At 45.8% G+C, this 144,179-nt stretch overlaps 1 protein-coding gene across 1 annotated transcript; it reads right to left on the minus strand.

The window, feature by feature from the left end:
* Positions 1-45,158: 45,158 nt before the first annotated feature.
* On the minus strand, positions 45,159-112,457 carry LOC148513594 (uncharacterized). Its single transcript, XM_088481708.1, has 6 exons — positions 111,005-112,457; positions 77,851-77,863; positions 76,766-76,770; positions 47,933-48,195; positions 46,974-47,193; positions 45,159-45,342 (listed from the first exon to the last, which is right to left on the minus strand). The coding sequence occupies exons 1-6, from the start codon at positions 111,370-111,372 to the stop codon at positions 45,159-45,161; spliced, it is 1,053 nt and encodes a 350-aa protein (XP_088337834.1). The 5' UTR covers positions 111,373-112,457.
* Between the last annotated feature and the right edge of the window lie 31,722 nt (positions 112,458-144,179).

Raw genomic sequence — 144,179 nt, forward strand, 5'->3', positions numbered from 1 at the left:
AAGTTCTGATACAGAGTCAGTGCTACAGTCTGTCTTCTCTGTGCAGAGAGTTGCACATTTTCCTTGCCAAATAAACTATTCTCAGCTTCAAACGTGGTGACAAAGATGAATATACAGTAAGTTCACAACTTCTTTTTACATGTGCCTCTGTATTCCTTATGCATACAGTGCTCCTTAACATTGTACGAAATTCTATACAGAATAATGTTTTCGTTTTCTCACTTTTCCTGCAGTACCTTTCTTAACAGTACGTTCTCATTATATAATGTTCAACTTTTGCTCTCTGCCCCGAGATGTTTCCCTTCATCTTTAGAAACCTGTAGCCATGATATGCAAGTGGTGCAAAAGTTCATTGCGACCTATGGATGAACAGGAGTGAGCAATAGGACTTTTGAAAGGGTGGTAAACTTATTAAAAATGAAATAGGGTGGTCTGTTGCATGTCAAATAATAAAAATAATAATAAAAAAAGTTTTTGCCAATAAAAGCAATTTATTAAATGTAGGGTATGTACAATCAGGGAGCTACTGTACAGAAGAGAGCCGCATACAGGGCCTGAGAGATTAGCCAGCAAAGTTAATAACTTTGGCAGTGTTACCCCACCCCCCTTCTCCCCAACTCCATGGCTGATCTCACAGACCCCACGCTACCCCTTACCTACAAATTTGGAGTGACCATTGGGAGTTGTCAGTAACACCTGGATCAGAGCTCCCAGCATTTTGATGTGCACAAATTGAGCAAACAGCTTCCTGTCTAACACAATTTACTATTTAGCAAACTTCCTGGAAACTGTCAATGAAATGGGTAACAAGCATACAGCAATCCGGCAGATGGGAAGTGTACATGGAGGTCACTCCATACTCCAGCCAAAATATTGGAGGTTTTGCCATGGTCTAGCCACCAGATTAGAGGTCTTTTAATAATTTAGTCACCAGATTTAAGGTCAATTGATACACAGGTCACCAGATTAAACATTCTGGCATGCACTTAACACCTGATAATACACCTAGTTAAGAGATTGGAGGTAATGAGGCCCTACCATACACTAGGAACCAGATTAAATGTCCTACAATACAGTAGACACTAGATTGAGGTCCCCCCATACACTAGGAACCAGATTGTATATCCTGGCTACAATACAGTAGTCATCAGATTGGAGTTTTTTCTCTACACCTGTCACCAGATTGGGGTATCTGACCTACACTTGTCACCACGTTGGTGATCCTACCATACACTAGTAACCGGATTTGAGGTCTGCTATACACTTGCCACCAGTTTAGGGGAAATCCCTACACTTACTACCATATTGGAGGTCCTGTCTTCTGCTCCCCACTACATTGGAACTCCTGCATTATGCTAGTCATAAAATTGGAGGTCTGTTTTATGTACTGTTTACCGGAATGGACTATTCTATGTACATTCAGCAAGATCCCCGCACAAACTGTATTGAAAACATAAGAATGATGGGTAGGATAGACAGGGACACTACAGAGCAGATAGGAAGCCGCAATATCTCTTATGGCTGCACGGATTCTTATCACAGCATCTGCAATTATATTAGCTACTGTATGCCACTGGGTGCATGAGATAACAATGGTTACGTCAGAATAAATGAACCAAGGTAATATTAAACTGCCATTAAATTGCCCTTCCTAAATTCAGTATCCTACAACAAATGGCAGTTATTTAAAAAAAACCTCTACATGTACAGTATATAGCATAATGTATAGGAACTGAAGCAGAAATGCTTTCGAAACAAAAGTTATGTACAAATTTTAAAAAATGATTAAAGTCAAACTATAATACTCTATTTCTGTGTAGTCGCCCCTGTATATCCCATTAAGTATAAACACTGTGAGTGTTGCCAGCCAGTTTTCAGAGCTAGGTCAAAGCTACACAGAAACGTGATCTGGCCCATGCCTAAATTCATGATCTGAGCTACAGTATGCAGAAAAGGAACACCAAAGCTTCAGTAATACAAAACAACACAATCTGTTGTACTGTATGTCCCAGGGAGCTTGTCCATCTGCAATTCAGAGTTGATCACTTATGCCGCATAGTTTGCAAGTTACGTAATGGTCCCAGATGTGCAGCGTGAAACATCCCCACACTTTATCTCTTATTCCTTCCTAATCCGCATTGAAGCTGAAAAATGTGAAAATACAAATAATCATCACGTGTGGCTAAAATACATTCCCAGCATGTACAACAACCAAATAGGCTAAGGGGGAGATTTGCTAAGCAGCATTTTGGTATGTGGTTAACAGAATGCCGCTCAGTCTGTAAAGCCATATAAACGGAATGCAGTTTATGCCAAACCACATGGTAATACCGGATGTTACATTGTGAAATACCCCAGTGCTATTTAGCATCAGGCCCGCATCTAGAGATGACCAGCTGAATGCTGAGCAGCACTGGGACTCTCCTGGTATCCCTGCCCTTTTGGTATTAGGCTAATACTGTCAAAATAGAGTGCCAGCATGCTCTGACAGCCCATAACTATTCTTGTATGCTGGTATAGTAGCACTACAAGTGTCAGCATGCATATGGGTACATGCCATGCCACAATGTGCACTTCAAGTGTGACACCCGAACATAAATGTAACCCTCAGTGCAATGCTGTCAGTGAACAGGCACCTGAAGGTTACAAATGTCATCAGCCACTACAGGTGTCAGGATGCAGTGGGCTGGAACAGGGAATTGAGAAAAAAATGTGAGTGGTTTTAAAACGGCACAAAAATTGTCCACCAGAGGGAGACGATGGCTACAGAGAGAGATAGACGGGGAGATGTGGAGATGTGGCAGTCGGCATTTGGACAGTCAGCATCCCGACTGTCTAATCCAGGCAGGGGTCTAATGACAGGCGTCGAGGTCCCAACGCCTGTCATGTTACCTACGGCGGGAGCCCGACGCCCGGCATACCGATCAAAGGTAAGCCGGTCGCCGGGTGTGGACAGCCGCGAGGAGGGGAGGGTTAGGTTAGGGACTCCCGGGGCGGACTTAGGGTTAGAAATCCCCCCCGGAGGGTTAGGGTTAGGCTAGGGGAAGGGGGGGTTAGGTTTAGGCACTTACAGAGGGGGTTAGGGTTAGGCACTTGGGGGAAGATTAGGGTTAGGCACCCCTAAATGAGGGTTAGGGGGGTGGGGGGTTAGGTTAGTAAATAGAAAAAATACTTACCTGTCGGGATCTTCACTGCCGGTGTCTCAGCGTCAGGATTCGAACATGCGTCCAGCGGTATTCCATACCGATCCCATGTGGAGGACACGTGGAAAGTTGCCCATATCAACCGATTAAATTCTTGATATCATTTTATAGAATGTACTAGATAAATGATAGATAGAAGCTGATTGGTTGCTATGGCAAGTTCTCTACTTGTCCTTTTTAGAAGTGAAACCCTGGCTCACCATAGACTTCAGTTAGGGATTTCCAATCATCTTTTCGGTGCCTCCACCCAAGCCCATGATGGATGTTAACCCCCTGAAGTGAACTTGGGAACACCCCAGTAGGTAAGTATATTTATCTTACAATACTCCTTGTCTACCATTTACTTCTCTTCTATTACGTTGGGGGTTGTCCTCCAGCCTTCGTGTTCACAGTAGCTAAACACATAGATAAATAACACTTATAGGGCAAGGTATTTTTATTAGTCTGGAACTCTTCTTTGTTACAGTTTCAGGAACCAACTTACTCACAGCTTGCTCACCAATAAGAATAAAAGATACTACTAGTTACACGTGTAATATAAGAGTCTGGTTGTTTCAAGACAATATTATTTGTAAAATATTAGTTCACCATAAAAGGTGATTTTGGAGATAACTTGGTATGACGATATAAATAGTAAAAGCAAACACTTTACAGTAAGGGGTACATTTACTAAAAATCGTGTCTGATCGAGTTTTGCCGATTAGAAACTCGATTTGCATTGCTGAAACTCAGGCTATTAAAGGCTTCTGAAATACTCAAATTTACCAAGAATCGTGTTTAGCTGAGATCGTGTTTTTCGATGGTTTATGTGATCATGTTTTCTCACCCGAGTTTCCAGTGTCGGACCGCAGCCAAACACTCCCGAACAAGCAGCCTGCACATATCAGTAAGATATATAAAGGCTGCTTGTTTGTCCTATAAGATTAATAAAGGGTTACATTTAAAATATGTAGGGTGCCCCCTGAAAAAGGATAACCAGCCCCGGGTACTCCAGCCAGTCCTGGTTCCAAAAATACAAGCAAAAAATGTGTAGGGTTCCCCTGTTTTTTAGGAACCAGCACTGGGCTGCTGAGCCAGTCCTGGTTTTAAAGATAGGGGGAAAAATTCCATAGGGTTCTCTCTATTTTTAAAACCAGCACCGGTCTAAAATCCGGCCGAGATGTAATGCCACAGCCAGCGGACCCTTTCACCGAGTCTCCCCGGCCAAAGCATTATCACCCCAAACCGGTCAGTCCAAGCTGGGGATCTAAGGGGAGGTGGGAACCCCCCCCCAATAAAGGGTCCTCTTTTTTCCGCTGTTACCTCGACTTCTGCGCACATTGTGGCAGCCATTTCAGAATGTTCCTCGGATCCACCTGCTGGGGCTGCTCTACTGGCCCAGTCTGGCCCTGCCACCCTGTCATTTATTTCTGGATCTGCCACTGGTACTGGATATTACCCCAGGGCAGCCATGTGTCCACTGTCCAGTTTTGGTTGGAGGCACTGATACCAGGGGCTCTATTAATTATCACTTAATTTCTACATAATCAGGTGTAAATGAACATTTTTACCTGCTTTTGTAGAAATTACGTTTTCGGGCCATTCAAAAAGGTAATGCAGGAGATATCACAGATATCTCCTGCTTACCTTTATCTCCCAAAATGGCCTTATATCCCTATACACTAGTATCACAGATATCTCCTGCTTATCTTCCTCTGACAGAATGGCCCACTGTCCCCATACACTAGTATCACAGATATCGCCTGCTTACCTTCCTCTGGCGGAATGGGGTCCGCTGTCCCCATACACTAGTATCACAGATATCTCCTGCTTACCTTTCTCTGGCGGAATGGGGTCCGCTGTCCCCATACACTAGTATCACAGATATCTCCTGCTTACCTTTCTCTCCCAAAATGGCCTTATATCCAGGGCCGGTTCTCCCGTTAGGCATGGTACGCAGCTGCGTAAGGCGCCACATAGTGGAGGGCGCCTCAGCTGCGTACCATGCGGGCCGAGGTGCAGGCTGTGTCTCTGTGACACAGCTGCACCGCATATGTAGCGCTGACCGGACAGAGTTCGGTCAGCGCTACACAGCACAAACACACAGCCACCGGGGCCGGCAGCTGTGTGTTTGCTTTAACAGCTGATGAGAGTCAGATAGACTCTCATCGGCTGCTGCTCCCACTGCCAGAGCCGGATATCTTCCGGCTCCCGCAGTGGGTAATGGGAGTGACGCGTCACTCCCATGACGCGTCACTCCCATAATGCAAAGCGGCGGACGGAGGAGCTGATCTCAGCGGTGGGAGCAGGAGCGGGTGTCAGGTAAGTGTTTTTTTTTATTATGTCTCTACTGCGGGGGGAGGTGGATTACTACTGGGGGCACTACAAGGGGGGGACTACTGGGAGCACTACAGGGGGAATACTACTGGGGGCACTACAAGGGGGAGGACTACTGGGAGCACTATGGGGGGAATACTACTGGGGGCACTACAAGAGGGGGGAATACTACTGGGGGCACTACAAGGGGGAGGGCTACTGGGGGCACTAGAAGGGGGTGGGAATACTACTGGGGGCACTACAAGGGGGGGAATACTACTGGGGGCACTACAAGGGGGGGACTACTGGGAGCACTACAGAGGGGAATACTACTGGGGGCACTACAAGGGGGGAATACTACTGGGGGCACTACAAGGGGAGGACTACTGGGGGCACTACGGGAGGAATACTACTGGGGGCACTACAAGATGGGGGACTACTGGGAGCACTACGGAGAGGAATACTACTGGGGGCACTACAAGGGGGGGAATACTACTGGGGGCACTACAAGGGTGGGGACTACTGGGAGCACTATGGGGGGAATACTACTGGTCGCACTACAAGGGAGGAGAATACTACTGGGGGCACTACAAGGGGGAGGACTACTGGGGGCACTAGAAGGGGGGGATACTACTGGGGGCACTACAAGGGGGGGAATACTACTGGGGGCACTACAAGGGGGGGGACTACTGGGAGCACTACAGAGGGGAATACTACTGGGGGCACTACAAGGGGGGAATACTACTGGGGCACTACAAGGGGAGGACTACTGTGGGCACTACGGGAGGAATACTACTGGGGGCACTACAAGATGGGGGACTACTGGGAGCACTACAGAGAGGAATACTACTGGGGGCACTACAAGAGGGGGGAATACTACTGGGGGCACTACAAGGGTGGGGACTACTGGGAGCACTAAGGGGGGAATACTACTGGGGGCACTACAAGGGGGGAATAATACTGGGGGCACTACAAGGGGGGGAATATTACTGGGGGCACTACAAGGGGGGGAATACTATGGGGGCACTACAAGGGGGGAATACTACTGGGAGCACTACAGGGGGAGAATACTACTGGGAGCACTACAAGGGGGGGACTACTGGGAGCACTACAGGGGAGGGGAATACTACTGGGGGCACTACAAGGGGGTGGACTACTGGGAGCACTACGGGGGGAATACTACTGGGGGCACTACAAGGGGGAATACTACTGGGGGCACTACAAGGGGGGGACTACTGGGAGCACTACAGGGGGGAATACTACTGGGGGCACTACAAGGGGGGAATACTACTGGGGGCACTACAAGGGGGGGACTACTGGGAGCACTACGGGGGGGAATACTACTGGGGGCACTACAAGGGGGGGGACTACTGGGAGCACTACAGGTGGGGAATACTACTGGGGGCACTACAAGGGGGGGGGATACTATTGGGGGCACTACAAGGGGGGGAATATTACTGGGGGCACTACAAGAGGGGGGACTATTACTAGGGGCACTATATAATGGGCACTGCATAGGGGGGTACCACTACTGGGGGCACTGCATGGGGGGGAGTACTACTGGGGCACTATATAAGGGGCTTACTACTGGGGGCACAAGAGGCACTGCACTGGGGGGACCACTACTGAGGGCACTGTAAAAGGGGCACTGCATAGGGGGGCGACAAAAAAATACTCGCTTACCAAAAAATTTGGGCTAGGCCCTGCTTATATCCCCATACACTAGTATCACAGATATCTCCTGCTTACCTTTCTCTGGCGGAATGGCCCACTGTCCCCATATACTAGTATCACAGATATCTCCTGCTTACCTTTCTCTGGCGGAATGGCCCACTGTCTCCATATACTAGTATCACAGATATCTCCTGCTTATCTTCCTCTGACAGAATGGCCCGCTGTCCCCCATACACTAGTATCACAGATATCGCCTGCTTACCTTCCTCTGGCGGAATGGGGTCCGCTGTCCCCATACACTAGTATCACAGATATCTCCTGCTTACCTTTCTCTGGCGGAATGGCCCGCTGTCCCCATACACTAGTATCACAGATATCTCCTGCTTAGCTTTCTCTCCCAAAATGGCCCACTGTCCCCATACACTAGTATCACAGATATCTTCTGCTTACCTTTCTCTGGCGGATTGGCCCACTGTCCCCATACACTGGTATCACAGATATGTCCTGCTTACCTTTCTCTCCCGATGTGGCCCACTGTCCCCATACACTAGTATCACAGATATCTCCTGCTTACCTTTCTCTGGCAGATTGGCCCACTGTCCCCATACACTAGTATCACAGATATCTCCTGCTTACCTTCCTCTCCCGATGTGGCCCACTGTCCCCATACACTAGTATCACAGATATCCCCTGCTTACCTTTCTCTCCTGAAATGGCCCTGTCACCATACACTTGTATGGGGACAGAAATTCATCAAGCTCCGAAAATACAATATTTTCAGAGCTTGATTGCGGGAACATTCGCCATCTTCAGACGGTGTTTGCTCTTGCAACCTGCTCCTCTCCTAAGGGAACAAGTCCCGGTTTGCGAAGAGGAATCCTTTCAGATCCCTCCGCCTCTGTACGGTTTCTTCCGAAGGGACGCCGAGCTTTTGTGATCCTGCGTGAACTCTAGCACTAGTTTCACTGCTCCGAAAGGAGTAGTGAAAAGATTCGGGGAGACAGCTAATTTTTGGATCAGCTGTCTCCACGCCGGGGCAATTATGAATTGTTCTGGTGCTCGCCACGAGTTGAAATGCTAATTATCGGGGTCCACTCGGACCCCGATAATTAACATAATGAATAATTACCATAATTAATCCACACGGACCCCGATAATTAACATAATGAATAGAGCCCCAAGTGAGAAGGTAAGACACACCGCATACATACAAACACTATTACCAAGAAGTCCCTGGCAAAGAAATGCTACTTACATAAAAGAGAAAAGTGCCCCCAGGGGAAAATAATTAACATTGCCCAAGTGAAAAGTAAATTATTACTACTGCTCCCAGCAGCAAATTAATAAGTAATACAGTTATCAGTAGGAAATCATTAATTAATATTACAGCCTACTGTATATCAATAATTAATATCACTGCAGTACAAAAATGAACATTGTCTTCTGGTCTCTTATCTGTGATCGGCTGACTGTTTAGTTATTAAGTGTCGGAATCACTTGAGATTAACTAATTTGGCCTTGAAAGCTCAAAGTCTAATGTGTGTGTGGGGGAGGGGGGGGCAGTTATGCTGGACTACACAGCCTAATTTTATCATAATAAGAGGTGCTACCATGCTGAGACTTGTAGTGCCATGCATGGAAAAATAAAATTAATTTACAGTAACATGGAGTATAAATGAGCTTCTTAGCATGTTTGGCCAAAAATGCATGTTATCCACCACGCCAAGGTGAACCCCATCAGATGGGTCCCTAACATTCCTAATACTAACACATTATGTCAATGTATCATATGTTCGGATCTCAAAAATGGCATCATATTGGCTATCCGGCTGTCACGTCTGTTGCATAGCCAATAAGAGAAATCCGAACTAATCCGAACTTGAAATAATTTAGCGTCAAGAACCGAATAAAACCGAACCCGCACATCTCTCATTACAACGTGCACTCAGAAGGGCAATTTTATGCTGAAGTGCCACTGACGCAGTCTGGACATAAAACAAGATGGAGCAGAGATTCCATATCACGTCCACTCCCTGATCCTCTGGCTCATTGTCTAGAGTCCTGTGAGCCTGTGTCTCTGGTTGCAGCTGGGATACAGACTGCTCAGTTCTGTTTAGGCTGGTAAATTCTTCAGATGTCTGCAGTTGGCAGATACTGCAAACTGATTTATTTATTCTGTGATGTATGATGAATGTCTGTTTTTTTACATCCCTTGTATTTTAATAAAATGATGATTGTTTTACACTACGTTGTTTTCTTATTTATGTAGTACAGTACTACACTTGATGGTGCCTATTTGCCATACGCTAACTATGGTGAATATGGTAGTTTTCACCGAAGTAATTTTAAGATCAGGGCTATTTACTAAACTACTAACACCAAATCAATCACATATTTCCTAAATATTAACATGGTTAATGGAGGATACAGCCATCCACATAGATCCCTATGGGAATGGCGATGTTACCCAAGTTATCAAACTCCTTAACTTAGGTTTTTGGAGTTTGTCCCTGGTAATTAGCTCCTTCTACAGATTCCTCATATGGTGCTTTTGGCAGATCCTACGATGGTAATAGGCGGCAGATGTGCGATGAAAGTCAGACCACACGGCAGATAAACCTAACCAGGTAATGTTTTATTAACCGGTAGAAAGCAGGTGCATAACACAGGGTTAATAAGATAAGCAGACGATGCAGAGATATCCAGTTGCAGCCAGGATCATATAGAGTAATGCTGGGCATTGTAGTGCGCCTATGTGTAGACACACTATAAGCACTTACATTTGCAGCGGTATGGTTAATATAAGTAGCGGTGATGGCACAGTGGTAATTGGGGTCTATAACCAGTCCCCATTATACAGAGACATTCAGGGCAAATCCTATACACGGGAGAATGGAAGGAGAAAGAACGCGCGGGGAATCACACATGCTCAGTAGTGCACTTGGCAGGTCAGAGGTCGCGCCTCTGAAGCCTCCAGTTCTTAGGGCCTCATTCAGAGGCGGTCGTAGGATGCAAGCGGTCGCTCAGAAACAGGGCGGCCGCTTGCATCCTGAACGGCCGCCTCTATGTCGGTCGTTAGGCTGTGGGTTAACACCCACAGCTCTAACGACCGCTAAGGGAGATGGTCGCGCTGGTCAAGGCCATCGCGACCATCGGGGCTTACGACGAGACCCTAGGGTAGGGTCTCGTCAACCTTAAGCCCCAGGGAGCTTACTGCTCTGTTTGAGCAGGAAGCTCCCCACTGACATCACTGATGATGTCAGTGGGGACGCCCACAAAACGGCAAGCGTTCTGAAAGGAATGCCTCCGTTTGGCCGGGCACGCCCCCTGCCCGCCCAGCAAACAGAGCGAGCTGTCAATCAACATCGACAGCTCGCTGCGTCTGCTTCGAGCCCGCTAACGACGGGTGATCCGTCGTTAGCGGGGGCTCGCGCATGCGCACGACAGAGCCGTCTCCGTCGTGCGCATGCCCTGTGGACCAACATCAAGTTGGTTGCGAGCGCTCAGCGCTCGCGACCGACTCTGAATAAGGGGCCTGATTCAGAGCCGGACGCAATTAGCGCTCGCTCGTCCTGAAAATAGGGGTGGCTATTCAAATGATCCGTTCGCTGTTTGCGGTCTGTTCATGCCTCTAGGTCTGAACGAGCGTACAAAACTTGCGGTCGTTTTTTGGGAAACTACGCCCCCTGGCCGCTCCCATCCTACGTCATGTCCGCTATTTATTAGATTAATCGAGTACATCGAACAGGGTATGAACTGCTCGCTATTGTTGTGGTTGGTTTTTGCTACCACAATTTTGCGAGCAGTTCTGGCTTAAAAAAATCCCAGTGACGTGGTCAATGACGCGGCTGTTTTAAATATGCACACCCATAAAACGCCCGTTTTGACCTTTAAGCACGCCTGCGATCGGATCTCCACTCCCCATTTTCAAGCACCTTCCCCTGTTACCACCCACATACGCCTCATTCTGTCACTCAAATTAGCAGGCATTCGCTATTTTGCGAGCACATGAATTTCGGCCGCACTGACTGGTTCGCGCATGCGTATAACGATCCGTACGCATGCGCAGTTGGGCAAACATCGCTCGGAGCGAACGAGCTGCCACTTACGAGTGGCTCTGAATCAGGCCCAAGGTCCTTAGTGCCCACAGGCTAAAGGAGATCGTTCTATCCCAACAGGTGTAAGCTACCATTTCCTGCTGGTAAATCTATGGCGACAATGAGCATTTCAGCCGCATATGTGAGTGCGGTAGTGTGCTTCAGGAAACAGAGGACCTGATTCAGAGCCGCTCGCTAAATGCGATCGCTCGCCCCCGGCGTATGCAAATTTGGCAAAGTGATGGCATGGCAGGCTCTCGCTTGGAAAGGCATTAGCACTCCCACTTTGTCTGGGCGAGCGATCACTTTGTGTATGCAGACGCCCATTAGCGTATGTAGAGACGCCCACTAGCACACGTCATCTCCAGGAAGTGTATTAAAACATTGGTACATCGAGGACCATCGGAAGGGCTTGCAGCGCTTGTGGTTGCCTTACCCTACCGCAAGCACTGCGAGGATTTCTGTGTAAAAAAAAGACTGGTTACATGTACTATGATGCTGTCCGTTAATTATGCATGCCTTAGAAACGGCGTTGCAACACTCAGGCACCCCTGCGTTCGCACCTCCAGTCCCCCGTTATTAGTGTCCTGCCCCTGTTACCACCCACAAACGGCCTCTCCTGTCACTCATTTCACTGGCTTGGCTAGTGATCTGATTCCGATCGTGCTGAGTAGTTTGCGCATGCGCAATATGAAGCGTGCACATGCGCAGTTGCATAACATCGTCCGCTTGCGTCCGGGTCTGAATGAGCTCCAGAGTCTTTCACTGCTGCATTAAACATTAAGCTAGCTGTGTAGATAAACAGGCGAGCCAAAAACAGCTTGGCGGCGCCCAGTTACAGCCCAGAAGAGCCTATTTTACGGATAGCGTGTTCCGTCGAAGGATGGATCAATCTGCAAGCACAAACGAACTCTGGGCTTGATTCAGCAGCGTACGCAATTGCAATTCTGTATGCAGATCGATCGATTGTTAAACACTGCGCATGCGTATGCACCACACTACGCGTGCGCTGCGATCACACTGCAATTACGGGCGCACTGAGGAATCCATCGCAGAGTGAGTGACAGGCTGTGAGCGTTTGGAGGTGGTGACGGGGGAGCGGTTTGATAAACGCAGGAAATCCTGTCTGTTTGAACGCCGTTTTCTGGGCATACTCACTGCGAGCAACAAGACTTGCAGATTTTGCTGCTGGTCAGACCTGGTGTAAATGTTGTGTGACGGGCCGATGTTCGTCGATGGTAACGATGTATACGCAGGATTGCGAGGTAGTACGGATGTGAGATAGCAGCAGTGGGCGTCTCTATGCTGGCTGAGCTGCGGCAGGCATTAGCATACTTTTGCAACTGCGTTCCATGCGAATTTGCAGCTGCGTACGCAACAGCGATCTTACTGAATCAGGCCCTCTGTCTGTGTGCGGATTCCTGATCCGGGACACGCGCAGACAGTGATTGCTTTCTTTGGTGCATTATGCTGAAATCCAGGAGATCCGCCTGCATTTCCACTTGCCAATGACTCAGAATCAGGCCCAATAAGTGTCCACTCGTCCTGTAATATCTTCTATCTACCATTTGTGACTTACAGTACATTTATTCAATACAAGCAAGTTTATTCCCTGCAACTAGAAGATTGCATTAGTCATGGAGGCCGCCCCAATCAGCCTAACGTAATTGGCAGATAAACCGTAACTGTGCTTTCATCTCTATAAACGCCACACCGACAACTTGGATTAAAGGTAGGACACTTCTCTAAGAAGTCAAGAACATCTGTACTCATGAGAAACTGAGAACCATTGTCATCATTGGGATTTACATCAGAGTCTTATCAACTTTCTTCCCTACCATTAAAAGTCACCTGCCATCGCATAACCATTTTGGGTTGACAGCAACCATCTGGGTTCCATGGAACTTACAAACTGGGGACATCCTTTACCCCCTAGTGCCTAACCCTAACCTCCCCCTGGGGGTGCCTAACCCTAACCCCCTCTTACCGTTTCCTAAACCTAACCCACCCGGGGGGATGTCTAACCCTAATCTCTCCCAGGGGGTGCCTAACCCTAACCCTTCCCCCTAGAGGTGCCTAACCCTAATTCCCCCCCCCCCAAAATCTAACCCTAACCCTGCTAGACTCTCTAATCCTAATGCTAAGGGCACCATGGACTTACCTTCGTTCGGGCTGGTGTCCTCGGCGTTCCGGCGTCGGAATTAAGATAGGCGCCAGTATTTCAATGCCTATCTTAAATCCCTTGCCGGGATTCCAATGTCGGGATTGAGAGTGGCAGTCTTGCGGCCACCAGTCTCATAACTATATCCCATTTATTGGTACAATAAGGACATTGAACAAGTTAATACACCACGCATACCACCCAACCTTCCCCGATCTCAGTTCCAACTTCAGAGGACTGTCCCGCTACCGCCCCAATTAAGCCCCACTGGCAGTTTGCCTGCATCCACTATGAGCCAATCACACCAATGGCTTGTAATAGCCACCCCGAATTAGCTAATTTTGCAAGATATGCACCAATTAGGGCGACTTATCCTGTGCACCTCTGCCACTGGTTGAATACCTGGCAAACAACAGGTCTGTAGGAGGTAGTCACACTGTGAAAATTGGTGTGAAGCAATCACTATTGTTTAGTACCAAGTAATTTGTATTATGACACGTTGGTACTGATTCAGAGTTTTATCCAGGTATAGTATTTGATTATCAAATAATGCAGCATTGCAGATTTGGGCTTTAAGATGGTCCCTGAAGATTTCCCACATTCTGATCTCTTTAGTCATTCTTAGTGCAGAGGAGCCATAGAGAAGACATGAAGAGCTGCAATGGCAGAGTAAGTTGGGGGGGGGGGGGGGGGGGGTATTGGAAGTAGTTTAGCGAACAGGAGGTGTGGGTCACTGGAGATCAATAAAAGTATAACACTGGCAATAGCAATGTTGTCACTGGATTTAGGGGTAAATTTTCTAAGTATTGGAGAGAGTTAATGTGGAGATTGATAGAGTGCAAACCAATCATCTCCTAACTGTCATTTTTCAAACACAGCCAGTAAAGTGACAGGATCTAATTGGTTGGTACTTTATCGCTCTTCATTTTATCCCTCTCCAAGGCTTAGTACATTTCCCCCTTAGACATTTAACATACATGGCAAAGCAATAAAACTCTCTATTGCTTTGAAATCCGCCCCACAATGAGTTTAAATTCTACAATACACATATTGCAGAATAAAAAAATTGTATTTATTTTTTTTAAACCAGATGCAAATTACATTTTTAGATTGTTTGATCACATTACATTCAACATTGGTACCAGCCACGTGACAGCAATATTATCTCTATTAAGCAGCAGGAATTGTCACAGATGCCACAATCAGGATAAATCTCTTGTTACTACCTAAAAAGTATTCAAAAGCAATTCTGCCAAAATGAATATCTTAATACCTGAAGTATTTCCTCTCATCGCCTCAGACATCTCTGATTCTTCCTCTATGGCTTTTACTATCGGAACACATGAGATTTATCAGGGGTTTAGATGTCTCAGTTATATAACATCTCTATTCTAAGTTACAGTTTTAGAACATGTTATACATTTGCAAAGTGCAACAGGAGTGTGGTCCAGCTAACCAGCGTAAAGTGGAATTACACAGAAGCCATTTAAGTGTTTCTACATAGTATAGGGGGAAGTGTGGGCTGCACAATCTTGGCTCAGGTTACTTGAGAAAATGGATTAGATAATTGCAATCTGCCAACATTTTGAACAGTATTGACTCAGCGGGATCGATATGAAATACCGATACAGGATTAACATACCGACACTTATTGGTCGGCATGCTAACCCTCCCCCTCTCCATACCCTAACCCTCCCTCTTTGGTGCCTAACCTCCCCCCCTAGTGCCTTAATCTGACATCCCCCTCTCCGCACCCTTACCTAACCCTCCTCCCTTAGTGCCTAACCTTAACCCTCTCCCTAGTGACTAACCCATAAACCTAATCTAATGCTCCCCCCAACCCCGATACTTACCTTCAGCATCCCGGCAGTTGGGTTGCTGGTGCCGGGATTCTGACCGGTTTCGGTATTCCGTCACCGATAATGTAAGCGTTCAGCATCCCGTCTCAGTGGACCCTGGAGCACTGCAACACCCATCATGCCAAATATACTGAGTTTGGTTACACCATGAATTTCTGACTTTTAACTAGTCCTCTGTGCCAGAGCTTACTACGCATGAGAATACAGTATCTCCAAGAAAATGGTGCTAACACCATTTTCCCAGTGATTTCTCAATTGCTTATGCACATACAGAAAACGCTGCCGGCTCTATTTCCTTGGAGACTTCTACTGAGGTGGCTACATAATAAGTATATTAAACGGGTGTAGGGCGTATAATGTAAGGAGTACACAAAGGCCAGGAGTAGAGTAGAACACATATGCCAGGAGTACACAGTGATCAATCCTTGGATTATATTAAACTGAAATGGATATTTTATGTTGATATTGTTGTCCTAATCTTCCTAGTTTTACCGGTATTGTCAGTTTATTATATGCAGTTCTAAGTTTACATCATGTCCAGATAAAATTAATAATCATGCACTGAAAACCAAGGTCATTTCTATCTGTTATTAATAAAGGAAATTGAAGCAATGGATATAAGATATTCAGTATTACCATAATAATTATTTAGAATATTTTTTCTTTTTAATTTACAGACAAAATCATTCAATCTTTTATTGTCTCTATTGTATCTTTCAAGATAAGTGAATGATTAAAGATGTATAGCGAAGATAAATCTGATGGAATGTACAGCCTTAATTACTTTATATATTTCCACACTGAAGATGATTCCAAGAGAGCCAATTGTGTTAGGTGACCCCTGAGAAATTTTATAAAATAAATGTCAGTCCATAAATTAGGAAAATACTATAATAATTTATTTAATTTAATCAATTATTTATCATTTTGAATACCATAGGTAGGGAAGAATCCAATTTCAAAACGATTAAAGCTTATCAGTTACAGAAATAGCAAATGTATTATTAACATGATTTATACCTATATCTGAATACATTCTTTCTTATCTAAGAGTTTGTGCCATTTGTCTAGGGATTTAAAATTAGGTGACAAAAGATAACTATGTACATTTTAATAATAAAGAAGATACAGCTAATACAATATTAGCTATTATGATTTTTATCCCAAACTAAGTGCAGTAGATGCCCAAAGCAACCAACCAGCTCCTGTCATTTCAAAGACTGGGCTAGATAAATGACTGTTATACCCCTTTCAGACATCTCGAGATTCCCGGGAATTTGGCCTGCCTCAGCCAAATTCCCGGGAAGCCAAGTCTGTCTGAAAGGTACCTACCCGGGAACACGTTCCCGGGTAGCCGCCTCTGCAATCGACCAGGGTTTTTCCCGGTACTTAAGTCCCGGGAAATTACCCTGCCTCTGTCTGAATGGTGCTACCCGGGAATTTACTACTCCCGGGCAGCACCAAGCAGCTTTTACATGGAGTTGGCAGCGCAGAGCGTCCTATAGGACGCTCAGTGCTGCTGCTTTGAGCTGACAGTGCAGAGCGTCCTATAGGACGCTCAGCGCTGCTGCTCTGAGTTGGCAGCACAGAGCGTTCTATAGGACGCTCAGCGCTGCCGCTCACCACCCTTCCACACTCCCGCTGAACCACCACTACTGCCCCTCTTTCCCGGGCATAGCATCGGGTGACGGGGTGAGATGCTGGCTCGCTGGGGGTTCTGCCTGCCCCGGCCACTGTAGAGGTGAGAGGCGGGGTGGGACGCTGCTGCTGCCGCAAATATGGGTGGGCAACTGCTCTTCGTGCACCTGTACCCGCCTGTCCGGCCCTGGCACCTCGGCCGCTGCTCTGCTCTTCTCTGTGCCCGTGATCAGTGCCAGGCAGGAGACTTGTGTCCAGGGTCAGCCCAGCCAGAGGCCTGGGGATGGGGGCGAGCTGCCAGGGCACCCATGGGAGGTAGTTTGGGGACATGTTGGGCAGTGATTCAAATTATGTGCACCCCCACATACACAGAATGCCAGTCACAGGGGGCACATTGTTGTGTGTGATCAGGGCCTGGCACCACTCACATCAGCTCCACCTCATCTTTGTGTGCAGCAGTTGCCATATAATCTAAAAAACCCTGCTCTTGTCTGAAAGGGGTCTACCTGGGAATTTCCCGGGTAGACGTTGTAGTGTGAAAGGGGGGTCTCTACCAAATACCCGGGAATTTGCACAGGAGAAATTCCTGGGTCTGAGCAGGAAATTTCCCGGGTCGTATGTCTGAAAGAGGTATTAGTAGCTGATCGGTTGCTATGGGCAACTTCTCCACTTTACCTCTCTCTAAAGTTACTAAAGTTACCCTGGATGCCAAATGTACTATAAAATGACAAAGACAGTTTACTTCATCTATTACTAATAGAACACTTTCCAGAGAGGTTTCCGTGTAACTTTACAACAATTATTTTAATATTTTCAGCACCTTTACAACATTTTACAAAACATAATTGATCCTTATGCGGAATCATCTATACTTAATTACGTCCCTTTCATAGCAGAGTGGGCAATTTTTGGCATTATTCCTACAGACACGAGGGCTAGTAAGGGGAGTAGGAGACTGCTTGTAGCAATCAGTGCGGCAGTACGCAAGACAATACTGCAGGAATGCATCTCGAATACTGCCCCATCTTTTGCGTTATTCAAAGCAAAATGATTTGACATCCTTCCAATGGATTGGGTAGAGGTAGCATTAGAAAAAGAAACTAAAGTAGAAAAAATTTTCAATATTTAGGAGTCATTTATATCTACTTTATCTCTAGAAATGCGACATCAAATTTATAATAGTGTGAAAGATACCTCATGGTATACATTTCAGACCATTGAAAGCAACCCTCCAATAGATATCACTTCTGTTGGTCCCTAAACATATTAAATGTGGGAAGAGCCTTGTTTCTTCTGGGTGTAGGGGGGGGAGGCTGGAGAGAGTTTTTATTTTATTTATCTTTCTTATCTTTCTTTTTAGTTAATACTTGATATTGATTATATTTGTTAGGATATTGAAAATTTTAAATATTATCTGTAGAATTGTATTGTATTACAGTTAATAAACATATTGTACCTTTTTGAAAATTATAATTGCGAAGCATTTGATAGAATAATGCAGTTATATGGTGAATGTGATCTCAATATTTTATGAATACATTGACAATACTATGTATCTGTATTACATACCAAATGTTATCATACTCATTGTACTGTTGTTTTTGGAAGTTTTGATTGTGAATATGTGCAGTGTTTCAATAAAAAATAATTAAAAAAAAAAAAAACATAATTGATCTTGATGGGTCAAATTACGAAGAACAGAGACTATTAACAATAATTTGTGCATTGATTTTAATATCCTGTTTTGGTAGGGGTTAGAGATGTGTGGTTCCGTTCTCCAGAAATCCAAATCCACCAGAATTTCGTAAATCCGAGTCGCGGTAATCTCCTGAGGCGATTCAGGTACATCCGAGTTGCGACTCTGATCTTCAGCAGTTCGGATTTCAATTTCAAATCCGAATTTTGGGCTTTGGATTGCAAAGATTACATGATTTGAGCTGTTTTTATAAACTTTTTAACATTTAAAAAAAAAAAATCCAGATCCAAAAACAAAACACGGGGGACATCGCACATATATAGTAGGGATATAGGACAATATGAAAGAGTCTCAGGGGCCTTTCCTATCAGACAGATACTAGATTACTTGATAGTGAAGGTTTCCTGTTCTTTATTATAATATAAAACACTTTTCCTAGAAACTCAGGCAGTTGTTTAGATAAGAATTTATAATATGTAAAAGGTAAACTTTCTTAGCCGCATTATTTTCCCTTAGGCAGTGAAATCATTATTTTAATTATCTCTTCCGATGATATTCCTGCATTTCCCTAGTGAAAGTTTTAGCAAATGTAATTTCTGGGGGAAAAAAATAACTACTGACTATAATGACTGAAACGCATTGGGTGCTGGAGGAATTACTTTGGAAAAGACCCTGCAAGTCCACAACCCCACGCACTGAAGGTATTTACAGTGTTCATTGATTGTCCAGACTTTTTCAAATTGAGCCGTTTTTCTAGACCTATGTCTGCAGCTGTGGGAGTGATTTTAGACTACTTAGGACTGTAAAGTATTTTATAAAACCTTTTAATATATTTAATAAATTGATTTAATAAGGTTATTACCCCCTGATGTATAACAAATGTGTGGCCGGAGTTTAAAGATACCTTGATACAAGGGACCATTACTTATCACTTGTAACTAGGGGTGAGCGGGTTCGGATTTCTGAAATCCGAACCCCCCCGAGCCCCCCCGATCCGAGGCCGATCCGAGTCAGGCTCGACATTTCCCGCCTGGCTCGGATCTGAAATCGAGGCAAAACGTCATCATCCCGCCTTCCGGGTCTCGCGGGTTTTGGATCCTATATAAGGTACCCGCGTCGGCGCCATTTTCTCACTCGGCTGTGGACAGTGAAGAGGGAGGGTGGGAGTTAGGGTTGGCTGGGCTGTGTAGTGTAGTGTAGTGCAGTGTTGTGCTGTGCTGCGCTGTGCTGCTGTTGTCCATAGGGGCTGTGTCCACTACTTCAAAGTCCATAGGGGCTGGCTGGACTGTGTTGTGCAGTCAGTTGTCCATAGGGGCTGTGTCCACTCCAAAGTCCTGTGCAGTGTCCAGTCCTAAAGGGGTGCTGCAGTGTTGTCCAGGGGGTGCTCTGTCCGACAGGGGTGCTCCCCCCAAGTGCAAAAAAAATATAAATTTTTTCTGTGTTTGTGAATTGTGTGCACTGTGGCTGCATGTGCATCAACAAAGGAGCAGCGCCAAGCGTGCGCCAGTGTCCCATAAGTAAAAGGCCGGCTGGCTTGTCCGTTAAAGGGTGCTGTAACCCCCAAAGGGCACTCCAAACAAAATAAAAAAATATGTTGTTTTTTTTGTGAATTGTGTGCGCAGTAGCCGCCAGTGCATCAACAAAGTAGTGCCAAGCGTGCGCCTGTTTCCCATAAATAAAGGACCGGCTGGATTGACCGCTAAAGGGTGCTGTTACCCCAAAAGGGTACTCCAAACAAAATAAAAATATATATTTTTCTGTGTTTGTGAATTGTGTGCGCAGTAGCCGCACGTGCATCAACAAAGTAGTGCCAAGCGTGTGCCTGTGTCCCATAAATAAAGGGCCGGCTGGATTGACCGCTAAAGGGTGCTGTAACCCCCAAAGGGCACTCCAAACAAAATAAAAATATATATTTTTTTGTGTTTGTGAATTGTGTGCACAGTAGCCGCACGTGCATCAACAAAGGAGAAGCGCCAAGCGTGCGCCTGTGTCCCATAAGTAAAGGACCGGCTGGCTCATTTCTTAAAGGGTGGTGTAACCCACAAATAAATAAATAAAGGGCCGGCTGGATTGACCGCTAAAGGGTGCTGTAACCCCCAAAGGGCACTCCAAACGAAATTAAAAAGTATATTTTTTGTGTTTGTGAATTGTGTGCGCAGTAGCCGCACGTGCATCAACAAAGGAGCAGCGCCAAGCGTGCGCCTGTGTCCCATAAGTAAAGGGCCGGCTGGCTCATTTCTTAAATTGTGCTGTAACCCACAAAGTGCACTAGTCTCCAACAAAAATAAAAACTTATTTTCTGTGTTTGTGTGCGCCTTAGCCGCACGTATATATTAATATAACATAAATGGAGGACCAAACTTTCTCCAATAAAAATAAAATAGGGAAAGATCAAGAACCACTTCCTCCTAGTGCTGAAGCTGCTGCCACTAGTCATGACATAGACGATAACATGCCATCAACGTCGTCTGCCAAGGCCGATGCCCAATGTCATAGTAGAGGGCACATACTATCCCAAATGACAAAGTTCAGTAAAATTACCTTGAAAAAAACATTTAAATCATCTGAAGAGAAACGTAAACTTGCCAATATGCCATTTATGACACGGAGTGGCAAGTAATGGCTAAGGTCTTTCCCTATGTTCATGACTAGTGGTTCAGCTTCACATGACGATGGAAGCCCTCATCCCACTAAAAAAATCAAACGAGTTAAGCACAGCGAAGAACTGTGCGTTCTAAGAAGATATCACAAATCCCCAAGGAGAGTCCAAGTGTGGTGGTGGTTGCGATGCCTGACCTTCCCAGCACTGGACGGGAAGAGGTGGCTCTTTCCACCATTTGCACGCCCCCTGTAAGTGCTGAAAAGAGCACCCACAGTCCACTTGCTGATATGCAAATTGAAGATGTCACTGTTGAAGTACAACAGGATGAGAATACTGGTGTAGCTGGCGCTGAGGAGGAAGTTGGCGAGGAGGATTCTGATGGTGATGTGGTTTGTTTAAATCAGGCTCCGGGGGAGACAGTTGTTGTCCGTGGGATGAAAAAGCTCATCACGGTCATGCCTGGGCAGAAGACCAAACATTCCACCTCTTTGGTCTGGCAATATTTCTATCCAAATCTTGACAACAACTGTCTTGCCATATCTACCATATGTAAAGGTGAAATAAGTAGGGGTAGGGACGTTAACCACCTAGGAACATCCTCCCTTATACGGCACCTGCAGCGCGTTCATAAAAAGTTACTGTCAAGTTCAGAAACTTTGGCTAAGACCGTAAGCAGTCCAGGGACACCTAAATCCTGTTGTCCTGTTGTATCCAAGCGCCTGCAAACCACACCGTCAACTCCCTCCTCGTCAATTTCCTCCTTAGTCAGGATCGGAAGTAGTCCTGCAGGCCATGTCATTGGCCTGACTGACTCTCCTATCCGGGATTCCTCCGGAGGATCAGGCATTGCTACGCCTCCTGCTGCCGCTGCTGCTGTTGCTGCTGGGAGTCGTTCATCATCCCAGTGAGGAAGTAGGAACACCACTACTTTTACTAAACAATTGACCCTCCAACAGTCCTTAGCGAGGAGGATGAAGTACGACAGCAGTCATCCTGAAGCAAAACGTATAACTGCCTTGACTGCTATGTTGGTGTTAGACGTGTGTTCGGTATCCGCCATTAGTGCAGTGGGATTTAGACAATTGATGGAGGTAGTGTGTCCCCGGTTCCAAATCCCGTCTAGATTCCACTTCACTAGGCAGGCGATACCGAGACTGTACAGAAACGTCAGAAAAAGTGTCCTCAGTGTCCTGAAAAATGCCGTTGTACCCAATGTCCACTTAACCACGGACATGTGGACAAGTGGAACAGGGCAGACTAAGGACTATATGACTGTGACAGCCCACTGGGTAGATGTATCACCTTACGCAGCAACAGCAGCAGCGTCACCAGTAGCAGCATCTCAGAAATGCCAGCTTGTTCCAAGGCAGGCTACGCTGTGTGTCACCAGTTTCAGTAAGAGGCACACTGCCGACAACCTCTTAGAGAAACTGAGGGAAATTATCGCCCAGTGGCTTACCCCACTTAGACTCTCCTGGGGATTTGTGATATCTGACAACGCTACCAATATTGTGCGGGCATTATATCTGGGCAAATTCCAGCATGTCCCATGTTTTGCTCACACAATAAACTTGGTGGTGCAGAATTTTCTGAAAAGCGACAGGGGCGTGCAGGAGATGCTTTGGGTGGCCCGAAAAATTTCTGGCCACTTTCGCCATTCAGCGACTGCGTGCCGAAGACTGGAGCGCCAGCAAACACTCTTGAACCTGCCCCGCCATCACCTGAAGCAAGAGGTTGTGACGCGGTGGAACTCAACCCTCTATATGCTTCAGAGGATGGAGGAGCAGCAAAAGGCCATTCAAGCCTATACATCCACCTATGATATAGGCAAAGGAGGGGGTATGCACCTGACTCAATCGCAGTGGAGAATGATTTCCGTGTTGTGCTAGGTTCTCCAGCCCTTCGAACTTGCCACACATGAAGTCAGCTCAGACACTGCCAGCTTGAGTCAGGTCATTCCCCTCATCAGGCTTTTGCAGAAGCAGCAGGAGAAAGTGAAGGAGGAGCTAAGATGGAGCGATTCCGCTCGGCATGTGGGACTTGTGGATGAAGCCTTTCATTTGCTTTGCCAGGATTCCAGGGTGGTCAATCTGTTGAAATCAGACCACTACATTTTGGCCACCGTGCTCAATCCTAGGTTTAAAGCCTATGTGGTGTCTCTCTTTCCGGCCGACACAAGCCTGCAGAGGTGCAAAGACCTGCTGGTGAAAACACTGTCAGCTGAAGCGGAACATGACATGTCAACAGCTCCTTCTTCATTTTCTCCCGCAACTGGGGCTGCCAGGAAAAAACTTAGGTATCCTAAGCAACCCGCTGGCGGTGATGCAGGGCAGGCAGGACCAAGTTTGGACATCTGGTCCGGACTGAAGGACCTGACAACAATTTCTGACATGTCTACTGTCACTGCATATGATACTGTCACCATTGACAGAATGGTGGAGGATTACATCGGTGACAGCATCCAAGTAGGCATGTCAGACAGTCCGTACCTGTACTGGCAGGAAAAAGAGGCAATTTGGAGGCCCCTGTACAAACTGGCTCTATTTTACCTGAGTTGCCCCCCCTCCAGTGTGTACTCCGAAAGAGTGTTTAGTGCAGCCGGGAACCTTGTCAGCGAAAGGCGTAGGAGGTTGCTTCCACAAAATGTGGAGAAGATGATGTTCATAAAAATGAATTATTAACTCTTCCAGGGAGACCAGCCTCCAGAACGTACAGAGAGACCTGTGGTGGTGGATTCCAGCGGGAACGAGTTAATTCTCTGTGAGGATGAGGATGTACACAACACTGAAGAGGGTGAGGAATCGGTGGATGAGGAGGATGAGGATGACATCTTGCCTCCGTAGAGCCAGTTTGTGCAGGGACAGATTAATTGCCAGCTTGTTTTGTGGGGGCCCAAACGAACCAATCATTTCAGCCACAGTCGTGTGGCAGACCCTGGCGCTGAAATGATAGGTTTGTTAAAGTGTGCATATCCTGTTTATACAACATAAGGGTGGGTGGGAGGGCCCAAGGACAATTCCATCTTGCACCTCTTTTTTTTCTTTGCATTTGCATTATGTTCAGTTTGGGGCCTTGTTTTTCAAACTGCCATCCTGTCTGCCACTACAGTGCCACTCCTAGATGGGCCACGTGTTTGTGCCGCCCACTCGTATCGCTTAGCATAGTCATCCAGCTACCTCGGTGCAACCTTTTGGACATAAAAACACTATTGTGAGGTGTGAGGTGTTCAGAATAGACTGGAAATGAGTGGAAATTAAGGTTATTGAGGTTAATAATAGCATAGGAGCAGAAAAACCCACAAATTCTGTGATTTTAGCTGTTTTTATGCTTTTTTTAAAAAAAAAATACAGATCCAAAACACAAAACCCAGAACCCAAAACACGGAAGGGTGGTTTTGGCAAAACCAATCCAGATCCAAAACACAAAGAAAGATCCAGATCCAAAACCAAAACACAAAACACGAAAAGTGGCCGGTGCACACCCCTACTTGTAACTAGTAAGGTACGCAATTATAGCAGTGGCAAACGCAGGATTTCTAGAGGGGAGTTTCCAAATGCTTGATTTTAGAGTGAGTGTGGCCAGTCCATGAAGAGGGCACAATTAGCACTTAAACAGCTTTAGTATACGTCATCCAAAGTATATTGTGTGTCATAATTCCAGCATATAGAGGACCATCAATCACAGTAAGCCATTAGATGCAGCAGTAGGGCCATCCTGCCTGAATGTTTTTATTTTAGATGTGGGCATCATTCCAGACTATTGGAGCAAGTCCAGGAGCCTGGAGGTGCAGCAGAAGAACCTAGCACTGCCCTGGACATATATGTATATAGTGAGCTCTATAGCAGTGCATCCCTAACAGTGCATGTTTTCCAGATCTCCTAGTCGGTGCACAGGTTATTTATCACTGGCTGACACATGTTAAAAGATCCACAGGTGGTGCTAATTATTTCATTTGTGATACGGAGAAGAACATGCAGCACTAGTAAATTCTATTATATTACTATTTCTATTGTGGTCATGGTGTGGGCTGGGGGAGGGGGATTTCCAGGCAGCCGGAACCCCCCCCCTGCGTTTGCCTATGTATTGGACCAACTTAAAGACACCTTTATGTGTACACACTATAATATTTTAAAGTGAGTTGGGTACATTTACATATCTACCATCTTGGTGTGGGGAATTACCACGAATAACGGGTATTATAAAGATATACCATAGTATTATAGCTTCTACGGATGCTGGCGGTGAGCATCTCAGACCTTGCACATCCAGATGTACTGATGCACCCCAGAATAGGCGTCTTTATAATGGGTGCACCCATAGGTAATTATACTTACTTCTCCGCTGATCCCGATGTGCTTCTCCACAGCGCCGGACTGGCGCTGTAGAGGAGCACAAACTCACTGGGTAAATGGCGGCGACCATTTTCCCAGTGATCTGCGCATGCGCAGAAAAGATGTCCCCGGGAAAGTAGGCACGGGAGCCATTTATCCCGGAGATCCGCGCATGCGCAGTAGATTCTGGCATGAAGCCAGAATCTACAGCACTCCCTGCCCTTGAGCCGCTGACAGAGAGGAGGGGGCCCAAACTGAGGCTGCACACGGGCCCCCTTCTCTCTTAAAACGCCCCTGCAACCCACCTAACACCCCCCTTCTGTCTGTCAGTGCCCCCCACACACATTTACCTCTGTATGTCAGTAACACCAAACAACCCCCCTCCCTTCTGTCTGTCAGTGCCCCCCACACACATTTACCTCTGTATGTCAGTAACACCAAACAACCCCCCTTCTTTCTGTCTGTCAGTGCTGCCCCCCGCCTCCCCTCCCCATTTACCTCTGTCAGTGCGCTGCTGTGGGGCCCTCACTGCCGCTTGTTGCTGACTGGGGAGGAGTCCGTCTTAGGGATGGACATCGATGGTCAATGTTTGCCGACCATCAATTTTTTTTGTTGTGATGGTAGTGTTTTTACCATTCAATGGCAGCATTCCGATGTTTGCAGCCATCAAATGGTAATGATTTGATGGTCTTGTGATGGTAGTCTTTTTTTATATATATAATGATGATGAGAGCTGCGCTGTCCCGCCTGTCTGTAAACAAGGGGCCTGATTCAGAGCCACTCGTAAGTGGCAGCTCGTTCGCTCCGAGCGATGTTTGCCCAACTGCGCATGCATACGGATCGTTATACGCATGCGCGAACCAGTCAGTGCGCCGAAATTCATGTGCTCGCAAAATAGCGAATGCCTACTAATTTGAGTGACAGGATGAGGCGTATGTGGGTGGTAACAGGGGAAGGTGCTTGAAAACGGGGAGTGGAGATCAGATTGCAGGCGTGCTTAAAGGTCAAAACGGGCGTTTTATGGGTGTGCATATTTAAAACAGCAGCGTCATTGACCACGTCACTGGGTTATTTTATAGCCAGAACTGCTCGCAAAATTGTGGTAGCAAAAACCAACCACAAGAATAGCGAGCAGTTCATACCCTGTTCGATGTACTCGATTAATCTAATAAATAGCGGACATGACGTAGGATGTGAGCGGACAGGGGGCGTAGTTTCCCAAAAAACGACCGCAAGTTTTGTTCGCTCGTTCAGACCTAGAGGAGTGAACAGACCGCAAACAGCGAACGGTTCATTTGAATAGCCACTCCTATTTTCTGGACGAGCGAGCGCAAATAGCGACCGGCTCTGAATCAGGCCCAAGATCTTTTGTGCATACGCAAGTCAACGGAATAGTTTTTTCTATCAAATACTTTTGATGTAATGGTTACTTACCATCGCATCAAAAGTTTTGAAGGTGGAAGAAAGCCATCATTTGATGGTGGACTTCCAATGTCCATTCCTAGTCCGACTGTCCGAGTAGTGGAGCGCGCTGATGGAGACAGGAGTGTGCTGCACTGCTGCTCAGGAGTCAGGCATATGCTGGGCTGATCTGGCTGCTCTGAGTGCTCCTCATTGTCAGGTGGCTGGTCCAGGGGAGGGGACAGCCGCCAGTCACCAGGATCTTCAGGAAGTATAGCAAGGCAGCTATGGTTACTGTTAGTGACGGCTGCCCGGCGCTGCAGCGGGGATTGATTCTGCAATGATAATGATCCGCTATGTTCTGGATACCGGCGGGCCCATTATTCCCAAGGAGCACCTGCTGCCTCGCTGGTAGGTCCCTCCCTGCCCAGGTCCAGGACTCCAGACCCAGCAGTCCCGTCCCCTGATGGCAGCCCTGACGTCACCATGTAATATTTCCGAAACATCCCATTATTCACCCATTTACTCCTTCCTCTTGTACAACTATACGCAACCCAAACTTCAACATATCTTTATCGACAACCTTTCCTCTTAGGCATCACACGTCTTCTTTATCACTTCTGTTAATCTTGTCTTAATGACACTTCTACATCCTTCGGGATAAGACATTCCTGGCGCAATCCTTTTCACAGTTTTTCTCAATAGTATTACTTTTTAGTTATTATAATTTTTTAGCATTTCAGTCTTCATACGTCATACAATATTTTTCTTCGCCAATCTATCCATTATGACCTGAACCATATCGTCTTCGAAGATACCAGACCAACACCAATAACATCCAACCACTGCCAACCAGCAACGCAACTACCGCTGCTGCAGCCAGTGGCCTGCACTTGCCCGACCCATGTAGCGAGGACTGTATCACAGTATGGTGCTGTCACTGCTGTCAGAACCTGCTGCTTGACGCCCAGCAGCCAGTACAATAAAAGACACCATGGTGGAGCACACCATATTTTGCACCTTGGGGCCCAACACTCACTAGTTCCGCCACTGTGGACAACCATATGAATTAGGGGTGTGCACCGGCCACTTTTCGTGTTTTGTGTTTTGGTTTTGGATCTGGATCTTTCTTCGTGTTTTGGATCTGGATTGGTTTTGCCAAAACCACCCTTCCGTGTTTTGGGTTCCGGGTTTTGTGTTTTGGATCTGGATTTTTTTTTTAAAAAGCACAAAAACAGCTAAAATCACAGAATTTGTGTGTTTTACTGCTCCTATGCTATTATTAACCTCAATAACCTTAATTTCCACTCATTTCCAGTCTATTCTGAACACCTCACACCTCACAATAGTGTTTTTATATCCAAAAGGTTGCACCGAGGTAGCTGGATGACTATGCTAAGAGATACGAGTGGGCGGCACAAACACGTGGTCCATCTAGGAGTGACACTGCAGTGGCAGACAGGATGGCAGTTTGAAAAACTAGGCCCCAAACTGTACATAATGCAAATGCAAAGAAAAAAAAGAGGTGCAAGATGGAATTGTCCTTGGGCCCTCCCACCCACCCTTATGTTGTATAAACAGGACATGCACACTTTAACAAACCAAACATTTCAGCACCAGGGTCTGCCACACGACTGTGGCTGAAATGATTGGTTCGTTTGGGCCCCCACAAAACAAGCTGGCAATTAATCTGTCCCTGCACAAACTGGCTCTACGGAGGCAAGATGTCATCCTCATCCTCCTCATCCACCGATTCCTCACCCTCTTCAGTGTGTACATCCTCATCCTCACAAAGTATTAACTCGTCCCCACTTGAATCCACCACCACAGGTCCCTCTGTACCTTCTGGAGGCTGGTCTCCCTGGAAGAGCTGATAATTCATTTTGATGAACATCATCTTCTCCACATTTTGTGGAAGCAACCTCCTACGCCTTTCGCTGACAAGGTTCCCGGCTGCACTAAACACTCTTTCGGAGTACACACTGGAGGGGGGGCAACTCAGGTAAAATAGAGCCAGTTTGTACATGGACCTCCAAATTGCTTCTTTTTCCTGCCAGTATAGGTATGGACTGTCTGACATGCCTACTTGGATGCTGTCACCGATGTAATCCTTTAACAGACAGACGCACGCTTGTCGCTGCTGCTTTAAGGATGCAGGTGCGGCTACAGCCCACACATTTCACAAAGACAGAAAAAAAAAGAAGAATATTTTTATTGTTTGTGGAGCGCACTTTGAGGGTTACACCACCCTTTAACAGACAGACGCACGCTTGTCGCTGCTGCTTTGAGGACAGTATCACATGCAGTGACAGTAGACTTGTCAGAAATTGTTGGCACGTCCTTCAGTCCAGACCAGATGTCCAAACCGGCCCTTGACTTATGACACAGGCGCACGCTTGGCGCTGCTACTGTGTTGATGAACGTGCAGCTACATCGCACACAAGTCACAAACACATAAAAAAAATAGTTTTTTATTTTTTGGAGCACTTTGAGGGTTACACCACCCTTTAACAGACAGACGCACGCTTGTCGCTGCTGCTTTGAGGACAGTATCATGTGCAGTGACAGTAGACTTGTCAGAAATTGTTGGCACGTCCTTCAGTCCGGACCAGATGTCCAAACCGGCCCTTGACTTAGGCGCACGCTTAGCACTACTTTGTTGGTGCACGTGAGGCTACTGCGCACACAATTCACAAACACAAAAAATATTTTTTTATTTGGTTTGGAGTGTATTTTGGGGGTTTCAGCACCCTTTAACGGTCAAGCCAGCCGGCCCTTTATTTATGACACAGACGCACGCTAGGCACTACTTTGTTGATGCACGTGCGGCTACTGCGCACACAAACACAGAAAATATTTTTTTATTTGGTTTGGAGTGTACTTTGGGGGTTATAGCACCCTTTAACGGTCAAGCCAGCCGGCCCTTTACTTATGACACAGGCGCACGCTTGGCACTACTTTGTTGATGCACGTGCGGCTACTGCGCATACAATTCACAAACACAGAAAATATTTTTTTATTTAGCACTTGGGGGGAGCACCCCTGACGGACAGAGCACCCCCTGGACAACACTACAGCACCCCTTTAGGACTGGGACACTGCACAGGATTTTGGAGTGGACACAGCCCCTATGGACAACTGACTGCACAACACAGTCCAGCCAGCCCCTATGGACTTTGAAGTAGTGGACACAGCCCCTATGGACAACAGCAGCACAGCACAACACAGCCAGCCCCTATGGACTTTGAAGTAGTGGACACAGCGCCTATGGACAACAGCAGGAATCAACAGGGATCGGGGGGGCTCGGGGGGGTTCGGATTTCAGAAATCCGAACCCGCTCACCCCTAATATGAATCCACAATCACTCCAAGCAGTGGTCCTCGGCAACAACAAGAGTTATGTGTAAACGATGGGCAAGACTAGACTTTTGCCTGGTGTATTTTGTTTAAACTCACATAAGTTTTGATGAATTCAGACAGTTAGTGTTAACATTCAGTGTCGTGTGCCAAATTCTAGATCAGTGTTGGCTAACCTTGACACTCCAGCTGTTATGGAACTACATAACCCAGCATGCACTGCTACAGTTTTGCTATTAGGGCATGCTAAAACTGTGGCAGGGCATGCTGGGATATATAGTTCCACAACAGCTGGAGTGTCAAGGTTAGCCAACACTGTTCTAGATCCCTCTTGTCTACAACTCTCACAATCACTTAGTAATGGAATGTTCCAGGTGATCTTGGTAGCACACAGAGAATAAATATGTTTTCTATCAGTGCTCACATAGATAGCATAGATCACCGGCAGCTAATGTTTAGACATTTGTGCCATTTGTTTTGTCAGTTTTGTGAATTAAATGCAATCTGGTGTTTGGGGTTAACATTTGTCTTTTGCAAAGTAAAGTTAAGTTACGACATTGAACAAATTATTAATAGTACATCCCATGTACAGTACATTATTGTTAAAGTTTAGTAAAAGGAAAAAAGTAGCAATATATCTCTCATATCCAATAAGAAGTAATTTGGGGCAAAAGAAACAATAGGGGTAATTTAGCAAGTTACCCATAGAAACCAATCAGCTTCTGCCTGTCATTTATAGAATATACTTGACAAATGCAACCTCAAAACTGCTCTTCGATCTGAACATGGCTGGTGGAGCAGTGAGACCAGGATTAGATAATGGTGCGTACACACTGGGCGATTAAAGTGGACGACTGAACGATAACGATATCGTTATCGTTCAGTCATCCACTTTATCGTCCATTTTTAACACAAAAACGATGAACGATAACGACGAGGCACGTTCCCGCTGGTCGTTCGTCATCATCGTTCATCGGGTTAACATGCAGGCCAACCTGACGATGTCGTCAGGTTGCTGCATGTTATGGAATGGGGGAGAGAGCCCGGCGCTGAATGATATCGTTAATGATATCATTCAGCGGGTGTGCTCAATGTCATGAACGACACTGAGCACACCCTGCCGGGGACGTGTGTATGCATCATAAAGGCTGGTAAGGTAATTGACCCTCTGGGGGGGCTGAACACATCTGCCAGTACACACACACACTGATAAGTGACATTGCTATTATATAGGGGAGAGGGAACAGTACAGTGACATAAAAGGGGGAATAATACAGCCCCTAGCACACGCTGATATGTGGTATTATTATATAGGGGGGAGGGGACTGTACAGTGATATATGAGGGGGAATAACACAGCTCCCATCACACACTGATTTATGGTGTTATTATTGTATAGGAGAGGGAACAGTACAGTGACATAAAAGGGGGAATAATACAGCCCCCAGCACATACTAATATGTGGTATTGTTATTAATATATAGGGAAGAGGGGACTGTACAGTGATATATGAGAAGGGGGGACACAGCTCCCAGTGCACACTGATATGTGGTATTATTATATAGGGGAGAGGGGACTGTACAGTGATATATGAGGGGGAATAATACAGCTCCTAGCATACTGATATGTGGTATTATTATTTTATAGGTGACATGGGACCAGTGGCGGGCTGGGCCGGGGGGCAGGGTGCCAAATGCCCCCCGGGCCGCAGCGTCATGCGGGCCGCGGGCCGGTGCAGTCTGTGTCACTGTGACACAGACTGCACCGCATGTGTAGCGCTGACCGGACGGAGTTCGGTCAGCGCTACACTGACAAACACACAGCCGCCGGCTCAGGCAGCTGTGTGTTTGTTGTAAGCAGCAGCCAATGAGAGTCTGTCAGACTCTCATTAGCTGTTGCTGCGTCCACTGCGGGAGCCGCTCCATCTTCCGGCTCCCGCAGTGGGCAATGGGAGAGACGTCATGATGTCATATGATGTCTCTCCCATAATGCAGAGCGGCCCGGCCCGGGAGGACAGACTGAGGAGCAGATGGCGGCGGCGGGAGCGGGGATTCAGGTAAGTGTTTTTTTTTATTTTGTTTTTTATATTACGTGCGTCTACTGGGGGGGGTGTCTGGCACTACTGGGGGCACTACAAAGGGGGGGACTACTACTACTACTGGGGGCATTACAAGGTGGGTGGGGGACTACAACTACTGGGGGCACTACAAGGGGGGGGACTACTACTACTGGGGGCACTACAAGTGGGGACTACTGCTGGGGGAACTACAAGGGGGAGGGGACTACTACTACTGGGGACTACCACTAATGGGGGGTACTATAAGGGGGGGACTACTACTACTGGGGACAACACAAGGGGGGACTACTACTGGGGGCACTACAGGGGGGGACTACTACTACTGGGGGCACTACAAGGTGGGGACTACTACTAATGGGGGCACTACAAAGGGGGGACTACTACTACTGGGGGCACTGCAAATGTGGGGACTACTTCTACTGGGGGCACTACAAAGGAGGGGGGACTACTACTACTGGGGGCACTAAAAGGGGGGGACTACTACTGGGGGCACTACTGGAGGCCTGCATAAGGGTGTTCTCTCCTGTGGCACACGGGGGCACTGCATATAGGCACTACGACAGGGGGCTGCCCTAATCTTTATTTTTACCTTACATTAATCCCATATGGACCCGCCTCCTCCCTGGAACACTGGAGGGGGGGTGGGCGCCGTAGCACACGTATTCTTCGGACACACACGCTACTCCTCTGCCAGGGCCGCCTGCATGCATTTGCCCCCCAGGCTAAAAGTTACCAACCAGCCCCTGCATGGGACAGTACAGTGATATAGAATGGGGAATAACACAGCCACCAGCAAACACTGATATGTGTTATTAATATTATGTTGAGGTGAAGGCACTATACATTGATGTGAGGGGGAATAAAACAGCCCCCAGCATACACTGATATGTGGCATTATTATTATTATTATTATTATTATTATTATTATTATATAGAGGAGATGGGATTGTACATTGACAAATGTTGAAGAAAAAAACAGCTTTCGTCTCTCTCTTTCTAGTTTGTTTCTCTCCCTTCCCCCATCTCTCTCTGAGATTTCTTGCTGGCTCTCCTCCACTTGCCCCTTATATACCATCCGATCCATTTAGATGTCATCAGATCCGGCCCCCTTCACAGACTCCACCTCCTCCCATTTAGGGCTGCTGCAGAAATTTCCCGGGCTGGGAAATATATATATCTCTCCTTTATATATATATATATAAAGGAGAGATGTGCGGGTTCGGTTTTATTCGGTTTTACTCGGATATGTCCGGATCTCAAAACGCATTTTATTGGCTTTCAGCTACCACGTGTTTTGGATAGCCAATAAAATAAATCCGAACTTGCGATAATTTTAGCGAAAAGAACCAAGTAAAACCGAACCCGCACTTCTGTAATATAAATATACAGTACTGTGCCAAAGTTTTAGGCAGGTGTGGAAAAAATGCTGCAAAGTAAGAATGCTTTAAAAAATAGAGGTTTTATTAGTTTCATTTTATCATTTAACAAAATGCAAAGTGATAGAACAGAAACTAAATCTAAATCATATCAATATATAGTGTGACCACCCTTTGCCTTCAAGACAGCATCAATTCTTCTAGGTACGCTTGCACACAGTTTTTGAAGGAACTCAGCAGGGAGGTTGTTCCAAACATCTTGGATAACTAACTACAGATCTCCTGAGGATGTAGGCTTGCTCATATCATCCTGCCTCTTCATGTAATCCCAGACATACTCGATGATGTTGAGATCAGGGCTCTGTGGGGGCCATATCATCACTTCCAGGACTCATTATTCTTCTTTACACTGAAGATAGTTCTTAATGACATTGGCTGTATGTTTGGGGTCGGTGTCCTGCTGCACAATAAATTTGGAGCCAATCAGATACGTCCCTGATGGTATTGCATTCTTACTTTGCAGCATTTTATATATATATATATATATATATATATATATATATTAGAGGTAGGGATGTGCAGGCTCGGATAGGTTCGAGTTTGCACGTGGAGTTCGGATTTTTCCCTCCAAAAAACGGAACTCAGAAAGAGGCAAAACGTCATCTTGCATGGATGAACATCATCATTCCTGGACTTTTGTCCAGGAATGATGATGTTCGTCCATGCAAGATGACGTTTTGCCTCTTTCTACGTTCCGTTTTTTGGAGGGAAAAATCCGAACTCCACGTGCAAACTCGAACCTATCCGAGCCTGCACATCCCTAATTAGGGGTGTGCAACGGCCACTTTTCGTGTTTCGTGTTTTGGTTTTGGATCTGGATCTTTCTTCATGTTTTGGATCTGGATTGGTTTTGCCAAAACCATCCTTCCGTGTTTTGGGTTCTGGGTTTTGTGTTTTGGATTTGTATTTTTTTTTTTAAAAAGCATAAAAACAGCTAAAATCACAGAATTTGTGGGTTTTCTGCTCCTATGCTATTATTAAGTTCAATAACCTTAATTTCCACTCATTTCCAGTCTATTCTGAACACCTCACACCTCACAATACTGTTTTTATGTCCAAAAGGTTGCACCGAGGTACCTGGATGACTATGCTAAGCGATACGAGTGGGCGGCACAAACACGTGACCCATCTAGGAGTGACACTGCAGTGGCAGACAGGATGGCAGTTTGAAAAACTAGGCCCCAAACTGTACATAATGCAAATGCAAAGAAAAAAAAGAGGTGCAAGATGGAATTGTCCTTGGGCCCTCCCACCCACCCTTATGTTGTATAAACAGGACATGCACACTTTAACAAACCAATCATTTCAGCGCCAGGGTCTGCCACACGACTGTGGCTGAAATGATTGGTTCGTTTGGGCCTCCACAAAACAAGCTGGCAATTAATCTGTCCCTGCACAAACTGGCTCTACGGAGGCAAGATGTCGTCCTCATCCTCCTCATCCACCGATTCCTCACCCTCTTCAGTGTTGTGTACATCCTCATCCTCACAGAGAATTAACTCGTCCCCGCTGGAATCCACCACCACAGGTCTCTCTGTACGTTCTGGAGGCTGGTCTCCCTGGAAGAGTTGATAATTCATTTTTATGAACATCATCTTCTCCACATTTTGTGGAAGCAACCTCCTACGCCTTTCGCTGACAAGGTTTCCGGCTGCACTAAACACTCTTTCAGAGTACACACTGGAGGGGGGGCAACTCAGGTAAAATAGAGCCAGTTTGTACAGGGGCCTCCAAATTGCCTCTTTTTCCTGCCAGTACAGGTACGGACTGTCTGACATGCCTACTTGGATGCTGTCACCGATGTAATCCTCCACCATTCTGTCAATGGTGACAGTATCATATGCAGTGACAGTAGACATGTCAGAAATTGTTGCCAGGTCCTTCAGTCCGGACCAGATGTCCAAACTTGGTCCTGCCTGCCCTGCATCACAGCCAGCGGGTTGCTTAGGATACCTAAGTTTTTTCCTGGCAGCCCCAGTTGCAGGAGAAAATGAAGGAGCTGTTGACGTGTCACATTCCGCTTCAGCTGACAGTGTTTTCACCAGCAGGTCTTTGCACCTCTGCAGGCATGTGTTGGCCGGAAAGAGAGACACCACATAGGCTTTAAACCTAGGATCGAGCATGGTGGCCAAAATGTAGTGGTCTGATTTCAACAGATTGACCACCCTGGAATCCTGGCAAAGCGAATGAAGGGCTTCATCCACAAGTCCCACATGCCGAGCGGAATCGCTCCATCTTAGCTGCTCCTTCACTTTCTCCAGCTGCTTCTGCAAAAGCCTGATGAGGGGAATAACCTGACTCAAGCTGGCAGTGTCTGAACTGACTTCACGTGTGGCAAGTTCGAAGGGCTGGAGAACCTAGCACAACACGGAAATCATTCTCCACTGCGCTTGAGTCAGGTGCATACCCCCTCCTTTGCCTATGTCATAGGTGGATGTATAGGCTTGAATGGCCTTTTGCTGCTCCTCCATCCTCTGAAGCATATAGAGGGTTGAGTTCCACTGCGTCACAACCTCTTGCTTCAGGTGATGGCGGGACAGGTTCAAGAGTGTTTGCTGGCGCTCCAGTCTTCGGCACGCAGTCGCTGAATGGCGAAAGTGGCCAGAAATTTTTCGGGCCACCCAAAGCGTCTCCTGCACGCCCCTGTCGCTTTTCAGAAAATTCTGCACCACCAAGTTTATTGTGTGAGCAAAACATGGGACATGCTGGAATTTGCCCAGATGTAATGCCCGCACAATATAGGTGGCATTGTCAGATATCACAAATCCCCAGGAGAGTCTAAGTGGGGTAAGCCACTGGGCGATAATTTCCCTCAGTTTCTCTAAGAGGTTGTCGGCAGTGTGCCTCTTACTGAAACCGGTGATACACAGCGTAGCCTGCCTTGGAACGAGCTGGCATTTCTGAGATGCTGCTACTGGTGACGCTGCCGCTGTTGCTGCGTAAGGTGATACATCTACCCAGTGGGCTGTCACAGTCATATAGTCCTTAGTCTGCCCTGTTCCACTTGTCCACATGTCCGTGGTTAAGTGGACAATGGGTACAACGGCATTTTTCAGGACACTGAGGACACTTTTTTTGACGTTTCTGTACAGTCTCGGTATCGCCTGCCTAGTGAAGTGGAATCTAGACGGGATTTGGAACCGGGGACACACTACCTCCATCAATTGTCTAAATCCCACTGCACTAATGGCGGATACCGGATGCACGTCTAACACCAACATAGCAGTCAAGGCCTCAGTTATACGTTTTGCTTCAGGATGACTGCTGTCGTACTTCATCCTCCTCGCTAAGGACTGTTGGAGGGTCAGTTGTTTAGTAAAAGTAGTGGTGTTCCTACTTCCTCTCTGGGATGATGAACGACTCCCAGCAGCAGCAACAGCAGCAGCGGCAGCAGGAGGCGTAGCAATGCAGGATCCTCCGGAGGAATCCCGGATAGGAGAGTCAGTCATGCCAGTGACATGGCCTGCAGGACTACTTCCGATCCTGACTAAGGAGGAAATTGACGAGGAGGGAGTTGACGGTGTGGTTTGCAGGTGCTTGGATACAACAGGACAACAGGATTTAGGTGTCCCTGGACTGCTTACGGTCTTAGCCAAAGTTTCTGAACTTGACAGTAACTTTTTATGAACGCGCTGCAGGTGCCGTATAAGGGAGGATGTTCCTAGGTGGTTAACGTCCCTACCCCTACTTATTTCACCTTTACATATGGTACATATGGCAAGACAGTTGTTGTCCGGATTTGGATAGAAATATTGCCAGACCAAAGAGGTGGAATGTTTGGTCTTCTGCCCAGGCATGACCGTGATGGGCTTTTTCATCCCACAGACAACAACTGTCTCCCCCGGAGCCTGATTTAAACAAACCACATCACCATCAGAATCCTCCTCGCCAACTTCCTCCTCAGCGCCAGCTACACCAGTATCCTCATCCTGTTGTACTTCAACAGTGACATCTTCAATTTGCATATCAGCAAGTGGACTGTGGGTGCTCCTTTCAACACTTGCAGGGGGCGTGCAAATGGTGGAAAGAGCCACCTCTTCCCGTCCAGTGCAGGGAAGGTCAGGCATCGCAACCACCACCACACTCTCCTTGGGGATTTGTGATATCTTCTTATAACGCACAGTTCTTCGCTGTGCTTTTGCCAGCTTAACTCGTTTGATTTTTTTAGTGGGAGGAGGGCTTCCATCGTCATGTGAAGCTGAACCACTAGTCATGAACATAGGGAAAGACCTTAGCCATTCCTTGCCACTCCGTGTCGTAAATGGCATATTGGCAAGTTTACGTTTCTCTTCAGATGATTTAAATGTTTTTTTCAAGGTCATTTTCCTGAACTTTGTCATTTGGGATTGTATGTGCCTCTACTATGACATTGGGCATCGGCCTTGGCAGACGACGTTGATGGCATGTTATCGTCTATGTCATGACTAGTGGCAGCAGCTTCAGCACTAGGAGGAAGTGGTTCTTGATCTTACCCTATTTTATTTTTATCGGAGAAAGTTTGGTCCTCCATTTATGTTATATTGATATATACGTGCGGCTAAGGCGCACACAAACACAGAAAATAATTTTTTATTTTTGTTGGAGATTAGTGCACTTTGTGGGTTACACCACCATTTAAGAAATGAGCCAGCTGGCCCTTTACTTATGGGACACAGGCGCACGCTTGGTGCTGCTCCTTTGTTGATGCACGTGCAGCTACAGCCCACACAATTCACAAACACAGAAAATATTTTTTTTTTTGTTTGGAGTGCCCTTTGGGGGTTACTGCACCCTTTAGCGGTCAATCCAGCCGGCCCTTAATTTATGGGACACAGGCGCACGCTTGGCACTACTTTGTTGATGCACGTGCGGCTACTGCGCACACAATTCACAAACACAAAAAAATATATTTTTTTATTTTGTTTGGACTGCCCTTTGGGGTTACAGCACCCTTTAGTGGTCAATCCAGCTGGCCCTTTATTTATGGGACACAGGCGCACGCTTGGCACTACTTTGTTGATGCTCGTGCGGCTACTGCGCACACAATTCACAAACACAAAAAAATATATTTTTTTATTTTGTTTGGAGTGCCCTTTGGAGGTTACAGCACCCTTTAGCCGTCAATCCAGCCGGCCCTTTATTTATGGGACACAGGCGCACGCTTGGCACTACTTTGTTGATGCACGTGCGGCTACTGCGCACACAATTCACAAACACAAAAAATATATTTTTTTATTTTGTTTGGAGTGCCCTTTGGGGGTTACAGCACCCTTTAGCGGTCAATCCAGCCACCCTTTATTTATGGGACACAGGCGCACGCTTGGCACTACTGTGTTGATGCATGTGCGGCTACTGCGCACACAATTCACAAACAAAAAAAAATATTTTTTTATTTTGTTTTGAGTGTCTTTTGGGGGTTACAGCACCCTTTAGCGGTCAATCCAGCCGGCCCTTTATTTATGGGACACAGGCGCACGCTTGGCACTACTTTGTTGATGCATGTGCGGCTACTGCGCACACAATTCACAAACACAGAAAATATTTTTTTATTTTGTTTGGAGTGCCCTTTGGGGGTTACAGCACCCTTTAACGGACAAGCCAGCCAGCTTTTTACTTATGGGACACAGGCGCACGCTTGGCTCTGCTCCTTTGTTGATGCACGTGCAGCCACAGTGCACACAATTCACAAACACAGAGAAAAAAAAATGTATTTTGTTTGGAGTGCCCTTTGGGGGTTACAGCACCCTTTAGCGGTCAATCCAGCTGGCCCTTTATTTATGGGACACAGGTGCACGCTTGGCACTACTTTGTTGATGCACGTGCTGCTACTGCGCACACAATTCACAAACACAAACAAATATATTTTTTTATTTTGTTTGGACTGCCCTTTGGGGGTTACAGTACCCTTTAGCGGTCAATCCAGCCGGCCCTTTATTTATGGGACACAGGCGCACGCTTGGCACTACTTTGTTGATGCACGTGCGTCTACTGCGCACACAATTCACAAACACAAAAAAATATATTTTTTTATTTTGTTTGGAGTGCCCTTTGGGGGTTACAGCACCCTTTAGCAGTCAATCCAGCCGGCCCTTTATTTATGGGACACAGGCGCACGCTTGGCACTACTTTGTTGATGCATGTGCGGCTACTGCGCACACAATTCACAAACACAAAAAAATATATTTTTTTATTTTGTTTGGCGTGCCCTTTGGGGGTTACAACACCCTTTAGCGGTCAATCCAGCCGGCCCTTTATTTATGGGACACAGGCGCACGCTTGGCACTACTTTGTTGATGCACATGCGGCTACTGCGCACACAATTCACAAACACAAAAAATATATTTTTTTATTTTGTTTGGAGTGCCCTTTGGGGGTTACAGCACCCTTTAGCGGTCAATCCAGCCACCCTTTATTTATGGGACACAGGCGCACACTTGGCACTACTGTGTTGATGCATGTGCGGCTACTGCGCACACAATTCACAAACACAAAAAAAAATATTTTTTTATTTTGTTTTGAGTGTCCTTTGGGGGTTACAGCACCCTTTAGCGGTCAATCCAGCCGGCCCTTTATTTATGGGACACAGCGCACGCTTGGCACTACTTTGTTGATGCATGTGCGGCTACTGCGCACACAATTCACAAACACAGAAAATATTTTTTTATTTTGTTTGGAGTGCCCTTTGGGGGTTACAGCACCCTTTAACGGACAAGCCAGCCAGCTTTTTATTTATGGGACACAGGCGCACGCTTGGCTCTGCTCCTTTGTTGATGCACGTGCAGCCACAGTGCACACAATTCACAAACACAGAAAAAAAAAATGTATTTTGTTTGGAGTGCCCTTTGGGGGTTACAGCACCCTTTAGCGGTCAATCCAGCTGGCCCTTTATTTATGGGACACAGGCGCACGCTTGGCACTACTTTGTTGATGCACGTGCTGCTACTGCGCACACAATTCACAAACACAAACAAATATATTTTTTTATTTTGTTTGGACTGCCCTTTGGGGGTTACAGTACCCTTTAGCGGTCAATCCAGCCGGCCCTTTATTTATGGGACACAGGCGCACGCTTGGCACTACTTTGTTGATGCACGTGCGTCTACTGCGCACACAATTCACAAACACAAAAAAATATATTTTTTTATTTTGTTTGGAGTGCCCTTTGGGGGTTACAGCACCCTTTAGCGGTCAATCCAGCCGGCCCTTTATTTATGGGACACAGGCGCACGCTTGGCACTACTTTGTTGATGCATGTGCGGCTACTGCGCACACAATTCACAAACACAAAAAATATATTTTTTTATTTTGTTTGGCGTGCCCTTTGGGGGTTACAACACCCTTTAGCGGTCAATCCAGCCGGCCCTTTATTTATGGGACACAGGCGCACGCTTGGCACTACTTTGTTGATGCACGTGCGGCTACTGCGCACACAATTCATAAACACAAAAAAATATATTTTTTTATTTTGTTTGGAGTGCCCTTTGGGGGTTACAGCACCCTTTAACGGACATGCCAGCCGGCCTTTTACTTATGGGACACAGGCACACGCTTGGCGCTGCTCCTTTGTTGATGCACGTGCAGCCACAGTGCACACAATTCACAAACACAGAAAAAATATAATTTTTTTTGCACTTGGGGGGAGCACCCCTGTCGGACAGAGCACCCCCTGGACAGCACTACAGCACCCCTTTAGGACTGGGACACTGCACAGGACTTTGGAGTGGACACAGCCCCTATGGACAACTGACTGCACAACACAGTCCAGCCAGCCCCTATGGACTTTGAAGTAGTGGACACAGCCCCTATGGACAACAGCAGCACAGCGCAGCACAGCACAGCACAACACTACACTGCACTACACTACACTACACAGCCCAGCCAGCCTTAACTCCCACCCTCCCTCTTCACTGTCCACAGCCGAGTGAGAAAATGGCGCCGACGCGGGTACCTTATATAGGATCCAAAACCCGCGAGACCCGGAAGGCGGGATGATGATGTTTTGCCTCGATTTCAGATCCGAGTCAGGCGGGAAATGTCGAGCCTGACTCGGATCGGCCTCGGATCGGGGGGGCTCGGGGGGGTTCGGATTTCAGAAATCCGAACCCGCTCACCCCTAATATATATATATATATATATATATATATATATATATAGCATATATATAGACAAACAGACAGATAGATGTCCATTGCGATATTCTAGGTACATACTGCGGTAATCAACCATAGTATGTACCTGAAGACAGGCGGGATGTACCACATTGCGGATGCGATGCTTAGTACATCCCGCCCTGTGTCTCTATTAACTCCCTGCGAGAGGGTCAATAACTAGCTGTTCCAATTAAAAGATCCACACTTAAACATATGTAGTCCAGCAGTGCCTATGTCAGATGTTGAAATCACTGATTCATTACGGATCGCAACTGCCATTGCGGCTGCGCTTACACACGCAGTCTCACTGCGATGATATGCTAATCTCTGGAATTTCAATGCAATCATAGCATAACATAAGGACGCTCACCTTAACTTACACACATCCGTAATCCTTAGCAAGACTGTGAAAACATCGGTAACATTGAGCACCATCGCAGCCTCACGCACACTTGCACATGTTCTGACCTTACTCAGAAATTTCTAACCTCATTGCACGCTATGACTACTCAAGCTGCATAAGGTATCGCAGTGGATAATTTATGTACGCCCCTGCGACGGCGCTCGAACGCACTGGCACGCCTGTGTTTCACTGCCCATCCTCCCCGTCACCACCCACAAATGGCACTTCCTGTCAATCACTCTGCGATGGGTCTGTGTAGTCACTGCGATCACAGTCCCTATTGCAGTGGCCGGTTCACGCACACGCACTGCGATGCAAACGCATGCGTGGATCGCAACATTCGGCCGATTGCATGCGTAATCGCAGCTGCGATCGATAATGAATCAGGTCCTATGTCCTTAGTGCTGCTTGTAAAAAAAAAAAAATGGCACTATCACAGCAGAAGTGAATGGTATAGTTACCAGAATAGGTACGGTGAACTCCTGTTGTAGGATACCACCGGTATTCTTGCTGATTAAGAAGCCACAGTGTCCGTTTGCAGTAGCGGCTAATATGGGTAGCAGACTTTGCGGCACGTGAAGTTGAGTGTCCTGACCCCGATCAGTATGGAGCGCTCAGCAGGGTCTGCACCTTCAGACAATGGAGATGCACTAAGCCGTAGAGAGTGATAAAATGCCAATCAGCTCCTAAGTGAGACTTTACAGCCTGTGTTTGAAAAGTGACAGTTAGGAGCTGTTTGGTTGGTACTTTATCTCTCTCCACTTTATCTCTCTCCAAGGCTTAGTGCATTTCCCCCATGTGGCAGCCAATGGAAAGCATGATCACCGGCAGGCTGAGGTACAGTAAGATCCGTCTCTCATGCAGAGAGAGTGACTGGCTAGTGTAGTTGTGTCCCAATCGCTATCTGCCTGTAATGCTGTATCCAGTCTGCACATATGGACAGGCACTTAACGGATATGCGTGAAGGTGCAAGAATGATGTCAACGCGTTTCATTCCCTTAATTACGGGACCTTTCTCAAGACCCATTTCGCCCCGGTAACAACCATTCACCTGTCGGGGAGAAGTGACTGAGATGAATATAACTCAGAATCACTCATAGCTGCTATAAGTTACCCATGTCGCCGGCGGCGCATGCAAAGTCTGGTGACAATCATGGGATGCGGCTGTAATCGGACTTGGGTGTGTGAGGCTCTGAAAGTTTGTACAGTGCTGCACCACTAGCACCAGGTTCAGGTGTGTTCAGTATGCCTCGGTGGCCGATTACCCCGTAGCTAAGATAGGACACCGTGACAGAGAGGCAAGCCTGTATTCCCCTTTTGCAGACACAGTGACCAGTCAGAAAGAACGGTACAATGCAATTTTATTATTGCCAATAAATAAACAACAATTACCACAGAAAATGTTTACCATAAACAGAATAAATAAAATAATTTACACTTTTCAATACCAAGATATTTACTTATTACCTCCCTGTCCTCTACCGGTGACCCCAGCTGGCAAGTAAGGGGCAACAAAAAGAAACACAATTTATGCAGAACTTTACTTTCACAAAAAAAATTAGAAAGAATATGGAACCTGCAGGTCAAGCTGGTATCAGTAGTGCACCAGCAGGTTATAGCAATGAGATACAGTTTGTGCTAATATTCCAACTTTCGCTGAGAAAACGTGAGAAAAACATGCAGCTTGTATCAGTAGTGCACCAGCAGGTTATAGCATAAAGATAAAGTCTGTGCTAATATTCCAACTTTTGCTGAGAAAATGTGGCCAAGCTTGTATCAGTAGTGCACCAGCAGGTTATAGCAATGAAATACAGTCTGTGCTAATATTCCACCTTTTGCTGAAAAAACGTGAGTAAAACATGCAGGCCAAGCTTGTATCAGTAGTGCACCAGCAGATTATAGCAATAAGATAAAGTCTGTGCTAATATTCCAACTTTGGCTGAGAAACATGAGAAAAATATGCAGGCCAAGCTTGTATCAGTAGTGCACCAGCATTTTATAGCAATAAGATAAAGTCTGTGCTAATATTCCAACTTTTGCTGAGGAAACGTGAGTAGAAACATGCAGGCCAAGCTTGTATCAGTAGTGCACCAGCAGGTTATAGCAATGAGATAAAGTCTGTGCTAATATGAGAGCCTTTGCTGAAAAAAATGAAAACAATACAGAGACTATGCTAGGAGTAGTAGTCCTCCAGCCTATTGCAGCTAATAAACACAACATTTGACATTCCGTTTGATTGCATCAGACATGAGCCGACACAAATAAATCACGTCCCCTCCCAGGCATGAGCCGGAGGTTCACAGGAGAGAAATAATCACCAATATGACTCTTGGGGGACAGAAGGAGTAACCTATCCCTTAATTCCCCCCTTATTTCTACACCTTACCTAATTTAAAGACACTGTCAATGAGAGTTTAAATGGCAGGCTAGTATAAACTGATAAACCCCCTGTGTGGGCCTAAGAGTAGGTACTGGGCACAACTGCATGATGGCAGCTCCTAGGAGGGGAGAAGGGACCCACTAAAAGGGCTGGGGACACACTAGAAGGCACTAAGGGGAGGAGGCAAGGGGTAGTCACAGTCTCACCACGGGCAGGGGCTCTTCCGCCCAAATCCGACTCCTTGATACTGGAATTGCGCAGCCCGGGATGCAAGGCACACCACCAGGCTGCGCTATGTCTGGAAGAGCGAGTAAAGGCAGACTCCTTGGCTTTGAATCTGGCAGCGCAGATCTCTCCCCACAGACGGGCACGTTTCCTCACTCCAGCGTGGGGTCCTCTTCCTCTGGCTGGGGGCTCTGATCAGCTGGGGCTGTCCTTGGTGGGTCCATTAGGCAGTTTAAATACTCCGGCAAGGTCCTTCCCATGTCTTCTCTGGCTGATGCAGATCCTCTCCTCTGCGGCGTCCCCTCTCCTCTTCTCGGGCTGTCCCTTCTGTTGCCCGTGGCTGGCCAGCAATGCCCTCGGGTCCCTCGCGGGGTCTTCCCTGCAGCGGGGGTTTAGATAGCAGTTGGCACGCTCTGTGCAGCGCGGCCAGCGGTCCTCTTTTTCTGTTCCGATGGACAGGCTCCTATCCTGGGACCCTCCGGTTCGCGGGCACCTCTTTAGACACCCAGCTGCTGGAGAGGTCTTGTTCCCGGGTCCTTCGGGTCTCCCAGCAGTCCTCAGCGGCAGTGAGGCAGGCAGGTACAGCTCCAACAGTCCCGGCGGCACTCTCCTATGGGTTGCGGGTACGGCATCACCCCCCACTCTGTGCTGCAATCCTCCTCCGCCGAAACACCAGCAGTCAGGCTCCAGTTAGCTCCGCTCCCCTTCAAGTGGCGGCATGGCAGCCTTCGTTAAAGCAGGTACACAGCAGGGAGGGTGCATTCTGGGGCCCCGCTCTGGTCTGAGCTACCCTTTTAACTCTTCACTTCAGGGGATGTCAGGTCCAACCTCACCCTGCTCCGTGCAGCAAACAAGCTGCACTCCAAACCAGCAGCAGCCAGGCAACCTCTTCTGTCCCCACAGTGGGGATTCTCCCAGCAATTGATGCACACAGCTGTGGCTGGGAAAGGTTCCCACTTGTAATCCAGTGAGGTTTTCTAGTCCTGCACCACGTGCAGTATTTGTAATGCAGGGCAAATAAAGGGGTTATAGCATCCCTATTTTTACAGATCCAAGAGCACTCCACAGAAACTCCTTACAGACAGCACACCTCCTTCCCTTGGGATGGGTATTTTATGAACTCTCCCATACTCTTCTCCCTGTCGGTCCAGCTTCTATGAGTGGACAGGGGACCCTCAGTAACAGGCCGCCTACAAGGATCTCTGCCTGGACACCCAGGTTACCAATTAGTGGGGCAGGATTTTCACGCAAAATGGGTTACTGACCCAGGAGCATTTTCTACCTCCCTTTTCGCACATGCTCAGTATGGTGCAGGGGGAGCAGGGTCAGAGAAAGTTCACTATATTAGCCTATTGGGCCAATGGTGCTGTATGATCTTATAATAATAAAAAAAACTGACAGGGGCTACAGAACACCTGAGTGACTCCCTAATTTATTAAGAAGTGACCCCATAACTATGAGGGTGCCACACACTTCCCCCCAAAAATCATACGTGTACTCGTGTATGCTGAATTAGTAAGGCCCAACAGCCTTTCCTAAACAATTGCAACATTGTATTCACACCCACAGTTCATTGTAATGATAAATAGTGAAACACATACAATGTAACAATCAACTTCCTACAAGTATCTGTAACAAAACTCTAGGGCTGGGTACAACTCTTTTTCACATTACTTTAAACTATCCGCAAGGAAGTAATTTCATGCAACATGACATTTAAAATGGCTACTCAGTTAATCTTTGAATAGCATAGAATTTCCTCAATAAAAACCTTAAGTTACATTTTGCATTAACAATTATTTTCTATTCCCTGAATCTTAAAGGAAGAATACCCCTAGTGCTTCGTTCTGACCATCTGACTCCCTCTTCTCCTGTGACGGCTTCAGGAATTGTATCTTTGGGGCCTGGAGTGTTGACGTGAAAGTCTGTGAGCAGTAGCGCATCCATTGGATTGCTAGTGGTCGGGTCTGCAGGGAGACTTGACCTCTCTGTCACAAGTGAGTCAGATACCTGATCTGGACCTCTCCTTGATCTGTGGTCAGCAACTTTGGTTGTTTGCACGAGGCCATCCCAGCATCGCTGCCATTCACCCTCAGTTGGCTCTCATGCATTAGTTCTTGACAGGGAAGCAGTCGATCTGTACCAAGGTGCTGCCTCACTCCTGGATTAGGGACCATCTCTTTGTGCGCAAAAAGTTCCACATATAGGTTGTTCGCCAGGTCTTCTATCCCTGACCACACAGTGGGGTAGATGTATTATAGCGGCACTTAACGTGCCGCTATAACGCTTCCCGCTTCACTTCTTTACCGAGGCGAAGCAGGAAGCACTACCGATGAGATGTATAAACATCTCATCGGCCGGAGAGGGGGAGTGTTAACTCCCCCCTCCGGCGCTACCCGCTAGAGACAGCAGCGCATCAGCCTAGTGCTGATGCGCTGTGTCTCTCTCCCGGCCGGCTCCACTGAGCATGCGCGGGATCTCGCAAGTATCGCGTGATCCCCGCGTGGAGTCCTGGAGCCCACAGCAGCCCCAGCAGGGACAGCACTGTCCCTGCTGTGGGGATAGGCTAGCGCCAGGCTGTAGCTGTCGATAACGACAGCTACAGCCGGCCGAACGGTCATGCGTTATGACCGTTCGTACATAGCCCTGCCGTCGGCGCTGCTATCTTGTAGATAGCAGCGCCGATAATGACAGGGGCACATAGCGCCCCTGTCATTTACTGCCCAGACCCCCGATCATACATCGGGGAGAAGTGGTATCAGCGCACATAACGTGCGCTGATACCGTTTCTGGTCTTCGTACATCTCCCCCAATATCTGTTCCAACCCCTTTGTCTATCTTCGTAACTTCCTTATTTTCAATGAGAGTGGGAACACTGGGAACTTGTGGTGGATGTTCCTGTGACTGAGTTGGAACATGGTGGTTTCTTCTGTATGACCTCCGTTTGCGATGCACTCTGTTAGGATAACGCCTGTTGCGATGAACTGTATATCGGCTGCCTTGTACAGGAACACCTCCAGGACCAGTCACATTTATGGCTTTAGCACCTTTTTCTCCAATAGAAAATTTGAACTCAACCATCTCTCCATCTCCCACACTTCGCAGGTAGTGTCTGGGGTTGTTCTTCTTAATGTCCTTGAAGTGCACAAACACTTCCACTATGGTGTCATTTGGGTTTATGAAACCATATCCGCGTTGCACATTAAACCACGCCACCTGACCCAGCATTCTTCTTGTGCCTGTGGAGGTAGTCTTGCATGGATTCGTGGTTCTGGATTGTCCTTCTGCCAAGAGTGGACTTATTGTCTCTGTTCTTCCTGAGGGTTGGTCCTCGGCCTCAGGACTTCAGTGTTTAACACCTCTGCGTAACATTCACATTCCAGGTGTGAGCTTTGATGACATCGCTGACAGATTGGATGTCCCTGCTGGTCGAACTGATCCGTGGGCTGTCGTCCTGGGTTTCTCCAGTTTTCTCTGTATGGCCTCCTCTCGGCTCTCCATCCGACCGGATCTTCCTGCTGATCTGCTTTTAAGGACTGTATTTCCTTGGCAAGTTCGGTTACTTGTTTGCTTAAGGATACTAACAGGTCCACTTTAAATTGCTGACTGCTTCGGGACACTGACTTTGTTCCTGGGTCCTGCTCCCCATTTCCTGACCTGGTATTTCCACCTAGAGGAAGAATGGCAATTTCTTTAAAGTCCAAGAAGGTCGCTTTTGGATCTTGCAGCTGCAATAACCGTAACTGGATTTTCATTGGTTCTCCCCTCCTGCCTTCCGTGAACTGATCAAATAAGGTTTTATCAGCGTCCCTCACTTCATCTTCATCCACTTGCTCAAAGCCTCCTCAAGACTTAAGGCATCAGTTACGAAGTGATTCTCCATGTTGCTGTGTCCTGGCATAGAACCGCATCTTCAGCTCTGACATAGTTTTCTTTTCAAAGGTTGTTGTTAGCCTCTCAAATATCTGTTTGACGGTGGTCTTTTCATGATTTGGCCAGGAGGTGATCTTTCTTAAAGCACAGCCCTTTAATTGTTCAATCAGGACCTCAATTTTCTGTGCTTCAGTCAGCGAGTATAATCTAAACATGGACCTCAGTTTTGATTTGAAGTCTTTTAGGCTCCCGGTTCCTTTATCTCCCACTTCACCATAATAACATGGCAGCCATGGGGTCCCAAAGTAGTAAGGCATAGTGATAGGAATAAGGCTGGTCCCCTCCTGGGAACTGCTGCTTGACTGTTTGGTTTCCATTGTATCTGTAGGGGTAGACTTGCGTAGAATCTCCGTATCCTGTTTGTCGACACCAAAATTTTCTTATGTGATGCTCTGAAAGTTTGTACAGTGCTGCACCACTAGCACCACATTCAGGTGTGTTCAGTATGCCTCGGTGGCCGATTTCCCCGTAGCTAAGATAGGACACCGTGACAGAGAGGCAAGCCTGTATTCCCCTTTTGCAGACACAGTGACCAGTCAGAAAGAACGGTACAATGCAATTTTATTATTGCCGATAAATAAACAACAATTCCCACAGAAAATGTTTACCATAAACAGAATAAATAAAATAATTTACACTTTTCAAAACCAAGATATTTACTTATTACCTCCCTGTCCTCTACCAGTGACCCCAGCTGGCAAGTAAGGGGCAACAAAAAGAAACACAATTTATGCAGAACTTTACTTTCACAAAAAAAATGAGAAAGAACATGGAACCTGCAGGTCAAGCTTGTATCAGTAGTGCACCAGCAGGTTACAGCAATGAGATACAGTCTGTGCTAATATTCCAACTTTCACTGAGAAACATGAGAAAAACATGCAGGCCAAGCTTTTATCAGTAGTGCACCAGCAGATTATAGCAATGAGATAAAGTCTGTGCTAATATGAGAGCCTTTGCTGAAAAAAATGAAAACAATACAGAGACTATGCTAGGAGTAGTAGTCCTCCGGCCTATTGCAGCTAATAAACACAGTCTTTTGCTAGAATGAGGGCCTTTTGCTGAGAAAAATGAAAACAATCTACCTAAAGGCCTATGAGACACATTATTACCACAAGAGTTGCCAGCCGGGGTTACACAGGGCTAAATAAACATTTAACATACATTGCACCACAGAAATTGACAAGATAAAAGGTTCACAGCAAATATACACATTGTTCTGAGTAACGACAGCAACAAATTAGGCACCGATAAGGATAAATATACATTTCATTAGCATGAATTGACTTTGAAATTGATACCGGCACCCAGCAGTGTATAAAAGACAATTTGTATTAACACCAATACCCGTGAATACTCAAACATTTCATGGCAAGAAAAGCAATAATCAGCACTGACAATATTTAACACCAAAAATTCACAGTGCCTTGAGAGATATCAGCATTTAAATAAAAAAAAAACATCAGCAAGAATAAATACAGATTGCATTAGATTCACATCAACATTTGACATCCCGTTTGATTGCATCAGACATGAGCCAACACAAATAAATCACGTCCCCTCCCAGGCATGAGCCGGAGGTTCACTGGAGAGAAATAATCACCAATATGACTCTTGGGGGAGAGAAGGAGTAAACTATCCCTTACTTTCCCCCTTATTTCCACACCTTACCTAATTTAAATACACTGTCAATGAGAGTTTAAATGGCAGGCTAGTATAAACTGATAAACCCCCTGTGTGGGCCTAAAAGTAGGTACTGGGCACAACTGCACAGCGGCAGCTCCTAGGAGGGGTGAAGGGACCCACTAAAAGGGCTGGGGACACACTAGAAGGCACTATGGGGAGGAGGCAAGGGGTAGTCACAGTCTCACCACAGGCAGGGGCTCTTCCACCCAATTATTATTATTATTATTATTACCAGTTATTTATATAGCGTACACATATTCCGCAACGCTGTACAATTCCGACTCCTTGATACTGGAATTGCGCAGCCCGGGATGCAAGGCACCGCACCAGGCTACACTATGTCTGGAAGAGCGAGTAAAGGCAGGCTCCTTGGCTTTGAAGCTTTGAATCTGGCAGCGCAGATCTCTCCCCACAGACGGACACGTTTCCTCACTCCAGCGTGGGGTCCTCTTCCTCTGGCTGGGGTCTCTGATCAGCTGGGGCTGTCCTTGGTGGGTCCATTAGGCAGTTTAAATACTTCAGCAAGGTCCTTCCCACATGTTCTCTGGCTGGCGCAGCTCCTTTCCTCTGTGGCGTCCCCTCTCCTCTTCTCGGGCTGTCCCTTCTGTTGCCCGCAGCTGGCCAGCAATGCCCTTGGGTCCCTCGCGGGGTCTTCCCTGCAGCGGGGGTTTAGATAGCAGTTGGCGTGCTCTGTGCAGCGTGGCCAGCGGTCCTCTTTTTCTGTCCCGATGGACAGGCTCCTCTCCTGGGGCCCTCCGGTTCGCGGGCACCAATTAAGACACCCAGCTGCTGGAGAGGTCTTGTTCCTGGGTCCTTCGGGTCTCCCAGCAGTCCTCAGCGGCAGTGAGGCAGGCAGGTACAGCTCCAACAGTCCCGGCGGCACTCTCCTATGGGTTGCGGGCACGGCATCACCCCCACTCTGTGCTGCAATCCTCCTCCGCCGAAACACCAGCAGTCAGGTTCCAGTCAGTTCCGCTCCCCTTCAAGTGGCGGCACGGCAGCCTTTGTTAAAGCAGGTACACAGCAGGGAGGGTGCATTCTGGGGCCCCGCTCTGGTCCGAGCTGCCCTTTTAACTCTTCACATCAGGGGTTGGCAGGTCCAACCTCACCCCGCTCCGCAAACCAGCAGCAGCCAGGCAACCTCTCCTGTCCCCACAGTGGGGATTCTCCCAGCAATTGGTGCACACAGCTGTGGCTGGGAAAGGTTCCCACTTGTAATCCAGTGAGGTTTTCTAGTCCTGCACCACGTGCAGTATTTGTAATCCAGGGCAAATAAAGGGGTTATAGCATCCCTATTTTTACAGAATCAAGAGCACTCCACAGAAACTCCTTATAGACAGAACACCTCCTTCCCTTGGGATGGGTATTTTATAAACTCTCCCATACTCTTCTCCCTGTCGGTCCAGCTTCTATGAGTGGACAGGGGACCCTCATTAACAGGCCGCCTACAAGGATCTCTGCCTGGACACCCAGGCTACCAATTAGTGGGGCAGGATTTTCCTGCAAAAATGGGTTACTGACCCAGGAGCATTTTCTACCTCCCTGTTTGCACATGCTCAGTATGGTCCAGGGGGAGCAAGGTCAGAGAAAGTTCACTATATTAGCCTATGGGGCCAATGGTGCAGTATGATCTTATAATAATAAAAATAAAACTGACAGGGACTACAGAACACCTGAGTGACTCCCTAATTTACTAAGGGGTGACCCCATAACTATGGGGGTACCACAGGTGCAACCCAGAATCAGGCCCAAAGTGAGAAACTTTAGTAAGGTAATCACTAATCACATACTTCCTCTGGAATTGGGAAGTTCAACAATAAAATTCACCCAGCCACGTGAGGTTGGTGATGCCTCCGCCGCCGCAGCGACAGGTCTGTGATGTCACCAGTTGTCCAAGTTGATGCCGCTCAGCACTGCCTATAGTCTAAATGGTACTTTGCCACAAAATATATTGCCAAGTAATGCCATTAAGTTTGTCACAGAATCTAGTAAGTGTTGTAAACTCAGAATCTCAAACAACTTTGTACAAAGTTGTATGATTATCTTCTGATTGCTATCAAAGTTTGCTCCTAGCTGTCATTGTTTTCAAACACAGCCTGTAAAATTACAGCTAGGAGCTGATTAGCTGGTACTTTATTTCTCTCCACTTTATCTCTCTCCAAGCTTTGATACATCTCCCCCAGTATGTGATCCAGGAAACCTGCTTCTAACCTCCATTCCTTAAAGAGATGACTGTAAGGAATCTTTAGTCTGGGCCTGATTCAGAGCCGCTCGCTATTTGCTAGCGCACTCCCTGAATCAGGACGGGGAGTATTTTTTCTTATTCCGGCCTCCAGGATGCTTGCACAGATGTGGGTGACCACCCATAGCTTGTGCGTGCAGCCTGGCGATGGTCGCGATTATCACGACCTTCAGTATTGCGAGGAGACCCTTGTGGTAGGGTCTCAGCACTCGTAATGCCAAGTGGACCTCCAGCTCTAAAAGAGCCGGAAGTCGACTACTAACATCACAGGTGATGTCAGTAGGGATGCCCACAAACAGCAGGCGCTCCTTCGGGAACGCCTCCGTTTGTTCAGCCACCCCCCCTACCCACCTACAAAATGGGGCGAGCTGTCGATCAACATCGACAGCCGCCCCTTTTTGCTGCGAGCTCCGGAGCGAGTGAAGGTCTCACTCGCTACAGGGCTCACGCATGCCGCGCGTGCGCTCTGGGCCACCATCGACCCACTTGCGAGCGCAATGCACTTGCGAGCGGGTCTGAATCAGGCCCTCTGTTCTCCTGCCACTAGATGACAACAGTTAATGGTTAAACCAGTGGTTCCCAAACTTTTTCGAATCACGGCGCCCTAGAGTATCAGCATTTTTTCCAGGGCACCCCCGGGCCTAAAGTTTCCTATTGAGAAATACAGCAAAATTAAATGAAGTAAATTGTGCTTATATGTCACCCTTAGGGTCAATTATGTGGTGGGTGACAGGGCTGCGCTACTTTCAGTCCACATATTTTTTGATTGGCAGCCATTAGCACTGGTTTTGCCTATCACAAAACCACTGGACCACCAACCCGAGGCACCCCTGCAAGTGCCACGGCATCCAGTTTGGGAACCGCTGGGTTAAACTAAATTTCTCCCATGACTCCAGCAGAGGGATCTCCTTCTGATCTCACCTGTTGGCTCTGGATTCACTGTTTATGCATTACACATCCTAGCCTAGTGTTCTGGGTGTGTTTTTACCTGCAGCAATACATGGGGGATATGTATCAATCCTTCTAAAGAAGACAGGTGGGGGTGTTGCCCGTACCAACCAATCTGCTTCTATCATTTTATAGAATGTACTTGATAAATGATACATTTCTGTACTCATCCCCTTTAGAAGGTCTGATATATCTCTCCCTTTGCCTTCATAATTTGTTTACCTGCAACATCGTACCTTCATTGTCTGTGCCTAAGTTTGCCTATCTCTTCCATTTTTTATCGTATTTTACTTCCCTTGACTTGATTCTTTATATTCTGGACCATTAGCAGGGCTCCATCCTATTGACCGTGAGTTCCCTCGCAGCATGAGTAAGTGCGGCTGTAGGCTGTGCTTACGGTACCTCCGGGCTCGCAGATTTTGTTTGCGGCACAATAGGGCTTCATACAAATATCTACAAGTCCAGTGTCAGAACGGGCTGCGATGGCAGCAAGTTGCGGTGCCATTGCCAGAATTTCTACTCCGTTGCAACGGCAACTCGCACCCTTCATGTCTAATAGAATTGAGCCCATATACTAGTCTATATACTAGTATATTCTATTGCGCACTGTATTAATCATGGACTGCCACAGGCCATATTCCTAGTCCTGTATCCTCTGTCTCAGTCTATTTCTTGATTCTAGCTTTGTTTTTCTTGCCTTGTACCGTTTATTTCCTGATAGATCATTGTATTACTTTGTACAGATGTTGTATTGAATGTGAGTGTATGTACTGTACGTGCTCAAACTTGATATTCACCTTGTTTTGCCTGTGTCCTCTCACACGATCCATGACCGTGATAAAGCAATGACTTAGACAGATACACACACTCTAATGGAGATTGTTCTCTTCTAAGAAGTACAATATCTGCAGGAAAATAATTGCCAAACTGGTCAAAGTCAACAAAATGAATCCTCCATCATAATTCCAATGGTGGGAAGATTGAATAGCTTTTCTTCCGGACATGATGACATTACACCTATATCGGTGAAAGCTACAAGAACGTCATTAGTCCTAATCTGGAAGTTAAATATTTGCTGAATGATATCATCCATAAATATGAAAAAATATGAGAAAGCCATTTAACCTGTAACCCAGAATCATCTCTCTATGTTTCATCTGTGGAGTTTTGAGCCATCAATCTTCTCAGTTATTTATCCTCAGTGAATGAATCTACGTAAGAACCAATAACTTAAAGTACTGTACAAGCAAAAGTAGAGAAAGACTTTACCTCTGATTAACCTACACAGCCCATTGTTCCCTAGGATGAAAGATAAAAATGTATGAGCACAATATAAACTCACATAGGGGCCTATTCATTAAACCTAAAAATTCTCTAGAGATAATTAGGTTTAGAACTCGCATGGAGTTCTACCTAATTATAGGTGGAATTCATCATTCCACCTCTCCATAACTATCTATTCCGAAAAGCTGTCATTTTTGCGATGACAGCTTTTCGGGAAATAGATACTTTTCCCTGCCTACACTACCTTATCGCATCTGGAAACAGTGCTGCGCATGCGCTGTTACGTCTGTAAAACCAGCGCATGCGCAGCACTGCCTACAGATGCGTTAAGTTTGCTCACTCTCTAGTAGAGCCCCCAATAGAGATGCCCCCTGATTAATGCCCCCCATAGTAATGCCTCCTCCCTCCCCGAGTAATGCCCCAGTAGTAATGCTTCCCCCTGAATAATGTCCCCAGTAGTAATGCCTCCCCCCTCCCCGAGTAATACCCCAGTAGTAATGCTCCCCCCTGAATAATGCCCCCAGTAGTAATGCCTCCTCCCTCCCTGAGTAATACCCCAGTAGTAATGCTCCCCCCTGAATACTGCCCCCAGTAGTAATGCCTCCCCCCTCCCCGAGTAATGCCCCAGTAGTAATGCTCCCCCCTGAATAATGCCCCCAGTAGTAATGCCTCCCCCCTCAATGAGTAATGCCCCAGTAGTAATGCTCCCCCCTGAATAATGCCCCCAGTAGTAATGCCTCCCCCCTCCCCGAGTAATGCCCCAGGTATAATGCTCCCCCCCGAGTAATGTCCCCTTTAGTAATGCCCCCCACCAGTAATGCCCCCAGTAGGCCGCTTGCACTAAAAAAAAAAAATATATAAAGCTCATACTTACCTGAACCTTAGCCCCGCGTCCGCTGCAGTCCGCTCGACTGCTCCTCCACACTATGCGTCTCTGCCATAGTGCTCTGTGTGAGCCGGAAGCTGGAGCTCATGTGAGCTCAAGCCTCCGACTCCGGCTGCCGCTGCGGGGAAGGAGCCGGGCGCCTGCTGTTTACAGCGGGTGCCTGGTAAAAGGAGCTTCCCTGCGGCGCCGGGGTTAGGTTGGCCGGAGGAGGCGGAACTGGTTCTGCCTCCTCCGGTCCACTTTAACCCCGATGGGTGTGGGGGCCCTTAACGTGTGGGGGCCCAGGGACGATCGCCCCGATCGCCTCCCCGTTAATCCGGCCCTGATCCCAAGCATGCACTGCCATAGTTTTAGCATGCTGTTATATCAAAAAGGTGGCAGTGCATGCTGGGATGTGTAGTTCCACAGCAGCTGGAGGACCGAGGTTGAAGAACCCTGCCATAAGGGGGTACTTCTTATAAGGCTCATTATCATGTGTTAGCACCTCAATCTGACAACAGGTAACTAAATGATCTTGTGCACTTGGAAAGATGGAAAACTTACTATAGTATATATGACTCCATGTATATAACCACGCTATATGCCATTTTACACAAGCTCCTGTAACACCACTGACACGGATGTAACCCATTAGCCATAACTTAGATCTATTTATGAGGACTGAGAAGGAGTATTATCTGTTTGCTAGCAGATTGGTGTACTCCCAGCATTATACATCTAGGAATCCACAATATAGCCCAGAGGAAAAACGACAGTATTTTGTAAATGAGAATTTCTTTTGTTTTCCGTTCATTTGTTGTTTATATGTTCCTAGAAATAATGTGACAGCGGAAAGAATCCAATTGCGATATAATTAAATAGAGTGAGACTGACGACATGTGGAAAGATCCTCATTTAAGCATCACCACAGCTGTGTCTATAACATGTAACATCACCTCACACGTTATTCCTTCCATGTCGCATCTAGCAAACTCAATGACAAATGGAGAGCTAGGAAAGATCCATACAACTCAGCATACGAAATTCCACATGGTCAGGCTGGTTCAAAGTGTCTGTGTTTTCCGGGCAGTCGCAGAAGTCTGTTACAGGGCGGGATGTACTAAGCATTGCATCCGCAAAGCAGGACATTCCGTCTGTCTTTGGGTACGTACCGCCGTTCATTACCGCAGTAAGGTAGCCAGACAGACCTACATGCCACTATGTGTGGAAGGCTGTGCTGGGATCACGCGTTTGATCCCAGCATCAGCCGACGTGCAGGGGCAGGCAGAAGGGATGTGTCCTTTGCGGGACACATCCGTTGCCGGCGCTGGGACAGTAATGTCCCTAGCGTCGGTGCAGATACCGCGGGCACCTGGTGAAGGGACCGCCTGGTCCCTTTCACCAGTGCCGGCGGTACTGTGGCGCCGGGAGAAGCTTGGCTCCGGGTGCAAGCTCAGCGGAGCTTGGCGCCCGGCAGCCAAGAAGCGGCGGGTAGCCGGCGCTGGGAGAGAGTACCTGCTCCCAGCGCCGGTCAGGCGTTGGGCGCGGCGGGCGTTTGGCTCTGGCCGCGAGACAAACCTGGCTCGCGGGCCAGCAGCCAATCAGAGGCGGACGCGACGAGCCAATCGCGGCTCGCCGCCTCATAGCCCCGCCAACTCGCGCCGTCTTGTATTAGACGGCGCCGAGCGGGAAAGAGGAGTTCGGCGGCGGAGAGGGAGGAGAGAAGACTTCCCGAAGAGTGGAAGATCGGCGCGGCAACAGGGGCGGCGGCCGCGGAAGAGGCCAGAAGACGCCGCTGTCAAGAGAGAAGACAAGCGGCGCCGGCTGGAAGAAGAGAAGAAGAGGCGGCGCCGCTGGCCAGGATGGGCCAGCGGCCGAAGAATGCGGCTGAGGACCGGAGAGGACTGCGGGGGAGGGAAGTAAAAGAGCGTCACGAAGCTCCCCCCCGCAGCCTCTTCCAACGTAGCAGGTAGGCCCTCCGTGAGGCCCACCATATACCCCCCTCCCTAGACCGCCAGGGTTGTCGGGCGCTAGGCCCGTGGAGCATTGTCGGGCACTAGGCCCGTGGGTAATTAGGCGGGCACAAGGCCCAGGGCACTATAGCGGGCATTAGGCCCCATGAAAGGATTGCCCCATTAGGAGGTGTAAGTGACCTGGGTACTAGGCCCAGGTCACTATATAATAAAGTAGGCGGGCAACTGCCCGAGCCACCCACCATATAAGGTGGTCTGGGCATTAGGCCCAGACCGCTAGGCGAGCCCCACAGACAGGCAGGCAAATAGGCCTGAGCCCCATAAAATGTGGTCTGGGCATTAGGCCCAGACCACTACCAGAGCCCACCGTTTGGCAGGCACCTAGGCCTGAGCCGCAGGTAAGACCCTGGGCGTTAGGCCCAGGGCCCTGAGCCCATTAGCTGCAGTGCTAACAGAGGCGGATGATTAGAGGTGTGAGCAGTGGTGGAGAGCTGTACGGCTTCCACCCATGAGGTAGTGGTTTCCCCAGTCACCGAGAAGAGGAGCTGGCCAGCTCTGGATAGGTAGCAGACATTTAAAGGGACAGCACTGTGTTTTGCTCTTGTATATTTAGTCTGTGTTGGGTGTTCCGTGCAGGGCAAATGTTTAGTTTTTGTTATATCTGTCGCACTACACACACTGTAGGTTGAGGGTGATGCCGTTTTAGTATGTGTAGTCACTTGACATAGGTTTAGGCCCTGCACGGCTGTGTTGTGTATCTCCTTACAGGGACCTGTAGGCGAGTGAGCGGACGAAGAGCAAGAGTGGACATGGTGAGAAATATCTGTGTGTACTGTCTCTCCCTGTTTGTTTGTCACTACCTATCTCCTTCCTTCTGGGCGGACGGTGAACCTTGCAACCCGGTGCAAGGACGGATCTTCACCTGGTGCGTGAGTACCGATAGGTGAAAATTCGGGATCTGAGGCCAAAAGTGCCAATGATGATCTTCACTTAAAACCTGAATTTATCCCCCGGTTCGGTAGGGCGCGTCGGTCGACGTGAGGAAGGACGGTACTCACCTCGTCTCCTTCCCCCTAGGTCATCGTGTCCGTGTTCTATTCGGAGGTTCCAGGACCGTCTGCTCAACACACGGCCTGAAGGTGAGAGGGTGCAACGCAAGGTAAGTAACAGACGTACACCTGCACGGCAGCAGGCATTTGACCGCACCCGCCCCTCACATTTGGCGTAGTCGGCAGGATCACGGACACGATGTGGACCACCGGCAAGAGGCCCCCCCTACCGACAGCTCCGGAGTGGAACCATCCCCGGGCGTATGAGGACAAGAGTGACTGGATTACGGTGTCGGGAGAAGACATCATAAAGATGGTGCAGCGGTCGGTACAGCGCGGCAAGGAAGAGCGCCGAGAGAAGGGGCGCAAGAAATCCGCTGTGATCCCCTGCAAGACGTGTCAGCGGCTGGGACATGTTGCCAGCGAATGTCCCTGGAGAGAGTTTAGGGCGACAGAAGAGGAAGAAATGTCCCCGTTGGAGATCACACAGATGGCCCAGCAAGCGGTTCAGAGATGTGGTCAGAAGAACTCTGTGAAGAAGAGACTCTGGTGTATGCTCTGTGGAACCTATGGGCATGAGCATAATAGCTGTCCACGTGATGAAGAGTGGCACCAGGAGGATGAAGAATTCCGGTGTGAAGGATGTGGAGATCCAGAGCATGAGCTTCGAGATTGTCCGTGGGACGAAGACCGGATGATCTTGAATGGCAGAGCCCAGAAGTGGATAGAAGAAGCCAGGGAAGTGGAGCAGAAGAGCCTGCTGGAAGTACGTTCGCAGGTGCCCATTGTTCCTGAGCAGGAGCCGAAGGGTAGAGACCCCTTTGTGATGAAGATGGCAACAGCACCCCCGTGCTGGAAGTGTCGGCGGCAGGGACACTTGGCCCATGAGTGTCCCTGGGAAGATGCAGTGACACTGTTATGCCCCGAAGAGGTCCCAGTGAAGAAGGATCCTTGCCCGCAGAGGACGGATGTGGATGACTGGGAGGTGAAGATGCCACGCTATAAGGAAGAGCGTGAAGACCCAGTGGCAAAGAAGTCTAGGATCTCCCCATGCTGGAAAAGTCCGAGACCTGGATACCCGGAGATGTCAGCGGAAGAGATGGAGTACGCTGAAGAAGGAAAGTGTCGCTTGCTGCAGGAGTCTGTGGAGAAGAGTCCAGACTCATGGAAAATGTCGGTGGAGACCCGGGAGGAAGAGGATGCCCCGGAGGAATTGACTATTGGGTGGTGGTTAGTGCCACACCCTGAATTCAGTGAAGATGCCCCAGACAAGTTGGAAGAAGAGTGGGTGGCTGCGGCACACTTAGAAGAAAATTCCCCATGGTGGCCCATCGTGAGTGGCACTTCCGAGTTGCCACTCCCACAGAGGATCCGCAGAGTGAAGTCAGGAGGTACGAAGATGGAGAGCCCGGAGCCAGTGGAGAAGGAATGTGGGGTCATAGTCGGTCCCGGCTGGGCCCTTGAACAGATCCTCGCTGGAGGGACCATAGAATACCCTGACCCGCGGACGTTGGAGATGGAAGAAGACTTTGTAGGGACTACAAAGGAAAAAGGGGGGGGAAATGTGGAAGCCAGCCAGGCAGACATGCCACTGTGGCCATATGCAGGCCAGGTGTACAGACACGACTGACTAAATGAAATCAGTTGGTTTGGGTCCATGCAGGGTTGTGTATGACGAATAAATTGGTGATAGAAATCATACAGCATGTAGTCAGTTTATAGCTGAGTGGGCTAACACCCATGTTAGGTCAGTGGAGGGCTCAATAATCGATATGGGCCTCCTATACAAAGCACACTTCCCACAATGCCTTGCTTCCATACCTACCACTGTACTGTAGGATTGTGCAGGCTGAAAGCCACAGAGACTGGAACGTAGACCTAATCACCCATCTTATAGCCATGGATGCAGAAAGTGATTATATGCTAGAGAGGCCCCAGCTTTATTATTTCCTGCAACAGAGTTTCATTGTCATTGCTGCTGTTCCTAATAAAGCACGCTTCTATTCTTCCTATTCTGCATTTGCAAGATATTTTTCAAAGATAGAAAAGGTAAGGTGGCTACAGAAGGTGACCCATTCAGGAATAGAGGGAGAGCAGACCGCCCCCCATATGCCATCCACTTCCCTAGGGAAAGGGGCAGTCTGCTGGGCTGATGATACATTTCACATTAGGGCTCTTACTAAAATAAAGTGAAAAAGGGTGTTTTCACACCCTTTTCACATTATTTTAGTATCACCTGTAGTTATTACAGGGCAATTGGAGTAGAATTTGTAAAATTCTACTCCAACCCCTAATTATCACTTATTTTTAGTAATCAGATCGCATTTCCCATAATTGTAATGGGAAATGTAATCCAACCAAAGATACTAAAAATAAATCGTAAAAAAATATTGGGGAAAGCCCTGTGATAATAACGCCACCTGGAGGTGGCGTTATCCAGGGTCTCCCCCAGTAACCGGGCTCCTACTCTGCTGTAACGGGGAAAGCAGAGCCGGGAGTCGGTCCCAGTAATCAGCTGTGTGGTCTAAACAGACTGCAAGCTGATTAGTGTAAAAAAAGAAAAAAAAATTGTCAAAACTTTTTTTTACTTACCTGACTCCAGGGACCGGTGATCGGGCCTCCGGTGATGTCTCCCCCTCCGGTCAGCTGGTCTCCCATAGTGCACTGCGACCCGGTCATCAGGTGATCGGGTCCCAGTGCAGTATGGGAGATCACCTGACCGGAGGACATGGAGGACATCACCGGAGGCCTGGGGTCGCGGGGGGTCCGCGATTGCAGGGGGCGGAGCTTAGCGCAGGGGGGGTAGCAGCGGCGGCCGGTCGGCGCATGCGCGGGCACTTTGTCACGGTATTTTTTGCGAAAATACTGTGACTAGCGTGCGTATGGGATTCGCAGGGACAGAGCTTTATCAGAAGCTCTGTCCCTGTAAGGGATTTGTAGTAAATCCCTGTGATATTGCCTGAATTCACAATGCGAATTCAGCTGATAATATCACACTACAATCTGCATTCAGTATGCGGATTGTAGTAAATAGAGCCCTAAATCACGTCATGGTGGCTCCAACACGTCATTGCACATGGGGGACGGAGCCACGATGATGCTATATACAGCGTCACATTCCTCCCACTAGGATCTCCCCCTCCCGGGGGGCAGCTGAGGAGATCATGGATGTACGGTATGATACAATACTACATTCTATTTATGCCACATCCATTTACATCTTTCCCTATTAATTCATGTAACACTGAGCTATTACACAATCTTATCACAATAACACACAATGAATCATTTCTTTTCCTAAATGGTTTTCTTAGAAATGTCTGAATTTAGAATTACAGTATGATTAATGCTTCAATTACCTGCAGGGTGTTCTCTCCCCGCTAAAGAATAACCTGCTGAGAAACATGCCAGGACTTTGGGAAATCAATGCATAATTGAATTGTTCTAGTGATTATGCTGCAAGTCAAGGTATTAAGTCTCCGAGGTGAGCCAGAAGCCAGGGGGGGAGTGTAAGCATTTACATGACCGATCCTGATGGCTGATTATACTGGGTGGGTGATCACTTCTCTGCGACTTCTATTCATGTTGGAAGTAAATAAAACTAGATGTACATGTCCTAGGGAACTTTCTAAATGAATGAAAAGGGCAGGCCTTGTTTACACCTCCTTACCGAGAACACACGTAGGACAGCTGGATCACAAGGTAAACAAAGACCTTAAAAGCTGCTCATAGCCCTGACTGCAACACAGGAGTCCAGTACTGTGGCCAGGGGAGGAGACTGCCTGTGTGTACTCTTTGCATGGGTCCCCTCTTATAAGGATAATAGACTACACTTGAGCCAGTCTCTGGGAACATGGAACTCGCACAATGGACCTCATTCAGAGTCGATCGTAAGCGCCGATGCGCTCGCAACCGACTTGATGGTTAGCCCTGCACACGCGCAGTGGCCACACTGTGCGTGCGCAAGCCCCGGAGCGACAGAGAAACTATCTCGCTCCGGAGCTCGCTACCAAAGGGGCGGCTGTCGATGTTGATCGACAGCTCGCCCCATTTGGTAGGCGGGCCAGGGGGTGGTTTCCAAAATGGAGGCGTTCCTTAACGAACACCTACCGTTTTGTGGGCGGTCGCACTGACATCATCAGTGATGTCAGTGGGGAGCTTCCTGCTCCATCAGAGCAGAAAGCTCCCTGGGGCTTGCGGTTGCCGAGACCCAACCTTAGGGTCTCGTCGCAAGCCCCGATGGTCGCGATGGTGATCACCATCGCGACCATCAACCTGGTCGTTAAGCTGTGGGTGGTAACCCATAGCTTAACTAACGACCAGGAGGCCGCACTTCAAAAATGAAGCGGCCGCCCTCATTCAGAGAGAGCGATCGCTTCTTGTGACCGCCTCTGAATGAGGGCCAATGTTCCTCGTTGACTCTTCTACTGCGCAAATCTCTGGGAATATCATTCGCGCCATTTTCACCGTATTTTGTGCAGTGTCACTGCTGTGGGACTCTGAAGATATAATACATGGGTGCAAGGTGTGCGGTGTCGGCATCCGGGGGCACCGCACACCCTGCACAAATTATACATACACAACTGACTGCGGCCGGTGGCATACCAGGGCACTTCATGACATCACTTGTGCTGCAAAGTGGAGACTACTGGGTCTATGTACTAAGCCTTGGAGGGAGATAAAGTACCAACCAATCAGCTCCTAACTGTCCTTTTTGAAAAACAGCCTGGAAAGTGGCAGTTAGGAGCTGATTGACTGGTACTTTATCTATCTCCAAGGCTTTGTACATCTACCCCTAGATCCTGGATGGCCCTCTCCAGGTAGCTGGATATTTCTCGAGATATTGCGCCCTGGATGGCGGCTCCAGTCACAGCACCCTTACAGTAACACTGGGGTCTGCAGCTTATTATTTCAGCATTAACTGAAGTATGATTTCAGTGGACTACCATAAACTTGGTTGGCCCAATGGTTAAATCGGCTAAATTAGTAATGTATTTTAATAATCTTAGGTTATGCCACTTGCTATTCAGAAAGTGATTCCATTGTGGACTCCCACTGGAAACATACAGCCACGGAGCTGGTATACTTGTTTTCCATTTTAAAAATCCTAAAACAAATTAATACTGACCTCGTTTGCTGCTTAGGTGACAGGATGAGCTGTGAGAAATGCAAAAGAACAGAACATTTTGGGGGGAGAGTGCCCATTTTCTTTGCTTGTACAACATATATATCCATCAGATAACTTACTGGGACTTTGCAATACTTACTTTCAGAGGTAGCTGGAGAAGAACCTGTTGTTGGCTAGTCCCGGGCACAGCAAAATCTAGTTGTGTTTGCACCCCATTTATGAGATAGCTACTGTGGGGTAAATTTACTAAGATGGGAGTTCTATTAAGAAGTGATGTTGCCCATAGCAACCAATCAGATTCCAGGTATTATCTTCTAGAAGGTGCTAGATAAATGAGAAGTAATCTAATTGGTTGCTATGGGCAACATCACTTCTTAAATAGAACTCTCATCTTAGTAAATTTACCCCTCAGTGTGAGAGGCTGTCAGAAGTTCTACATTGCTCACAGTAATCCAAATTAACAAAAGAAGTGTGGATTTTAAAACAACATCAATTAATTACAATATGTAAACTTATCTTGATTATTTTTTATATTGTAGTGGAAATATGAAGTTGGGTGTTACATGGGTGTCACTCCCTCACAGGGCCGTCACCAAGGGTTTGCAAGTGGCACCACAGCCCAGGGCACAAGGCCATGGTGGCGGCTCCATTGTTGACCTGTTATCACCTGCATGTGGTTTGCAGGGTGCATAAAAGGGCAGCATGAAAATCTGCCTGAGCCCCCCTAAGGAAGCGCCGTCATTATCTCGTCCTGTCCTTCTCTTTGTGATGTTGTGATGTCACAGATGCTGTGGGGCGGTGCCAATCTAGGGCACAATATTTCCCTACGATGGCGCTGCTTCCTTGCCTAGTTAGAATTGTTAGCGTCAAACCTATTCACTTAAGCCTACCGACCAGCGCCGGTGCTTGCCCACATGTGATGTCACATGAGGAGGCGGGGCCGCTGGCAGGGGAAAGTGTAGAGTTTCCCGGACTGTCCAGGTGGCTCTACACACTGCAGGGTATGTGCCCAGAGCGTCTTTTGGGAACTCTGAGCACCACTGCAGTAGTGCTACTGGTCAAAGGGTGTCGTTCCATGCAAGGGCAGCGATGGTGCACGCTGGACAATGGCACCATTCTCATACCCCTTCCTATAGCCCAGCTACTGGCCCTCCTCCAAATCTCTATGTACCTCTCTGCCTTTGATCTGATTTAACCCCAGCTCACCAACCAAGAGTTCACTTCACCCCCTCCCCCTAATTATGTAAGCTCTACCAGGCAGGGTCCTCTTTCCTTTTCTTCCTCCCTTAGTATTATCCATGCCACCTGTGCTCCTTGTCTTTTTATGTCCAAAGTCTGTTTATTGACTCTGATACCCTACGCTCGGCCTTACCTTGCATACAGGCTTATTGAGTACCTAACTGCCTCTCTTCCTTGTGATGTACAACCGATTGCCCAGTGTTTCGTCCTATATATATATATATATATATATATATATATATATATAATTTTATTGTTGTTTATATGTCAATTTCCACTATTTTGCCCTTATAATTTGTCAAGTTACCCTGTTTCTATGTATATTCCTTGTGTAAACATTGTGGCACCTTCAAAATAAAAGATCTATATAATAGTCGAGAAGGGCACAGTCAGGGACGTATATGAGGATTCTAAAGGCCCCCATACATCAGAGATTGATTGCAGCAATCGTGCAATTTGCAATAGATTGTGTATAAAAATCTTTCCCTTTTTCAATCGATTGCAGATTGCAGAATTGCCACAATCGATTGAAAACGGGAAAGATTTTTATACACAATCGATTGCTGCACTCAACCTCTGATGTATGGGGGCCTTAACCCTACGGCAACATCCCCCTCCCTTCCCCGCTGATGACTCCCGGGGGTGGGGCAGAGACTGTCAGAGAAGACTGGGGTAATTGGGGCAGGTGCAGGAACGGGCAGGATTTTAATAATATTAGTAATTAAAAGCAATATGTTTAAATCATGAAAAATTCAAAGTCAGTGGGCTAAATGTAATAGCCTGAGCAGGCTGACACATTTACCCCAATATTGTTTATATTCCAAAAAAAAAAAAAACATATTACTGACACATAATAATAGCAAATTTGATAAAAGCTTTAAGCTGGCAAGAAACATAACCTCCTATGTAATAATTTTCTGAGAATAATAAATTAGATGATAACATTGTACCAAAATGTAATTGTTTCTGGGAAAACAAATCAATTAACAGTTTTCGTTCGATGTGAGTGCTGATAAAAGCAGCTTAACACGCAGGCTTCAGACACAGCTGCCAGCATTAAGGCTGAGACTCTCTGTGTCGTTGAAAAGGAATGGACATTGCCAAACATTAAAGTGTCGCTCTGCTGCTCTCTCTGATGCAACATCGCAAGTCTAAAGATTATAATGTGTTTCATACTCAGCCAGCATATTCCAAAACACTCTGCAAGGACAGAGATCAGTAAATCAGTTTTGAAAATTAAATGTGGCTGTCCTGACATTTAGGAATAAATACAATTTGCAAGAGCTTGCAACCTACTGTATGAATGGTCATATAGCTTTTCAAGTTGTCACCTGGATGATGGGGAACTTCTGTATTCCAGTACCAGAGTGTCACAATAATATGGTAACCAGCATAAAGCAATTGTTTTTCTCATCTGCACAGATGGGTTCAGGGTAATAACCCTATAATTGGAGTGGGGGTAGCTAATAGACACCAGGGGGTATATTTGTTAAAGTGCGGGTTTTTAGAAGTGGAGTTGTTGCCCATAGCAACCAATCAGACCCTAGCTATTATCTTCCTGATTCAGAGATGCATGCAAAGACGATGGTGGACGCAGTGGGGCGATTTATTTTTGGCACTGCGCAAGCGTAAAAGCCACACTGCACATGCACAGTGATGGATTAGCGATGACGGTCGCAGAGAGCATTTATTTGCCAAGTGCATGTCAGGTAGTCAGCATTAAGGGAGGTAACGGGGGGTAATTAGAAAAATGCAGGCATTTCGGGACTCTTTACTGGGTGTACTTTAGTGAGCCTCCGCAAACTCGTTCACAGCTGGAGAGGTCCCCGGCCTCTTAGGGGAGACGCTCATTCTAAGAGAGCATAGGCTTGATCAGAGGTTTGAAGTGTGACTGATGTTTCCGATGCTTTCACTGTTGTACTTAAGTGGATGTAATATGCCGGAAGTGGGCGCCTCAGTGCACAAGATGGCGACTAAGGCATTAGTATATTTTTGCTAGTCCACTGAGTACAGGATCACAGCAGTGGCGGGCGTTGCTGGCATCTCTGTATCAGGTCCTGAGTTTCAGAAGACCAGCACTGCCCTAAAGGAATTGAGGCCTGACCACTCTCCTCCAGTCATGCCAGGGACCCTGTTTACCAGCTTTTATTTTGAGCTGAACAATCTAGAAATACAGCTTTCCAATAACCTAATAAAATTCTCTAGGTTTTTATAAAAGAAACAAAAACAACTTAAGGCAGTTTTGGCAATCACATATGTACCATCAGCTCATTTCCCATTTTTTCTTTCTCAACACACATAATAAATGTACAACTCTTTGGTGTGCAGATACCCTCTGTTATCTGCACATATACACCACCCGGGGTTGGACTGGCCCACAGGTGTACAGGGGAAAACCCTGGTGGGCCAGACTGCCTGAGGGCCCCATTTCCTCTTCTAGGAGTCGGTAACTTGGTGGAGCAGGATCATGGATAGCTCCTGTGAGTGGCAAGTGAAGTTCTTTAGCAAGATTATCTTGGTAGCAGTCCTCTTTGCTGATGATGGATTTAAGGTGTGTGGCCATTTTGTCATTTTTCCAAATCTTTTTGTGAGATGTTTTTGTCTGCCCTTCAGTTTGCTAAATAGTAAAGTGGATATTTACCAGTGTCAAAAGCAGGAACTACCATAGATTTCTCTTGCATTTGACAATAAAATCGCAGCATATCACAGTCTACACGCAATGTATGGTGACGTTACTGTAGTGCAGTTCCTCAAGCTCCGTTTTTGGAGTCAGCCTGGCATGACCCAGCTGACCTCTATGATTCAGGGATCCCCAGCCACTGGTGGGCTGTAGATAAACCCAATGCCTACCGCAGCTAGTTTGCATTGAACATGCATGGCCAGATGTCTGCACACAACGGTGTGGGGCCAGGTCCAAACTCTGAAGTAATGATCTCTTTACTTCTTTCCCATTGCCAGGATGGGCTCTTATTGGAGTCTAAGTTTTGTTGTTGGTCCCATGGTAAATACCCCCAAACAATGTGCCTTAGTGCCACAACACACAACAATGAAGTACTTTTGGGGGCTGCATCATATTTGTACATAAAATGGCCCCTCAGGCAGTAATTTGCTGCTTTTCTTTCAGTTGACAACGATTCCAATCCCGATATTGAATGGAAAATGTATTTCCATTGAGCTGGGAACATCAATGGTTGCTAACCCTCAGCTTCCAATGTCCATCCCTATTGTGATTGTATTCATGTCAACTCTCCCTGTGTTTCCAAAAAGTTCCTGGATTTCTTGGAGAAGTACAAAGTTAGTAGGTTCTAAACTAACAGGTTCTATAGTAATATACAGTACTGTCTAATATTTTCCTCCCATATGCAATCGGGAGGCAAAGGTTTAGTGCTCCTTTAAAAGTTAATGAATGAATAAGTGACTGGACGGCTAAAGTGTTAAAGCCACTGCTCTATCATAATATTGTCACTGCCCTCTCCGTTACTTTCCTCTAAAGGCTAGGTATATCTGCCAATATAACTGGAGCATGCAGAGGCTTATAAAGTATAAGAAACAAAAGTTGAGTGTTTGAAAAATGTGCTATGTCAAAAGCAGAAAAACTTAATTCCGGTAAACTGCGTTGGTTCAAAAATAAAAAAAAAATGTGGAAAAGAGCATTCTAATTCTGTTTATAAAAATGTCATGTGGCTTTACTGCCATCTAGAGGTTGGGAGTTGAATCATTTTTAGTTTTTTTAATCACCAAGACAGCAAGTCACAATCCATAATTTAATAGGTGTGTAAAATTCGAAAATGACCGTTTTTTCAGCTCAAAATTGTGAGGGCTTTCGTAATTATATTAATCATTGCAAGTTCAAATGTCAGCAATGGTTGTAATTTACTATTTAAAGTGACAGTATCTGCTATCCAGGAAAATGTCTATGAACTTAGATCATCGTTAATGAAAATATTATCATGTTGTTATGCTAAATGATTTATTCCATGGCTCAGTCTTAGCACTGTTATCAGAGAAGGATATTTCTACTTTTACTTCTCACACAGGCTGAGTAGCAAGACCACAGCCCAAATATCCAACTCTCTGGTCTTTGCTGCCATCTTGAGGATATTCAGAATTCTGCTGTTCATTGAAAAAATTATATTTTAAATACACTGTATAGTCTACTGGTTAACCAAGCGACCCGTGATAGAAAGACGTAACAAAAGAACATACAACATACACAAATGAAAATATTATATCCATGTGCAACACTTTGTGCCTTACTGGTCTTTGTTTAATACCTTCTATCCTATAAGTAAAATAATAATTGGGAAATTTCTTTGTTTAATGCAGAATTATATAAGCCAGAACCTTTCATATGCAGGAACCAGGAATTTACAGTAAGCACCTTAATGATTTTTATTTGAAAGAAGTTACCCTTCAACTTAGATTCCAATAGTATTATAATATAATGTTCTTGTATTAAATTTGAAGAAATGTGCTTTTTCTAGAGTTGAATGATTTGGATTTACTCGGTTTTACTCGGTTATGTTCGGATCTCAAAAATGGCATCATATTGGCTATCCGGCTCCGAACTTGCGCTAATTTGGCGAAAAGACGAGCGACACATCTCTAATTTTTTCCTTTTGCAAAATAAATGTGTGGACATAAATATCCTCCATTCCTATTATTATAGGATTAATATATTTTGTATATATGCTTTATTAAATAAACTCATACATTCAAATTTAGTTCTAATAAAGGATCAAATTGGGTTTCGTTCCCTGATGGTAACCTCTCTTTATGGTTGATGAAATCCTTATCAATCTTATATATCTAAGCAAATGTATAATTATCTTGCAGGCTGCTATGACATTTTCACCAATTTTTGGGAACTTGTTACTAGAGCCCGTACCATGTGGATATAAGAATTGACAACCAATATTTATAAAAAAATATTGGTCAATAACCACATGGCTTTTTGCATCTTGTACAACAGGGGTGGGGAACCTTTTTTCTGCCGACTGCCATTTTGATATATATAACATTATGCACGGGCCCGGTGCAGGCCACACCCGCTCCATGTGTGACATCACACGGGGGCGGGGTCACAATCACCAGTGATTACAGCAATGCCCGGAGTATCCTGAGGATGCTCCGGGGAGCTGCAAGGGCAGCGATGTGACTGTCTGAAGCCTCATAAGGACGCTCCAGGCAGCACTGCTGCATAGATTCTGGCTGCAGTGTGACATTCTAGGCCCCCTGCTGGCCAGATGAGGCTAGCAGAAAAAAGCTCAGAGGGCCAGACCAAATGATTCTGTGGGCCTTATACGGCCCCCGGGTCTGAGGTTTCCCATCCCTGTTGTACAATTTCTCTAATGATCTTTTGAGTATATAGGTAAATATTCTATAGGCCTGAGATGCCTGCCCCCCTCCCCCCTTTTTCCCACTACTTTTTATTTTTGAGCAAATAAAAGTTAAGTTTTACTTATCTATAATACTTGTCTATATTATATTTTGGAGTTTGTGCCCCCACACAGGGGTGTTCTTTCATGCTGCTCCCATAGACTCTTCTCTTAGGCTCTTTTTGGCAGTATACATTTGATATGTGTTTACATTACTGCTTGCCCTGGGGCGCACCACCAACACTGACTATTAGTATATGTGGAGCTTGTTGGCACTATACACTAGTCGCACCACCGTAGTTACGGCCCTTCCACCTGTATTGCCCACACGTTATGCCACACTGTAGTCCCCACACATTATGCCACCTATGGTGCCCACGCAGTGTACTCACCAGCAGCATCCTCAGGCAGCTGGCAGAGCAGCAGTCACAGCCTCACAATGAGTCACACCCATGAGGCTGCACTGCTGCTAAACTCCAGGTAAGAGGAGCATGTGATGGGCTCCTCCAATTAGAGCTCAGCACATGTATTCAGCGATTCCGGGGTCCGGCACAGCTGCGGCAGTGGGGTTCCCCAACCTCCCGATTTGACCACCCGCAGGCCACTTCAGCCCACGGGTGGAACAGTGGGACAGTACTGTTGAAATTGAGATATTGGGGAGGGGGTGCGCCCTCTAAGGAGTGGCGCCACTGTTCGACCACACTGGTCGAACACCCCAAGAGCCGGCCCTGCAGTGGTATTGCACTGACTCCTAGGGCCCCACCCACTGCGTTCATATTTGTCAGCAAAAAAAGTTTTAAAAATTAAAATTAAAAAGTAAAAAAAAAGCAAAAAAGTTGTTGTATTTGTAATGTTCTGCGCACTGTACCCCAGTACACTGTAGTACTCCAGAGCATGTGCGTAAAAGCGGTCTGACTCCAGGCACTGTGAGGTGGTCAAAATTGATTTGAAATGACTGAAATTAAATGTTTTTGAGGTTAGTAATACTCTACGAACGAAAAAGGCCCAAATTATGTGATTTTATCTTTTTTGTAAATTTAAAAAAAAATGCAAATTCAAAACCAGTCACGGTGCTTTGGCAAATCCAAATCCAAAACTGGGCGACGAATCAAATCCAAATCTAGCAAAAATGGTCCTTTGCACATCTCTAATTTGCATCCCTTGGATTGCAACATGGTTTGTCCAAGTACAGAGGCCCTGATTCAGAGCCGGACGCTCTGACAGAGCGCTCGCTCTGAATCAGGGCCGTCCCTCTGAATTTAAGAGCAGCCTCCTGGCCGCTCGCATAGCTGTGAGCGGCCAAAATGATGGTCGCGATGGTCAAGACCATCGCGACCATCGAGCTTGCGACGAGACCCTTGTGGTAGGGTCTCGTTGCCGCAAGCCGTGGAGTGCTTTTGGCTCTATCAGAGCCGAAAGCACTCCCACTGACATCACTAGTGATATCAGTGGGGCCGACCCCAGACGGTAGGCGTTCCCGTGGGAACACCTCCGTCTGAGCAGCCACGCCTCCGGCACGCCCACCAATGGCGGCGTGCTGTCAATCACCATCGACAGCACGCCCACTTTGGTGCGAGACCCATAACAACGGCTTGGCCGTCGTTAGTCGGGTCTCGCGCATGCGCACTTGGCCAACATCGACCCGCTTGCGAGGGCTCAGCGCTCGTGAGCGGGTCTGAATTAGTTACTTACTTGCTATTTCTTTCTCTATTCCAAACTCTTAATCAGGCCCATAGTGTTATTGCCATATTATTAGTACAACAATGAAGCGAGTAGTTATCTGTATTTACAGCTCTGCAGAATATTCTGGCGCTAATGTAGAAAGAATAACAGTTTACAAAAAGACATTATACAAAAAGTTTTTCATCAAGAATGTGAGCAGGAAACTAAACACGTCCCAATGGGATGATGCTAATTATAACACATGCAAGAAAAAAGAAACATTTTGAACGATTTGTTCATGACACTTTGTTCATGATAGCAGACAACAAAAATGGCTCTTTGTTCCCAGTCTCTTATCTGTAATAAAATGTGATCTATTACAAGCACGGCTAATTTGTGAAAGGCTTAGCATACTTTGGAAAAGTACATGGCTTTTCTCTAATAGCTATTATGTACTATATGTAGTGATGAGAATTATTCCTTGGATTCTTGTGTCAAACCGCCATCTAGTGGTGCTTAAATCATACTTCACATTTCAGAAGACTGATAGAGTTTGTACAAATATTGCTGCAATACTTCCCTAGATCAGTTGTATCATCGTTGTGTAAAGCAGACAACCACTAGCACTCTCAGTGGGGTGTGGTATATTTTGCCTGCATTCATAATGTCAATAGAAGAATGTCGACATGGTTGTAATGTCAAACATCATCTCGACGTGCTTAGAATACCGACCTTGACCATGTCAACTAGAGATGTGTGGTTCGGTTCACCAGAAATCCGAATCCACTGGAATTTTGTGAATCCGGACAGATCCAAGTCAGGGTTCTGATGTCCTGAGTAGATTCGAAATAACTCCAAGTCGTGATTCTGATCTTCCCGCGGTTCGGAATTCGGATTTTAAATCTGAATTTTGGGTTTTGGATTGCAAAAATTACAAGATTTTAGCTGTTTTTAAAAACTTTTTATCATTTTTTTTTTTTGTAAAGCCCCAGATCCAAAACCAAAACATTTGAGGCTGATGTTGCAAAAGCAAAACTAAAACACAGGGATTAATCCAGATCCTAAACCAAAACACGGGGGTCAGCCCACATCTCTAATGTCAACATTTTTCATATTGACTCTGAAGAAATGTCGACATAATTAGAATATCAATAAAACATCCTGGTAGTCTAGAAGTGACTTATCTGGAACAACAGCTCCAGCTGTGCATTCCAGGTCCAGCGGTGATGTCAGGATGACTGCACTAACCCCACTGTAGTATCTGCCTTAGTGGAACTTGCAGACCAGAATGAATTAACATCCCCTGAAGTAATTTGGAACTTGTTACTGTTAGATCCTTTATATGCTACCAATGTCTTTCCATCATTCAAATGTGCAAGTTTGACAAATTGGACCCTTATTTTCCTAATTAATAAATTAGTGCTATTTTAGGAGTTAAAAATGAACAATTGGAATTAGCTAAGATGATGATGGAAAATGATAGCAGACAAGATTTTTAAATATTTTAATTTTAACCATATGGGACTTCATATTATCAGCTATGCACCTTCATTTATCTATATGGGACTTCCTATTACTGGCCATGCACCTGCATTTATCTATATGGGACTTCCTATTACTGGCCATGCACCTGCATTTACCTATATGGGACTTCCTATTACCGGCCATGCACCTGCATTTTTCCATATGGGACTTGATATTACTGGCCATGCACCTGCATTTATCCATATGGGACTTCCTATTACTGGCCATGCACCTTCATTTATCTATATGGGACTTCCTATTACTGGCCATGCACCTGCATTTACCTATATGGGACTTCCTATTACCGGCCATGCACCTGCATTTTTCCATATGGGACTTGATATTACTGGCCATGCACCTGCATTTATCCATATGGGACTTCCTATTACTGGCCATGCACCTTCATTTATCTATATGGGACTTCCTATTACTGGCCATGCACCTGCATTTACCTATATGGGACTTCCTATTACCGGCCATGCACCTGCATTTTTCCATATGGGACTTCATATTACTGGCCATGCACCTGCATTTATCTATATGGGACTTCCTATTACTGACCATGCACCTGCATTTATCTATATGGGACTTCCTATTACCGGCCATGCACCTGCATTTATCTATATGGGACTTCTTATTACTGGCCATGCACCTACATTTATCTATATGGGACTTCTTATTACCGGCCATGCATCTGCATTTATCTATATGGGACTTCCTATTACCGGCCATGCATCTGCATTTATCTATATGGGACTTCTTATTACTGGCCATGCACCTGCATTTATCTATATGGGACTTCCTATTACTGGCCATGCACCTGCATTTATCTATATGGGACTTCCTATTACTGGCCATGCACCTGCATTTATCTATATGGGACTTCCTATTACTGGCCATGCACCTGCATTTATCTATATGGGACTTCATATTACTGACCATGCACCTACATTTATCTATATGGGACTTCCTATTATCAGCTATGCACCTTCATTTATCTATATGGGACTTCTTATTACTGGCCATGCACCTACATTTATCTATATGGGATTTCCTATTACTGGTTATGCACCTGCATTTATCTATATGGGACTTCCTATTACTGGCCATGCACCTGCATTTATCTATATGGGACTTCCTATTACTGGCCATGCACCTGCATTTATCTATATGGGACTTCCTATTACTGGCCATGCACCTGCATTTATCTATATGGGATTTCCTATTACTGGCCATGCACCTGCATTTATCTATATGGGACTTCCTATTACCGGCCATGCACCTGCATTTATCTATATGGGACTTCTTATTACCGGCTATGCATTTGCATTTATCTATATGGGACTTCCTATTACCGGCCATGCACCTGCATTAATCTATATGGGACTTCTTATTACTGGCCATGCACCTGCATTTATCTATATGGGACTTCCTATTACTGGCCATGCACCTGCATTTATCTATATGGGACTTCCTATTACTGGCCATGCACCTGCATTTATCTATATGGGACTTCCTATTACTGGCCATGCACCTGCATTTATCTATATGGGACTTCATATTACTGACCATGCACCTACATTTATCTATATGGGACTTCCTATTATCAGCTATGCACCTTCATTTATCTATATGGGACTTCTTATTACTGGCCATGCACCTACATTTATCTATATGGGATTTCCTATTACTGGTTATGCACCTGCATTTATCTATATGGGACTTCCTATTACTGGCCATGCACCTGCATTTATCTATATGGGACTTCCTATTACTGGCCATGCACCTACATTTATCTATATGGGACTTCCTATTACTGGCCATGCACCTGCATTTATCTATATGGGACTTCTTATTACTGGCCATGCACCTACATTTATCTATATGGGATTTCCTATTACTGGCCATGCACCTGCATTTATCTATATGGGACTTCTTATTACTGGCCATGCACCTACATTTATCTATATGGGATTTCCTATTACTGGCCATGCACCTGCATTTATCTATATGGGACTTCCTATTACTGGCCATGCACCTGCATTTATCTATATTGGACTTCCTATTACTGGCCATGCACCTGCATTTATCTATATGGGACTTCCTATTACTGGCCATGCACCTGCATTTATCTATATGGGACTTCTTATTACTGGCCATGCACCTACATTTATCTATATGGGATTTCCTATTACTGGCCATGCACCTGCATTTATCTATATGGGACTTCTTATTACTGGCCATGCACCTACATTTATCTATATGGGATTTCCTATTACTGGCCATGCACCTGCATTTATCTATATGGGACTTCCTATTACTGGCCATGCACCTACATCTAGCCATGGTGCTTATACAGGTGCATTTTCATGAAAATAAAATTATGTCGCCTCTGCATTTTTTCCATGTCCTTTGTATATTTTGAGCAATACAAATGTCACTCACACTGTATGGAAAGGGGGAGGTGAGCGCTCAATGTTAGTAATAAATACTAATATATCACATTGGCTTTGTCTTCTGAATTTCATTGCGTCATTAAACTTGGAAAACACTTCAAAAATCCACAGCGAATCTTACATAAGAGTAATATTTTGTTCCTCAGTCCCCCTCACATGAAAAAAACTTCTCCCTGGGTTCATTTTCCTTAGCTACTAAGGGAAAACTAAAATATTTATTGCACCATGTAAATCTCCCTGGCAGGATCCACGTAAACGTCCGCTTTTTAATATTATGTTCCCTGTCAACAAAGGAATGAGAATAAAATGAATCGTTGCCCCAGGTTCTCTGCTCTTGAAGTTATTGCTTTTTAGACTGCCCACAATCTAGCTTGGCAGCAGGCATTTGAAAAATGTAGATTATGCCAATGTAAGCATATTTCTCATAAGTCAGGGAACATGTGCTTTCTGCATATTTAAGCCCCCTGAGCATAGTTTAGATTCCATATACCTTGCTGTTACCAACCAGAGGTAGCTGTGGGGCTGTGGACACAGCTCCCACTTGTAAGAAGAGATACTTCGATAGCAGATCTGGGGAGGTTCACTTAGTAATTATTATAGAGGCGCAGAAGAATTTATTTGACTTTTTAATCTTCGTGGAGTATGTTACAGTCTCTCACATATTCTGCATTCCGTCTCATTTCAAGAACGTTTTTTCTTACTCTCTTACCTTTTCTAGATGAAGTGAAAACGCTAAGCTTCTGCGTAACCGCAAAGTGTTTTATCCATTTACAGGGTCCTGCTGGTTTGTTGGTTGTTTGCTAGGCATATTGACAAGTAATTCAATTTGGCGTGCTGACATCATCGGCAGACGCAATCAAAGAACAGACTGACCAGACTGACTCAATCAAAGAACATATTCTATATAGACTGACCGTCCTGAGGTGATACTGGTACACCTAGCAGCAGAGTCTGCTTCTCATGTTTCACATAAGTAGTCATCATACTTGAGGTCTCTACCACCATGGTGGAGGATACCGGCTAATGTCTAGCCTGGATATACAGTCAGTAGCAGGGTGTAAATATAATTCCCTCTATACTTTGCAAGCTTTGAGAGCAAAGTCAACTTTAAAACAACAATGACCCGAGGAAGCAGGAACTTCCCAAGACTTAAGCTGGCCACACACTAGACCAACTTTCATCCAACCATCCAACTAGTTGATTGGTTGGAATGAAAATATGGTAAGGAATGGGAGTAAATGATGATCAGCAATTTGCTCCTAAATGCCAGAAAACAGATGAAAATGGTCGTCAGACAAGTTTGTTAAATGTTTGACGTAAACAATTTGTTCAAACAACAGTTTTTGTCCGTTTTCCGGTGTTTGGGAGCAAATTGCTGATTGTCATTTGCTTTCATACCTTACCAGATTTTCATTCCAACCAATCAACTAGTTGGCTGGTTGGATGTAAGTTGGTCTAGTGTGTGGCCAGCTTTAGTTCGACCTGGTACCCCTAATTTCGGTTGTTGTTGGTTCTTTGGGAACCGGACCCGCACATCTCTACACTAAACACTGTGGTTCTTTGTGTGCACTAGGAATGGCCTTGGTGATGTTGGGTGGTACAGTTCTGCGTACAACTGCAGCCTCTTTATTTAGTTCTGCTGTCTCTTTATACACTGGAGCATGTCGGTGGAAATAAATAAAATCAAATTAGATAGAAATATGCTAAAACAAAATAGAAAAACTAAATAAAATGTAAGAGTATATGATTTTTTTATTTCTACTAATCGACTCCAAGAAGAAGTAAAACAATGAAATATTGCACACAGATCTCTTAATCTTTCTTTACTCGTTAGTTACAGCGGCTCTAAAGTCTGTTGATTCTGCTTTTAGTTGTCATTGGCAAGCACCCATCCCGTATCGGGATGCAGTCGGGATGCCGAATCTAAATGCTGACCATCGGCATCCCGACTGTCTGATCCCGGCAACTGCCTAATGACCGGCGTCAAAATCCTGATGAAATCCTGACGCCTGGCATTAGACCTACGCCGGGAGCCCAACACATGCTTACCGATCGAAGGTAAGCCGGGCGCCGGGGCGCGGACAGCTGCGGGGGGGAGGATTAGGTTAGGGGCTCCCGGGGGGACTTAGGGTTAGGCACTCTTCTGGAAGGTTAGGGTTAGGCTAGGGGAATGGGGGGTTAGGGTTAGGCACCCCCCGGGAGACTTAGGGTTAGGCTGCGGGGAAGGGGGGTTAGGTTTAGGTACTTAGAGGGGGGTTAGGGTTAGGCACTTGGGGGGGGAGGTTAGGGTTAGGCACCCCTAAGGGAGGGTTAGGGTTAGAGGGGGAGGTTAGGTTAGTAAATAGAAAAAAAACATACCTGTCAGGATCTTCACTGCCGGGTTTCCGCTGTCGGGATTTGAACTGCCGGCAAATCATTCTGATCCCCTCTTAACAACATTTATCACCTGCTGCAACAAGAGAAGAGTTACAGCTAGGTGGGTATTTTTACTCTACAGTTATGCTTATATGAGTGAGACTATTTATGTTTAGTTAAACTGAAATTGTTACATTGCGGAGGCTCGTTTGTAAAGAGCCACTGCATACAATCACTATGGGGGAGATTTATCAAAGCTTGGAGAGAGACAAAGTACCAACCAATCAGCCTGTAAAATGACTGCTACAAGCTGATTGGTTACTACTTTATATTTCCCCACTTTTTCTCTCTCTAAGCTTTGATAAATCTCCCCCTAGGTCTTACCTGGTTGTCTAGCAACCAGGATGATCTAAGTTAGTGTGCAGCTGTATCGCCATACACTGATCACGCACTCCTGTGCGATATCAGACTCTCATTGGTTCACGCTGGGTTAAACTGGAATTAAGGAATCCGCCTCATTGTCAGTGATAGCTGCAGCCTCTGTTGTACTTCCCTGCTCCAGGATATGGTTATTTTATCCTGCACTTGGGCTTCTGACCTCTGATTGTTTTTTGACTACATTTGTCTGATGCTTGCCATGACCCTCATTTTATTTGACTTTGTATTTTGCCTTTTCCTGGACTGTGTTACTGTGGGTTGTTTATTAGCAAATGCTTCTTAAATTGGTTACTGTGTACTGTACTGTCATATATTATCATATGTGCACTCATATTATTACAAGTAGTTTTTGTGTGTGGTTGTCTGTCACTTTCAGTGACTTTATTCACACTGGTAGTGTTTGCCCATTCCTGCCCATCATTCTGAGTACTTGTATTACATGGGTCTTCAACCTTTGGCCCTCCAGCTGCTGTGGAACTACACATCCCAGCATGCCTTGCCACCAGTTTGATATAACAGCATGCTAAAACTGTGGTTCTGCATCTTGGGATATGTAGTTCCACAACAGCTGGGGGGCCAAAGGTGGAAGACCCCTGTTGTATTGTATTATATTACATAGTGTGTTATTAAGTGTAGTACCTATCAGGTGTCCCGCTCAAGTATACTGCTTCAAGTATACATAGCCTTGGATAATTTCTTACTGGAGGCATCTCAGTAACGATTATCATATAAAGCTTTATGGGAAAGAGGCTATTATAAGGGAAGTCAAGTGTTATTGTATGATTCATAGCATCTATACTTTAAATTGAGCCACATATGTCATTCGATGTTAACATTCCTCTTCCTATGTGCAGTATGTAAAAAGACACTGCAAAAGTATAATAGATCAGAACAAGGGTGAAATAGGTTGTCTGAAAGTGGATCGTGTATGTCAGCACATGCCAATGGAACGGTCTAGAAATCCAGTGGGTAAAACAACTGCTCAAATGGCTTCTATGAAATGGCTTTACCCAGGAATTACAGTAATTCTTCTTTTAGGGTGTTTTTGCTAATATCCTAAAGGAGTGAAGCATAAAAAATCTTCCAAATACTGTCCAAAAAAACTCTATCCAAAACTAAGGAATCTAAAGAGGTTTAAACAGCCTGTCACTATGTGACAGAAGCCCATATGGAAAATCTCTTTAGCTCTTCTCACTGGTTTAGTGGCAGGACAAACTCTTTTGGCACCCAAGGCAAAACAGGCAAATGCCATTTCAAAACATAACCATGGTATAATCGGTTGTTCGCAGTGGGATGCATTCGGCATCCTGGCGGTCGGGATGCCGATACTGCCATTACCAGCACCGGAATCCCAATGCTGGTTGGAATCCAGACCACAGGGATGCCGAACGTAAGTAGCGGGGTTGGGGGAGGGTTAGGGGTTATGGTTAGGCACTAGGAGGAGGGTTAGGGTTAGGGGAGGGGGAGGTTAGGTTCAGGTAGTAGGGGGGGAGGGTAGGGTTAGGCCCAACAGAGGGAGGGTTAGGGGAGTGAGAGGGAGAGGGTTAGCATCCCGACCAACAAGTGTCGGTATGTTAACCCTGTGGGGATCCCGGCGTCGGGACTCTGACTGTCAGGATACCGACTGCCGGAATCCCATGCTCAACCCGTTTGCAGCATAGTAATGCTATGGCTTAAACCTTATGCTTCTGTCATATCTGACTGACATAACAAATTCACAGTTGCCCTCCTGATATTCCGCACTGAATAAATGACTGTGTTCAGTTCTGGGCTAGCATCTTCAAGCTTAGTTGTGCCCAAGGCAGCTGCCTCTTCTGTCTACTGCAGGTCTCATAGGATATTCATGCACAACAGTCCCTAGAGTATGCAGAGAATTACATGCAATACAAAAAACATTCAGTGAGCAGCAGTTCCATGGATGGAACCTTGTTAATGTTAGAGGTCAGAGGAGAATGGCCAGACTGGTTCAATCTGACAGTAAGGCAATGGTAAATCAAACAACCATGCATTATAGTAAGGTTAAGAACATAATCATGGGCTACAGATTACACAGGTTTCACTCCTATCAGCTAAGAACAGGTAACGGAGGCTATTGTGGCCATAGGCTGACCAAAATGGGACAGTTGAAGCTTGGATAAATTTTGCTTGGTTTGACAAATCTCAAAGTGGGTTTGTTAAGTATTTAAGGAATATAGGGGGTTGATGTATCAAGTAGTGAGAAGCGTGGAGAAGTGGACTGGCTTCTTTCTTATCTTAAGAGGCTGATCGTCCATTGCTGGATCAACCAGCACCGGATGAATAACTGCAGGAAGTTACCATTACTAGACGTGTGCAATGTTCCCTGTGTTCCTCGTATTTTGCATACCAAACCTCTCACTCAAGTAATCAGCCGTCGTAAGATTTGCTGCCAGTACTTTCAGCTTAATGAATCACACATTTTCCTCATCAATTGTTTTCTTGTTATTCAATCGTATTTCCAGTTTTAAGAAAAATTAACAAAATGTGCATTACTTCTCTTGTGTGTCGCTAGATGTTCTTCCAATTTTTTGAACCTTTACCAGAGACGTACAGATGATACCACAATTGTGTCACTACCAAGCAGGTTGCAATCAAAGCAAAATGCAGAGGCCTTTGTTGTGGCTGTAGTCACTAAGGGCCAGATTGTGCCGCACATAATATTGCTCCGTGGGCCTGATTCTCTACTGTACGCAACTGCGATTACGCACGCAATCGGCTAATTGTTGCATTCTGTGCATGCGTATGCATCGCAGTGCGTGTATGTGAACTAGCTATTGCAAACGGGACTGTGATTGCAGTGACTACTCAGACCCATCGCAGAGTGATTGATAGGATGTGCCATTTGGCGGTGGCGACGGGGGGGGGTCGGGCGAACACAGGCGTGCCAGTGCGTTTGAATGCCGTTGCAGGGGTATGCATGAATTATCCACTGCGATGCCCTACGCAGCCTGAGACCTGATAAGGTCAGGGCTTGTGCAAGTGTGCGTGAGGCTGCGATGGTACTCGATTGTACCAATGTTTCACAGTCTTGCTAAACATTACGGATGTGTGGTAAGTGGGCGTCCTTGTGTAGTGCTGGGAATAGTGATCGCAATGAATTAGCATACTATCGCCGTTGAACTGCATGCGTAAGCGTTATTGCATCCACAGTTGCGTACGGCAGTGAATCAGGCTAGGACAGTATTCTGATCCACACTCACCTTTGTGTATGTAGTGTGATGTAGGCAGAATGCCGACGGTCACAATACTGACATATATCGACAGTATTAGGATTAGGGTTACGTTTAAGGTTAGGCACTAGAGGGAGGGTTAGGGTGTAGGACATACGGCATACAGACTGCATACGCACCACTCAGATTGGTGAGTAACTCTGCCAACATGTCCAAGTGATGGTTCTCTTCCCTGCATACAGTATGCCCAGTTGCCCATTTCCATACCACCAGAAACGTTCAATATCTGTCCAAATCAGAATCGTCCGTGCATACACAAACAATCATCCGCATTTGGAGCTACGGGCAACTCTGAATAAGATTTGTTCCCATCTCTGGTACATAAAGCTTGTCTTGGATTTCTGTGACTTTTGCTCTTGTTCATATTTTTAAGAGAACTTTAATTGTTCCGCCTTTTGTAGCTGTAAGGACTTGATTGCCAAGTGAGTGTATGCAGCTTGCGGGTGGCAGTGTAGGATGCTGGAACGCTTCTGGATGCAAATAATCACAGGTCTCACTGGACTACTGTCTCCCACTGTGGCGCTCTAACACAGTGACAAGATGGCGCCGCACATACGCAGTACTTGCTGACGGTTGGTGGCCATCTTGGAACAGGGAATAAAGCGTCACTAGAAGGGGATTGGTATGAAATATCCGCATATCCGGTGGTTCAAATCCCAATGCCGGAAGACCGGCACCAGTGAAGATCCCGACAGTAGCTAAGGTAAGTACTAACTAACCTAACCCCCCCAACCATAACCCTCCCTTAGGGGTGCCTAACCCTAGCATTCCCAAGTGCTTTTCCCTAACCCCCCGTAAGTGCCTAAACCTAACCACCCCCCCTTCCCTGCAGCCTAAACCTAAGTCTCCCAGGGGGGGTGCCTAACCCTAACCTCCCCCCGGGGTGCCTAACCCTAACCCCCCCATTCCCCTAGCCTGTTCCTAACCCTAACCTTAAGTCCCCCCCCCAGGAAGCCCCTAATCTAACTCTCCCCCCCTCGCAGCTGTCCGCACCCAGCGCCCGGCTTACCTTTGATCGGGATGCCGGGCATTGGGCTCCCAGCGTAGGTAAAATGACAGACGTCAGGATTTCGACGCCTGTCATTAGACCCTTGCCGGGATTAGACAGTTGGGATGCCTGACTGCATACTCCTAGAAGAACGTGAAATCCTGTGCAGTAGCACACTCCACTTTCAAAATTTTCATGATGAGAAACATTTGGCTAAACGCAATACCATGATGAATTAAATGGTGGTATTAGTGTGATCCTTTACTACAATATGACTCTTCACTAAGACAAGATAAGGGAGGAGCTGTCCCAGCATCAGCATTTTTTGATACACTCAAGCGAAGATGATTGTGGTGACGAAGCACTAGGGGACGAAATGCAGCACTATTGCATGTAAAAAATTGCTATTAATGCTTCATTTTCATGTTTCTTTCCCACTTGCGGACAATCCCTGAGCATACTGTCTCTAATACTGAACTCCTTTGATTTGGTTAAAACATAGCCTGTGGTAGAGTGACATTGTTTAGGGGGCACTTAAAATAATTTACATAATGTCACTCATTTAATGTTTTTATCTTCTGCTACCTAATCTCACCTGTGACGCTGCCTGCTGCTGCCCTTCCTCCATGTTGGCTATGGACCTGGAGTGTGGTGTTTGGCTATGGTGGCATAGCCCAACACCACCCTACCAATCCTGCACAGAGGAGGAAACCATGACGCTCCCCCTCACCTCAAGGTAATATACAGTTTGTCGAGCCGTTCATGGGTTGGGGGTTGTCTGGGCAGGAAGCACCTGTCAGCCTGGTTAAACACTAATTGTAAATAGATTGTTAGTTATCTGGTTTGTACAGTAATACTCGACCCAGTTCTGGGAATATGTTTTCCCAAACATCTGCATGAATAGTTCAGCACTTGCGCAGCATCAGCACGTTGGTACATGTCTAAATGTCCATTTTGGACGATTAACTTGGGTATGAAGCCAGGGGGTTTTCAATCATCCTTCTTTGCATCTAGACGCCATGGTTGTCTTTCCTGTGCTTTTCATCTGTTCCTGGTTCCCTAGTCTGTAGAGGTATTAAACGCAGTAATGGTATATGCTTAAGCGGTTAAACCCTTTAATCATAAGCATACTGTATATAACAAGCTTATCTAGGAAATTAAAACACGCGACAACAAGAGTTGGCTTCAAATTTGATAACATTTTATTTGATATAATTACATTTCTTTTTGTCTGATTAAAGTTAGAATGGCGACGGGCAACATAAAACAAGAGACAATCATGCGTTCCAAACTCAATCATTGGTTTGCAATTCTCCAATATAGGCTTAGCCAATGAGCGGCTCCTCCACGTGGGTCCCAGCCAATGAGCAAACACTAATGGAAGCCGCCGCAGATTGGCTGGTGCCACAGCACTAATGATAGCTCAAGCCCGGAGCTGTCATTAGCGATACTGTAACAACAAGCTGTGGCGTCTTGTTACAGTGTCTCCGGGGCCCTTTTTGGAATACTGCGGAGAACATCGTGGGACAAAAGGTGAGTATTGGTTCTTTTTTTACAGGTACAACCATTGGATACTTTACGTTGAGAAGGGCACGTGAACATCTGGGAGCAGGTAAGTATGTGTGTGTATGTATGTAAGTAATAAATCTTTATTTTCACGGTGTGTGTTGTGTTTTTTTACACATTTCTTTACAGGTGAACTACGGGTACCAGTGGCCCCTCAATACCCCGCATGCTGGTACTTGAGGTTCTCCAAGTACCAGCATGCAGGGGAGGCTTGCTGGGACCTGCAGTTCTACTGTAAAGACAATGTTGTTAATTCAATTTTTAACACTACACCTACACTATCAACCCGCCACCCACCGCCCGGGGGAGGCGGGGATAGCCCCGGGCTATCAGCCTAGGCCAGGGGTGCCCTGGAGAGGGGTCCCCTTTATTGTGAGGGGTCCCCAACTCCCCAGGGATCCCTGGCCTGGGCTGACTAGCGGTCAGGGCTGATGCTGCAGCTGGGGGGCCCAGTGAAAGGGCACCCCTAGCTGTGGCATAAGCCCCCCACTAGAAAGGGTCCAGTGCTGGTTTTTATTTTAGAGGTACCCCAACGCAACATTTTTAACCTCTATAATTAAAACCAGCACTGGCCCTGCAGCATGGTGCTGGTACCTAATTTACGGGAGAACCCTTCTCGTTTTGTTCCCCATAATTTTAGGTACCAGGACAGGCTAGCAAGTCCGGGGCTGGTTAGTCTTTTGGGGGGGGACCTCACATAATTTTTTTTTTTAACAATTAACCCTACTTAAACAAGTTAAAAAAATTTAAAAAATTAAAAAACAATGTATTGTGTATGTTTTCACCCAAATTCGCAGCTCAGGGGGTGAGTGTTTAAAACTTCTATTTTACAGTGAGTTTGCCACAATCTCACACGAGGTTGGAAACTCGAATCTTAATAAATTTGTGAGTTGCATCTTTTTCATCTAAAGTACTTCCTATTTTGGCCGATGATGAGTTTTTTCGAGTTTGTAAACGCACATGAGAGTTTTATCAGTGAAAAAAGAAAACTCACTTCAAACTCACTACAAACTCACTCGAGTTTGTCTTTAGTAAATTTGAGAGATTAAAAAAATGCCTAAACGTGAGTTTGCAACCTCAAACAACCTCACATGTGTGGCCCCCGCAGTGTCTCTTTTTTCCCCTTTTGGGGCTATTGTTATTAATACTAAGTATTCTGTATGGTCTGACGCAGGAAAAAGCCTATGTGGGGTGACAACATGAGTTACTGCACTCGGTTACACCAAGCTTGCTGACTATCTGGCACAGCTTTAGGGTGTGTCAGCGTTTTGAGGGTGGGTCGGGAGCGTGACCTCGCGATCACGACATCGCGACCCTGCCCCTGGCAACATAATGCCTGTAATCTCGGCATTGTGTTACCGGGGCCACGATGACGCGTTTTAGCACGAATCACATCATCAGCCCCAGCTGCAGGTATATTTTATTTCTAGTATATCCGGCAGGCAGGATGAAGGGAGGATTACCGGGACAAGTGCCTACTTTCCGGGAGGTCGGGAGCAGCACCCGATTTTCTGGAGGCTCCCGGCCAAACCGGGAAAGTAGGCATGTATGGGTTACTGAGTATAGTATTGAATTATAACCATATGTAGGTCTTTTGCTCTACAGATTAACTTTTGTAATTCTTACATCATTACATGTACTCCTGATATTTCACACACTGATATATGAGGGTTTATTTCACCAAGGGGCACCAAAATCTATATTTGCTTACCAAAAAATTCAGGCTTGGGCCGGCCGTGGCTGCAGGGTGCCATTCCAGGTACATACATTCCAGATAAAGGTGCCTAGGGGCAGCGATGGTGCCGCCCCTTATGCCCTGTGCCCTGGATGGCGGCACTGCTTGCCCGCTCCTAGTTACGGCCCAGCTACTCAGCAGATAATCACAGTAAGGACACATTATGTGGGATGTAAGCTGTTAACCGTAAACCCCACTGACACTGGATGGGCAACTATTCCCAATCTCAATCATTTGTTGTATCTATATAAGGAACAAAAATGAAGGAGAGTGAGAAAGTTCTTATTTTTTGTGGGGAGTTAGAATCTCAGGACATATATTTCTGTGCTTGCAGTTTATGAGACAAATGTTTGAACATTGCATTTCACAATCAAAGCAAATGAGAACACAACGTGTGCCTTTCTCTTCATCAAAATATTTTGTCTGATTTAAAGATCTCAGCCAAATCACGTCATTACAGAACAACTGGAATTCGGCTAATTGTTGTTGCTTCAAATGTGTTTGTGTGAACAGAACAATCTTTTAAAAAGTTAATCATAGCATTGTTTTATAATAGCTTTTATGGCTGTTTAAAACAATAGTAATTATTGTAATAGATTTATTTGAACACAATAAAGGTATTCTTTGAAATGCAAAATGCCAGTTACACCACGCAAATAAAGCTTTGCAATCAGCGCAATTTGCAGTGCAGATGGATTTAATTTTCATTGCTAGATTATTGCAATGAGATAAATCAGTGGCGTATTATGGGGTATATTTACTAAGGTACAGGTTTTTAGAAGTTGAGATGTTGCCCATAGCAACCAATCAGATTCTACTTATCATTTATCATTTATCGAGCACCTTCTAGAAGATAATAGGGAGAATCTGATTGGTTGCTATGGGCAATATCTCCACTTATAAAAACCTGCACTTTAGTAATTATACCCCTATGAGTGACATTTCTTCCTGTGCACAGCAATTCCCATTAGCAGATGGACTTTCATTCTGTGCAGCCTCTCTCAGAGGCCACTCGTTTTTCGGGAGATATTGTGGAGTTTTTGCGTCGCTTTTGCACAGTACAGTTTATATACCTGTAATGGGAAAAGCCAGGATGGCATTTTTGGTTCTAAAGTGTGGTTTCGGTACTATTTTGCGGCAATTGCGACTGTAGTAAATCGATGGGATGCAAAACCAGCTGGGTGCAAAATCGCCAAAATCCCAGTGGTTTTGCAAACCTGCTGCTCAGTAAATATCCCCCTTAGTATTGTAACTAGAGATGAGCGGTTCCGGTTCTCAGAGAACCGAACCCATACGAACTTCCATATCCGAGGCAAGATCCGAGTCCGGTTCGGGTTTTCCCACCTGACTCGGATCTCAAAGCAAGGCAAAACGTCATCATCCCGCTGTATCGGATTCTCGTGGGTTTTGGATTGTATAAAAGTCCCTCCTCTATGGTGATCGGCGCCATTTGCTTGCTGAGTCCCGGGCTGTCAGGGCTGTGCTTCATCCAAGAGTGGCTGCTGTGTCCATCCAGGGGTTTCTGTGTCCATCAAGGGCAAGGGCTTCTGTGTCTATCCAGGGTCTGCTGTGTCCATCTCTGCTGTCTCTATCCAGGGGTTGCTGTTGCTGTGTCCATCCAGGGGCAGTGGCTGCTGTGTACATCCAGGGCTGCTGTGTACAACCAGGGGTTATTCTGTCCATCTAGGGCAGGGGTTGCTGTGTCTATCCAGGGTCTGCTGTGTCCATCTCTGCTGTGTCCATCCAGGGGTTGCTGTTGCTGTGTCCATCCAGGGGCAGTGGCTGCTGTGTCCATCTCTGCTGTGTCCATCCAGGGGTTGCTGTTGCTGTGACCATCCAGGGGGAGTGGCTGCAGTGTACATCCAGGGGCTGCTGTGTCCATCCAGGGGCTGCTTTGTCCATCCAGGGGTTTCTGACTGTGTCCATCCAGGGGCAGGGGCTGCAGGGGACACTGTTAGTGGAAACGCAGTGTATTCGTAAAAAATATTGTAACACTGTAAGTGGAAAACGCAGTGTAATCATAAAAAATATTGACACTGTTAGTGGAAATGAAGTGTATTCGTAAAAAATATTGTCACACTGTAAGTGGAAAATGTAGTGTATTCGTAAAAAAATTGACACACTGTAGGTGGAATAGGCAGTGTATTCGTAAAAATATTGACACTATTAGTGGGAACGCAGTGTATTCATAAAAAATATTGTCACACTGTAAGTGAAAAACACAGTGTATTCATAAACAATATTGACACTTAGTGGAAACCCAGTGTATTCATAAAAAATATTGTCACACTGTAAGTGGAAAATATAATGTATTCGTAAAAAATATTGTCACACTGTAAGTGGAAAACACAGTGTATTTGTAAAAAATATTGACACTGTTAGTGGAAACAAAGTGTACTTGTAAAAAATATTGTCACACTGTAAGTGGAAAACGCAGTGTATTCGTAAAAAATATTGTCACACTGTAAATGGAAACTTCACAATTTTACAATTTAATAACACAAAGTTAGCAATAAAACAGAAATATTGTCACACTGTGGGTGGAAAAGGCACTGTATTGGTAAAAAATATTGACACTGTTAGTGGGAACGCAGTGTATTGGTAAAAAATATTATCACATTGTAAATGGAAAATGCAGTTTAATTGTAAAAAATATTGTCACACTGTAAGTGAAAAACACAGTGCATTCATAAAAAATATTGACACTTAGTGGAAACGCAGTATATTCGTAAGAAATATTATCACAATAAGTGGAAAATCGCAGTGTATTTGTAAAAAATATTGTCACACTGTCAGTGGAAAATGCACTGTATTCGAAAAAATATTGACACTGTTAGTGGAAACGCAGTGTATTCGTAAAAAATATTGTCACCATGTAAGTCAAAAATGCAGTGTATTCATAAAAAATATTGTCATACTGTAAGTGGAAACGCAGAGTAATCGTAAAAAATAGTGTTACACTGTAAGTGGAAAATGCAGTGTATTCGTAAAATATATTGTCACACTGTAAGTGGAAAACACAGTGTATTCGGAAAATATATTGACAGTGGAAATGCAGTGTATTTGTAAAAAAATATTGTCACACTGTAATTGGAAAATGCAGTGTATTTGTAATATATATTGACACTGTTAGTGGAAAACAGTGTATTTGTAAAAAATATTGTCACACTATAAATGGAAACTTCACAATTTTACAATTTAGTAACACAAAGTTAGCAATAAAAAAATGGACCTTTTCACGTCTTTCCTTGATCATGAATAGGTAGATTCACCCCAGATACCTCCCAAGTATAGGTACCTGGATCACTCCCAAAATGTCCACCCTTCACCTGTATAGCTGCTTTCCTTTCTCCACCAATGCGTTTTGGCTTTTCTATGACCTTTATCAAGGTGTATGTTTCTGGTGGACCTGTATCCTATATATACCCTTACAACTCTTCCCATTGGTTGTTGGTCAATTCCTTCATAATCAATATAAAAAAACCTTTTTTCAATTATATATTGGGTCTTCAACCAATGTGCCCGATTAATATATCACTCTCCTCCATTACTATAATTTTCGGATGATATATCAGTAGTTGAAATCATACGCTATTCATTAAAAACACTGCGTGTGTTCCACTAGTGAATTGTGTATGATTTCAACTACTAATATGGCATCCGAAAATTATAATAATGGAGGAGAGTGATCGTTTTTTAACTCGAGTGTGAATGGGGATTTGGAAGAAGATAATGGAATTGAATATAGATGAAATAGATCATGTTATGAAACAATTAGAACATACTTTATTAAAGGAAAGCCGGATATGGTGGGAAACCGTGACACTAGAAAAGTATATTAAAGAACAGTTGATACCAAAGGGTTAACAATTAGAAAAAAGATCATCCACAGGGAATGAAAGTGATGAGTTTTATTTAAAATGGGATAAAATCTTAGAAAACTGTTCCCTGGCTCTTATGGAGTTGATTATCCAGGAAAAAAGAAAAATCTGGTACAAATAGAACAAAAAATAGGATATTTCACAACTCTACTAATTCCATTTCGTGATTTGGAGGAATATAGAGAAAAAGAGAAAGAAATGGAAGTTAGGATTGTGAAAAAGGAGAAAGAAATTATATTAAGGAAAAAGAGAAAATATAATAGAGATAGATTGGAAAAAGGGATAAAACAGAGAGCAGAGATGGATAAGATCGAAAGAGGAAAAACAAGAAGTATGATTAGAGCAGATTCCCTGTGTCACTGTGAGGTAAGCCCGATAAAAGAGAGAGAAAATGATACAATTATGGAGCAGAGGAATGAACATTATAAAACACCAAGATATGAAAAATATGGAACGGATTACCATAGACAAAAAAGGGATTATACTTATAGACAGAATATGAATAATGGATGGAAAAGAAAAAACTGATAATTACAATCGTAATAGATTTTATCAGAATAAAAATACCTATTATATTAAGGATGAATGGTATCCGAACAGGAACCAAATTACCAACAGAAATAGGTATAAAGTGTTCAATGATGAAGATTTTTTAGAAAGGAGCAGGAGGAGTCAAAGAAAATATTGATATTTAGAAGAGTGAAAAAGAAAAGAGGGAAAAAGGGAAAAGGTACTACTAAGGGACAAACGAAGATTAAAGAGAATGATATCTATGAGACTATAGCTAAATCAATGGAGGAAACAAAGATCTTCAATTTAAGTAAACATATTCTAACCACAGATGAAAATTCTGTGTTAAAAAAGGGTTTGAAGTTTGCTCCTGATAATAAAATCAATAGATTTGAAACTTATTTAAATATCCAAAGGTTTGTAAGAAAGATCTACCTAAAGAAGTATTTTTAAGCCAAAAAGGTGAAACCACTAATGAAAGAAATACTTTTAAACCAAAATCAGTTTTCAACCCCATATTTAATAGGGACTGCTTTGTGGATAGCTTCAATAAGGCAGTCACCGGAGATTTAGAAAAAATGACCCTGAAATGGGGTACAAATCAAAATATGAATAAAAGTGAGAAGGAAGCCTTAAAAGGCTTAAGTGAGAATACTGATATTATAATAAAGCTGGCAAACAAGAGTGGAGGAGTTGTCATAATGAATAAAGAGAAATATGAAGGAATTAAGAGACAACTGTAAGAGAGGAAAACGTATGTTCCATTAAGAAGTAACCCTAGTGATCGTATTCAGACAGAATTAATAAAGTTACTTCAGAAATATAAAGAAGATGGTACTATTACGGTTAAGGAAGAAAAATACATGAATCTGGAAAACCCAAGACTTCCAGTATTTTATATTTTACCCAAAATCCACAAGGACCCCCTTAACCCCCCAGGAAGACCCATAGTTGCGGGCATGGAATCAGCCAACCTATCCCATATTATTGATTATTATTTACAGCAAGAGGTTTTAAAACTTAAATCACATATTAAGGAAAGTATGGCTATTTTAACAAAATTAAGTGATGTAAACTGGCAAGAAAATTATATATTGGCCACTGCAGATGTGAGTAGCCTCTATACCATAATTGAACATTCACAAGGGTTAGAGGCTACAAAACACTTTTTATAATCCAGTAATTTAGAAAATGAGAAGATTGTATTTATTTTAGAAGGTATTACATTTATTTTAACCAATAATTTTTTGGGGAATAATGGGAAATTTTAGCAACAAAAAAAAGGTACGGCTATGGGCACATATTTGCCCCTTCATACACCAACTTATATATGGGTCTGTGGGAGGAGTCATACATATAGACTAATAATAATTTTTTAAGGAATATAAAAATGTGATTTCATTTTATTGATGATATTTTGTTTATATGGGAAGGCAAAGATAGGGATCTTAACATTTTCTGTGACTTATGACTTATTAAATAATAATGATTTGAAAATGAATCTTATTTATAATATTAGTAAAGTAGAAGTAAATTTTTTAGACCTGACTATCTATGTGGAGAATGGTGAAATGAAAACCCAAACTTTTTGTAAATCAACAGATAACAATTCGTATATATCCACTAAGAGTAATCATCATCCGACATGGATAGGGAATATGCCAAAAGGACAGATACAAAAAATTAGACAAAACTGTACTGATATAAAAGTTTTTGAAGAACAAGCTAATATTATTATTAAGAACATTTTTTACATATAGGATATAAGAAAGGTATTTTGGATGAACATATTAAAGAGATTAAGGAGACCAGTAGGGAAAATTTACTAATTCCAAAAATTAGAGAGAATGAGAACAATGCACCACTATCCATTATTATATCATTTAACATAAAGAGATGGAAAAAGTGATAAAAAAGCATTGACACCTGTTATTAAGGGACCCTATCTTGGAACCGGTTATCTCCCAGAAGCCTACATTTATTTATAGGAAAGCCCCTAATCTGCTAAATAAATTGGTTAAGAGTTAATCAAGTAGAATCAAAACGGTTGGTTTCCACAAGTGTGGATTATGCCTGATGTGTAGAAACCACAGTACACAATCTAGTAAAATGGAGAAATTGAATTCTACGGTTACTAATAAATCATATCATATGAAATTACAGAATTCATAACCTGTAACACTAAGAATTGTATTTATTTAATGGAGTGTGAGTGTGGCCTCCAGTATATAGGCCACACATCAAGATCTTTAAAGGAAAGATGGGCAGAACACCTAAGAAATATAAGAAATGTGGTAGAAGGCCATTCCCTATCAAAACATTTTAAAGATCAGCATGACCGTAAATGTAAAGCACTAAGAAAAGTGATAGGGATAAAACAGGTCTATAGTAATTCACGAAAAAATAATACCCAACAGTTCTTAGCACAAACAGAGATGAAGTGGATATACGAAATGGGAACGCTTACTCCTAGAGGTCTAAATATTGAGTTTGAATTTAAATGTTTTTTATAAATGTATCATTTTATGGGACTTTATATGTATGTATATTTATAATTTTATTACATTTAATCATTTATATTTATCCATTTTAGAATGTGTATCATATTGATTATCTCTGTCTATTTATCATGTATGTTATATTTATATACTAATATATTTCCCAAGCATATATACCAGGGGATATTGACTAGTTATGAGGAGAGTTTTGTTGTCTAGGAAATACAAATATCCCGTCTGGAATAGCGTTGAATGTTACCTGGTTAACACATCACTTCCACCGGAAAGGCACACTCATCACTTCCACCAGAGAGGTCTGTGTTACCTCCAGAGAAATCTGTGTAATAACGGAGATCTCCGTAGTCTCAAGGAGACCTTGTGAGGCTTTCTGGGGAATGACATAGTGCCTAGCGCTACGTAGATCACAGCGCAATGGAAGGCATTTCCGGATAGTGTGAGATACCTAGCATTGTTTATAGTGTGGGTGCACACACTACTTCTGGTAAACATCTAGGAAGAGTTCTTAACTACAAATCCCAGGTAACACTGGAACCAGAAGTAACGTGCATGCGGCATTTTAATGAATTGTGTATGATTTCAACTACTAATATGTCATCCGAAAATTATAATAATGGAGGAGAGTGATGTATTAATCGGGCGCATTGGTTGAAGACCCAATATATAATCGAAAAGGTGTTTTTTTTATATTGATTATGAAGGAATTGACCGACAACCAATGGGAAGAGTTGTAAGGGCATATATAGGATACAGGTCCACCAGAAACACACACCTTGATAAAGGCCATAGAAAAGCTGAAACACATTGGTGGAGAAAGGAAAGCAGCTATACATGTTTGTGCCGGCCACTGCTGCTGCTTAGCTTAGTCAGCCAGCTAGCTTGGTGCAAATTTTGGGCCTAAACTGGATAAAAACAATATTGTGAGCTGTGAGGTGGTCAAAATTGACTGGAAACGAGTGAAAATTAATGTTATAGAGGTTAATAATACTGAAGGAACAAAAACAGGCCCAAATTATGTGATTTTAGCTGTTGTTATGATTTAAAAAAAATAAAAAATACAGATCCAAAAACAAAAAACAAAACATGGAAGGGCAGTTTTGCAAATCCAATCCAGATCGAAAACACAAGGAGGTACAGATCCAAAACGCACATCTCTAATTGTAACCCAATAAAAGTACAAATCTGCCATGATTTTCCCACACTCAGGTATTATATATGAGCAGCATTTTAGGGAAAAAAAAGTTAAAAAGTTAATTTAAAATGGGGTGGGCTGGCGATACCACCACGGTAAAGGGACGCACCTTCGCTACTCTTTGGCACCTTTATTTGGCATGCATGGTGCCTGGAATGGAACTCTGCACTATAGATAGCCGCCACTTTGGGTTCTCAGCATCTCCCCGTCCCCTCGTTTTTATGTAATGATGTTACATAGTCAGGGACAAAGCCAACATGTGGCGCATTTTCACCCTGTGCAGGGACATAACTATGCATACAGTATGTAGGCCAGATACAGTAGCAATAGTCCTCTGCTACTATGGTAGTTATACCTTATCGGTACCAAGAGGTAGGTAATTGGACTTTGATTTGACATCTAGGGGGAGATGTATCAAGCTTTGGAGAGTGATAAAGTGGAGAAATTGCCAAAATCAGCTTCTAACTGTAATTTATTATCCACAGTCTTTGAAATGACAGTAAGGGATATATTTGTTCAAGTGACAGTTTTTAGAAGTGGAGATGTTGCCCATCTACTTAACATTTATCTAGCACATTCTAGAACAGTGTTGGCTAACCTTGACACTCCAGCTGTTATGGAACTACATAACCCAGCATGCACTGCTACAGTTTTGCTATTAGGGCATGCTAAAACTGTGGCAGGGCATGCTGGGATATATAGTTCCACAACAGCTGGAGTGTCAAGGTTAGCCAACACTGTTCTAGAAGATAATAGCTAGAATCTGATTGGTTGCTATGGATAACATCTCCACTTCTAAAAACCTGCACTTTAGTAAATTTACCCCTTAGAGGCTGATTGGTTGCTTTGGGCAACTACTCCATTCTATCTCTTTCCAAGGCCTGATACTGTATATCGCCTCCTGCACTGTTACACAATGTACCTCCAAATGAACTCTTTGTGTTTCCCCCACATTGAGGGACACTGGGCCTGATTCTGAGCGGGACACAAGAGGAAATGCGCCTGGATCTTGCGAATACCTGCAAGCAGAACATGCAATGTATGTGCCAATTGGCCATTTGGAATACCTGGCACATGCCAACTGACGGAGATTGCAAGTGCGGACAAATTGAGCTTCCCGCTGAGGGACCACTCTCTCTGTGAAATGGGCATGTCTAGCTGGTAACTGGGCAGTGGACATGCAAACGCCCAGGAACTGATCTATGCTGTGGAAGTGTCATGGGCATGTAGGCCAACCTCCGTTCTCTTTTAGAGCGTGCGCACACAGATGGGATGTCTGTTTTTAAGACAGGTCTTTTGCATCCAGCAATGATGACGACTGCAGCTGTGGGTGAAGAAGCAGTGGATGTGCAGACTCATGGATACTCAGCATACATAGGTAGACAATCGCTTTACCATAAGGTAACAAGTAGGCTTCCATACTTAGCAATAGCTGCAGATGTATCCGATTTAGCCCCATAATGTGTTGCGTTCTTGATATATATGATTGGTAGCTACTGCTAGTTATTTAGGTGTTAGTATAAGCATAAGAAGAGCCTCTTTGGGGGAGTAGATGTACTAAGCCTTGGACAGAGATAAATTGCAGAGAGATAAAGTACCAACCAATTTACTCCTAACTGTCACTTTATAAGCTGTGTTTGAAAAATGACAGTTAGGAGCTGATTGGTTGGTACCTTATCTCTCTACACTTTATCTCCCTCCAAGGCTTAGTACATATCCCCCTGGGTCTTCCAATACATTAAAGTACCCTCCAACCTTAGTTACCTTTCTGTTACACTGCTCTGATTTTTGCTAATAGCTAAGTCTCCGAATATAGGGGGGGAAGCTCAGCCTGCTTGGAGAATCCAATAGGCTCCCCTTGGGTTCTCCCTTATAGCCCAGTGTCACCACCTATTGTGCAAAATGTAAACTATTTTGTCAGTAAGGGGCCTATTCATCATCACTTAATTTCTACAAAAGCAGGTGCAAATAAACATTATCACCTGCAATTGTAGAAATTAAGCTATTGGGCCATTCATCAAGAGGTAAAGCAGGAGATATCCCAGACAACTCCTGCTTAGCTTTCTTTCGCGGAATGGCCTGCTGTCCCCATACACTAGTATCACAGGTATCTCCTGCTTCCCTTACTCTGGGGGAATGGCCCGCTGTCCCCATACACTAGTATCACAGATATTTCCTGCTTACCTTCCTCTGGCGGAATGGCCCGCTGTCCCCATACAATAGTTTCACAGATATCTCCTACTTACCGTCTTCTTGCGGAATGGACCGCTGTCCCCATACACTAGTTTCACAGATATCTCCTGCTTACCTTCCTCTTGCGGAATGTACCGCTGTCTCCATACACTAATATCACAGATATCTCCTGCTTACCTTCCTCTTGCGGAATGTACCGCTGTCCCCATACACTAGTATGGGGACAGAATTTATCAAGCTTGGAAAATACAATATTTTAGGAGCTTGACTGCGGGAGCATTCGCCATCTTCAGATGGCGAGTGCTCCCACTCGCGGCTCGCAACCTGCTCCTTCCCTATGGGAAGAGTTCCCGGGTTGCGAAGATGGATCCGTCCGCCGGACGTCGGGGCTCTTGTGACTGAAAGGAGCAGCGTTAAGCCCACTCTCCGAGAGACAGCTGATTTTCTGATCAGCTGTCTCCACGGCGTAACAATGATGAATTGATCTACCGCTCGCAGCGAGTTAGTATGTTAATTATCGGGGTCCGTTCGGACTCCGATAATTAACATAATGAATAGACCCCTCAGAGAGAAGTGTCAGGCAGATCATGATTATAATAAAGTGCTGAGCAAGTCATATTTGCCCTTAATCAGTAGCAGTAACTACCAGGGCCATAACTAGGGTAGTGCGACCTGTGCCATGGCACAGGGCACCGCAGGGCAGGGGGCACTGTTTGGGCCTGTCAATTTACCTGTTTATTATCATTCTAACTTGTAGCTTCCTCTTCTTTTATCCCCGGCACCTCCTGGCCTTTCCTATCTCTTCCCTGGCCCTTCCCCATGAGGTCATGGTCCTTTTTCAGGTGTACTATTTAAAAAATGGGGGAGGGGGCGCCAATGCTCTCTCTGGCACAGGGCACCAAAAAGTCTAGTTACAGCTCTAGTAACTACCATTCTAACTAGAGATGAGTGGGTTCAGTTCCCAGAGAACCGAACCCACCCGAATTTAGCATATCCAAGTCGGATCCAAGCTGGCTCGGAGGTTCCCGCCTTACTTAGTTCTCGAAACTGAGGCAAAACCATAGAGACGGAAATCTCATGGTTCGGGAGCTTTTGTCTCTATGATCAATGAAGTATATATGGACCACGCGCCAGACGCCATTTCACTCCGGCTGTGGAGACTGAACAGGGAGGGTGGGTAGTGTAGGGCTGGGAGAGGTGCTGGTGCTATCTGCTGTGTCCTGGGCTGGTGCTGATCCATTCTGGTCTCTGGTCATGGTGCTGTCACTGTCACTATGCTGTCTCCTGAGTCCTGATCCATTCCGGTCTCTGGTCACGGTGCTGTCACTGCCACTGTGCTGTCTGCTGATACATCAGGGCTGTCTGCTGTGTCCTGGGCTTGTGCTGTGTTCATCTCTGGGCCCATGTTCTGGACTCCAAAAAAGAAAAAAGTAAAAAAAAATCAAAGTGTTTTTATTATATTTTTCTGTGTGTGCTCGTGGGTGTTAGGCTTAACCGCACTAGCGCACAATAGCCAGCGACTCCAGTCGTGCTCAATCAAAAAAAAGTGTCTTATATAGTTATATTTTTTTCTTCTGTGTGTGCGTGGGTGTTAGGCTGAACCACAGTAGCGCACAAGATCCAGCGACTCCAGTCGTGCTCAATCAAAAAAAAAACAATTAAAGTGTCATATTTTTTTCTTCTTTGTTCTCGTGGGTGTTAGGCTTATCCAAAGTAGCACACAAGATCCAACGACTCTAGTTGTGCTCAATTAAAAAAAAAAACAATACAAGTGTCTTATATATTATTTTCTTCTGTGTGTGCGTGCGTGGGTGTTAGGCTGAACCACAGTAGCGCACAAGATCCAGCGACTCCAGTCGTGCTCAATAAAAAAAAACAATTAAAGTGTCATTTTTGTCTTCTGTGTGCTCGTGGGTGTTAGGCTTATCCAAAGTAGCACACAAGATCCAGCGACTCCAGTTGTGCCCAATCAAAAAAAAAAAAACAATTAAAGTGTTTTATATATTATTTTCTTCTGTGTGTGCGTGCGTGGGTGTTAGGCTGAACCACAGTAGCGCACAAGATCCAGCGACTCCAGTTGTGCTCAATTTAAAAAAAAACAATTAAAGTGTCTTATTTTTTTATTCTGTGTGTTTGTGGGTGTTAGGCTTAACAGCAGTAGAGCACAAGAGCCAGCCAGCAACGCAGGTTGCAACCTTGTGCTGCTCGACTACAGTCGTGCTCCAAAAAAAACTCTTGGGCCAAGTTCTTCTGGAGCTGACAAAAAATAAAAATCGGAGGGGCTGGGCTGCACATCTTAATATTAAACATGATAATAGGTGCTACCATGCTGAGACCAGTAGTTCTACAGCAAAAAGGAGAGGGGGGGGGGGAGCAGGTGCACACTATAAGCACTAAGAAAACAAATAATCAAAAATATCTATAATAGACTGTAATAATTAACATGGTTTTAAATGTAAGGTTTCTTAGTACATGTTTGGCCAAAGATGTTTGCCCACCTACCACGTCACGGTGAACCTTATACAGGTGGGTCCCTAACATCTCTAATACTAACACACTAATAAATTTATCAAGGACTTACCTATCATAGAGCCCATTTGATGTGTGTACTGCAATGCAAGGACCCATACCAGTTAAAATCACCTGGGGCAGGCAGGAAGAGTGCTAGCCCAAAGAAGGGGTCTCACCTTCAGAGTGTACCTTAAATACACACACACAGGAAATGGGAGGGGCTGGGCTGCACATCTTAATATTAAACACGATAATAGGTGCTACCATGCTGAGACCAGTAGTTCTACAGCAAAAAGGAGAGGGGGGGGAGGAGCAGGTGCACACTATAAGCACTAAGAAAACAAATAATCAAAAATATTTATAATAGACTGTAATAATTAACATGGTTTTAAATGTAAGGTTTCTTAGTACATGTTTGGCCAAAGATGTTTGCCCACCTACCACGTCAATGGGCTCTATAGATATTTTTGATTATTTGTTTTCTTAGTGCTTATAGTGTGCACCTGCTCCTCCCCCCCCCCTCTCCTTTTTGCTGTAAAAAATAAAAATCATCATTTGTCTTTTTTTCGAATATTTTTGTGTGTGCGCACGACTGTGCAATGACTACTCTGAGGAACTGCACATGGAGGAGGAGGATATTTTGGTAGTTGAAGGCAGTAAGGATGATGAGGATGTTGATGATGAAGATATTGGTGATGAGGATGTTGATGCCAAGGATGTCCTTTCTGTAAGTAAGGCAACAGCTGTTGCCCATAGTTTGAAAAAGCCAAAGCCCATTGTTGTCATGCCGGGACAAAAGACAAAAAAATCTACTTCTAACGTGTGGAATTATTTCCATCCCGATCCGGACAACAGTTGTCAAGCCATATGTGCCCGTTGCCATGCAAGAGTGAGTAGAGGGAGGGCCCTAAACCACCTAGGAACCTCCTCCTTGTTACGTCACTTGGAGCGCATTCATCAAATATCAAATTGTATGTCGCCAAGTTCCAAAACTCAAAACGTAACAAGTCCAGTGTCACCTATCTGTGGGATCCAAGCACCTTCGATCTCCAACACTAACACCTGCATCATCACCTACATCCTCATTCGTGATCAGAAGTAATTTAAAAAAACAATTGACTATCAAACAGTCCTTTGATAGAGGAAGTAAGTATCACAGCTGTCACCTACTTTCAGAGCGGATCACTGATGCCATGACGGCTGTGCTAGTATTAGATGGTGAAATAATAAAAAATGAGGATGATAGTGTGGAGGAAGTGCAAAAGGAGGATGAAAGGGAAATTTGTGTCCTATCTGACACTAATGTGGATGTTGATGATAAGGATGTGGTTGGCGTAAATCAGCCACCAATGGCAGCAGTTCTTGCTAATGATAAAAAGAAAGCCAGAAAAGCAACGTCTTGGGTGTGGAATTATTTTAATCTAAATTCTGACAACAGTTGTGAAGGCATCTGTTCCATTTGTAAAGCCAAAGTTAGCAGAGGAAGGGACGTTAACCATCTAGGCACCTCCTCCCTGTTACATCATTTGCAGCAAGTTCATGCAATTTGTTTAACAGAATTATAATTTGTAAATTAATAACAAGCAGTCCAGTATCAGCTACTGTACCAGCAGTTTGGACCAACACATGCAATGTTCTCCTCCAACACCCTCATCATCAACCTCGTCTTTAATAATTGAAGGTAGTCCTTCCAAAAAATGTTTTGTGGGCCCAAACAAACCAAGGAGTTCAGCAACGAAAGTGTCAGTCCTAGTCCCTACAGTGCTTGGTTTGTTAAACTGTGCATGTCCTTTTTAATATCCCACATAAGAGTAGGTGGGAGAGACAATTCCATATTGCACCTCTTTCCTTTACATTTGGCACAATTTGGGGCATTGCCGACTGACATTATTATAGTTTATAAAACTGCCATCCTGTCTGCCACTGCTGTGTGGCAATGTTTCACAGATGTCTGATATTTTTTTAAACTGCCGTGCATTTGTGCTGCTGCTCTGTTGCTTACTTTAGCCAGCTCGCTGCAGCCTTTGGCATATATTGGTGAAAAATAGTGAAATAAATATTGTGAGCTGTGAGATGGTTAAAAATGACTAGAAATGCCTGAAAATCATTGTTATTAAGGTTAATAATATTGTAGGAACAAAAACAGGCCCAAATTATGTGGTTTTAGCTGTTTTTATGATTTTTTAAGAAAAAATCCAGATCCAAAACCAAAACACGAAAACAAAACACGGAGGGAAAAAATCCAAAACCAGATTCAGATCCAAAACCAGGGGAGATCCAGATCCAAAATCAAATCACAGGGGTCTCTAATTCTAACATATTAATAATAATAATCATCATACTGAAATACTGTATTTGTCACTCTTACATTAGATGTGCTTTTAGGTGAAATGTGCCAGTGAATGCAGGCATCATAGGGGAAGTTGTTTTCTTATTTTTTACAGTAAATCATTGTTTTCAAACTATGTAACTTTTATATTTTGAGGAGAGCAGCTTTGTGCAGAGGGGAACTGACCCATACCCCCTGTATCTCAGAAATGTTAGGTCACTTGTAATTAGGGGTGTGCACTGGCCACTTTTCGTGTTTTGCATTTTGGTTTTGGATCTGGATCTTTCTTCGTGTTTTGGATCTGGATTGGTTTTGCCAAAACCATCCTTCCGTGTTTTGGGTTCTGGGTTTTGTGTTTTGGATCTGTATTTTTTTTTTTAAAAAGCATAAAAACAGCTAAAATCACAGAATTTGTGGGTTTTTCTGCTCCTATGCTATTATTAACTTCAATAACATTAATTTCCACTCATTTTCAGTCTATTCTGAACACCTCACAATAGTGTTTTTAGTCCAAAAGGTTGCACCGAGGTAGCTGGATGACTATGCTAAGCGACACAAGTGGGCGGCACAAACACGTGGCACATCTAGGAGTGACACTGCAGTGGCAGACAGGATGGCAGTTTGAAAAACTAGGCCCCAAACAGTACATAATGCAAAGAAAAAAAAGAGGTGCAAGATGGAATTGTCCTTGGGCCTTCCGACCCACACTTATGTTGTATAAACAGGACATGCACTCTTTAACAAACTAATCATTTCAGCACCAGGGTCTGCCACACAACTGTGGCTGAAATGATTGGTCGTTTGGGCCCCCACAAAACAAGCTGGCAATTAATCTGTCCCTGCACAAACTGGCTCTACGGAGGCAAGATGTCATCCTCATCCACCGATTCCTCACCCTCTTCAGTGTTGTGTACATCCTCATCCTCACAGAGTATTAATTCGTCCACGCTGGAATCCACCACCACAGGTCCCTCTGTACATTCTGGAGGCTGGTCTCCCTGGGAGAATTGATAATTAATTTTGATGAACATCATCTTCTCCACATTTTGTGGAAGCAACCTCCTACGCCTTTTGCTGAAAAGGTTCCCGGCTGCACTAAACACTCTTTCGGAGTACACACTGGAGGGCGGGCAACTAAGATAAAATAGAGCCAGTTTGTACAGGAGCCTCCAAATTGCCTCTTTTTCCTGCCAGCACAGGTACGGACTGTCTGACATGCCTACTTGGATGCTGTCACCGATGTAATCCTCCACCATTCTGTCAATGGTGACAGTATCATATGCAGTTACAGAAGACATGTCAGAAATTGTTGCCAGGTCCTTCAGTCTGGACCAGATGTCCAAACTTTGTCCTGCCTGCCCTGCATCACAGCAAGTGGGTTGCTTAGGATACCTAAGTTGTTTCCTGGCAGCCCCAGTTGCAGGAGAAAATGAAGAAGGAAGCTGTTGACATGTCACATTCCGCTTCAGCTGACAGTGTTTTCACCAGCAGGTCTTTGCACCTCTGCAGGCTTGTGTCGGCTGGAAAGAGAGACACCACATATGCTTTAAACCTAGGATCGAGCACGGTGGCCCAAATGTAGTGGTCTGATTTCAACAGATTGACCACCCTCGAATCCTGGCAAATGGAATGAAGGGCTTCATCCACAAGTCAAACATACCGAGCGCAATTGCTCCATCTTAGCTCCTCCTTCACTTTCTCCAGCTACTTCTGCAAAAGCCTGATGAGGGGAATGACCTGACTCAAGCTGGCAGTGTCTGAACTGACTGCACGTGTGTCAAGTTTGAAGGGCTGGAGAACCTTGCACAACACGGAAATCATTCTCCACTACGCTTGAGTCAGGTGCATACCTCCTCCTTTGCCTATGTCATAGGTGGATGTATAGGCTTGAATGGTCTTTTGCTGCTCCTCCATCCTCTGAAGCATATAGAGGGTTGAATTCCAGCATGTCACAACCTCTTGCTTCAGGTGATAGCAGGGCAGGTTCAAGACTGTTTGCTGGTGCGACAGTCTTCGGCACGCAGTCGCTGAATGGCGAAAGTGGCCCGAAATTTTTCGGGCCATCCAAAGCATCTTCTGCACGTCCTTGTTGTGTTTCAGAAAATTCTGCACCACCAAATTTATTGTGTGAGCAAAACATGGGACGTGCTGGAATTTGTCCAGATGTAATGCCCGCTCAATATTGGTGGTGTTGTCAGATATCACAAATCCCCAGGAGAGTCTATGTGGGGTAAGCCATTGGGCGATGATTTCCCTCAGTTTCTCTTAGAGGTTGTCGGCGGTGTGCCTCTTACTGAAACCGGTGATACACAGCGTAGCCTGCCTTGGAACGAGCTGGCGTTTCTGAGCTGCTGTTACTGGTGATGCTGCTGTTGTTGCTGCATAAGGTGATACATCTACCCAGTGGGCTGTCACAGTCATATAGTCCTTAGTCTGCCCTGTTCCACTTGTCCACATGTCCGTGGTTAAGTGGACATTGGGTACAACTGCATTTTTTAGGACACAGAGGACACTTTTTCTGACGTCTCTGTACATTCTCAGTATCGCCTGCCTAGTGAAGTGGGATTTGGTACCGGGGACACACTACCTCCATCAATTGTCTAAATCCCACTGCACTAATGGCGGATACCGGATGCACGTCTAACACCAACATAGCAGTCAAGGCCTCAGTTATCTGCTTTGCTTCAGGATGACTGCTGTCGTACTTCATCCTCCTCGCTAAGGACTGTTGGAGGGTCAATTGCTTAGTAAAGTGTTCCTACTTCCTCTCTGGGATGATGAATGACTCCCAGCAGCAATAGCAGCAGCGGCAGCAGTAGGCACAGCAATGCAGGATCCTCCGGAGGAATCCCGGATAGGAGAGGAGTCAGTCATGCCAGTGACATGGCCTGCAGGACTACTTGCGATCCTGACTAAGGAGGAAATTGACGAGGAGGGAGTTGACGGTGTGGTTTGCAGGCGCTTGGATACAACAGGACAAAGGGATTTAAGTGTCCCTGGACTGCTTATGGTCTTAGCCAAAGTGTCTGAACTTGACAGTAACTTTTTATGAACGCGCTGCAGGTGACATATAAGGGAGGATGTTCCTAGGTGGTTAACATCCCTACCCCTACTTATTTCACCTTTACATATGGTACATATGGCAAGACAGTTGTTGTCTGGATTTGGATAGAAGTATTGCCAGACCAAAGAGGTGGAATGTTTGGTCTTCTGCCCAGGCATGACCGTGATGGGCTTTTTCATCCCACGGACAACAACTGTCTCCCCGATGCCTGATTTAAACAAACCACATCACCATCAGAATCCTGCTCGTCAACCTCCTCCTCAGCGCCAGCTACACCAACATCCTCATCCTGTTGTACTTCAACAGTGACATCTTCAATTTGAATATCAGCATGTGGACTGTGGGTGCTCCTTCCAGCACTTGCAGAGGGCCTGCAAATGGTGGAAAGAGACACCTCTTCCCGTCCAGTGTTGGGAAGGTCAGGCATCGCAACTGCCGCCACACTTGGATTCTCCTTGGGGATTTGTGATATCTTGATATCTTGTTAGAACGCACAGTTCTTTGCTGTGCTTTTGCCAGCTTAACGCGTTTGATTTTTGTAGCGGGAGGAGGGTTTCCATCGTCATGTAAAGCTGAACCACTAGTCATGAACATAGGGAAAGACCTTAGCCGTTCCTTGGCACTCCATGTGTAACACCCCTCTAAACTAATATATTAGTTATGTCTTACCGAGGTATCAGATAAGTCTCACTTTGGAGCAATTACTTCCTTTGGGATGTAACAACAGATCTAGGAACCTTGTTACACTAGATTAATTCAATTGATACTGAAGGATATCTGTACTATGGTTGTTCCAAACAGTAACAAGTGAGTTAGTTCAACACAGGGTACAGAGGATACAACTCAATACATTTCATAAGTGACAGACATACATATTAGTACACTTCAATAAGGGACACGTGTCCAAAGAATAGTTTATTACACTGGAACGAAGACACCTTCACAGTTGACTAACTGTAAATGAAAGTGGTTAACTGAATACGTTCAACAAATATTAGAACATATACAATAGATATATTGTTACTCAAATACCATAACAGTAATAACATGCAGTACTAAACATTCAACACATTACAGTTCCCTGATGGCTGGCCAGCTTAGTTAATAACGTTGGTGCACATTGGTTTCTCCAATAAATGTATAATCTCCTGAGAAATGCGGATATATTGTGTTAATCACTTGGATACATTCTGTCACTATCCTGGCTGCACTGTATTGACTTTCTTCCTAAGCCTGTTGGTTTAATGAGGCAGTAATTCTTCCTGCTTTAAACTGTCAATAAAGTTATTAAGTTATAATCCTGTTCTGGACTATTGTTCCTGTAGTTACTCACTCTCCAAATCCCTGTCCACAGTCTATAGTGCTACTGTTATATGGAGATTAACAATGCAGCTTCGCCGAATACAGCTCAAGGTGGAGAATTACTTTGCTGCGGCTTAATAGGGCTGTGCTGGTACTGACTTGCGGTGTTCAATAGAAATAAATTGGGAGCAGTACTAGTAACTGGAGTACTGAAATTATAGCTGACAGCCAGTGAGGGGGAAGCCACAGTTCTAGGTAATCTCTAAAGTCTGTGGAGCCGACTGGGTAAGGCAGACTGTGTTATGGTGCTTTCAATGAGACTACGGTTCTTTCCTGAGGACTGTACTATCTGGGGCCCTGTTGTAACTCTGTCCTCCACTCTTTTTAATACATTTATGTGGTACTGCAAGTCCCTGAGAGGGGCTGTCACTCACCAGCGCTCCTCCCGTCCTCTCCACAGGGTCCGCCTTCTCCTCTGCCTCCGGCCTCAGTGGGAAGCTAAGGAGGGCTGTCTCCAATGCTTCCAGTCCGCCCCGACACCGCCTCCGGCTCCGCCTTGACTGGTTGCTGTCACTTGCACTCCGGAGGGCGGGGAAGCACTCCGGAACTCCGTCTCTGCCCTTCCCGCTGGAACCGCTGACTGCACAGTCCGCGTCAGGAGGTATATCTCCTCCTCCCGATGGCCCCCTCAGGACTCTCCGGTAAGTGCACAAGTCCCGCACTCCTCACCAGCACCTCCGTACTCGGCGCTATAGTCAGCCTGCCGAACACCGCGGTCCCGCTAATCAGCGCTCCGGCATAGCCCCGTCGCTGTCACTAGTGCCTCAGGATCTCCTCAACCGTCACCTCAGGCAGACCCTTTTTATAACCTTCCTCCGGGTTACTTGCGCGTGCCGGCTTTCTTCCCGCCGGCCCCGCGTGTCACAGCTCTGCTCCCAGCTCGTGGACAGCTGGGTTTCCCTTTCCCAGTCCAGTGGGGGAAGCCCCTGTCCTGCACCCCACCACCACCGACAGTCCCGGGGATCACAGGGGTCTCTCTCTGCCCAAAGCGAGGCAGACACACATCAGGTCCACATATCCCTCCATTACTCATCATAGTTTCTATGAACCCCTTTTAAACATATACAATAAACAGGAATGTGTTGCACAGACATAGCAAACTATTCATACTAACAAGGCATTTAGCCCAACTGGTACACAGAAGGGGTACTACCAGACTTGGGGTACCACATTCCTCCCCGCTAAATCATGCGTGTCCTCACGCAAGGTTGCATATAACAATTTTTATTTTAAGGCTTTAATTCAACATAAAAATAATTGGCACCAATTGCGATATTACTGTTGGTATCTTTGGGGTAATCTTCCCCTAGTGCTCCTTATTGAGCGCCTGAGTTCGAGGGAGGTCAAATCAGTTGTAGGACAACTTGGAGACCTGTCTTCCATCGTTTCGGAGGTTATTTCATCAGAGGAGATCGGGGAGATACTATGGACAGGCCAATACATGCTCATCAGTAGATCCAAGCAATCAACTGGTTTTTTGATTTGAGGAGTTCCTGACCGTTTTTTTTCTGATTCAGACTTGTCCACACAACTAGCAGTTGAGTGACGATACTCTTTAAGTTGGTCACGGTGAACAAGATGTCTGCGGCTACCATCCTGTCTCTGGATAATATACAAAGCGATACCTTCTCTGGGTTTTTCAATTATGGTGTAGGGGATAACTTCCCATTGATGATCTAATTTGCTGGTTCGTTGATTTTTTTTCTTCCATACTTGACTTCCAATGGGCAATGGTTCTGCATAAGCGTTAAGATCGTAATTTTGTTTTTGTTTGTCTTGAGCTCTTTGACTTTGTCGACTTACTAGGTCATAGGCTATTTTTAATCGGGACTGATGTTCGGCTACCCATTCCTTTTGATGGTGAGAGTCTTGCGGTTCTTCTAAAGACACTTCTAGCTGTATGTCTGCGGGCAATTGGCCTTGTCGCCCAAATAGAAGGTAGTACGGGGTATACCCGGTGGTCTGGTGTACGGTGTTATTGTAGATATAGACCAATTCAGCTAGTAGGGTAGGCCATTCATTTCGTTGTGGTAGTGGAATAGCTCTGAGAAGATTGATGAGGGTTCGATTCATTCTCTCACAGACACCATTCCCTTGTGGGTGATATGCGGTGGTTCGCAGTTTATCGCATCGGTATAATTTGCACAGCTCCTGAAAAAGGTGCGATTCAAAAGCAGACCCTTGGTCTGTCAGAACTTTCTCAGGATAGCCATATGGTCGAACAAAAGCCCTCCAGAATATTTCGGCTGTGGTTTGTGCGGTAATGTCCCGTACTGGCAAGATAACTGCATACTTGGTGTAGTGGTCTACCATAGTCAGGGCATATTGATAGCCGGTTCGGCTTCTTTCCAATTTGACGTGGTCTAGGTTGACTATCTCCAAGGGACGACGAGTTACAATAGGATGCAAAGGGGATTTTTGTGAGGTCAGTGCTTTCTTTTTTAAGGCACACGGGACACAGTCTTGGCACCAATTTTCGATACTTTCCCGCATATTAGTCCAATAGAATCGTTTTCTAATGGTAGTTTCAGTTTTCTGATGACCGAAGTGGCCAGAGCCATCATGATAAGTCTTTAGAATGGTCTCGGCTTCCACCTTAGGTACCACTATCTGGGTTACTGGTAGATGTGTTTTAGGGTCAATGCTTTTTCGAACTAATAAGCCATTTTGTATGGTCATCCTGTCTCGTTGTCTCCATAGTTTCAAAACTTCCAATGAGGCACTCTGCCTTTCTTGCTTAGATAATTGCCTGTGTTTTTGAATTAAGGTTACAATTTGCTGAATCACGGGGCTATTTTTCTGCTTTTGTAGCCACCATCCTTCTTTATTGACACTCAGGGGGGAATTATTAGAACGGTTGTCAGATGTAATAGCATTTTGGATTGTACCAGTCGTCACTTGCCGAAAGATAGGCATTTCAATCGTTTCATCCAGGTCTTCTGTCTCCGCTGGCTCTGTTTGGTGAGATATCCTGGATAGAGCATCAGCATTAGTATTTATCCTGCCACTTCGGTACTGGATATCAACTTGAAAGTTAGCCAATCGGGAAACCCACCGTTGCTCAAGGGCCCCCAATTGTGCAGTTTGGAGGTGGACCAACGGGTTACAATCGGTATAGGCGATAACCGGGGTGGCCAAAAGGTAGTTTTTGAATTTTTCGGTGACCGCCCACACTAGTGCCAGCAACTCCAATTCAAAGGCACTATAATTGGTGTTGTTTCTTTCCGTCCTTTTCAAACTTCTGCTGGCATAGGCGATAACACGCTCTCGCCCCTCTTGCTCTTGGGAAAGGACCGCTCCCAGACCTTGATTGTTGGCATCTGTGTACAAGTGGAAGGGGTGGCCATAGTTGGGATAGGCCAATAAGGGTGTTTCTGTCAAGACGATTCTTAGTCGATCAAACGCTTCCTGGCATCTTGATGTCCACTCTACTGGGAGATTCCTCGTGTGCCCGGAGTTGGGTACTCCCCTAAGGAGTTCTTGGATTGGGGCGGCAATCTCCGCAAAATGTTCCACAAAACGTCGGTAGTACCCGATGAATCCTAGGAATCATCATACCTCTCTGACGGTGCGTGGAATAGGCCATTCTCGTACGGCCTGAACCTTGTCGGGGTCAGGCGAAATCCCTTCAGCTGACACTATATGCCCCAAATAGGCTACTCTCGGCTTGAGGAGATGACACTTGGATGGTTTTAATTTGAGTCCATACTTGACGAGCTGCCCGAACACTTCTCTCAGGTGCTGGAGATGGTCTTGGTAAGTTCGGGAAAATACGATCACATCGTCCAAGTATAACAGAATCATTTCGAAATTTCTATGACCGAGGCAATGCTCCATCAGCCTCTGAAATGTCCCAGGAGCATTGCAGAGCCCAAAGGGCATTCTCAGAAACTCAAATAGTCCCATTGGGGTTGTAAAGGCGGTCTTTTCTCTATCCTTAGGATCCACCTGCACCTGCCAATAACCGCTGGTCAGGTCAAGAGTCGAAAAATACCTTGCCGTCTTCAAAGCTGCTAACGATTCCTCAATCCTTGGGAGAGGATAGGCATCTTTATGGGTAACATTATTAAGTTTCCGGTAGTCGATGCAAAATCGTAACTGACCATCCTTTTTTTTTACAAGGACCATCGGGGCTGCCCATGGGCTATGACTCTTTCTGATGACTTTCGATGCTTCCATGTCCTGCAACATCTTCCTAACTGGCTGGTATAAAGCCGGGGCGAGGGGGCGGTGTCTTTCTTTAATTGGGTTAGCATTGCCAGTGGGAATGTGGTGCATGATACAGTCAACTTTCCCAAAGTCGGAGGGATCCGCACTGAAGGCCTCTGAACACTCTCGAACCACTTGGAGAACCCCCTCCTTCTTGTCGACCGTCGTTTCCTCATCCCCAATTTGGATAGCAGTCCACCAGGTTTCTTCCTCTGAGTCTTGTTCAGGGTTTGTAGTTATATTGCATTGTTTGGCAACCAACCTTGGGTCAATCACATCCTGGAAAGTAACTTGAGATAATTTAGCTATGGGATGATGCCTGAAGAGTCGAATATGGTGGTTGTGCGGGTTTAAAATACGCAGTGGCACGCGTCCATCCTGAACCTTAACTAAGGATTTTGCCACTACCAAATCTTCTCAACCTGGGACCTCAGTCGGTTCCACCATAGCCTCATAACTGGTTCCGTGGGGCCCACAGCGCGCTTTGGCCCATATTACAGTTTCCGCATTGGGTTGTAGAATTATAGGTTGACGATCGGCCACTCGGACCTTTCCTATTTCCCCTTCTGAATTGGCCAACTTCTGATGTCCTTGGATGACTTTAATAGTATGCTGCAGGGCTTGGCGTTCAACCGTTTTCTTCTGATACAGTTCGGCCTTTAAGGCCATAATAAGTTCCTCAGGGCAGTTCTGTGGGACGTTCATCCCAATGATGACAGCTGCAGCGTTGTCGTCCTCCACATTAGTAATGATACACCCTTGTTTGGGTAGGATTGCCTTTCCTACTTGAATATCTGTTTCCCAATACCCCTGGCAAGAAATTCCCAGGCCGTTACTGGCAATTAGCTGTAGCCACGTAGGTGGTGGAAGAAACATAGGTTCATCTTTCCAATATTTTTGGTAGGTTTTTAACTGTATGGTGGTAACTTGGGACCCAGTATCCAGCATGGCGGGTATTTCTATTCCATTTAAATGAACAGGGACCACTGGACATCGTCCTACATATTGTGGCCACCACTTCTTTGGGGTTGGCTCTATTCGGTTTGAGACCCCCGAGGATTGATCTCCATCCTCGGGGCATTGGAGTTTAAAGAATCTGCCGGGGTACAATTCCGTTCGATGTGTCCACTACGATTACACTTGCGGCAAATTGGACGCCCCATGGAATCGAATTGATCTGTCGGTCGTCGCCCGCTGGAGCGGGGTGGAGCCCACCAATCAGAAGTTACTCTTCTTCTCTCTCGGCGCCAATTCTCTTCTCTAGGTTCCACAGTGTGCTTCGCAATTCTTTTAATCTCCTGACACATGTCAGTTAGTCCAGCCGCTAACTTCTCCACCTGACTTGTTAGAGTCTGTAACGGATCCACCGTGGTTGACTGAACACTTTGAGCCAAACTCCCTTTATTCTTAGTGGGACCCCCTGTAGATGAATCTCGAGCTATTTCTTGAAAGCCGGGCATTTCTGGGAAGATGACATCATCGCTGCTGGTAGACCCCACCATTTTAATAGAGGCTTCTTTGAAATCAAGGAAAGTGCTACGTGGCATTTGCATTCGCAGCAGGCGTAACTGTGCTCTAGTGTTCTCTCCTCGAGACCCCTCAACAAACTGATTAACTAGGGTTTCATCGATGTTTTGCACCTCAGTGGCATCCACAGCTTGGATTCGACGTAACGCTTCTTGGAGGCTCAGCGCAAAGCTGCGGAGAGATTCCCCAAACTGCTGCTTTCGGGCATAAAATTTCATTTTTAATTCTGACACAGTACGGATATCGAAGGTATCAGCCAATCTTTGCAGAATTTGGTCAATATTTAGCTTTTCTTCTCTTGGCCAGGAAGTAACCTCTCTTAAGGCGGACCCTTTTAGTTGTCCAATTAATATTTCAACTTGCTGACGGTCTGTCAAAGGATATAATCGGAACATGCTCCTCATTTTATTTTTAAACTCTCGTATAGAGTTACCTTCTGACACTTGATCTTGTTCATCCCCCGTATATGTTGGGAGCCACGGGGCTCCGAAATAATATGGCATTGTTATAGGGTTTAATTGTGCCATTGCCGGACTTTGTTGAGATGAATCTCCCGCTGAACGTTCTTGTGACATCTTGACTTTATTTCGGGTCTCGTATCCTGTTCTTGGGACGCCAAATATTGTAACACCCCTCTAAACTAATATATTAGTTATGTCTTACCGAGGTATCAGATAAGTCTCACTTTGGAGCAATTACTTCCTTTGGGATGTAACAACAGATCTAGGAACCTTGTTACACTAGATTAATTCAATTGATACTGAAGGATATCTGTACTATGGTTGTTCCAAACAGTAACAAGTGAGTTAGTTCAACACAGGGTACAGAGGATACAACTCAATACATTTCATAAGTGACAGACATACATATTAGTACACTTCAATAAGGGACACGTGTCCAAAGAATAGTTTATTACACTGGAACGAAGACACCTTCACAGTTGACTAACTGTAAATGAAAGTGGTTAACTGAATACGTTCAACAAATATTAGAACATATTAGGGGTGTGCACCGGCCACTTTTCGTGTTTTGTGTTTTGGTTTTGGATCTGGATCTTTCTTCGTGTTTTGGATCTGGATTGGTTTTGCCAAAACCACCCTTCCGTGTTTTGGGTTCTGGGTTTTGTGTTTTGGATCTGTATTTTTTTTTAAAAAAGCATAAAAACAGCTAAAATCACAGAATTTGTAGGTTTTTCTGCTCCTATGCTATTATTAACCTCAATAACCTTAATTTCCACTCATTTCCAGTCTATTCTGAACACCTCACACCTCACAATAGTGTTTTTATGTCCAAAACGTTGCACCGAGGTAGCTGGATGACTATGCTAAGCGACACGAGTGGGCGGCACAAACACGTGACCCATCTAGGCGTGAAACTGCAGTGGCAGACAGGATGGCAGTTTGAAAAACTAGGCCCCAAACTGTACATAATGCAAAGAAAAAAAAGAGGTGCAAGATGGAATTGTCCTTGGGCCCTCCCACCCACCCTTATGTTGTATAAACAGGACATGCACACTTTAACAAACCAATCATTTCAGCGCCAGGGTCTGCCACACAACTGTGGCTGAAATGATTGGTTCGTTTGGGCCCCCACAAAACAAGCTGGCAATTAATGTGTCCCTGCACAAACTGGCTCTATGGAGGCAAGATGTCATCCTCATCCTCCTCATCCACCGATTCCTCACCCTCTTCAGTGTGTACATCCTCATCCTCACAAAGTATTAACTCGTCCCCACTTGAATCCACCACCACAGGTCCCTCTGTACCTTCTGGAGGCTGGTCTCCCTGGAAGAGCTGATAATTCATTTTGATGAACATCATCTTCTCCACATTCTGTGGAAGCAACCTCCTACGCCTTTCGCTGACAAGGTTCCCGGCTGCACTAAACACTCTTTCGGAGTACACACTGGAGGGGGGGCAACTCAGGTAAAATAGAGCCAGTTTGTACAGGGGCCTCCAAATTGCCTCTTTTTCCTGCCAGTACAGGTATGGACTGTCTGCCATGCCTACTTGGATGCTGTCACCGATGTAATCCTCCACCATTCTGTCAATGGTGACAGTATCATATGCAGTGACAGTAGACATGTCAGAAATTGTTGCCAGGTCCTTCAGTCCGGACCAGATGTCCAAACTTGGTCCTGCCTGTCCTGCATCACCGCCAGCGGGTTGCTTAGGATACCTAAGTTTTTTCCTGGCAGCCCCAGTTGCAGGAGAAAATGAAGAAGGAGCTGTTGACGTGTCACGTTCCGCTTCAGCTGACAGTGTGTTCACCAGCAGGTCTTTGCACCTCTGCAGGCTTGTGTCGGCCGGAAAGAGAGACACCACATAGGCTTTAAACCTAGGATCGAGCACGGTGGCCAAAATGTAGTGGTCTGATTTCAACAGATTGACCACCCTGGAATCCTGGCAAAGCGAATGAAGGGCTTCATCCACAAGTCCCACATGCCGAGCGGAATCGCTCCGTCTTAGCTCCTCCTTCACTTTCTCCAGCTGCTTCTGCAAAAGCCTGATGAGGGGAATGACCTGACTCAAGCTGGCAGTGTCTGAACTGACTTCACGTGTGGCAAGTTCGAAGGGCTGGAGAACCTTGCACAACACGGAAATCATTCTCCACTGCGCTTGAGTCAGGTGCATACCCCCTCCTTTGCCTATGTCATAGGTGGATGTATAGGCTTGTATGGCCTTTTGCTGCTCCTCCATCCTCTGAAGCATATAGAGGGTTGAGTTCCACCGTGTCACAACCTCTTGCTTCAGGTGATGGCGGGGCAGGTTCAAGAGTGTTTGCTGGCGCTCCAGTCTTCGGCACGCAGTCGCTGAATGGCGAAAGTGGCCAGAAATTTTTCGGGCCACCCAAAGCGTCTCCTGCACGCCCCTGTCGCTTTTCAGAAAATTCTGCACCACCAAGTTTATTGTGTGAGCAAAACATGGGACGTGCTGGAATTTGCCCAGATGTAATGCCCGCACAATATTGGTGGCGTTGTCAGATATCACAAATCCCCAGGAGAGTCTAAGTGGGGTAAGCCACTGGGCGATGATTTCCCTCAGTTTCTCTAAGAGGTTGTCGGCGGTGTGCCTCTTACTGAAACCGGTGATACACAGCGTAGCCTGCCTTGTAACGAGCTGGCGTTTCTGAGATGCTGCTACTGGTGACGCTGCTGCTGTTGCTGCGTAAGGTGATACATCTACCCAGTGGGCTGTCACAGTCATATAGTCCTTAGTCTGCCCTGTTCCACTTGTCCACATGTCCGTGGTTAAGTGGACATTGTGTACAACGGCATTTTTCAGGACACTGAGGACACTTTTTCTGACGTTTCTGTACAGTCTCGGTATCGCCTGCCTAGTGAAGTGGAATCTAGACGGTATTTGGAACCGGGGACACACTACCTCCATCAATTGTCTAAATCCCACTGCACTAATGGCGGATACCGGACGCACGTCTAACACCAACATAGCAGTCAAGGCCTCAGTTATACGTTTTGCTTCAGGATGACTGCTGTCGTACTTCATCCTCCTCGCTAAGGACTGTTGGAGGGTCAATTGTTTAGTAAAAGTAGTGGTGTTCCTACTTCCTCTCTGGGATGATGAACGACTCCCAGCAGCAGCAACAGCAGCAGCGGCAGCAGTAGGCGTAGCAATGCAGGATCCTCCAGAGGAATCCCGGATAGGAGAGTCAGTCATGCCAGTGACATGGCCTGCAGGACTACTTCCGATCCTGACTAAGGAGGAAATTGACGAGGAGGGAGTTGACGGTGTGGTTTGCAGGCGCTTGGATACAACAGGACAACGGGATTTAGGTGTCCCTGGACTGCTTACGGTCTTAGCCAAAGTTTCTGAACTTGACAGTAACTTTTTATGAACGCGCTGCAGGTGCCGTATAAGGGAGGATGTTCCTAGGTGGTTGACGTCCCTACCCCTACTTATTTCACCTTTACATATGGTACATATGGCAAGACAGTTGTTGTCCGGATTTGGATAGAAATATTGCCAGACCAAAGAGGTGGAATGTTTGGTCTTCTGCCCAGGCATGACCGTGATGGGCTTTTTCATCCCACGGACAACAACTGTCTCCCCCGGAGCCTGATTTAAACAAACCACATCACCATCAGAATCCTCCTCGCCAACTTCCTCCTCAGCGCCAGCTACACCAGTATCCTCATCCTGTTGTACTTCAACAGTGACATCTTCAATTTGCATATCAGCAAGTGGACTGTGGGTGCTCCTTTCAGCACTTGCAGGGGGCATGCAAATGGTGGAAAGAGCCACCTCTTCCCGTCCAGTGCTGGGAAGGTCAGGCATCGCAACCACCACCACACTTGGACTCTCCTTGGGGATTTGTGATATCTTCTTAGAAAGCACAGTTCTTCGCTGTGCTTTTGCCAGCTTAACTCTTTTGATTTTTTTAGTGGGAGGAGGGCTTCCATCGTCATGTGAAGCTGAACCACTAGTCATGAACATACTAGGGATCGACCTTAGCCGTTCCTTGCCACTCCGTGTCGTAAATGGCATATTGGCAAGTTTACGTTTCTCTTCAGCTGATTTAAATGTCTTTTTCAAGGTCATTTTCCTGAACTTTGCCATTTGGGATTGTATGTGCCCTCTACTATGACATTGGGCATCGGCCTTGGCAGACGACGTTGATGGCATGTTATCGTCTATGTCATGACTAGTGGCAGCAGCTTCAGCACTAGGAGGAAGTGGTTCTTGATCTTTCTCTATTTTATTTTTATCGGAGAAAGTTTGGTCCTCCATTTATGTTATATCGATTTGATATATACGTGCGGCTAAACACAGAAAATAATTTTTTTTTTGGTTTGGACTGGAGTGTACTTTGTGGGTTACAGCACCCTTTAACGGTCAAGCCAGCCGGCCCTTTACTTATGACACAGGCGCACTCTTGGCACTACTTTGTTGATGCACGTGCGGCTACTGCGCACACAATTCACAAACACAGAAAATAATTTTTTTTTGGTTTGGCCTGGAGTGTACTTTCGGGGGTTACAGCACCCTTTAACGGTCAAGCCAGCCGGCCCTTTACTTATGACACAGGCGCACGCTTGGCACTACTTTGTTGATGCACGTGCGGCTACTGCGCACACAATTCACAAACACAGAAAATAATTTTTTTTTTGGTTTGGACTGGAGTGTACTTGGGGGTTACAGCACCCTTTAACGGTCAAGCCAGCCGGCCCTTTACTTATGACACAGGCGCACGCTTGGCACTACTTTGTTGATGCACGTGCGACTACTGCGCACACAATTCACAAACACAGAAAATAATATTTTTTTTGGTTTGGACTGGAGTGTACTTTCGGGGGTTACAGCACCCTTAACGGTCAAGCCAGCCGGCCCTTTACTTATGACACAGGCGCACGCTTGGCACTACTTTGTTGATGCACGTGCGGCTACTGCGCACACAATTCACAAACACAGAAAATAATTTTTTTTTTGGTTTGGACTGGAGTGTACTTTCGGGGGTTACAGCACCCTTAACGGTCAAGCCAGCCGGCCCTTTACTTATGACACAGGCGCACGCTTGGCACTACTTTGTTGATGCACGTGCGGCTACTGCGCACACAATTCACAAACACAGAAAATAATTTTTTTTTTGGTTTGGACTGGAGTGTACTTTCGGGGGTTACAGCACCCTTAACGGTCAAGCCAGCCGGCCCTTTACTTATGACACAGGCGCACGCTTGGCACTACTTTGTTGATGCACGTGCGGCTACTGCGCACACAATTCACAAACACAGAAAATATATTATTTTTTTAGCACTTGGGGGGAGCACCCCTGATGGACAGAGCACCCCCTGGACAACACTACAGCACTCCTTTAGGACTGGGACACTGCACAGGACTTTGGAGTGGACACAGCCCCTATGGAGAACTGACTGCACAACACAGTCCAGCCAGCCCCTATGGACTTTGAAGTAGTGGACACAGCCCCTATTAACAACAGCAGCACAGCACAACACAGCCAGCCCCTATGGACTTTGAAGTAGTGGACAACAGCAGCACTACACTACACTACACTACACAGCCCTAACTCCCACCCTCCCTCTTCACTGTCCACAGCCGAGTGAGAAAATGGCGCCGACGTGTGTACCTTATATAGGATCCAAAACCCGCGAGACTCGGAAGGCGGGAAGATGACGTTTTGCCTCGATTTCAGATCCGAGTCAGGCGGGAAAAGTCGAGCCTGACTCGGATCGGACTCGGATCGGGGGGGCTCGGGGGGGTTCGGATTTCAGAAATCCGAACCCGCTCACCCCTAGAACATATACAATAGATATATTGTTACTCAAATACCATAACAGTAATAACATGCAGTACTAAACATTCAACACATTACAGTTCCCTGATGGCTGGCCAGCTTAGTTAATAACGTTGGTGCACATTGGTTTCTCCAATAAATGTATAATCTCCTGAGAAATGCGGATATATTGTGTTAATCACTTGGATAAATTCTGTCACTATCCTGGCTGCACTGTATTGACTTTCTTCCTAAGCCTGTTGGTTTAATGAGGCAGTAATTCTTCCTTGCTTTAAACTGTCAATAAAGTTATTAAGTTATAATCCTGTTCTGGACTATTGTTCCTGTAGTTACTCACTCTCCAAATCCCTGTCCTTAGTGCACAGTCTATAGTGCTACTGTTATATGGAGATTAACAATGCAGCTTCGCCGAATACAGCTCAAGGTGGAGAATTACTTTGCTGCGGCTTAATAGGGCTGTGCTGGTACTGACTTGCGGTGTTCAATAGAAATAAATTGGGAGCAGTACTAGTAACTGGAGTACTGAAATTATAGCTGACAGCCAGTGAGGGGGAAGCCACAGTTCTAGGTAATCTCTAAAGTCTGTGGAGCCGACTGGGTAAGGCAGACTGTGTTATGGTGCTTTCAATGAGACTACGGTTCTTTCCTGAGGACTGTACTATCTGGGGCCCTGTTGTAACTCTGTCCTCCACTCTTTTTAATACATTTATGTGGTACTGCAAGTCCCTGAGAGGGGCTGTCACTCACCAGCGCTCCTCCCGTCCTCTCCACAGGGTCCGCCTTCTCCTCTGCCTCCGGCCTCAGTGGGAAGCTAAGGAGGGCTGTCTCCAATGCTTCCAGTCCGCCCCGACACCGCCTTCGGCTCCGCCTTGACTGGTTGCTGTCACTTGCAGTCCGGAGGGCGGGGAAGCACTCCGGAACTCCGTCTCTGCCCTTCCCGCTGGAACCGCTGACTGCACAGTCCGCATCAGGAGGTATATCTCCTCCTCCCGATGGCCCCCTCAGGACTCTCCGGTAAGTGCACAAGTCCCGCACTCCTCACCAGCACCTCTGTACTCGGCGCTATAGTCAGCCTGCCGAACACCGCGGTCCCGCTAATCAGCGCTCCGGCATAGCCCCGTCGCTGTCACTAGTGCCTCAGGATCTCCTCAACCGTCACCTCAGGCAGACCCTTTTTATAACCTTCCTCCGGGTTACTTGCGCGTGCCGGCTTTCTTCCCGCCGGCCCCGCGTGTCACAGCTCTGCTCCCAGCTCGTGGACAGCTGGGTTTCCCTTTCCCAGTCCAGTGGGGGAAGCCCCTGTCCTGCACCCCACCACCACCGACAGTCCCGGGGATCACAGGGGTCTCTCTCTGCCCAAAGCGAGGCAGACACACATCAGGTCCACATATCCCTCCATTACTCATCATAGTTTCTATGAACCCCTTTTAAACATATACAATAAACAGGAATGTGTTGCACAGACATAGCAAACTATTCATACTAACAAGGCATTTAGCCCAACTGGTACACAGAAGGGGTACTACCAGACTTGGGGTACCACACATGTTGTAAATGGCATATTGGCAAGTTTACGTTTCTCCTCAGATGATTCAAATGTTTTTTTAAGGTCATTTTCCTGAACTTTGTCATTTGGGATTTTATATGCCCTCTACTATGACATTGGGCATCGGCCTTGGCAGACAACGTTGATGGCATTTTATCGTCTATGTCATGATTAGTGGCAGCAGCTTCAGCACTAGGAGGAAGTGGTTCTTGATCTCTCCCTATTTAATTTTTATCGGACACATTTTTGTCCTCCATTTATGCTATATTGATATATACGTGCGGCTAAGGCGCACACAAACACAGAAAAATAATTTATTTTTTTTTTGGAGCGCACTTTAGGGGTTACATCACCCTTTAACAGATGAGCCAGCCGGCCTTTTACTTATGACACAGACGCACGCTTGGTGCTGCTACTTTGTTGACGCATGTGCGGCTACAGTGCACACAATTCACAAACACAGAAATAAATAATTGTTTTTTTGCACTTGGGTGGAGCACCCCTGATGGACAGCACCCCTTTAGGACTACAGCCTTTATGGGACACTGCACAACACAGCCTAGCCAGCCCCTATAGACTTTTGGAGTGGACACAGCCCTTATGGACAACTGACTGCACAACACAGCCCAGCCAGCCCCTATGGACAACAGCAGCACAACACAGCCCAGGCAGCCCCTATGGACAACAGCAGCACAACACAGCCCAGCCAGCCCCTATGGACTTTGGAGGAGTGGACACAGCCCCTATGGACAACAGCAGCATAGTACAACACAACACAGCCCAGCCAGCCATAACTCCCACCCTCCCTCTTCACTGTCCACAGCCGGAGTGAGAAATGGCGCTGACGCGGGGACCTTTTAGAAAATCCAAAACCCGCGAGATCCAGAAGCGGGATGATGATATTTTACATCGATTTCAGATCCAAGTCAGGTGGGAAAACTTGAGCCTGACTCAGACCTGACTTGGATCGGGGGGACTCGGGGGGGTTCGGATTCCATAAATCCGAACCTGCTCATCCCTACTATATTGTTGTTTGCAACATCCCAGACTTTATATCATATGTATAATATGTGACGAATGTATTTCTGAGTCAGCAAAGGGACTATAAATAAATATAGAAAGGCGCTGTCATGAGATGCTGCTCCAAGCATCTACAAATTAGAGATAGTCAGTCTCTTGGAAATACAGAGAAGAAAACAAGGACAGCAGCGCTAGAGAATATTGGAAGTGTATAACAACTTTATCAAATAATCACATGTATAAAAATTACATTCTAAAAACATGAAATAGATATAAAGAGCAATATATTTTATTAGCAGCAGAAAGGTGATGGATTTACCCTGAGACACTGATGGTCCCATACTGAAGAAGCTGCCCAGACACAGTGAAACGCATAGGTCTGCATACCCTGACACCACTTGGACACTTATCACCGGATTACAAGCACTACCAAGCACTGGCTCTACTTGGGCACATTCCATGGCATTTGGATTTTGAGCTAATTGCTCCCAGCACATCCATCACTACAAGGCTCTGCGTTGGAAGTTACTCAGTGTGGGACCATCGCTAATTACGGTTATCCTTAGAACATTCCCTCACAGTGGGTAATTGTACTCAGTATATCTATTTGCTTGACTTCCATCAATTACACCCTATATCAGTGCTTTGGGCTTATTTGTGACTGAACGGTGTCTCAGGGTAAATCCATCACCTTACTGCTGCTCATATATTGCTCTTTTTATCTATTTCATGTTTTTAGAATGTATGTAATTTTTATACATGTGATTATTTGATAAAGTCGTTATACACTTCCAATATTCTCTAGCGCTGCTTTCCTTGTTTTCTTCTCCGTATTTCTGAGTCAGGTCTGTTGTATTTTTGTTGTGATTCGCTCAATAAAATGTGTTTACAAAATAATAAATACTGTACTTGTTGCTACTGCACCTCGTGTGAGTTTTTGGATAAATATGGTAATTTATGAAATTATTAAATGATAATTATATACTAAATGTTTGAGCTGGATTTGATGCAACTGGCAGCAATAGCATATCCTGTGGTAATTGGCTGCAATCTGTATGATAATCCGGGTTGCCATGGCAGCTATTTCAAACAAAGCTGTGTGTAGTGTAGAATGCAGTCGGAGCTGATATAACCAAGCAAGCGCAAAATGTAAAATACCCAGAACAGCTGGTGTATACCGTGGCCGTAAAGTCTTTAAAATGAGTGCCTCAAGTGTATGTCCTAGAAAGCAGCTGATGGGTCTACAAGGTGGAGAAACGCGTGGAGAAGAATGCCCTTTGAGCTGAGTGAATTTATGGAATAAGAGATGCTGGCATTAAAGAGTGTGGATCTCGGTATTAGTGTGCTTCAATTGTAAGGTAACAAGTTTCCCTCTTATTGGAATGTGATCACCACTAAACAGGGACATTTAAAAGCACATTGAAACATAGATTGTAAGCTCCACTGGGGCAAGGATTGATGTTAATGGACCAATATTCTCTGTAAAGTACTGCAGAATATGTGTGTGCTATATAAATAACTGGTAATAAATTAATATATACTGGATGCTGGAGATCCTAAATTGGGATTGAGTAAAACAACAGACTACCATATATGCATGCATGTTATTATAAACTGTCTAAATTGAACTCTCCCTGCTATTTGCCTACCGACTAACCTCTTAGCTCACAGAGGGCTCTATTTATTAACATTATTTTTACTAAAATAAAGTGAAAAAGGGTGTTTTCACACCCTTTTCACATTATTTTACTTTCACCTGTAGTTATTACAGGGCAATTGGAGTACAATTAGTAAAATTCTACTCCAACCCCCAGTATCACTTATTTTTAGTAAAGCAGATCGCATTTCCCATAATTGTAATGGGAAATGTGATCCGACCATAGTTACTAAAAATAAATTGTAAAAAAATACCGGGGGAAGCCCTGTGATAATAACGCCACCTGGAGGTGGCGTTATCCAGGGTCTCCCCCGGTTACCGGGCTCCCACTCTGCTCTAATGGGGAGAGCAGAGCCGGGAGCCGGTACCAGTAATCAGCTGTGTGGTCTAAGCAGACCACAAGCTGATTGCTGTAAAAAAGAGAAAAAAAAAATGAAACATTTTTTTTTTTACTTACCTGACTCCAGGGACCGGTGATCGGGCCTCCGGTGATGGCTCCTCTCCGGTCAGCTGGTCTCCCACAGTGCACTGGGGCCCGGTCATCAGGTGATCAGGCCCCAGTGCAGTATGGGAGATCACCTGATCGGGAAGCCCGGAGAAGATCACCGGAGGCCAGGAGGAGGCAGGTAAGTCTAATGAAGGGAGGGGGGGTCGCGGGGGAGGGGCTTAGCGCCAGGGGGTGGGGCTTAGCGCCGGTGGGGGGGTAGTAGCGGTGGTCGGTCGGCGCATGCGCGGGCTCTTAGTCACGGTATTTTTTCCGAAAATACCGCGACTAGAGTGCGGATGGGATCCGCAGGGACAGAGCTTTATCGCAAGCTCTGTCCCTGCAAGGGATTTATAGTAAATCCCTGTGATATTGCCTGAATGCGAATTCACTCGGTAATATCACACTACAATCTGCATTCAATATGCGGATTGTAGTAAATAGAGCCCTTATTAGTCTAAGCAAGAGGAAACAGACTAACATCCTTTATTCAGCTACAGAATGTATCTGCTGCTTCACATTAACAATAATTGCTGCTTTCAATGGGGTTTTTAACCCTCTGTTGATGTTCTTACAATATGTACATTAAAGATATTTGAATGCAATCTAATGTTTGGAGGGCAGCATAGATCTAGTAGTCATTAATAGTCTGTTATCTAACAAGGTGTCTTTTTTAGGAGTGTTTTTATATCTAGATTTGTAATTGTATTTTTTCTGTTTTATTTGGTATTTTTATTAAATTATTATTACTGATTAGCAGAGTTTTGTTTGGTATATTGCCAAAAAATGTTGTTATTTCTGGCTGAAATTATCTGTCTATGTGAGATATTGTTCAATATTTTCCAAATTATTCTGCATGGTGGAGATTTGGTTTCGAATGGCAAATGTATAGGCCAGGATCATATCGTCCCTTGGAATTTCTTCCAGATCATAATACAGTGAGCCGTGATCTCCATGTTCCTGCACCTGGTCCACCTCATATACCTGCTGCTCCCTCAGCTTCTCCTTCTCATGGTGTGGCTGAGCTGTGAATAGCAAAAATAAGGTATTAGCACAGAAATGTACAGTACATTACCCACTTAATATAGCACTTAACATAGCAAGAAGGTGAAAGCCAGTGCGCAGGGCTGTAATTAGGGAGGTGTGAGGTGCCATGGCACAGGGCACAGCAGGGCAGGGGGTTCTGTTCAGCTCTGCCTGTCAATTTTCTGTTTATAACCATTCTCACTTGTAGCTTCCTCTTCTTTGATGCCTGGCATCTCCTGGCTGCTCCTATCTCCTCCCTGTCCGACTCCCCCTCCAGTCAGGTCTTCCTTTAATACACACGTTGAAAATACTTATCGTTTTATCATACGCAACGAGTTTTAAAACTGTGAAAGAAACGGATCCATACTAACTATAGCAAAAGTTGGTTCCATTCTACATGCATACAATATACATGTAGGTACAGTAGTGCATTCATACAATATAGTGCTGATATGGCTAGTTTGGTAGAAATTTAGTGTATCCACAACAGCATGCATTATACAGTACATGAGACCTTTAATGAATACAATCAATGTTACATTAAAAATCACTATTAAGACAAAACTATTATGTGGTCATTGACCTGGGCGGGCACCTCCTCGTGGGCAGGCTCTTCCTCCAGAGCAGGCTCTTCCTCCAGGGCAGCCACCTCCTCCTGGCCAGACACACGTACTTGGGCTGTGTTAGCATAAGAAATGGAAAATATTTTTAGATTATTATTTATCATATGACATCTACACAAATCTGTTGACCTACAGTTTAGTATATTGTAGTTATTACAGTAACCACAGTATACTGTTTCTCTCTCTCTCTTTTGCACCATTGTTGCCAAATTAAAAGATTGATAACATGAATATAATTGTTGACACAATATGACACATTTACTGTACCCACTAGACCATTTACAGTCAGGTGCATAAATATTGGGACATTGACAGAATTTTCATATTTTGTCCTCTATTCACCACCACAATGGCTTTGAAATGAAACAAACAAGATGTGATTTAAATGCAGACTTTCGGATTTAATTTGAGGGTAATTACATCCAAATCAGGTGAAAGGTGTAGGAATTACAACGGTTTCTATATGTGCCTCCCACTTTTTAAGGGGCCAAAAGTAATGGGACAAACTAAACAATCCTAAATCTAACTTTCACTTTTTAATACTTTGTTGCAAATCCTTTGCAGGCAATTACAGCCTGAAGTCTGGAACGCATAGACATCACCAGACGCTGGGTTTCATCCCTGGTGATGCTCTGCCAGGCCTCTACTGCAAATGTCTTCAGCTCCTGCTTGTTCTTGGGGCATTTTCCCTTCAGTTTTGTCTTCATCAAGTGAAATGCATGCTCAATCGGATTCAGGTCAGGGGATTGACTTGGCCATTGCATAACATTCCACTTTTTAGCCTTAAAAAACTCTTTGGTTGCTTTTGCAGTATGCTTCGGGTCATTGTCCATCTGCACTGTGAAGCGCTGTCCAATGAGTTCTGAAGCATTTGACTGAATATGAGCATATAATATTGCCCAAAACACTTCAGAATTAATTCTGCTGCTTTTGTCAGCAGTCACATCATCAATAAATACAAGGGAACCAGTTCCATTGGCAGCCATACATGCCCACACCATGACACTACCACCACCATGCTTCACTGATGAGGTGGTATAATTTGGATCATGAGCAGTTCCTTTCCTTCTCTTCTCTTCCCATCACTCTGGTACAAGTTGATCTTTGTCTCATCTGTCCATAGGATGTTGTTCCAGCACTGTAATGGCTTTTCTAGATGTTGTTTGGCAAACTTTAATCTGGTCTTCCTGTTTTTGTGGCTCACCAATGGTTTGCATCTTGTGGTGAACCCTCTATATTCACTCTTGTGAAGTCTTCTCTTGATTGTTGACTTTTAGCACCTATACATCTACCTCCTGGAGAGTGTTCTTGATTTGGCCAACTGTCGAGAAGGGGTTTTTCTTCACCAGAGAAATAATTCTTTTGTCATCCACCACAGTTGTTTTCCATGGTCTTCCGGGTCTTTTGGTGTTGCTGAGCTCTTGGGTGCGTTCTTTCTTTTTAAGAATGTTCCAAACAGTTGATTTGGCCACACCTAATGTTTTTTGCTATCTCTCTGATGGGTTTGTTTTGATTTTTCAGCCTAATGATGGCTTGCTTCACTGATAGTGACAGCTCTTTGGATCTCATATTGAGAGTTGACAGCAAATGATTCCAAATGCAAATGTCACACCTAGAATCAACTCCAGACCTTTTACCTGCTTAATTGATAATGAAATAATGAGGGAATAGCCCACACCTGTCCATGAAATAGCTTTTGAGTTGATAGTCCCATTACTTTTGGCCCCTTAAAAAGTGGGAGGCACATATTGAAACTGTTGTAATTCCTACACCGTTCACCCGATTTGGATGTAATTACCCTCAAATTAAATCTGAAAGTCTGCAGTTAAAGCACATCTTGTTTGTTTCATTTCAAAACCATTGTGGTGGTGAACAGAGGCCAAAATCTGAAAATTCTGTCAATGTCCCAATATTTATGGACCTGACTGTATGTGATATTATGTATATTGTATAGTAGTATGTCATAACAACATTTGTATACAGTAAGGCTTTTGTGGCCTACAATCAATGTCAACATATAAAACTATGCACTACTCCCTATGGGAGAACAATGGCAATGTGAAATCACTTCCAGTGACTCTAATAGGAATGAATAAGATCGCTCTGATTTCTCAAAGCGCAGTAGATCCTATGTACTAACCAATCAGAGAGTTGGGATTCATTCCTTTTGCAGTACCCACAAGTGACCAAAATTCAGCTATTCTTGGCCCTTTGTTTTAGTATCTTTGTAGTGCACCAACAGGAACAGCAATAAAAATTAATTTATGAGTAAAAGACGCACAAGCACGTCTCTCATAACCAAATAATCCCAGATGGTGTCTTGCAATACAGCACATACAAAGGCCAAAGATTTTTGACATTCAAATGATTGAGAGAAGCAGGTATAAGCCCTGCGAATATACGAATATATGGTACTATGAATATTACATCAAGGCGGTGGAGTTTGGCTATTAAGTTCCTGTTGTCCAGCAATTCATTTACATTTTGCTAGGAGCCAGATGATTTTCTGATGTATGGGGAGAAAAACTTTGTGAGGAAAGCAGTTCTCATTTGTAGTTGTAGATTACCTTTTCTGATTGGTTGATCACACCACATTTTTCATTGGCTGAATTTCTGTAAAATACTTGTAAATAATCTTCTGCCATCTGAGTCTGTATTATTTTTGCATAACATACACGTGCGCAGTACAGTCCAGCAGCAGCGCCATCTGCCATGAGCTCCTGTATAGCTTTTGCAAAAATGTCTCGTGCCACTGCATGGAATGTATTTTGTACTAACAGCAAAGATAACTAAGGACATATATATATATTATGTCGTTATCTAGTTATTGTTACCTGGGTTGATGACAACTATTGATTCCAGGCAAAGATCTTCTTTTATTTTTATGTCTGCTTTATGCTAAAAGTAAAAAAATAAGAAAAGACAGCTCAGTTACATCACATAGAAAGAAAGTAAGGGTTATAAAGAGCAATGTATAGCGGCACATTATATCATAGAGCAGCATATTGTATTATACTACAGCAGGGCCGTAACTAGGGTAGTGCGACCAGTGCCATGGCACAGGGAATCACAGGGCAGGGGGCGCTGTTTGGGCCTGTCAAGTTTCCTGTTTATTATCATTCTCACTTGTAGCTTCCTCTGCTGTTATCCCCAGCATCTCCTGGCCTCCCCTATCTCTTCCCTGGCCCTTCTCCATGAGGCATTGGCCCTTTTTCAGGTGCACTATCTTATGTCCCTATATAAAAAATGGGAGGGGGGTGCCAATGCTCTCTCTGGCACCAAAAAGGCTAGCTACGGCTCTGCAGTACAGCACAGTAACACAGACATGATTATAACACAGGCAGCACATTGTCTGGGTCTCTTAGTACAGGCTGGTCCAATAGTGGCTGCATTTCATTCTCGATGTCAGTGGCACAGAGAGGGGGGCAGCGGATACTACTGACAGGGGCCTAATTCCATCGCCGCTTCCCCATCCCTCTTACCTGTCAGCAGCCCAGCCCATACTGCTGTGTGCTGGGCCGCAGTGTGACAGAGGAGACTGTTGCCACTGAGCAGCACCAGCTGTCTCCTCTCCTCTGCCTGTGTGGGGATGGGGAGAAGCGATCACACTTATCGTGCCCCCCCTGGATTAGATCCTGGCTGAGGGGCCATGTCTCCCATGATTAGGCCACACCCTTCTAATGTACCGGCCTGGGCAAGCTCTCTACACCCCTGCTCAATGTTGGGAGGAATGTTCATTGTTAAATGTGGCAAACATCATTTATAGGGCGGGATGTACTAAACAGAAAACTGCATTAAAACCTTCTGAAAATGTGGTTTTCGGACATTTTTACTGCATTTCCCATATGTACTAAGCAACGTTTTGTCCCGGTGGGTAACCCCATCTTCAGGTGGCGTCACCCAATGGGCTTTTATCGACATGCCCCCTGAAAGAAATCCGATCGGATTCCTCCCATCTCCCCTTGCAGCGCGCGTCCTTCTGAGGATACACAGAAGGACGCCAAAGGAACCGGGAGTTAACTCCAGAAGTTCCTTTATCCGAGGACATTGCAGAGGACAGATCTTATAGGGAGAGCTGTCCTTTGTGATTTTATTCAAATTTCTAGGTACATACTGCAGTAATCAACTGCGGTATTATGTACCCGATAAGAGTAAGGGTGTACAGCATTGTGGATGCAATGCTTAGTACATCCTGCCCATATTGTGGTTGAATAGTAGTAATGGTTAGTAATCAGGGAGGCAGAGTCCACAGAAGAGCAGAGTGAATAAATTCAACACCTGGTCAGATTCTATTTATTTTCTCCCTGCAGGAAGATACAGGGACAGGGAGGTAACACTGAAGATACAGGGAAAGGGAAAGTAACACTGAAGATACAGGGACAGGGGAGGTTACACTGAAGATACAGGGACAGGGGTGGTAACACTGAAGATGCAGGGACAGGGGTGGTAACACTGAAGATACAGGGACAGGGGAGGTTACACTGAAGATACAGGGACAGGGGTGGTAACACTGAAGATGCAGGGACAGGGGAGGTTACACTGAAGATGCAGGGACAGGGGTGATAAAACTGATGATGCAGGGACAGGGGTGATAACACTGAAGATGCAGGGACAGGGGTGATAACACTGAAGATGCAGGGACAGGGGAGGTAACACTGAAGATACAGGGACAGGGGTGGTAACACTTAAGAATCAGGGAGATACAGGTGTAACACTGAAGATACAGGGACAGGGGAGGTTACACTGAAGATACAGGGACAGGGGAGGTAACACTGAAGATGCAGGGACAGAGGAGGTAACACTGAGGATACAGGGACAGGGGAGGTAACACTGAGGATACAGGGACAGGGGTGGTAACACTGAATATACAGGGACAGGGGTGGTAACACTGAAGATGCAGGGACAGGGATGGTAACACTCAAGATGCAGGGATAGGGATGGTAACACTGAAGATGCAGGGACAGTGGAGGTAACACTGAAGATGCAGGGACAGTGGAGGTAACACTGAAGATGCAGGGACAGGGACGGTAACACTGAAGATGCAGGGATAGGGATGGTAACACTGAAGATACAGGGACAGGGGTGGTAACACTGAAGATGCAGGGACAGGGGTGGTAACACTGAAGATGCAGGGACAGGGGAGGTTACACTGAAGATACAGGGACAGGGGTGGTAACACTGAAGATGCAGGGACAGGGGAGGTTACACTGAAGATGCAGGGACAGGGGTGATAACACTGATGATGCAGGGACAGGGGTGATAACACTGAAGATGCAGGGACAGGGGAGGTAACACTGAAGATGCAGGGACAGGGGTGATAACACTGAAGATGCAGGGACAGGGGAGGTAACACTGAAGATACAGGGACAGGGGTGGTAACACTTAAGAATCAGGGAGATACAGGTGTAACACTGAAGATACAGGGACAGGGGAGGTTACACTGAAGATACAGGGACAGGGGAGGTAACACTGAAGATGCAGGGACAGAGGAGGTAACACTGAGGATGCAGGGACAGGGGAGATAACACTGAGGATAAAGGGACAGGGGTGGTAACACTGAATATACAGGGACAGGGGTGGTAACACTGAAGATGCAGGGACAGGGATGGTAACACTCAAGATGCAGGGATAGGGATGGTAACACTGAAGATGCAGGGACAGTGGAGGTAACACTGAAGATGCAGGGACAGTGGAGGTAACACTGAAGATGCAGGGACAGGGACGGTAACACTGAAGATGCAGGGACAGGGATGGTAACACTGAAGATACGGGGACAGGGATGGTAACACTGAAGATGCAGGGATAGGGATGGTAACACTGAAGATGCAGGGACAGTGGAGGTAACACTGAAGATGCAGGGACAGGGATGGTAACACTGAAGATGCAGGGACAGGGATGGCAACACTGAAGATGCAGGGACAGGGGAGGTAACAATGAAGATGCAGGGACAGGGGAGGTAACACTGAGGATGCAGGGACAGGGGTGGTAACACTGAGGATGCAGGGACAGGGGAGGTAACACTGAGGATGCAGGGACAGGGGAGGTAACACTGAAGATACAGGTACAGGGGAGGTAACACAGAGGATACAGGGACAGGGTAGGTAACACTGAAGATACAGGGACAGGGGAGGTAACACTGAAGATACAGGGACAGGGGTGGTAACACTGAAGATACAGGGACAGGGGTGGTAACACTGAAGATACAGGGACAGGGGAGGTAACACTGAAGATACAGAGACAGGGGCGGTAACACTGAAGATGCAGGGACAGGGGCGGTAACACTGAAGATGCAGGGACAGGGGCGGTAAAACTGAAGATGCATGGACAGGGGAGGTAACACTGAAGATGCAGGGACAGGGGCGGTAACACTGAAGATGCAGGGACAGGGGCGGTAACACTGAAGATACAGGGACAGGGGTGGTAACACTTAAGAATCAGGGAGATACAGGTGTAACACTGAAGATACAGGGACAGGGGAGGTTACACTGAAGATACAGGGACAGGGGAGGTAACACTGAAGATACAGGGACAGGGGTGGTAACACTGAAGATACAGGGACAGGGGAAGTAACACTGAGGATACAGGGACAGGGAAGGTAACACTGAAGATGCAGGGACAGGGAAGGTAACACTGAAGATACAGGGACAGGGGTGGTAACACTGAAGATACAGGGACAGGGGAGGTAACACTGAAGATACAGGGAGATACAGGTGTAACACTGAAGATACAGGGACAGGGGAGGTTACACTGAAGATACAGGGACAGCGGTGGTAACACTGAAGATGCAGGGCCAGGGGTGATAACACTGAAGATGCAGGGACAGGGGAGGTAACACTGAAGATACAGGGACAGGGGTGGTAACACTTAAGAATCAGGGAGATACAGGTGTAACACAGAAGATACAGGGACAGGGGAGGTTACACTGAAGATACAGGGACAGGGGTGGAAACACTGAAGATACGGGGACAGGGGAGGTAACACTGAAGATACGGGGACAGGGGAGGTAACACTGAAGATACGGGGACAGAGGCGGTAACACTGAAGATACGGGGACAGAGGCGGTAACACTGAAGATACGGGGACAGAGGCGGTAACACTGAAGATACGGGGACAGAGGTGGTAACACTGAAGATACGGGGACAGGGATGGTAACACTGAAGATACGGGGACAGGGATGGTAACACTGAAGATACGGGGACAGGGATGGTAACACTGAAGATACGGGGACAGGGATGGTAACACTGAAGATACGGGGACAGGGGTGGTAACACTGAAGATACGGGGACAGGGATGGTAACACTGAGGATACGGGGACAGAGGAGGTAACACTGAGGATACGGGGACAGGGGTGGTAACACTGAAGATACGGGGACAGGGGAGCTAACACTGAAGATGCGGGGACAGGGGAGGTAACACTGAAGATACAGGGACAGGGGAGGTAACACTGAAGATACAGGGACAGGGGCGGTAACACTTAAGAATCAGGGAGATACAGGTGTAACACTGAAGATACAGGGACAGGGTGGTAACACTGAAGATACAGGGACAGGGGTGGTAGCACTGCAGATACAGGGACAGGGGTGGTAACACTGAAGATACAGGGACAGGGGTGGTAACACTTAAGAATCAGGGAGATACAGGTGTAACACTGAAGATACAGGGACAGGGGTGGTAGCACTGCAGATACAGGGACAGGGGTGGTAACACTGCAGATACAGGGACAGGGGTGGTAACACTGAAGATGCAGGGACAGGGGAGGTAACACTGAATATACATGGACAGGGACGGTAACACTGAAGATACAGGGACAGGGGAGGTAACACTGAGGATACAGGGACAGGGAAGGTAACACTGAAGATGCAGGGACAGGGGAGGTAACACTGAAGATACAGGGACAGGGGTGGTAACACTGAAGATACAGGGACAGGGGTGGTAACACTGAAGATACAGGGAGATACAGGTGTAACACTGAAGATACAGGGACAGGGGAGGATACACTGAAGATACAGGGACAGGGGTGGTAACACTGAAGATGCTGGGACAGGGGAGGTAACACTGAGGATACGGGGACAGGGGTGGTAACACTGAAGATACGGGGACAGGGGAGGTAACACTGAAGATACGGGGACAGGGGTGGTAACACTGAAGATACAGGGACAGGGGAGGTAACACTGAAGATACAGGGACAGGGGTGGTAACACTGAAGATACGGGGACAGAGGTGGTAACACTGAAGATACGGGGACAGGGGAGCTAACTCTGAAGATACGGGGACAGGGATGGTAACACTGAGGATACAGGGACAGGGGAGGTAACACTGAAGATACAGGGACAGGGGTAGTAACACTGAAGATACAGGGACAGGGGAGCTAACACTGAAGATGCAGGGACAGGGGAGGTAACACTGAAGATACAGGGACAGGGGAGGTAACACTGAAGATACAGGGACAGGGGCGGTAACACTTAAGAATCAGGGAGATACAGGTGTAACACTGAAGATACAGGGACAGGGGTGGTAACACTGAAGATACAGGGACAGGGGTGGTAACACTGAAGATACAGGGACAGGGGTGGTAACACTGCAGATACAGGGACAGGGGTGGTAACACTGAAGATGCAGGGACAGGGGAGGTAACACTGAATATACATGGACAGGGACGGTAACACTGAAGATGCAGGGACAGGGATGGTAACACTGAAGATGCAGGGACAGGGGCGGTAACACTGAAGATACAGGGACAGGGGTGTTAACACTGAAGATACAGGGACAGGGGAGCTAACACTGAAGATGCAGGGACAGGGGAGGTAACACTGAAGATACATGGACAGGGGTGGTAACACTTAAGAATCAGGGAGATACAGGTGTAACACTGAAGATACAGGGACAGGGGTGGTAACACTGAAGATACAGGGACAGGGGTGGTAACACTGAAGATACAGGGACAGGGGAGCTAACGCTGAAGATGCAGGGACAGGGGAGGTAACACTGAAGATACAGGGACAGGGGTGGTAACACTTAAGAATCAGGGAGATACAGGTGTAACACTGAAGATACAGGGACAGGGGTGGTAACACTGAAGATACAGGTACAGGGGTGGTAACACTGAAGATACAGGGACAGGGGAGCTAACACTGAAGATACAGGGACAGGGGTGGTAACACTGCAGATACAGGGACAGGGGTGGTAACACTGAAGATTCAGGGACAGAGTAGGTAACACTGAAGATGCAAGGACAGGGGCGGTAACACTGAAGATACATGGACAGGGGCGGTAACTAGGGATGTGCGCCGGACCATTTTTGGCGGATTTGGATTTGGATTTGGTTCTAATTCGTCATCCGGCTTTGGATTTGGATTTGGATTTGCCAAACTGCGGTGACTGGCTTTGGATTTGGATTTGGATTTGGATTTGGATTTTTTGCCAAAATTGGCAAAAAAAGCTAAAATTACATAAATTGGGCTTTTTTTTCTTCCTAGAGTGTTATTTACCTCAATAACATTAATTTCCAGTCATTTACAGTCAATTTAGACCACCTCACAGCTTAAATTATTCGTTTCACCATTATTGGCCAAAGGTTGCAGTGAGCTGACTGGTGACCAAGCGTCAGAGCAGCGGCGCAGTGGCACAGACACCACAGTTTAAAGCACATCTATGAAACTATGCCACACAGCAGTGGCAGAAATGAAAGGTAGTGCTAGATGGAATTGTCCTTGGGCCCTCCCACCCACCCTTTATGTTGGATCTTAAAAAGGACATGCACACTTTAACAAACAAAGCATTTCAGCGACAGGTACTGCCACTTTGTGGCTGAAGTGCTTGGTTTGTTTGGGCCCCCACAAAAAAATCTTCCAATCTACTAAAGGCAACAGGTCTACAGTGGCATGATGTCACCATCATTGCCATCCTCACCCTCATCAGTGTGTACATCATCCGATTCCTCACACAATATCAGTTCATCCCCGCTGGAATCTACCATTACAGAAGTATCTGTACTGTGACGTGATTGGTGGGAAAGGTTTTCCTCGTGAAATTTCCAGTTCATTTTAATGAACATCATTTTTTCTACATTTTGTGGAAGTAGCCTCCTTCGTCGGTCACTCACAAGGTTCCCGGCTGTACTGAAAACTCTCTCCGAGTACACACTGGAGGGTGGGCAGCTTAAATAATGCAAAGCCAGTTTATACAAGGGTCTCCAAATTGCCTTTTTTTTCTTCCAATATTCGAAGGGACTCTGTGACATGTCTACGTGTATGGTGTCCTGAAAATAATCCTCCACCATTCTTTGGATGGTAATCGTATTAGATGGAGTTGCGGTAGAGGTGTCACTGGTGTTGGGCAAATCTTTTAGACCCGACCAGATGTCAAAATGTTGACTTGACTTATCTGCATCACCACTGGGTCTTTTGGAAAAGGTGCATTTTTTTCTGGCTGCTGCTGCAGAAACCGAAGGAGGAGACGTCATCGTAGTGCCATGTGTCACTTCAGCTGCCAACTTGCTCACCAGGAGCGCTTTGGTTCTTTTAAGATCTGGGTCAGTTGTAAAGAAAGACACAGCATATGACTTGAACCTAGGATCAAGAATGGTTGCTAAAATATAATGATCAGATTTCAAGATCTTGGCCACCCGTGGATCCTGGCGAAGCGAACAAAGGACTTGATCTATCAGTCCAGCATACTTTGCGGAATCACTTTGTTTAATATCATCCTTCAATTTCTCCAGCTGCTTTTCCAAAAGCGAAATCAGGGGAATCACCTTACTCAAGCTAGCAGTGTCAGCACTCACTTCACAAGTGGCAACTTCAAATGGTTTGAGCACCTTGCACAAGACAGAAAGTACTCTCCACTGTGCTGGGGTAAGGTACATTCCCCCTCCTCTCCCAATGTCATGGCTTGTCGTATAGCTATGGATGGCTTTTTGCTGCTCCTCCATTCGCTGAAGCATATACAGGGTTGAGTTCCACCTCGTTACCACTTCTTGCTTCAGTTGATGGCAGGGCAAATTAAACTGCTCTTGCAGGTGCTGCAATCTCCTGCACGCTGTTGCTGAATGCCGAAAATGTCCCGAAATTTTTCGGGCCACAGACAGCATCTCCTGAACGCCCCTGTCGTTTTTTAAAAAACCCTGCACCACTAAGTTTATTGTGTGAGCAAAACAGGGGATGTGTTGGAATTCACCCAGCTGTAATGCTTTCACTATATTTGTAGCATTGTCAGAAATCACAAATCCTGAGGAGAGTCCAAGTGGGGTAAGCCATGTTTCTATGACATCTCTTAGTTTTTCTAAGAGGTTGTCAGCGGTATGCCTCTTATTGAATCCGGTGATGCACAGAGTTGCCTGCCTCTGAATGAGCTGATGTTGTTTGTTAGATACTGCTGCTGCTGAAGGCGATTCACCCACCCAGTGGGCTGTCACAGTCATGTAATCTTTAGTTTGTCCACTACCGCTTGTCCACATATCTGTGGTTAAGTGGACAGTGGGTACAATAGCATTTTGCAGACCAATAATTAGGTTCTGTTTAACGTCCTGGTACAGCCGAGGAATGGCTTTTCGGGTAAAATGAAACCGAGATGGAATTTGGTACCGGGGACACATGACCTCAACTAGCTGTGTAAATCCCACTGCATTAATTGAGGATATTGGACGCAGATCTAATATTAGCATAGCTGTCATGGCGTCAGTGATCCGCTGTGCGACAGGGTGAGAGCTGTCATACTTGCTTCCCCTTGCAAGAGATTCTTTAACAGTCAATTGTTTTTTTGGTATACTACTAGTAGTCTTCTTTGTCCACTTCTGGGATGAAGATCCACCAGCAGCAGCAGCAGCAGGCCTAGCGCTCAAAGATTCAGTTTCTTCTGAGGTGTCCTGGAAATTGGAGGAGTCACCGTGACTTAGCACTAATAAATTGGATGTTGTACTACCACTGATCATTCCTGAGGATATTGAGGAGGAAGGTGTTGTCGGTGGAGATTGCAGGTGCTGGGATTTAGTAGAGAGAAGGCATCTAGCTAATGCTGGACTGCTTGTTGTTATTTTTTTTGCAGTAGTTTCTGTTATCAAACACCTGTCATGAGCTCGCTGCAGATGACGTAATAGCGTAGAGGTTCCTAGATGTTTAACGTCCCTACCTCTACTAACTGTGGTCTCACAGAGGCTACAAATGGCTTGACAAACGTTGTCAGGGTTTGGGTAAAAGTAATTCCACACAAAAGATGTGGATTTCTTGGTTCTATGCCCAGGCATGGCAATGGCCTTCTTATCTTGGCCAAGAGATGCTTCCACTGGTGCCTGACTTATACAAATAATATCCTCATCCTCAACATCCTCATTAGTGCCAGCATCAGCTGCACATATATTCCTCTCATCCTCTTGCAATTCCACGGTGGCATCCTCAATTTCTATGTCCTCGGCAATACTGCTCATCCCCACAACTACAGATGGAAAAGAAACTGTGGAGGGCGGCTTCTCTGAAAGGTCAGGCTTACACATAGAAATGCCACTTGTGGACCCACTTAGACTCTCCTCAGGGATTTCTGACATTTGTGTTTCAAAAAACACAGTTTGTTCGACTGCCTTATTGGTTTTAAATTTTTTCACACTTCTATAGTCTGATTGAAAAGGTCTTTTATCATCACGAGAGGCACAAGATGCCTCACTGACAGCTGCAGAACCACCACTCAGAAATAAAGGGCAAAGCCTGAGTCTTTCCTTGCCGCTACGTGTGGTGAATGGTATGTTGCCAATTTTCTGTTTCTCTGCAAAAGTAGTAGTCTTTAGAGGGTTTTTTTTTGTCTTTACCCCTGTAAAATCTAAATTTTTTGATTTCAGGTTCCCTAAGGTTTTAAAGCCTCTACGCCCTTGAGCATCAGCTTTAGATAAAAGTGATGGACTTCCAGCCGCTGCAATGCTAGCATTTACATGTTGTTTCTGCTCTCCTCTCAGTTCATTCTCATGATCCATATTACTTTATCACTATGAACTGGAGTCACAGAGCTTGTATACACACAGTGGGCTATGCCCTTTCACGGAGCTTGTATAATAGACACAGTGGGCTATGCCCTGTCACGGAGCTTGTATAATACACTCAGTGGGCTATGCCCTGTCACGGAGCTTGTATAATAGACACAGTGGGCTATGCCCTGTCACGGAGCTTGTATAATAGACACAGTGGGCTATGCCCTGTCACGGAGCTTGTATAATACACTCAGTGGGCTATGCCCTGTCACGAAGCTTGTATAATACTCAGTGGGCTTATGCCCTGTCACGGAGCTTGTATAATAGACTCAGTGGGCTATGCCCTGTCACGGAGCTTGTATAATAGACACAGTGGGCTTATGCCCTGTCACAGAGCTTGTATAATAGACACAGTGGGCTTATGCCCTGTCACGGAGCTTGTATAATACTCAGTGGGCTTATGCCCTGTCACGGAGCTTGTATAATAGACACAGTGGGCTATGCCCTGTCACAGAGCTTGTATAATACACTCAGTGGGCTATGCCCTGTCACGAAGCTTGTATAATACTCAGTGGGCTTATGCCCTGTCACGGAGCTTGTATAATAGACTCAGTGGGCTATGCCCTGTCACGAAGCTTGTATAATAGACACAGTGGGCTTATGCCCTGTCACAGAGCTTGTATAATAGACACAGTGGGCTTATGCCCTGTCACGGAGCTTGTATAATACTCAGTGGGCTTATGCCCTGTCACGGAGCTTGTATAATACACTCAGTGGGCTATGCCCTGTCACGGAGCTTGTATAATACACTCAGTGGGCTATGCCCTGTCACGGAGCTTGTATAATAGACACAGTAGGCTATGCCCTGTCACGGAGCTTGTATAATACTCAGTGGGTTTATGCCCTGTCACGGAGCTTGTATAATAGACACAGTGGGCTATGCCCTGTCACGGAGCTTGTATAATACACTCAGTGGGCTATGCCCTGTCACGGAGCTTGTATAATAGACACAGTGGGCTATGCCCTGTCACGGAGCTTGTATAATAGACCCAGTGGGCTATGCCCTGTCACGGAGCTTGTATAATACACTCAGTGGGCTATGCCCTGTCACGGAGCTTGTATAATAGACCCAGTGGGCTATGCCCTGTCACGGAGCTTGTATAACAGACACAGTGGGCTATGCCCTGTCACGGAGCTTGTATAATACTCAGTGGGCTTATGCCCTGTCACGGAGCTTGTATAATAGACACAGTGGGCTATGCCCTGTCACGGAGCTTGTATAATACACTCAGTGGGCTATGCCCTGTCACGGAGCTTGTATAATAGACACAGTAGGCTATGCCCTGTCACGGAGCTTGTATAATACTCAGTGGGTTTATGCCCTGTCACGGAGCTTGTATAATAGACACAGTGGGCTATGCCCTGTCACGGAGCTTGTATAATACACTCAGTGGGCTATGCCCTGTCACGGAGCTTGTATAATAGACACAGTGGGCTATGCCCTGTCACGGAGCTTGTATAATACACTCAGTGGGCTATGCCCTGTCACGGAGCTTGTATAATAGACCCAGTGGGCTATGCCCTGTCACGGAGCTTGTATAATAGACACAGTGGGCTATGCCCTGTCACGGAGCTTGTATAATAGACACAGTGGGCTATGCCCTGTCACGGAGCTTGTATAATACACTCAGTGGGCTATGCCCTGTCACGGAGCTTGTATAATACTCAGTGGGCATATGCCCTGTCACGGAGCTTGTATAATACACTCAGTGGGCTATGCCCTGTCACGGAGCTTGTATAATAGACACAGTGGGCTATGCCCTGTCACAGAGCTTGTATAATAGACACAGTGGGCTATGCCCTGTCAAGAAGCTTGTATAATACTCAGTGGGCTATGCCCTGTCACGGAGCTTGTATAATACACTGAGTGGGCTATGCCCTGTCACGGAGCTTGTATAATACTCAGTGGGCTTATGCCCTGTCACGGAGCTTGTATAATACACTCAGTGGGCTTATGCCCTGTCACGGAGCTTGTATAATAGACACAGTGGGCTATGCCCTGTCACAGAGCTTGTATAATAGACACAGTGGGCTATGCCCTGTCAAGGAGCTTGTATAATACTCAGTGGGCTATGCCCTGTCACGGAGCTTGTATAATACACTCAGTGGGCTATGCCCTGTCAGTTGTCATGGAGCTTGTATAATACAGTGAGTAGTAGAGTACACATACACACAGTGGGCTTATTATGCCCAGTCACGGAGCACACACAAGGGCTTATGCCCAGTAAAGTCACAGAGCACTGCCTACTCTAATCTATCTAACACTAGAACAGACAGCGCACTAGCTAACTACCTAACTACGCGTCACGCGAGAAATGGCGCCGACTGCCGGGCGCCGCGCCTTTTTATTGAGGCCGAACGTCACTCGGCTCTCACGAGAATCCGACGCCGGACGGGTGACGTTCGGCCTCGAGGTGGAATCCGAGTCAGGCGGGAACACCCGAACTTGCGTTCGGGTGGACTCGGATTCCACCTGTTCGGAGAGGTTCGGATTCCTCAGAATCCGAACCGCTCATCACTAGCGGTAACACTGAAGATGCAGGGACAGGGGCGGTAACACTGAAGAACATGGACAGGGGCGCTAACACTGAAGATACAGGGACAGGGGTGGTAACACTGAAGATACAGGGACAGGGGAGCTAACACTGAAGATGCAGGGACAGGGGTGGTAACACTTAAGAATCAGGGAGATACAGGTGTAACACTGAAGATACAGGGACAGGGGAGGTTACACTGAAGATACAGGGACAGGGGAGGTAACACTGAAGATACAGGGACAGGGGTGGTAATACTGAAGATACAGGGACAGGGGAAGTAACACTGAGGATACAGGGACAGGGATGGTAACACTGAAGATGCAGGGACAGGGAAGGTAACACTGAAGATACAGGGACAGGGGTGGTAACACTGAAGATACAGGGACAGGGGAGGTAACACTGAAGATACAGGGAGATACAGGTGTAACACTGAAGATACAGGGACAGGGGAGGTTACACTGAAGATACAGGGACAGCGGTGGTAACACTGAAGATGCAGGGCCAGGGGTGATAACACTGAAGATGCAGGGACAGGGGAGGTAACACTGAAGATACAGGGACAGGGGTGGTAACACTTAAGAATCAGGGAGATACAGGTGTAACACAGAAGATACAGGGACAGGGGAGGTTACACTGAAGATACAGGGACAGGGGTGGAAACACTGAAGATACGGGGACAGGGGAGGTAACACTGAAGATACGGGGACAGGGGAGGTAACACTGAAGATACGGGGACAGAGGCGGTAACACTGAAGATACGGGGACAGAGGCGGTAACACTGAAGATACGGGGACAGAGGCGGTAACACTGAAGATACGGGGACAGAGGTGGTAACACTGAAGATACGGGGACAGGGATGGTAACACTGAAGATACGGGGACAGGGATGGTAACACTGAAGATACGGGGACAGGGATGGTAACACTGAAGATACGGGGACAGGGATGGTAACACTGAAGATACGGGGACAGGGGTGGTAACACTGAAGATACGGGGACAGGGGTGGTAACACTGAAGATACGGGTACAGGGGAGCTAACACTGAAGATGCGGGGACAGGGGAGGTAACACTGAAGATACAGGGACAGGGGAGGTAACACTGAAGATACAGGGACAGGGGCGGTAACACTTAAGAATCAGGGAGATACAGGTGTAACACTGAAGATACAGGGACGGGGTGGTAACACTGAAGATACAGGGACAGGGGTGGTAGCACTGCAGATACAGGGACAGGGGTGGTAACACTTAAGAATCAGGGAGATACAGGTGTAACACTGAAGATACAGGGACAGGGGTGGTAACACTGAAGATACAGGGACAGGGGAGCAAACACTGAAGATACAGGGACAGGGGTGGTAACACTGCAGATACAGGGACAGGGGTGGTAACACTGAAGATGCAGGGACAGGGGAGGTAACACTGAATATACATGGACAGGGACGGTAACACTGAAGATTCAGGGACAGGGGAGGTAACACTGAGGATACAGGGACAGGGAAGGTAACACTGAAGATGCAGGGACAGGGGAGGTAACACTGAAGATACAGGGACAGGGGTGGTAACACTGAAGATACAGGGACAGGGGTGGTAACACTGAAGATACAGGGAGATACAGGTGTAACACTGAAGATACAGGGACAGGGGAGGATACACTGAAGATACAGGGACAGGGGTGGTAACACTGAAGATGCTGGGACAGGGGAGGTAACACTGAGGATACGGGGACAGGGGTGGTAACACTGAAGATACGGGGACAGGGGAGGTAACACTGAAGATACGGGGACAGGGGTGGTAACACTGAAGATACAGGGACAGGGGAGGTAACACTGAAGATACAGGGACAGGGGTGGTAACACTGAAGATACGGGGACAGAGGTGGTAACACTGAAGATACGGGGACAGGTGAGCTAACTCTGAAGATACGGGGACAGGGATGGTAACACTGAGGATACAGGGACAGGGGAGGTAACACTGAAGATACAGGGACAGGGGTAGTAACACTGAAGATACAGGGACAGGGGAGCTAACACTGAAGATGCAGGGACAGGGGAGGTAACACTGAAGATACAGGGACAGGGGAGGTAACACTGAAGATACAGGGACAGGGGCGGTAACACTTAAGAATCAGGGAGATACAGGTGTAACACTGAAGATACAGGGACAGGGGTGGTAACACTGAAGATACAGGGACAGGGGTGGTAACACTGAAGATACAGGGACAGGGGTGGTAACACTGCAGATACAGGGACAGGGGTGGTAACACTGAAGATGCAGGGACAGGGGAGGTAACACTGAATATACATGGACAGGGACGGTAACACTGAAGATGCAGGGACAGGGATGGTAACACTGAAGATGCAGGGACAGGGGCGGTAACACTGAAGATACAGGGACAGGGGTGGTAACACTGAAGATACAGGGACAGGGGAGCTAACACTGAAGATGCAGGGACAGGGGAGGTAACACTGAAGATACATGGACAGGGGTGGTAACACTTAAGAATCAGGGAGATACAGGTGTAACACTGAAGATACAGGGACAGGGGTGGTAACACTGAAGATACAGGGACAGGGGTGGTAACACTGAAGATACAGGGACAGGGGAGCTAACACTGAAGATGCAGGGACAGGGGAGGTAACACTGAAGATACAGGGACAGGGGTGGTAACACTTAAGAATCAGGGAGATACAGGTGTAACACTGAAGATACAGGGACAGGGGTGGTAACACTGAAGATACAGGTACAGGGGTGGTAACACTGAAGATACAGGGACAGGGGAGCTAACACTGAAGATACAGGGACAGGGGTGGTAACACTGCAGATACAGGGACAGGGGTGGTAACACTGAAGATTCAGGGACAGAGTAGGTAACACTGAAGATGCAGGGACAGGGGCGGTAACACTGAAGATACATGGACAGGGGCGGTAACACTGAAGATGCAGGGACAGGGGCGGTAACACTGAAGAACATGGACAGGGGCGGTAACACTGAAGATACAGGGACAGGGGTGGTAACACTGAAGATACAGGGACAGGGGAGCTAACACTGAAGATGCAGGGACAGGGGAGGTAACACTGAAGATACAGGGACAGGGGTGGTAACACTTAAGAATCAGGGAGATACAGGTGTAACACTGAAGATACAGGGACAGGGGTGGTAACACTGAAGATACAGGGACAGGGGTGGTAACACTGAAGATACAGGGACAGGGGAGGTAAAACTGAAGATGCAGGGACAGGGGAGGTAACACTGAACATACAGGGACGGGGAGGTAACACTGAAGATACAGGGACAGAGTAGGTAACACTGAAGATGCAGGGACAGGGGCGGTAACACTGAAGATGCAGGGGCAGGGGTGGTAACACTGAAGATACAGGGACAGGGGAGGTAACACTGAAGATACAGGGACAGAGAAGATAACACTGAAGATTCAGGGACAGGGGAGCTAACACTGAAGATACAGGGACAGGGGCGGTAACACTGAAGATACAGGGACAGGGGAGGTAACACTGAAGATACAGGGACAGGGGCGGTAACACTGATGATACAGGGACAGGGGAGGTAACACTGAAGATACAGGGACAGGGATGGTAACACTGAAGATACAGGCACAGGGGTGGTTACACTGAAGATACAGGGACAGGGGTGGTAACACTGAAGATGCGGGGACAGGGGAGGTAACACTGAAGATACAGGGACAGAGAAGGTAACTCTGAAGATACAGGGACAGGGGCGGTAACACTGAAGATACAGGGACAGGGGCGGTAACACTGAAGATACAGGGACAGGGGTGGTAACACTGAAGATACTGGGACAGGGGAGGTAACACTGAAGATACGGGGACAGGGGTGGTAACACTGAAGATACAGGGACAGGGGTGGTAACACTGAAGATACAGGGACAGGGGTGGTAACACTGAAGATATGGGGACAGGGGTGGTAATAGTGCTTTAACTATAGCTGACATTCCAGCTGGCAATCGATCTTTACCATTAGTCAAAGATACAGGAAAGAGACGGATCAGTACCCATCTGGAATGACATTGCATCCTGACG

This window comes from Taudactylus pleione, unplaced genomic scaffold (assembly GCF_031769625.1).
Source record: "Taudactylus pleione unplaced genomic scaffold, aTauple2 ptg000276l, whole genome shotgun sequence".
NCBI classification, from domain to species: domain Eukaryota; kingdom Metazoa; phylum Chordata; class Amphibia; order Anura; family Myobatrachidae; genus Taudactylus; species Taudactylus pleione.

What these genes read in the sequence shown, in the direction of transcription:
- LOC148513594 (XM_088481708.1), bottom strand. Translation starts at nt 111,372, where the DNA reads ATGCTGGATACTGGGTCCCAAGTTACCACCATACAGTTAAAAACCTAC. An exon ending in TACAGTTCATCGCAACAGGC is followed by an intron (nt 47,194 to 47,932) that starts GTTATCCTAACA and finishes CTGTGTGGTCAG; the next exon opens with GGATAGAAGACCTGGCGAAC. An exon ending in CAAGGAGAGGTCCAGATCAG is followed by an intron (nt 45,343 to 46,973) that starts GTATCTGACTCA and finishes CCCCCGCTGCAG; the next exon opens with GGAAGACCCCGCGAGGGACC.